The following is a 140,098-nucleotide window of genomic DNA, read 5'->3' on the forward strand; positions in this document are numbered from 1 at the left end:
TCTCCTGTCAGCCTCTATTCTGTGCAGTCTGTTGTATTAGCACCTATTTGATTTGTAGGTGTGAGGTACAAAAAGGAGTCAGCTTTTTTCCCCCCAGCTTCACATCTTTCACGAGAACTGCCAGTTCACTTGTAATCCACTGTGATTAACTATATTCAAGATGGGAATAAGGTTTAATAACATCCACCACTGGTGAAGTTAATATTTCCCTCCAGCACTGTTATTACATTCTCCTGTCCAAAGGAGACCTAAATATCCCATGTATCTCTCTTTTTCTCTCCTCTTTCCCTCTCTTCCCTCTTCTTTCTTTACAGATCCCAGAAGTAGAAAGAAAGGACCCCAATGAGTTAGTTGGTGAGTACATATATGCTTATGCATACATGCATATTTTCGAATGACTCTCAAAAGATAAGCTGGCAAGCCAACAATGAATTGATCCTACTAACAGGTATTGTGTCTGTATCCAAAGCCTGCCTGACTTACCTTACTCCTCTGTGCCATAGAGCTCCAAACTCTTGAAAACACATCAGTGAGCCACACTGTTGCACTGACCGACATGTTCCTTGAACACACACTGTAGTTTATTTCAAGTCAGTTCCACACCAAATGTGTAAAACAAGGTATCTGCAGGTTTTGGAAAGTCTTCCCTCAAAAAAAAAACAAAAACAAAAACAAAAAAACATGCAAGTTAACTTTTGTCAGAACCAAAACCTTCAGAAAACACTGCTCACACAGCACATAATGAGCAAGTTTCAATTAGCTAAATTCAGCTCAATTTAGCTTAAAAAAGAAAAATGTTCTGTTTAAAAGAATAAATCAGTTTTTCTGCTGCTTATCTGGGTCCAAATCATATTCATTTAGTTAATTATATCATTAGGAAGTCTTGTTATATACTGCTGGAAAAAATGTGATTTAATAATGATTAAGTCTGGGCCCTATTGTCCCTGCTGATTTTCCATCATACTTTAATATTTTGGGCAGTATGATCATGGCATTTCATTCTATGTGGTATTAAAAAGGTCTTTAAAAAAATCTTGGGCTTGGGGCCTGAGTGCCAGGATGTAGGAAAGTCAGACAGTATTGGTTTTAGTCTTTGATGACAGTAAGCTCATATAACACCCTCTTCTGGATGATTACACATGCATAGCAAAACAAGTATAGTGTAAGATACAGTGTAAGAATCAGACATTTACTTTTTATTGAGTAGCTTGGGTGTTGGTGCAGTAAATGTACTTTATGAATCACTAACTAGTGCCAGGGGCTTTATAAAAGCCTCTTTGTCCAATGAGTGACAGATGGTTTATGAAGGTCTAACCCAGGGAGCTGGCAGTGGTTAGTGAGTAATGACTGACCTGTACAGGTGTGTAAGTGAGCATCAGCTCAGACAGGATATGAGTGATAAGGGGAGCGGCGTTTTTCACACCAGTCTGTTAGACCTTTCACTTTTGGCACTCACAGTTCCCTCCCTGCTGTTAAAGCGGCCCATGGCTGGATGCAGATGATGGCACAGATTATGCAATGCAGCCCTCCATCATCACTGCAAAATAACACCTGAAAAACGTTACATGTAGTGATGTGTTGCAGTCGGGGCGTAGAACATAACCTGACCTCAAACATGACATGCTAAGATTTGTATGGTCAAAGGTCTCTGTAACCACACAAAACATAAGTCAAGAATTCATGTGCTAATTTGGAAATTTTCACACAAATGTCTCACAGGATAAAATGAACTGATGCCATTTTATATCCAAAAGATCAAAGGTCAGCTTCCCTGTGACGGCAAAAAAAACTTTTCTGGCCATTATTCAACACCATAACTCAGGAACAGAAGTGGAGATTGTGACCACATTTCACATTTGGTCAGACACTGAATTGCTGACTCTAATCTTGGGCGTCCACCTTGAAACAGTGCTGATTGTATAGATCTTCTGTGCTGCTGGGTTGAAGATGTGTGTGAAGCATTCACGTTCTACAGTTTATAGCTTATTCTTCTTTGCAGCAACAGCAGCATCCATATTTGAAGTATTGTAGTCCACCACAAGCTCATTGGCTCTGCTGATACTGAGCTTCAGCTGATTTTTGTTGCGCCATGTGATGAAGCTCTCTATCAGCCCTCTGGACTCTTCTGGAAAAGTAGTCTCTAAGTGAAGACGGGATGTTTCTCACTGGAAATTATTCAGTCTGGACACACATGGATGGAAAAGCAGCTTAGTTGATGGGTGGAGGTGAACCTCTGTGAGGCAGTAATTCTAGTTTTGAAAGGAATGTCTCAATGAATCCAAGGAGGAGACAAACTAAATGAAAATAAGATTATAACACTTTTTTGCATCCTTGCATGCTGTCATTAAGTGTTTTAAATTAGATGCCTTCGTTTGGACTCGCTACAACATGCTCCGTGGGAGAGACGGCAGCAACTGTGTGAACTTGATGGCTTCTGCCCACAGATTTGCTCCCTCCATCATCATCCTCATTTCTCTCTTTTGGTTTGCTGCAGCCAAAAAAGAGAAGCCACTAAGGAAAGGGAAATGCACGAGGGCAAATCACCATCTGTGCTCTGTAGTGGCTCGTAGTGTGTGACTCATAGCTTAGGCCCGGACACTTGACATTACTGCAGCGGAGCTCGGCTCCTCTTTCTTGTCTGTCAGTAAATGTCACAGTGCGTCTGGCGAAAGGCCTCTCGTCAGCAGGCTGAAGACAGCTCTTTGTCTGTTCGCTGAAGGGACAGGCATTGTTTCTCTGTCCAAAAAAAGACCCTCGGGGCACAGATTGTGACTTTCTGTCTGTTTTTCGGGAGGGCAGATGGTAATTTTGCTGCAGAGTATAATCTCTTCTCTGTCTGTTCATGTCCTTTCTGACAGCGCTGCTGTTACATGAGAATATTCCTCTCACACTGAGCTGAATTATAAGCAGGGATATTTATTACACAGGCTGTGATTTATTCATACTTTCTCTGCTACTCTGGAGGCTACAGTTTATTTTAGTGTTTAAATTAGAGTTTGTCCAACAAGGCTGCAAAATTATCACCTAAATCTCTTGTTGTCAAGAGAGGATTAGCAGGCTTCCACAGCACTAACACCCTGTTGCAGCTACAATGTGTAATTGTCTGTGACAGTGTGTGCGTGTGTGTGTGTGTGTGTGTGTGTGTGTGTGTGAGAGAATTAAATGAAATACCAAGCTGCCACCTAATGCCTGTGACTCATTGGACTTGCCTTGTCAGGTTTTTTTTTATAGTTGGAGGCTACAGTATTTTCTGTGTTTTTGAAATATGGGGTGTACAGACTAGTTACGTGTATGGAACCATGTAACTTTATGTAAATGTATACCTGTACACTTTTTGCTGTCAAGAAAGTGTGTGAGCCTGCATACATACATGCTTAGCATTACTTATGCATGTAGCCAATAAAGGCAACGCGCTGCCCCTCCTTTGCCTTGGTGGGTAGCAAACGGAGGACCTCCTGCTCCTGCACAGAACTTTCCAGACGTAAAGGAGATCAGGGTGGCTGGTCAGTGTCCATGTGTTTGGATCTGTGGTCCCACATGATCAGCAGACCAAGAAAAACAGCACAAATGGTGAAGGGAGGGACTGCTGGAAAGAGTGTATAGTGTATAGCGTCCCGTCTGCGCACTAACACAAAAGGTTCAGCTCTGGCACAGTCCCACAGAGGTTGCTTCACTGTAGACTGGCAATGATTGTGTGAACAGACAGACAGTATTATAGCCAGCATATAGAAAAGGGTATACAGTACAGCTACTTCACCTCACTGACGGTCTTCAATTGTTGGTGCTACACGTGTTTCAATTGGTAACAAAAGAATTGAGACTGAATTAGCTGGGCAATATATTGGATGATATTAGCTTTTTGCATATATATATATTTTATTTCAGCCAATAAGTACCAAGGAAATACTGTCCTGTTTGCTTGAGGTAGTTTAGAAACTGTGTCTCCATGGTATGATTTACTGACCACAAACACTGTCATGTTTTTGTTTTGTTTTTTTGCGCCTCGCTGGCAACGTGGTTCTGGTAATGCTGGTCTGTCTGGCATTCTACCAATTGTCTTATGTTTTATTCACAGTGAAATGTCAAGACAACTATTTCATGGATTGCCATGAAATTTGATCCAGACATTCATGTCTCCCTGAGGTGTAATTGTAATGATTTGGCGGACGTGAACTTTTTATCTCGTACCACCATCACTTTAAAATGTAGCTTAAATTTATCCACTACTTTGGTTTGTGATCAAATGCCTTCAGAACAAGTGTTATTGGTCAGGCTATAGTATTGAATTTTGATAACCAGAACGAGTCAGGGCTTTATGGAAAGACATTCCAAGAAATGTTGGCAATCGAAACCTGCAGTGAAAGTGGAAGATGTAGTTAAAGAGCAGAACTCTGAAAACACCAAATTCTCCTAGATACAGTTCATCACAGAAAGCTGATACTACATAGTGCAAGAGTTATGTGATTGTGGAATTTTCCGCAGAATGGCTGTAAAGACTATCTGTCTGACTGGGATAAGAGTGACACTGAAGGAATGCCTGGCCTGCAGTCAGAGAAAGCAGAGAGAGACAAGTCAAGCAGGGAGAGCAAAACAAGGGACGGGTCCAAAGGGAGGGAATGAGGGAGGGAGGGAAGAGGAGCCTCCCTTCTCCTTACAAGCCCTAACAACAGCCACTCCCTGCCTAGGACGTGCACTCCTCATACCACACTGTCCTATAAAACCGCTGGTACACATGCAGGACTATGATGAACAACAGGATGCTCAGGAATTCACCAGCAATGTTTTCTTATCACACTGTGAACCTTTGTCTCATTGAATGAGGTGGTTCTCCAGTGCATATCCATATCCCATCTTCCCTCTTATTTTGTCATCCAATCATTCAAACACTAAAACAGATTCGGCTCTCCCGCCTCGCTACGTTTGTGTAACAGTGGTTTTGTACTTAATCCTTATTCGGCATGTAAAGACATGCAAGACAGAGCAGAGAGGGGAAGCTGCTCAAGTGAAAACATATAAGCGCTCATGTTTATGTTTCTGTCTTCTTGCCAGCTTTGTTCTCAGAGAAGGTGAGGAACATGTCACCAGATGAGATCAGGATCCCCCCCGAGCCCCCCGGACGCTGCTCGAGCCAACTACAGGTAGACACACCTCCGCTGTTGAATGAGCATTTAACCACATCCCTTTCATTGCAAAGCTATTCTTGGAGCACACTATTTATTTAAACACATTAAACTGCCACTATCGTCTCGTGCGAGCAGTTTTTATATCCCCTCAGAGGCCACAGTTATGTCTGCTAATCAGACCAGGGGAGAGGGCATGGGGGTAAAGCTGGGGTTGTGGGTTTCTGAGAGCTTGATAGAATAGTCATGGTGCCCTGAGTTGTGTGGTTCAGCATGTATGTAGCCTTGTTTTATGCGCTGGATAAACACTTTCCAGGTAGTAAAGTTAAAAGATGAAGACTTGTCTTTGGCTCCTAAAGTGGGATGTTGGTTTCATAAGCAGACACACAGTCTGCACTCGTCCCTTTGGCATATGTACAAGGTTTAGAGTTTGGAGTTCAAGATGAAGAGTATGGAGGACTAAAAGCCACCTCATACGGAGTCTAACCATCTTGATGCAGTCAAAATAACCTGTTCTCCACGCCAAGTGAATCATTTAGAAGTTCCCTCGTTCCCTCTGCGGGTTAGAAATAAATTCTGGTGGCTACATAAATTCTCCCCTCTGTAATTAAACCATCATACAGTGTCATCTTCTATCAATTCTATCAATCAGCAGCTCTGCTCTCTTTCTGCCTTGCTGTTGTGCATTTGGTGCATCTAACTGCAGTAAGGGCTGTTCTGAGAGGAGCTGAGGCAGGTCAGGACACAAGCCTGACTTAGTAAGTGAACAGCTCAGCAATAATACCCGCTGGGCTGACACTCCTATCACCCATCAGATGAACAACTAATGATTCACCTTCACCAGAGCAGCCTTGGTTACCCTGCCTTAAGGTCATGGTGGAGAAGAGAAACATTTATGCTTCAAATAAGTTCCTTACAGTTAGTTGGCTTTTTTACTGTCATTTCACCGTTTGCTGGGATGAATCCACTTCATGAACAGTTTCCAAGATGTCTTTTGCAGTCATGCCCTCGAGATTAGAACATGAGATGTTCTGACTGCAAGAATCCATTAGCTCAGGACCTCTGGGAGCCTCATGTGTGTCTGCAGAAAAACAACAATCAGTTGTTGTTTCAAATGCCTAAAATGGCCCGTGTTTACATTTACCTGACGAGGACCTCAGGATGCTGTGTGTGTTATGTCTCTTGTCCGTCAGAAGCAAATGTGGAAGTAGCATGACATCACAATGGCACAGCAACACTTCATAGGAAGCAGGTACAGGCAGATGGTTGGGTCAGCAAACACTGTGACTTTCCCATGGCACCCCTTTGTTCACTTCCTCTTTCCTATGAACAGTCAATATTGGTTTTAGAGCTGAAACATCAAACTTAAAAAAAACACATAATCCTGCATTTCCCATAATACTGTTCTTTCGGTAAATGCTCTCTGTGGTTAAAACCCACACTTTCAAACTTTTGTGAGCCCAGTTTGTAAAACAGTCTTTCTGTTGTAAGTTTATAGTCTTCAAGCCCAAATTGACATGACATCATCAGGCTTATTTTTTTAGCCCTTTTCCAGAGCCACAAAGTACATTATAAACCCCTTTTAACAGGCGTCTCTCCATGATGATGAAATTTATGTGTGAAAGAGTGCCCCTTTAACTGACTAGTCAGCAGACACTGATGGGCAACAATTTTGATAGTCTGTTACACCATTTATCAACAGACATGTCATTCAGTCACTCAAATGTAGGGCCTTTTTTTACATTCATGTAAATTGAATGTCTGTTTTGTATGGTGGATTGGGCAAAACAAGCACTTTGAAGAGATTTAGATATTAAATGATGTTTTATGTACTGAACAATCGAAACAGAAAAAGTGACTAGATTATGATCATGCAAAATAATCTAACTGGAGGGGTTAGCTTTAGTTAATTTATTTTAGCCATGGTTTTTGCTAAACTAAAGGTACTTTGTGGAGTTTTTGACCACTTGTAGCACTGCAAGAGTACTAGCAACCAAACATAGATGTCGACAATACAGGTTAAAACATTCCAAATGAATCAGCATTGGCAGATGTTTTGATAGGAAATGAATGCAGCTTTGTTGAACTTCGAGGATGCACATTTTGATAAGAAACACAGAAAGTAAACATAACTTTTGTTTTCATGAAAACTCAGGGTAAAGGAGGTTGACTCGACGTAGCTTCATCCCCTTACAGTGAGAGCTGACACCCTGTCCTTGATTGACTTGTTTGTTTTCTAACAGGACAAGATCCACAAGCTGTACGAGAGGAAGCTCCATGGAGATTTTGACACAAACAGCCACATCCAGAAAAAGAAAGAATTTAGAAACCCAAGGTATGCAGCTAAGCTGACGAACGCACCCAAACCAATCAACACACACACACAGATGGAGTGATATTTACACATGATACCAGGTCCACTTTTTAGTGTAATCACTTGCAAATTCATTCATTTTCTCTGGCTATGAAACAAAATTAACAGCAAATGTTTTCAAGTGTCTCACTATGTTTTTTGGGGTTTCGTTTCAGCATTTATGAAAAGCTCATTCAGTTCTGCGGTATAGATGAACTGGGAACTAACTACCCAAAAGACATGTTTGATCCTCATGGCTGGTCGGAGGACTCTTACTATGAAGCTCTAGGTAAGCTACTTTCAGTCTTCCTCATAGCTCTATTAAGTTAGAACTCAGCACTCATCTATGTGTCTCATCCTTTCAGCCAAAGCCCAGAAAGTGGAGATGGACAAACTGGAGAAAGCCAAGAAGGAGCGGACCAAGGTGAGTCTAACACAATTTTAAAAAAGGGGGAGGGGGGGAGTATTCAGCCGTCAGTTCTTTTCCCTGTTTGCGTCAGGGGCAAGTCTCCACCAGCTGCAGTTCATTTCTACTCTGCCTTCTTTATCAGACACGCAGAAGTCGGCACTGCCAAGTTCAGCTCTCATAGCTGCAGCTCAGGCCCAGCCCAGTGCAGCTGTACAGCTCAGCAGTGCCCAGTAGTGTTTTCCACCAGGTTTCCCTGTGATTACACACATCTTCAGCAGCAGTTCAATTAAACACACCTGAATGTGCCAGCCATTCTCACTTTTTGTATTTACCTCTGAAATAATGATTCAGAGGTATGTAGCGTGTCAGTGCTGGGACTGAATGTGATAGACATCTCCTAGCAACCTGTTCACATGGACAGTAAACAGCATGATACATGCTGCTATCATCAGCAACAGACTGAACTTGAATGAACATGTAGGTTACAGCTGCTGTATTATTGTCTATTGTGAAATGTAGTCAGTGATATGCAGGCTGCAGCACAGTTAACATAAGTGGACAAAGATTCTTGACGTGAGAATGAAACTTGACAAAGGAAATAATCATTTTCTTAGTTGATTTAGTATAAATATACTGCTCATTTCATTGCATCAATATTCACAGATTGAATTCGTCACTGGGACTAAGAAGGGAACCAACCCCTCCAGCACAGCAGCCTCCACCACCAGCAACACCACCACCACCACAGCCACAGGTAAATATCCACCACTGCAACACCTCACAGCTTGATTCCTCTGACCCATTATAATCCTGTAACGTTTAAATATAGCCTTCATGGAATATTTAGAGGACAGAGACCCAAGTGTGAATTCCAAAAAGCCACAATTTCCACAGATGGATGAAGCTTTAGATTAAAGGAGCTCTGTGGAGTTTTCTTGAAACAAACAAAAGCTGTATTTAAATTATGCATTTCTCACTAGAGCACACAGTGCACATCATTGAAGTCTAACAAACATGTTGTTTCTTTCCTCATGAAACATTTGTGAAGTGGATTTTAAAATAAAGATTTTCAATTGTACATTGTTTAAATCCATGTTTGCTAGCTGTCCGCTGTTTTATTTGGATTGTGCACTTGCATGTGCACAATACAAACAGAGCTAAAAACATTTCACAGATCATCCTAGTGGTCAAAACACTTCTGGGTACCTTTATGTCAAGTGATGTCAGGCCTGTCCTCAGCATAGTGCCACGCAGCCCTGCCTGTGATTTCACTCCTGTGCTCACATCACTCACTCCTCTCCTATGTTAACTGTCGTAAGCAGAGGCCCAGAAGAGGAAAAGCAAGTGGGACTCTGCAATCCCCGTGACCCTGGCCCAGCCCACCATCATCACCACCACCGCGACCCTGCCTGCTGTCGTCTCCGTGACAACCACTGCCAGCGGCACCAAGACCACCGTCATCTCTGCAGTGGGCACCATCCAAAAGAAGGCAAAGCAGTGAGCACAAACAATGGGCAGAATCATTCAGTCGTTTGTGTATAAGAGTGAGCGATCGAAACAGTGACCAACATGAAGCTGGAAGACCCGTGTTGTCCTGTGGTTACTATATATGTACAAAGATGCAGAGAGAGGACAAATGAACCGATGGACAATTGGTGTACCTTTTTATAACCAACCTACAAATGCTCTCTGCTCCACATGGACAAATCTAAAGACTTTACTGCCTTCTATCTCTGGGATTGTATCTGCACTACTGCATCATAAAGCCAAATTCACAGTTTGGTGAAAATACTCATAGCGCTGTGAATCTGAAGGTGTGCCGCTCTCATGCTGATGAAACCCGTCTGTCATTCATTTTTTTTAATGTATGTTGGCAACAGTTGTTAGTCTAAAACAGTTGAAGAGAACAATAGCGTGACAATGGTTTAATAAGAAAAAGGGTCCCAAACAGACCTGTGAGAGATATCTGAAAATGGGGTTATTTTTCTATCCATAGTTCTGGTGCGGTGTTTTCATGCCTCCTGTACCAGTTATGTGTAATAGCTTGACATGTGCATTTGTTTTCCAGCCATTTTTTTTTTCATCATTGGCATATTGACGTCTCTAAGGTAAGATTTTTTTACACTTGTACATATGTATTGATGGTAAGGTGAATAAATGGATCAGATGTTGCCTTTTTGAGATGCATTGTTGTCTCTTTTTGTCATTTCCATAAAGCACGACACTGAGGTTGCTTCATACCAAAAGTGAAGGCTTCTTCTGAGAGAAACAGGTTGGCATTCACTAAACTATTCAGACCAGATGAGGACAAAATACCTTCTGTTGTTTCACTGTTGTAACGAAGTTCTACATCTTCGTGTTTTGCAACAGAAATGAAAGGACACCTCTTTTATTGGGAAAAAGCTCTATTGACTGCAGCCATTGGCCTGAATCTGGGCTGAAGAATCTCTTTGGCTCTGTTGCTGATACCCACAACACACACACACACACACACACACAGAGAGTCTTTGGCTTTTCTCTCAGGGAATGCATATGGGCTTCAGGTGGAGTTTTGACATCATGCTCTTCCTCACCTCAGTCTCCACATCTGACTTCTGTCTGGAGGTGTGTGAGTAGGCCAAAGTTCCCCACTGACTCGTGCCTATGTGAAACGAGCCATTGAAAATTAGAGCTCTTCCCACTTGTTTACTGTTACAGGCTGCAAATATTTCTCTCATAGCCTTTCACACTGGAAGAATATAAAATTGGGTGCAGTCTTTTAACTAAACACTGAAAATATGCAAAGATTGCTTTCTTATGCTCAAATTGTATTTATCTAAACCAGACCCTGTAATCCCAGTGATTTTAAACTCACAAAGATGCACGGTGCCTATCACTTCGGAGGATTAAGAGGGTCGCAAAAAAAATGGCCCAAATCTCCAGTGAGACCTGGGTGTGATACTGGTCCATACAGAGTGTTTAGAGAACAGATTGTGGCATAGCCCTGAATCATTACGACCATTGAATCATACACATGTTTGGCTGCTGAGCCATGACAGTAATCATACACTTGGTACAGTAGGTGAACAAACGTTCATGTTCTTCCTTGGAGCTGGACATGTTTCTGCAGATCCTGGAATTCAAATACAGCACTAAAAATACTCTCCCAGAATGATTTAGGATGGAGAAAATACAATGTGTGCAGCCCGTTGGATGTTTCAAATGTTTGTTTCTTAAAAAAAAAAAAGTTATGTTAAAAATATATTTATTCTCTCTGTAATTGATTGAACTCTGAACACTGCAAGGCAAAAGCTGCTCACAGACATTGGACTTAATTGGGCTTTTCAGTTATGCACAAATATAAATTGTTGTAAACCCAAACTACTTGATAAATGCTGCTAGGTGTGATAAAGCCGAAAATTCTCCTTCCCCACACGCTGTGTTCAACAGCACATGTGATACAGAAAGCACGATGAGGTGTGATAAGGTGTGTGAGCCGCGTCCAGCAGGCACACAGGATGCCCCTGGAGGAATGTTCGCAGGGTGATTCACGCCAACGGATCCGCATCACTGCAGGTGTGCGTGTGTGAACGCGAGCGAGGGAGCGAGCGCGCGCGCGCGCTTCGCAGGCGAGCCCACGAGACACACCCAGTGTACAACTTGTACCGAGCAGGTCGCAACTTTTCCCCCCAACAAACTCTCCGCCAGCCGGCTGTCGTCACGCAACACTTCGAAGAAATATGAGCAAAATAATGAGATATTCTGAATTATTCCTCCAGGCATTGAGTCTAATGTTAACCCTTACATTAACCTGGTAGGTCAACTGAACGAAAACATTATATTGTCTTCGTCATTCTTCATTTGCTGCATGTTTATCATATTTAGCCTACCTAATTAAAGCTATAGATAGTTAGCATAGCATTCTGTTGCTGTTATGCGGGTAATTGTAATCATACTCGACCCGCTCTTCACTAAATAAACACTGCTTTGTCCTTATCAGCATTCACGACATTTTTGTTTAAAATATCTAAATAAAGCTATAAACAGTTAGCATAGCATTTGTAAAATACAGTGTTGCTATGTGTTTTTGACATAAATCTCATACTGCAGTTCCACTTGAACGCTCAAAAATGTTCTCTCCACGGTGAAATGTCGCCGGTGTCCTCTATGCCGTAGTCGACACCACTCAAGCAGATTTATTGGTGGAAAAAAAGGAGACCCTCATTTATAAGCACTGAATGAACCCACTGATCCAAAAAGGGTCGTTTTTGTCATGTAAATTGGCGAGGGGCTGCGCACGGACTGGAGCAACAAGTGAGCAAAGGGGAGCTGAGAGTGGAGGCATTCCTGTCGGACTTTCCCCTCTGTGTCCGAAAAGTTGAGCTTTTCTTCTTATTTTGGATTATTTCTGTTTCCTGACAGGGTGCGTGGAGAGAGCAGGTCTGTGTTTTCTGCCAATGAGTCCAGCTCACCTCGACAGCGCTCCGCTCACAGTAAGTCACAGCTGGCATGCAAGGCACAGATAGTTCTGGTTGTTTCAGGCAGTAAATGAACAGTTCAATTTCACTTTCTACATGAAATAAGGCTTCTTTCGAGTGTAAGTTTTGTTGAGTAGATAAAGTGTCTGTAAATACATGTTTTAAATGGACCCCCATTGTTTGATACAGTGTGGTCCCATGTGGTCTCCTGCATGTTTTCTGGGATTTGATGTCCCACATAACAAAAGTTGTTTATTCACACACTGAGTTTTGGTCAGAAAGTTTGTCTGTATGGTTGAGATAGAATATTATGCTTTAAATCAGCAGCAGCCATTGAATCAACATCGTATCAACATATTCAATATCAATATTGTCTCAGTGTGCCTAAAACCAACTTTTCCACCAAAATATTGTCAATGAGAAGGGGGGACACCCATCATATGCGAGCGTGAGACACATTTATTTGAGAGGTTGTTTTTCCTTGAGGAGAGTCTCCCCAAGAGAAAAATATTCAGCCTCTACAACTGCCCCACGATCTCTCCACGTCTCACCAGCCTGTGGAGAAAGAGGTAAGTTCTAATCTTTTAACTTAGGAATACAGGAGATCAACTCATAGCTGCATGACTGTCTTGGCAAATTGGTTGATTGATAGAAATAGGTGTAATATTTGACGGTGATCTGCCAGGAAACAAGCAAACAGACTAGTTAAATCATTAAAATAAATGTGTTTGGTGACGAGAATTTTCACGTTCTCAGCAATTTCCTGCTAGGGTAGATTTTTTGTAGCCATTGTCTTCCCGTCTTTACTGGTTGTAAATGGCCTGATGAAAAACTGCCTGATGAAAAAACTGCATGGTGTACCACAATCACCTATGGAGCATATGGATTCCCCGTTTTAGCCCCATTAAGATAAATTACAGGAATATTATATTTGTCTTTTTAAATCTGGTCTCAGAATTGTTAGCGAGAAGGACATCATTCATACTGTTGATATATGTACTTCGATATGACAAATGTGTATACAAAATCATCTTAATTCACATATAATTAGGATGGAAAAGATTTCATATTTAACAGTCTCAGTCATTTTTTTTTAATCTCTTCTGCACTCATCCTAAAATCAGTATTTGATTATTTTGTGTCTTTTGCACTGCAGCACAAAAGGATATCACAGCTGACCTTCAGTGATTCAGACACTCATTCATTGCTTTCCGGAAGTGTTTATGAGTTAATTTTGTTATGACAGCAAAAAAAATATCTTGAACTTAACTTACATGTTAAGAACAATATCATGTACAAATGTTGTATAAATAAAATAAATATGAACAGATCTGGTTTTATGTAGTTGATTAGTGTAACATTGTTTCAATATATCAAAATCGACTAAAATTCAATCATAGGTGGGTTTCAGTGTCAGGCAGACTGCAGATTCAGTATTATTACCTGATAATATTTCACTGTTTATTCGATCATATTTTGTTATCTGCAGGAGGAACCTTATCGTGCATTTTCTAGGATTATAAAGTAGCAGATTTTATTCTCTCTTTCACGGTTACAATAGGCATAACTGTGCTGCTCTCACTCACTGCTGGGAGCCATTACCTGTGTTTACTGTAAGCTCAAATCAAGCATGAAAAGTGCTTTATTCCTCGCACTTAGGACACCCTTACACAAAAATGATACAGTGGGTGGGCCACTCCCTTCCAGCTCCTCCACCATGTGAGAGGGCTGTTTAGACTGGCATCACTGCCAAAGTGTCAGCCAAGAAAGCAGAGACGGGGGAAGAGTTCTTTCTGCAGAGGTTTTTGTTCCCTTCCAGAGAAGTCAGCCTTTGTATCAAACCAGACCTGGTGGTTGGGAGAATGACTGTATGCCTCAGTTGAGATTGCCCAGTGTGCTACGTAAAAGGCTGTTTTCTCCCAAGTCATGTTAACTCCTTGACTCCCAGGCTTGTGTCACAGGTTCGCCGTGGGTCTGAGTCTGTGTGAGTCCAGTGTCACAGAGTGCAGGATTGCAACAGTGAGACTGAACTTTGAGATCAACCTTTAACAACTGATGTGTGGTCTGCTGGAGCCAAGGGGAAAGGCCTTTCCTAAGAAGTAAACATAATACAGCTTGTGCTGACACTGGCCCTATCTGGAACTCCTACTACTTCCTCCTAATTACTCTTGTGCTGATTATAAATTATATAAAACAGCACATGTCAGACAAGAATGCAACTCAAACAGCATAAAAATAGATGGAGGTAATGATGAATGGGTTACGTTTAAAGGAAAATTGTGGATTAATAAAGGTGGTTATCTAGAGGAAACAATCTGATACAAATTAAAACTGGTCTGATCATTTCTAGGAATCCTAAACTAAATCAATGTCTGGAGATTCTTGGTCCGGAGGAGAATTAAAATGCAAGTTCTGAAGGGATGTAAGAGGACATAGTTTGTCACGTGATGAAAAACTATCAGACATCATTCTTATTTCAAAACAGCCTGTACCCTATTTCCCCATGTATCTGTGTCAACATGACTAATGGGTACAGTCATTTTTAAAACTGGTCCACTGTTGAACCAGAATGCTGTAACTAACAGCCTCGAAACGGGCTGCAATCTCAAACTTTAGGGCAATTGTGCACCATCAGTCTACGCCCACTAAAAGTGTTTGGTTTTGCCACTGACACGCTCAGATTGTTATAATAAGTGTCTGACAAGATTGTGGAAAGGATCCCTACAGATACAGATTTGTTCAAGAGTAATCTTTGTTTAAGAGCCACTATCGCTCACGCTAAAACCACCAGACTCCATTTACAGACATACCTTCTTGTAAAACACACTTCTTTCAAACATGACAGAAACAATGTACGAGTCACCAAAACCATTTCGTTTCATCTCTCTGACCCAACCATCACCAACTTTGTTATGGTTGAAATTAACCCTTAATTCACAGAGTTAGTTGAAAGTGCTACTACTCTGACTTCCCTCTCTCTCCTCGTCGATATTTTCACATTTATCTCAACCATGCTTTCACCCACAGCAGATGTGTGTGTTCAACAAAAAAATTCTAAAAACCCACCGATTGCTACCTTCCTGGCACCAAATGACAGACGAAGCTAGCAAATAGTTGATGAGCATAGCAGGGCATTTAGGAACGTGCCAGATATTAGTGGAGAACAGAGCAAAGAGGAGAATGAATGTGGCAGTTACATTTGCCAGGTGGACAGACACATGACTGCGAGTCAATGCTAATGTTGGTCTGTGTCTCTAAATAAGCCACTGTTCGTTAACTCCATTACCATAGAAACTTTATAAGGTGAAGTTATGTCAGTGTTGTGTTTACAGCTTGTTGTGCTGCCCCCAAGGCGCCAAAGAAATCATTGAGCTCACGTTTAAGGAGAAAGTCTAGGTGAATGGTAGGATGCAAAGTGTCCAACTTTGATGGTGGAGATGGCGGTTCACATCCCATCTCCTTTCAGCAGAAAGTATTGCTTGTTTTAACCATGACTGCAATATTCCCCGTACCGTTACCATGTAGTTTTAATCTTTGACGGAACTGACAAAAGACGAGGCCAAATCAGAAAACGCTGGTTTGGAAGGCGGTGACAAATAACCTGTTTTGTTGGAGGATAGATGGGTGACTTGTTGGACCCAAAATGGTGAGCTGATACTTAAACCTGAGCTCCTTTAGTTGTGGGTCTCCTTTGTAAGAGGCTGTAGAAAAACAATTAAACATGGTGAGCACAAGGATTGAGTGTCAGGGTCACTGTGCGATGCTGGTCCCTCTGCTGAGGAATGCAGATTTCCATACCGGAACCTTTCATCCTCTGCAGAGCGAAGGGAGCGGCTTTACGGCCAGAAAAATATGTGGCAATCATAATGTTCATATCAAGTAGAAAATGTGCCCGTTAGTGTGAGCACACGATTGTGTAAACACAAGAGTCACAAAGCTGTTTCCCATAGCCTGCAGGCAATGTTCTGCTCTGTGTGCCACTCCCAAGAGCCTGGGAGGAGGCCATGGAAGGAGGGGCCTGCTCCTCAGTCTCAAGCCCACACAGGTGAACTCCTGTTGGGGTGGAATGCAGCAGGGAGGAGGCCCTGACACACAGAGGTGTGGAGCTTTTAATTTCTAACAGGGTGGGGAAGAGATGGAGATACAGGAAGGGAGTTAACCCTCTCCGTCACAGCTACCCACCTGGATAGGGAAGGGAGAGTGTGTGTGAGAGTGTGTGTGCGTGGGTGTGTATGTGTGTGCACAGAAGCTAAAGGAGGGATCAAGTCACAGCACACAGTCATATTCACTCAGTTGCTCTGAGTCTTACTGTCTCTCATATCTCTCTCTCCGGCTCACACGTAAAAGCTCTTGCACACAGGCTGAGACACACACACACACTTGACTAAGCTGAGTTTGAGGGCAAATAAGTCAATATTTGACCAGGCCAGACTGTACAGGAAGGAAGAAACAAAAGAGAGAAAGGAGGAATTGGAAGTCTCGTCTTTTTGGAACTTTGAACTTGGACACGAGGACTTGAAGAATTTCTTTCTTTCAATAGGTGGATACAAGCTTTGTCCAAACTCTTGGGTCACGCAAGGCATAAGGGATTTAGTTTTTTTCTTATTTATCGTTGGACTTTTGGACTTGGACTGGGCGAGAGCGCAGCAAGAGGTTTGTTTGATCAGTAATCTTTTTGTATCCAGTCATAAATTTCCAAATGGCTCCATTGTTTTCAAGCCCTTCAGCTTGAACGTGTTCTTTTCAGCCTTGCAAAATGCACTGATTATTCTGCTGGTTTGCATTTGTATGACTTTTGAGCAAGGTGAGTTGCTTTTAAGTGTGCGTTATGTAACTTTATATCCCACCATGAGGTTTTAGAATTACATGCAGACTGAAGACTGAGCTCTGGACAGATTTGGTTTTAGCTTAGTGCTTATTTTCTCTTGAATCTCTTTTTGTAAATTATTTTCTGCATGATTGCCCACATCAAAGCAGAGACTACAGTACACCACAGGTGAAAGAAACTGGATCAGAACGAACAGTAGAGAGAGAATTCCCAGTGTTTGTAAAAGCAAGTTTGATGTTGGCTACTGCTTTAGAGATAATATTAAACCCATAGACCTGCTGTATTACTTTGCTTTGTGTTCTTTGGGTTTTTAAGGTGGAATGCAGTAATAGCTTCAAAGGCTGGGATATTACAGGTGTCTGCAGCTGTGATTTAACTTGCTGTCAAAGGCAACTCCCCAAGCATGACCCCCAAATCTGTTACTAAAGACCTCCACCCCTTACTGATGATGTCATGACAGGGGTCAGACGCACACCCAGCGGTGGTATGTTCACCTGGCAGACGTGCTGTTGTCTGTTGAGACAACAACTGCAGCTTTGAACTCAGAAAAGTGTGCTGTCCTTTTCTGTGCCACGGCGGCATTCAAAAGCCAAAGAAAAGGCAGCATGAATGACTCAGTTCTATTTTCTGTCTCTTGGAAGCTGTAATTTGTGTCTCCCACTTTATTGTCAGTGTCATAAACGCTTGTGTGCCTTTGATTTTGTCTGAGATGGAGGAAAAACACAAAGTGCTTTTTCTCCGCTCGGCTCATATTCCATGACTGATGGTGAAGTTTGGAGGATAAGAGCTGGTCTGTTCTGTTTTTTTCCCTGACCCATCGCGGTCTCAGTGGTTTTTTTGACACCCTGTGGCATGAACTTGCACACACACACACATGCACACACACCTGTAGTCAGCTTAAGTTCACAGAGAGTCGCTAAGGTGCTTTTCCCATGTGTTGTTTTCAGACTGTGTTTTTGACTGGGACAGGTCATTCTCTCGCCTCAAGGTGAAATTCCTCCTTGGAGTTGTAAATCTTGAGAGCACAAATCATCATCTTTTTGTGCACTGTGGTGGCATGTCCAGTATTCAGTTATCTGCCCACTGAGACAATTACTGAGACATTTCATGCCACATAGTGTCCTTTGTTCATTCTCCACCTTCTGTCTTTAGTGGAGATTGTTTTTGTGGCTTCCTGTATATCAGATTGTTTTTGATCCAAGATTCCAGCATAAAAGTATTAAGTGGTTTTATTGTGAAGTTTACTCAGCATGCTGCGGGGTATATTCTCAGGTCCCACCCTGTATTGGTCCCGTCCTGTTGTGATGCTTCTCACACGTTTATCGTGCCTCAACTGGCTCCTTATAGTACATCTCTGTCTGAAATTAGCGATATGAGAATAGCAGTTCACCAAATCAAAACTGTATGAAAGGCATTACTTAGCCACTTATATCCATGTGTAAAAAGCATGTACATATTATAATTTAAGAATAGGACAAAAAAAACAATATTTTTAAGGGCTTGTTTCACCCAGTTACATACAAAAAAGAAAAAAAAGGGCTCTAGCTGTTTTATTTTACCAGGTTTTAAGATATCAAAACTTTTTGAGATCTCTGCTCCCACCCTGATGCAATGAAGGTTGGACAGTCACATTCAAAAATCTATTTCCACAATCAGCGACCCCAGCAAACAGGGTGTAGGCAGAAATGTCAGGGATGTAGATCTCAAAATGTGAGCACCCAAACTATGTGCATGGCTAGATACTGCTTGAGGGAATTTGAACAGAACCTTTGGAATTGTACTTAAACATACCTGAATATTTATGCCTATATTCAAGTATGTTCACAAACCGAGGTGAAGGTATGGGCATTGTCTGGGCCTGTTCACTTTCTCTGAGGCTTGACTGGGGGAAAGTACAGGTGGTTCAAGTTACGCCTTGGTCTGCACAGATTTCACTGGGGGATTAAAGTCTCTCTCTGCCTTTTTTCTCTCTCTGTGTAACAGTGGATCTCAGCTTGCATATGTGCATATATGAATGTTTGTGTTTGTGTGTGTGTGTTTGTGTTACAGGAAGGAGATGGGGAGATGGACATTACATCTCTCAGTGGGGCTTGGGCTTCTAGCCATCCTGTTGACCTGCTGCTATGCTGAAGGTGAGGAAGCCCAGAGTCATAACTAATAATCCTATTCCACTACAAATATTTTTTTGTTGACAAGTAGTAGCCTAAACAGTCGGCTGGAAGAGTCGGATAGTCGGCTCGGTAAATAAAGAGTGGGTCATTGTAACTGTGAAACAGAGGTTGACTTAACAAATACTCAATTGGTTGATTGACACCAAATAAATCATCAAGTATTTGTTTCTGTCATTTATTAAGCAAAAAGCCTGTGAAATGAATAGATTTCCTGATTTTCACTGTTTTATTTCAATATTTGGTGTTTTTTTGCTGCTGATCAAAAATAACAAGCAGTTTGAAGATGTCACCTTGGAGCTTAGGGAGACTGCGAATCATTTTTTTTTACTAATGTCTGTCATAATATCAGCAAAATGATTAAATTATTAATCAAACACATAACTGACATATTCCTTAATAATTGAATTAATAGATTCTGCCCTAAAGTTAACAAGGCTCAGTTAATCCACTGTTTTTAATGGATGTGTATGACACACAGTAAAATATTACTCATGGCTACAGCATATACGGTATTTGTATTTGTGTAGATTTATATTTCTATATATTCATCTTTATATTTTTATTTGACCTTTTTGTATCACTGTTAGGAAGCTGTTGCTTCCAGCATTAGTTTCATTTGGAACTCTGTCAGGAGAAAATAAGATGTTGTACCAAAGCCTGTTTAGTGTTACCACAGGTATTCTAGCTATGTTTCATGGGTTTGATTCTCACTTTGTTGCCTCTCTGTGACTCTGACTCTTCCTGACACTTACCCCTCCCGATCTTCCTCCGCCCGCCCCCCCTACAGTGAACTACTGCTTCGCTTCCAGGGCCAAGACCTGCTCAGAATGCCTGCAGTCTGGGAAAGGCTGCGCCTACTGCCCTGATGAGGTGAGAGCACAAAACAGCAAGACTATAAAAGAAGTGGATTCAAATCTGTCAGCGAAGTTACTGAGCATAGTTGATAAGTATTTGGAGAACCTTGTCTTTGTGCAGTGGGATAGCGTTCAGTTTAGTTTGTAAAATGTTTTAACATCTAAAATTTTAAAAATCATAATAAAGTAGTTAGCTAGACGAATTCCAATTTGTAACTTGACAAAAAAGATCTTAGCTCAGGTAAATTTACTTGGTTTCCTAGGAACTTTCAGCTGCATATCATGGTCTTCATTTGAGGATGGAATTTAGTCAGTTGTCAGGGATGGTTCAATTATCATAACATAACCTAAGTATGATACTTCAGTCATATAACAATAGTAATATGACAAAAAAAAAAGCAAGCTTAATTAATTTCAACCACATCTCCGGGTCTCCATCAGCTGATAGTTTGCTACTATTTCCAGGGTGCAGAATTCGATTCAACCTTCAATTTATATTTTGCATGAAACAAAAATGATCGTTATAAGTGTCTGCAAGTTAATGCTAAGAAAGCAAAGCTAACTTATCAAACATCCTGTTGGCTCAGACCTTTAATGGCCCTCGCTGTGACCTGTACGAGAATATACTTGCCCATGGCTGCACCGCTGCAGCTGTCATCACAGCTCAGAGCAGTATGAAGATAGAGAAAGTAAGTCTTCATCACCCTCATTTCTCTTCCAATCATTCCGCTTTTCTTTAGTCTTAAATTTATGTTGTTGTTTCAAGTCAAAAAGTATGAAATCCTTACTTTACCTCTGTTTGTTCCTGCTCTGAAGCAACAAATCAACATGCAGCTTCAGCAGTCTCAAGTGTCTCCGAAGCAGATGAGCATGACCTTTCTGCCAGGAGAGGAGAAGCTGGTGGATATGGAGGTTTTTGCTCCAACCAAAGGCCCTCTGGACCTTTATATTCTTATGGACTTCTCCAACTCCATGGCTGACGATTTGGACAACTTGAAGAGGATGGGCCAAGAGCTGGGTGAGCATCCTTGTACTGACAGCGTGTTATGATGACTGTCGAGTAAGTTGTGGTGGTAATACTGATGGTTTCCTGTAGCTACATTGGTGGAGAGGCTGTCAGATGACTACACCATTGGGTTTGGAAAGTTTGTGGACAAAGTGATCGAGCCCCAGACTGACATGAGACCCTCCAAGTAAGAGAGAAATTATGGCACGAGCATGTTGAAGAAAATTAAGCACATACATAAAGTAGTGTAACCTAAATGTACATGCCATTTCCTCGTTCTGTCTCATCTTTTCTCCACCCTCCTTCCACTTTCTCAGACTCGCTCAACCGTGGCCCAACAGTGACTCTCCATTCTCTTTCGAAAATGTCATCAAGCTGACCAAAAACTTAGACTTCTTCACCAGTGAGCTCCAGAAGGAGAGGATATCTGGGAACCTGGATGCTCCTGAAGGAGGTTTTGATGCCATATTGCAGGCTGCAGTTTGTGGGGTTAGTAAGCATACTAAATACAAAACAGATGTTGCTCTGCCTAAAATTGGGTGGCAACAATACGCATGTGGCCAGATGGTTACCTTTTAATTCTCTGTTAAAATTGCACCATATAACTTTTGGAAGAAAGGATAAACCATTTTTCCTGTTACAAATGAAATGTTGATTTTGTGAGCAATGAAACAAACATTTGTTCAACTCAGTACACTCAGTGGTTTTATCTGCGACAGCCTTACTTGGTCTGGTAAAGCTTATGGTGGCTGATGTTAGCTAATGTTAATGTTGCATTAACATTACATCTATGTTAATTGTAATATAATGTAATGTATACCACTGTATGAGTCAGTTCATCAATTTAATGCCTCTTCTTTACTGGTGATACTGTTTCACTATGTTTTAGCAGATAAACATTTCAGTGCTTTTGGTCAGAAGAAGCAGCTCTATGGAGCCTTTTGGCTTCTTCCAGCTAATTGTTTTGGCTTGTGGCCTGTGACTGTTTTGTTTCACTCTCATTACTCACACAGCAATATTTTCAGCTGCGGGAGGCAGCTGTTTTCATTTAAAAAATCTTTTAAAACAGTATATACTGCTTGCCCAGTATCAAATGAGTAAGTAAGCAACTGGCAGTTGAACATTGTGGAGCGTTAGCAGCTAAAAGGCCAGTGTCACACTAAGGAGTTAGGCGAAAACTGCTGAGAGGGGAACAAATTTTGAATTTTCATTTGGACACAAACACAACTCCATATGAATATAGTTGCTCTGTATTGCCGCTACATCCAAGTGCCCAAATAATTAGTTATTGCAGTTTTAAGAATCTTAGAAATGAAGGAAAATGTAGTGTACTGACAATAACAATAGTCACATTTGGCCACAATTGCTGGTGCTCAACAGATTTTGCAACCTTTAATTTCTTTTACTTACTTATCATTATTCTCTACTGACCACTGTTTCTTCTGCTCTCATTTGATTTGTATTCTTATTCTAGGATAAGATTGGCTGGCGTGATCACAGCACACATCTCTTGGTTTTCTCCACTGAGTCAGCCTTCCACTACGAGGCTGATGGCGCTAATGTGCTGTCAGGCATCCTGAAACGCAACGACGAGCGCTGCCACCTGGATGCAGAAGGCAAATACACAGAGGATGTACACCAGGATTACCCTTCAATACCCACACTGGTCCGTCTACTGGGCAAACACAACATCATTCCCATCTTTGCTGTCACCAACCACTCCTACACGCACTACAAGGTTGGTGGGCTTTAGTTATTCAGCTTTCATTGAAGTTATACCCCATGGAGTTAAGTTTTAGGTCAGACTTTAGGTCATGGATTTATTTTTTGTGTTGTGTATTGTAATGTATTTCTCTGTTTAGAAACTCCAAGCGTATTTCCCCATTGCTGAGGTTGGTCTGCTGCAAGAGGACTCGTCCAATATCCTGCAAGTCATGGAGACTGCCTTTGAGGTAAAACATCACCCGTCCCGTCCTTTTTTGAGACTTTGTGCAGCTACCGGCACTCTGTGCAAACTTCTGTTTGCTGATATTTGTCATTTGTCCTTTCAGAACATCCGTTCTAAGATGAGCATCCGTGCAGAGGACAGGCCGAAGGCCTTTGAGGCAAAGTTCTTGTCCACCAGTGGAAAAGTTGCACAATACGGGGATTTCGATTTTAGACCTGGAGCAGTAGTAAGTGGAAAAACAAGATGCAAGACACTGATTAAACACACAAACATTTGTGGATTTAGGAGACCGAATGCTGGCTTTTATAGATGATGATAGTCCTCACTTAGAGTAATGTTTTGTTACCACTAATATATTAATTCTTGTAATTTTCTTAAATGTGTTTTTCATTGGAAACAATAGGATGTTTAGAATTAAAATTTCAAGTAGTCTACACACTTCACTCCCTGATAATGATACTGTGATACTATGCATTTAAAGGGGAAAAGAAAAAACAATAGACATATATGTAAATAAGTTAAAACAGGAGCTGACACAGACACAAAGTTTTACTAAACTGCTGTCTTGTCAGATGAAATCCATTGTAAGGAATTCCTTTTTAAGTACTACAACAGTTATTAATCAATTACATGGAAAAAAAAAACCCAAACCAAATAAAATCTGCTAGCTCAAGTACCGCCTGCAATTACAAGAAAATACATAGATATTTGTTAAACTTCTTCTTTAAATGTAAACATGGTACAGGTTTATAAAATGGGGCAGAATTTGGGGGAATCTGTAGAAATCTTGCTGTTGTAAATTATATGTTCCCTAGTCAAAAAAAGAGGGATTCAGTCTATCACCAAACTAATTCTTGTCTGGCTGACTTTACATTACTGCTATCAAATGAATAATTTGTTTACATAATAAGTTGTTGGTCAACTAAACTGATGAGTTTTGATGGTTTTAGACGTTGTGTCCAATTTTGCTGGTCTAACCTTGTGTGTGTGTGCGCGCGCGTGTGTGTGTGTGTGTGTGTGTGTGTGCGTGCGTGTGTGTGTCTTCCAGGGAAAGTTCAAGATGTGGCTCAAAGCCCAGCGAATGATCGATGAGAAGCCTGTGTGTCAGATGGATCCAAATGAAAAAGATGGGACAATGAGAGTCAAACCTACAACCTTTAACGCTGCTGTAAACGTTAAGGCTTCAGTTTTGTGTCCAACCTGTGACTGTGAGAAGGTAGACACACAGAACACTGACACTGAAGCATGCAAGAAGTGGAGATGAAGTCCCTTACTCACACTTCTTTATGGTACACTCATCCCAGTGTCTCTTTTATCTGTCCTCCAGACGGCCATCCCTAAAGCACCCAGATGCCATGGCAACGGAGACCTGGTGTGCGGGAAGTGTCAGTGCTATGATGGCTGGTGAGACAATGTCAATTATTTATTCTTATAAAAATATATATTTTTAAAAATATTTTTATTGCACCTCTGCCAAGTGACTGTGGCCTCCGGGTGCAATAAAGTCTTTGTGTTTGTCCATGTGTCTCCTTCAGGCTGAGTACATTCTGTAACTGCTCAGCAACTTCTTCAGCCCTGGTCACCGCACAGTGTATAGGTCCGGGTATGACGGAGCCTTGTTCAGGCCGTGGAGACTGCCTGGAGTGTGGAACCTGTGTGTGCTACAACCCAGATCAGTTCGAAGGACCTTACTGTCAGTACGACAAGACCCAGTGTCAGAGATACTCAGGCTTCCTCTGCAACGGTACGACAGTTTGTGATTGTTGAACTGACGAGGTTTAAGGTTCTATGCAAGTGTATGATGTCAGTGTCTCCACCTAGCATCCTAGTTACATTTTGTACTTTCACATACAGCCTCTTTCCATAACTTCAACAGCATTGGTGTGTGTATGTGACAGAAAGTATTTGAATTTATATACATAAAATGTCATATATAATGCTCTTTGTATACTGTTTATATACATACATAATCTTGAATTATGTATAAATCGGGCAAATAACACATTATGATGAAAGTGGCCACTTGCTCTCCAGTATAATAGTAGTCCAACAATTACAAGTGCTATAAAAACTGCTGTATTATTAATGCAATACTGCTACTTAAAGGCATACTGCACAGGACCCTGCTCTCTGCCTGTATTCTCTTGTTATTTTGCTGTGGTTGGGGCGTTTCTGGGCTGCAGCCTTTTGGTAGTTGGTGTGTCACCCCCAGCCAATAACAGCACACAGGTAACATTGGGACTTTCTAAAAAGTAGCGACCAGGTGAAAGACCACAAGCAGCACACATCCAAGGAGAATGTATGGAAATACAGACACAGCGCAGAAAACTGTTTACAAACAGTGACTGAGAATGCGTAGTATGCCTTTAAAATTACAGAAACCTTCACTGAAAGGAAGCTAATACTTAATAATAGTTGTAAAAATAATAAAATGGCACAGTTCAGTGAATAACTAAAGCTAAAAGAAAAGCTGTAATAAACCCATGGTACACTACATGCCCAGCACCTGACAGACAAAGTGAGCTGCTAGCTGATGAAAGTGATGAGATGAGCTGATGAGAGTGGAGCATTTCTTTAACAAGTTGGCAAACTGTTTAACTTTAAAGGAGACAATATGACAATGTTGTGCTTATAGTTTGGTTCTGCTATAAATTTTCGCAGCTTTTATCTTTCTGCTACCAAAAAGTTGCTTTTTTACGTTTTAAGATGCTGGTCAGCTAAATTTACAGTAAAGTGACAGCTCATTCTCTTTTTCCCCTAAATTTTTTAAACTAATCACCTAATGACACATTATACTAATTTGATAAGCAGTATCAATGTAATCATCAGTGTCAAGTTAAAGGACCATTAAAATAAAGTGTAATCAAGCTTCTTTTGTCTGTACTTTATTTGTGATTTCTGCTTTGCCACCACCATACTCACCACAGTGATAAAACAGTCTGATCTCGTTCTTTCTTCTCCTATCAGACCGTGGCTCTTGCGTTATGGGTCAGTGTGCGTGTACTGAGGGCTGGGAGGGCAACGCCTGCGAGTGTCCCAAGAGCAACCAGACCTGTCTGGACAGCAAGGGCGTGAGTAGAGCCGACCATATTTCTTTGTTGATGATGTTATAATGTCACCTTCATGCCACTTGATGTCAGACTGTGTTTTTATCCGTACCAGGGTGTCTGCAATGGGCGAGGTACATGTGTATGTGGCCGCTGTCAGTGTCCAAACTCTGGTATCGAGATGACTTCAACCTGCGAGCCAAATTTCCAGGTGTGTGGATGTAAAATGTAAATGTGTGCATTTCTGCCTGAGAGGGTGTATATCAGTATCAATTCTCAGCTCCAACACAATTTCTAGTCCTGTTTTTGCTACTACTGCTGTCCTGTCTGACCCTTGTGTGTGTGCGTGTGTGCTGTCTAGGCCCAGTTGGGTGTGTGTGAAGCTACGAGGAGTTGTGTCCAGTGTCAGGCCTGGAAGACAGGAGAGAGGAAAGAGAAGGAGGAGTGTGATAAGTGCCCCTTCAAAATTATCATGGTGGATGAACTCAAAGAATGTAAGGACGTATATGAGAAGCAAAATGATTTCTTTTCGCTGAATAACACTGAAACTGTAGTAGTAATGCCTAAAAACATTTAATAATAGCTCACATGTGTGTGTATTTTCAGCTGAGAAGGTGCTTGATTCGTGTAGTTTCCGTGACGAGGATGACGACTGTACGTATCACTACACTGTTGAAAACCCTAAAGATCCGACGGTTAAAGACTTGGAGGTTCAGGTGCTCAAAAAGAAAGGTGAGCTGCAGGTTGGATATGTATCCATGTTGGATATGTATCCATGTACACATGCTCTGTGCTGTCATTTCAGCAACTGATGTATCATTTATTAAAAGATGTCATTCTTAAGTGTGAGCACCACAAACAAAATTTCATTCATCTCCATTGCACTGGGGTGGCGGCAGACAATTAAAACCAAAAATATTTGCATGTGTAGACACCACTGAAATTAAACATCTAATCACTGTCTGAAAACACTGAAACCTTATGAAAGCACCAAACAGGAAGTCATCACAGTGATTTTTGAACAGGAGTGATTTGAGCTAAATCTGTGGCAGTTCTAACTTTATCTACTTTTGTGATGAACCTTCAGATTGTCCCCCTGCTAGCCTCCTATGGCTGCTCCCACTCCTCTTGTTCCTCTTATTACTGCTGGCACTTCTGCTGCTCTGCTGCTGGAAATACTGTGCCTGCTGCAAAAGCTGCTTCCAGGTATGAACACTCACATTTACACCTGTAAATGGTAAATATTTCTCAGTGTCAGTGGGAGTAAAGCTCTCTGTCTTTTCTTGATACAGAGCTGTCTTGCCCTGCTGCCTTGCTGCAGGAAAGGTAAGATGTTTGTTATATCACATGTGATGGAATTGCTTTGCATCCTTTATCCTCCCACCTGGGACCATGTTGAATAGGAGTGACCTTATGTTGTATTCTCTCCAGGTCGCATGGTTGGTTTCAAAGAAGATGAGTATTTGCTCCGCCAGTCCCTGCTCACCTCAGACCATCTGGACACACCGATGGTTAGGACTGGCCCACCCAAAGGAACCGATGTGGTTCGCTGGAAGGTCACCGATAATGTACACCGAGGACCCAATCACCCACAGGCTCTGATAAAGCCCAACCCTAAAGAGACAAGTGAGTGATCAAATGTTTGAGCAACAATAAACTGACCAACTGCATGTTGAGCTAAAGATGTTAGGCGCAAGGCAGATGTTGGGTTTAAAGATTAGATAATGACCATTAAAAATCGAATCTCTGTTTACTTTCTTTTCGTGGTTCCTCTTTCCCCTCATAGTCCAGTTCCCAATCTCCCTCCGGCTAAACAGGATGTTCTCGGAGAACCTGTCTCGCCCTGAATCCAGAGATGCCGAACAGCTCCGCAAGGAAGTGGCTGATAATGTGAGACTGTTTTTATTTGTTGGTCGCCACATGTATGAATGTACATGTGAGTGTATGAATGATCACTGACTATGTGTTCTGTCATTCAGCTAAATGAGGTGTACAAGCAGATTCCCGGGGCCCAAAAGGTTCAAAAGACATCATTCAGGTAAGATGTGTTAAACTACTTGTCTAGTTACTGTGCATACAGTATGTTCCTTAACAGACCTGTTCTTCCTAATCAAAACAAAAATGGAAATGGAATGTCTGCTATCTCACTCATTAAAATCTGTTTTGGTTCTTGCAGAATGCAGAGAAATGCTGGAAAAAGGTAACATTCTGATTGGTACAGTGAAAGACAACACCAGAGTCTACTGTTTTCTGATGCATGTCTAATGTCTCTTCTTCTCCTGCACTCCACAGGCAGGACTATACCATCATGGACACTGTCTTGTCTGCTCCTCGTGGCAGCTACCCCGATATTGTCAAACTCACTGAGAAAAATGTCCAGTCTGGAAACTTGCATGACCTCAAAGTGGTGCCCGGCTACTACACTGTGGCCACAGACAGAGGTGTGTGTTGACGCTTGGTGTGTGTGGATGATAAATTCAAATGTACAGTTAAGGTAATCACTTTCTGATCTCTACTGAGCATCTTATGTTTTTATCAGTCTTTCCATAAATATTGTGGTTTTATTTGCACTTCCTCTGCAGAGGCTGCGGGAGCCATTGAGTTCCAAGAAGGTGTGGAGTCAGTAGATGTTCATGTGCCGCTCTTCGTCAAGGATGAAGACGATGACAAGAAACAGCTGCAGGTGGAGGCCATGGATGTGCCACTCGGCATTGCTGAGATTGGAAAACGCTTGGTCAACATCACCATAATCAAAGAGCATGGTGAGAAATCTCAGATTTCATTTGGCTTAAAAAAAATCAGACTTTAGCTTTGTTTGTAAACTGTGTAAAATGAATGAAAATGAGCTGATTAACTCATCAGAGCTGTGAGTGTAAGATCTTCACTGTGGATTGCTCTAATGGATTCTGCCCTTTCTTCTCCCCAGCCACCAGTGTCTTCTCATTCCTTCAGCCAGCCTACACCTACAGCAGGCAGGATGGGGTGGCCAACATCCCAATCAGCAGAGAGATCATAGAAGATGGACGCACACAGGTCACCTACCGCACACGGGATCTCACAGCCAAGGATAAGAAGGTGAGCTGATGGCTGTGTACTCATGCACTGCCCTGCATTTAGCTTGGTATCCTTTTTGCATACCGACAAAAACGTACAGGTTTGTTACCTACATTGATTTGAATTATATTTTTATTGTATAATAAAAAGAAGCTTTAATACATCTTGGCATGGTTATTTCTGACCTAACTGAAATGGATTTAATGGACTGAAATTGATTGAAATGGCATTCAGAGGTCAGTTTTCAATGAAAAGTTTGGTGGGATACAGGTCTGCAGCATTGCTAACTTTTTCCTATGTATTTTAGGACTATGTGACAGTGGAAGGAGACCTGACCTATGGTCCTGGTGAGACCCAGAAAACAGTGCCTGTTCGCCTGCTGGAGCTGGGCGAGAAAGATGGCCTCTTGGAAGACAAACAGGTCAAGCAGTTTGTCATGGATCTCAGTAACCCACGGCAGGGCGCCAAGCTTGGACGCTACCCGAGAACTACTGTTACAATCGCAGACCAACCAGGTGAGGAGTCTAGACATCACTGTGTCTTGAAGGTGCTTTCAGAAAATGAACCACCATTATCAACAGAACGTAAAGAAGTAATAGTTCTGTGGTATGTCAAAGACATCTATGTATTGTGTTGCAGAGATATCTGCTGAAGTTAGCTTGAAAGGTAGATATGAAAATATTCTGGCTGGATCTGCTGCTTTTCCACACTGGTGATGACCCAACCTTCCTCTCCCAGTTGATGGCTCCCCTGTCTCAGCCTGCCGTGTCTTCATTGTCTGCAGAGTTAGAGTAATGGTCAGAGGTGCTGTAAATCACCTGTGCAACAGTTGTCAAACTGGCTTCTTTCAGCCTCAAAGGCTGCCCACGGTGTGAACCAACAATCCCACAGTGCTCCGAGCGCTCGGTTGGGGCAGACTCCATTCAACTACTAGCTACTAGATTCTCGGTGAACTGCAACTAGTAGCTACAGTCAAAGATAGCTACAGCACAGAGTATAGTGAGCAGCAGTTAGCGTTTACTCTGGTGATATGTTGCCCGCTATTTTTTTGGAACGACCTTCAACAGGTGTCTAATTCTTACACATTATACTGTTAATCTGGTTCCTAGTCAAGTCACTCTTTGGTTTCTTCTCTTCCCTCCTATTTTCTCATTTTGTCCAGAGCCCAGTGTGATGATGTTTAAAAAGGGCACCCAAAACTTCACCACATCTGACCCAACCTACACCATCCCTGTGGTCCGCACTCGCAACCAGGATAGCCCCGCCACAGTGAAGTGGCGCACCAAGAAGGCCCAGCGCTTTGAGCTATCTGGCCCACTAAAGTTTGGCCCCGGAGAGACGGAGAAGAACATTGTGATCGACCCGAGGTCCCACCCTGGCCCAATCCAGCCAGAGACCTTCCAGCTGGAGCTGTTTGATCCAAGTAGCAACGCTTCTATTGGGGAGAGGAAGACCACCCTTGTCAATGTCACTGATGGAGGTGAGACACAAGGGGAGACTATCATTTGCGCAGAAAACATGGAACTAAAGATAACATGGAGAGGCATTTGAGTTGTGACATTTAAGATTTTATATGATGGAAGAAGGGATCATTTTAAACACGTGTGTGTGTGTGTGTGTGTAAATGTTTGTTTCATCCTCTAACTTCTTCCACTTCCTGCAGTTTCCAAATCTCCAGAGGTAGCCCAGATGCAGCAGAAGGGCTACATGAACCAGAAAGCCAGCTCCCCTAGTGGTTACCTTCCCTCCCCAGGAAACCCTAAGGCCAAAGCAACTGGACCCAGAAACATCCGCCTCAACTGGGACCCACCACCTGGTAACCCCTTGGGGTACAAGGTACATCAACTCTACATGTTGAGGAGCTTCAAACCAATGAATAACCATTATTTGCAATAGCCACTGTATTTCTCAAACACTGTATCTTCCTTTCCTGCGTTTTAGGTCAAGTATTGGATCTACGGTGACCCAGAGAAAGATGCCCAGGTCATAGATGTGAAGACTCCTCAAGCTGAGCTGACCAACCTCTACCCTTATTGCGACTATGAGATGCGAGTGTGCGGCTACAACGCAATGGGGGATGGCTACGATACAGATGTTGTTACCTGTCAAACACTGGAGGATGGTAATTATTTAGAATCCAGTTAGCTGCTGTTCATGAGTGGCTCTGTAGGAGACCAGGTCACATCATTAAAATGTATTAGCTGCAGCGTGAAACACATTCAAATTTATTCACAAGGAAACATTTGTAGCGCTGATTCTGCAGAAATTAAGTCACTGCAGCATCACAGTAGCAACTTCCAAAAATGACAGTTTTAGGGAGGCAAACATATTAAAGTATGCTGCCAATCCTTTGTAAGTGCATTTACATGCTCCTCGGATGTTCCCATTTCTTCCCCAAAGTTGGCAAGTTGTTCTTCCAACTTTGGTCTATTCATGAGCTTTTAAGGCGCGAAGTGGAAACAACACGAATGCTACAAATATGTACCACATGTGATTTTATCCCAGACTTGTTGCTGAACCAGTACATTGCATTGCTTTACCTGACTTATTATCAGGGCTAATGCTAATAAATAACTTTTCTAACTAATCTTAGTCACTCTGTGTCGACACCAACAACCTAATAATATATTGCAAATCACATGTGAGTGAAAAAATTTATATGCAACATGTGAATTAATAAAAGAGTTTCTTACTATCAACCAAAAATGTACTTTTCATTTTAGTTTCCATCCGTTCACTCAGTTACCTATGCAACAGTTGCGCCTCGCTCTTACTGTGTCAATATTTAGTAACATCTTATCTCTACATAAGAACTAGTTTGTTTGGGTTAACCAGTGTAAATTTAGGGATGTGTAAATATCCACTTCATAATCACTTTCATTATGTCAAGTCTGAACTTACAAATGGTTGCTGTTGTTTTTCTCTAGTGCCTGGGGAACCTGGACGTCTGGCCTTTAATGTCATCAGTCCAACTGTCACTCAGCTTAGCTGGGCAGAGCCTGCAGAGACCAATGGCAACATTACGGCGTATGAGGTCATCTACACACCCATTGATGATGAACTGAGTAAGAGTCCAACCTAAAAAAGGAAATGCTCTACATGTATTTGCACGACATAATTTTCGTATTTCCCAATGTTCTTCTCACAGAGCCAGTGGGTGCCGCTAAGAAAGTAAAGATTGACAACCCCAAGAAGCGAATGCTGTTGATCGAGAACCTCCAGAATGCCCAGACCTACCAGTACAAGGTCCGTGCCAAGAACAGCGTGGGCTGGGGCCCTTTCAGAGATGCCACCATCAACCTGGCATCACAGCCTGCCAGACCTCTGTCCAGTAAGTCAGGGGCAAACACAACTCTAGGACACTTCCAGGCATTCTGTATTCCCCTGAAAAGAGATTTATGTCCCTGTCTTTCTGTCCCTAGTTCCCATCATTCCAGATATCCCTATTGTGGATGCAGAGGCAGGAGACGAGTATGACAGCTACCTGATGTACAGCAATGAGGTGCTGAAATCCCCCGCAGGCTCCAAGACACCCAGCGTCTCTGGTGATGGTGGGTACCCAGAGCCAAAACCACAAGCTACTTATAACAGCTGACAGCGTAAACTCATTGTGCTAGTGCTCTGTTCTGATGCATTTTTGGCTCTTGAAAGATGTGTGTGACTGCCAGACTTCCAGAGTGTGAGCTATCACTGAAATGTGGATCCAGTTATCTCAGTCCACATTGTCAGTGCACACAGGCATTTTGCTTTGTTCTTGTAGTCAAAGTGTTTAACGCAAGTGTTTATGCAATGTGTGTTGTGGTGTCATTGCCTGGTCAAAAGGAGAGGAAATGGGTAACTCTGTGAAATTTTGGTCACATCTGTGCAGTAGGAAGTCACCCAATTTCAACCAGTCCTCCTGAAAACCTCAGGATGAGAACGCCTCTCCTCCATTTTTCAGCCCTTTCCTCATTTTTCAGTTTTTCTGTGAGTCATGAATATTTTTCCTCAGTTTAGAAGAGTGACAGTAATCAAGGACTGTAAGAGTTGTGAAGCTCAGGGATGGCATCATTCACGTGGCTGGGTTTTTTTTATCACTTCCATCTGGTGGGCAAATTCTCCTCCAGGCAACGCCCCAGTCAGGCAGCAACAAAATCTGCTTCCAATGCTCCCCCAGATATCTGCAATAAAAGTGCTTTACAGTCAGAAACCGCAAGCCTACCCTCATTAAATTGCATCATTAAATCTGATCTGTCACTCTCCTGCTTTCTGCAACTGTTTGTACCCTCAGTCAATTTGCGAATGTGGCTCCTGTGCGTGTGTGTATATATATAGATATAGATATAGATGTAGCTATGGATTGACACATAGCTTTTAGGTAATAATGTATAGTAAAACAAACCGTTAATACTTCGCTCCAAATCTATCCTTGGCCTGCTTGCTTCTCCCTTATAACCCCGAATACAAGGATGGAAATATGTCAAGTTGCTGGGGTCCAACCTGGATCTCCGTAAGGTGTCGTGGAAAAAGCGAGTGGACATCATCCCCAGTCGGCTCAGCACAGACACAGAGACGAGCTCAGATGAGGGCTCCCACCCCAGCTACGCCCAAACAGCCCTGCCAGGTGAAGACCACTTCATCAGACCCACAGACAGACAGACAGGCAGCTAGCATGCCAGCTATTATGCACGGCCTGTCAGGTGCCCGGCAAGGCACCCAACCAACAGCCTAATCATTGAATTTCGGGCTTCAGTCCTTGTCCCCTTCCCGTATTTGGCACTTATCCCATCTCTCCTCCTGCCACCTTCCCAGAGAGGAGCACTGGCATCAACTGCCCCAACTCCAGTTGATGATCGGGGGCAGGCTTTTCCAGGTGCCTGTCTCTGTCTGTCCTCTCTCCGTCCCACTGGGGAGGTAGTGATCTGGAGGAGGCTTGTCGGGTGTGTGTAAAGGCTTAGTTACTGTGCGGCTGAATGGAAATAATGGCTTCTTAATTAAATGCAGGCTCACCTCTGCAGGGCAGTTTCAATGATGACACCTTTCCTTGCAGTCGTTAATTGTTTCTTCTCGCATCTGTGCCTGTATTTGTCTTCAGATGTGTTGTTTTTTTTTTGGTCCAAAATGCCTTATAGAACTGGTTTGTAAAAACTATTTTTTTTTAAAGGGAGCTGTTCAGCCAGTATCGGACCAGTTTTCCACATGCTAAAATATAGCAGCAACAGCTTTGTTCTGCAGATAAAGACATGTCAGTGTCGCCACCTACAGGCAAAGAAAGTTAAAAACAGTCTATCACCTGCACCACCTGCAGGACATGAGGGTAACACTGCATTCTTAGCCACGCTGGTTTAAGGGATGGCAATGTCAGCCTGTCAGTTGGTAAACCTGTTTTGTGCTAACTGAAAAATCTCAACAACTATTGTAAGAATTACAATGAAAGTTTGGACAGAAAGTCATGGTCTCCCAGTGTTGAATCCTCATGACTTTGATGATCCCCTAAGTTTTGAAATATCTTAACAACTATTCGATGGATTGCCATTAAAGTAGGAACAGTGTAGAGATCCATGGCACCCAAAGGACAAATTGTAATTGCTTTGGTGATCCCTTTACTTTTCATCTAGCGCCACCAACAGGTCTAATTTGTCCAGTAAAATATCAACATCTACTGGATTGATTTTGTATCAATCCAAATGACTTTGGTAAAGTGTCTCAACAAATATTGGAGACTTTTTAAATGTGGTACGGTGACATTCCCACCAGCCTGAGCTGCACATTGTGTTCAGTGCTACTTAGGAAATTTTATCTTACTGACAGGCTAATATAATAATAATAATAATAATATGATATGATGTGAGACATTATACGGGCTCTCTATTGGTGTGTTATTATCGTCACTGAGAGTTAACTGATGTTAGTATTAAGTTAAAGCTGCTAGTGTTGCTGTATGATTCTGACTCTTAGTCATGTTTTCTGTTTTTGTAATAGCTGTTTGTGTTTTTTATCTAAAATAAAACCAATAGCAAAATAATATTACAACTAAAATTAGATTTTATCTTGTTGCAGTCCAACACTTCAACCTTTGAAAATCTGACATAGTCATGATTCTACTAAAACAACAAACGTAGAAGAAAAACACTGAAGTTTTAAGCGAGTCAGTGCTTCAATTCCAGAAGCTATTACTGTCCTTGCCTGTAGATGGTGCACGTCTGCCGATCAGTTGTTGCTTTTTGTATAACCTGGCTCAGGACTGGAGCTACAGGTCTGACGCTGCTGGTGCCTCCTCTCCATTGGCTGAGCCTGGTTTCGGGTGCTTGACGTCAGTGGCACTGTGTTGTTCCAGTTAAAGTCCGGATGCTTAAACGCTAACTGCTAGGGTTCTGATGTTTGTTGTCTGTTGACAATCCTGGCTTCTTATGTGGTGTTTCACAGATTACACGATGAATGGGAAGTGGGACCAGAACTTCCTTTTCCCAGGGGGATCAGGGACACGCAACTTGTCAGCTTCGTCCTCTCCTATGTCCACTTTGAGCTCAAACTACAGAGGGACAGACGGCTCCTTTACCACAGAAACAACCACAACAACCTACATGTCTGGACCAGGTAAGATGGATGCAAGGAAATGCTTTGAGAGAAATTCATGCAAAATACCAAGATATTATTAGTCGTATTCTTTATCTTTCTGTCTTCTCGTAGGAAGCTCTCGTAGACAGGACATGATCGGAGGTGGAGTACACACATCAGAGGTCATCATGAGGAAACGCTCTGAGAGAGGTTATACAGATGAAAACATCCGGGACTCTATCGTCATGGGCGATGTGTCAAGCAAGTTCACAGATCTAGGTAAGCTTTAGTACTCAGCAGTGCTTTGAATCTCTTCCAGAGTAAATATAAAAGGAACTAGCTTGGAGTGCAGTATTTGGGATGCCTTGGCAGGTAAACTGCAGGCGCATGAGGCCAATGGCTTGGTCATCTGTTAGCGGGGTAGGGGCTGTTGGCTGCACAGCATGCTTATCCACACTGACTTTGCAGGAGCTATGCTGACTATCGCTGTTTCTCCCTCCCTCCCTGTATCCCAACTTTGCTTCTTTTTTTTTATTATACCTCTTTTTTTTACTTCACTCTCTACCTATCCACCTCCCCCTCTTACTGTGCTACTTCCATGGTTCTCTGTACCCCTCCTCCTCCTCCTCCTTACCATCCCTTTATCCTCCTCCTCCTCTGCCCCCCTGCTCAATGCGCCATCAGGTGGGTACGGCTACACTGGGATGCAGAGCAGCTCTCACAACCAGTTCAGCTACAGCCTGTCTCAGGGTTCCAGGGCCAGGACCCAGTCTTCAGATGTCAATGAAGCCCTATATAATCTGGACAGGGTGCTCCAGGGTAAGTTTGTGGCATACAAGCATGAAGGCACTGGATGTATTTGCTAGGTGTGACGGGTAATGCGCCCCTATTCAGCCATCTTTATTCCTTATGTGTGCTTATGTGTTGGCTCATACCTCGTCTCCCTCTCTGATCTACTGTACTTTAAAGATCTCACCTGCTGTTTTATGTGTTTTAGCCACCACAAATCGCTCATATTTTACAATATTTGCAACCATTTTTCAGACTATACCATGTTTTTTTAGTTGAATTTCTTTTTTGATCAAAATTATGTTAACATCATTTAATAATTCAGTGCTAGTAGGGACCGTTTAGAAAGCCTCTTGTTGTAGTCCTCATGTATGCTGCGACATCACACATGTAACAGTAAGCTAATGAAAAGCAGTGCAGTTAAATGCTACATTGTCGGCAAATCGAAACCAGAACAGTATGAGAACGTGGTCATTGTCCAAAGGGGTTACATTAATTTGGCGATTTCTTAAAGCTAGGCTAATGGATTAAACGACCATCTATAATGTGAAAGAGGTCACTTGTAATGACAAACTGTGCAGTTAAGCTCTCCGGAGCATTTTAACATCTTTCAGCTCATTGTTTTGGTTTCCTGGCTCACAGCTTTTTTTTTTTTTTTACAAAAAGCAATAAAATCAATGATATTGTGTTTGTAAAAAGGATTAGCAAATGATCGCTTTCTGTTTAATTTGTTTTACACAGCATCCCAATGTTTTGGAATTGGGGCTGTAGCAGCTAAAGATCCAGATATTTTGAGTTGGTAGAGACAAAGAACAGTTAAAAGAGGGTGAATATTGGACTTACATTCAGCAGATGGCCAGAAACACGACTGTAAATGAATGTTCATGTTGCTATAAGGTCTGCTGGACGTGTAAGTAGACAGCTGTTTGCTAACCTGTTTGTCATGACAACTTTAGAAGGTGATAATATGTCAAAGGTGTGTTTACAGCTTGGTGTGGTGCCTATAAGTGGACACAAAATCAGTTAATGCAGCTTCAGAGTGCTTCAAGCACCCTTGAGCACACTGACAAGAAGAGGTCAGAAAATCAGTCTCTACTAACCTTATAAACCAATGACAATGTACCTAATAGAAGTGAAACATGTTTGATGTCTCTGGATAAAAGAGAAACAATCAAAAACTTTATTTAAAAAATAAGTATAACTTTGTATGCTTTGAAAAATGGGCAGAAGTATTGTAAAGTATTGTGTTTGAAGTTTGCGATAATAATAGTTAATTAATATCTACTTTTCTGTCTTTTTCCCCCTTTATACTCTGAGTCTAATGAGACGTGAACCACATATTTTCTCCACATCCAACAGTACACTTACTCCTTTCTCCTTGTGCCACCCATCAGATGCACGGCTTTCTCCTGGTATTCCAGACACCCCCAGCAGACTGGTGTTTTCTGCTCTGGGTCCCACTGCCCTCAAAGTCAGCTGGCAGGAGCCCCACTGTGAGAAAGACATCCTGGGCTACTGTGTTCTCTACCAGCTGCTCAATGGAGGTAAATGATCCCTGCCAGAGAGTGAGAGAGAGAGAGATTGATAACATAAACAAATCTGATTTGTTTTGTGATTTGGAGCATTTTTCCCTCTTACATGACAGTAAAGACCATCGTATTTTTGATGCTGTAGCTTCCATTGGGGAATAGCAGTCCAAATCCCATTCAAGCAATTTGCATGCTACACTTGATTTTGCTGTAATAACCTAATTCAATCTGTTTTACATACATCTAATTTTGATATAGTTATTGCTGATGCTAAATGACCTGCATCCTCTCCTGCAGGTGAGGTGAAGCGTGTTAACGTGACAAACCCAGCAGAGAACTCTGTGGTCATCCAGGACCTGCTGCCCAACCATTCCTACCTATTTAAGGTGAAGGCTCAGAGCCAGGAGGGCTGGGGGCCAGAGAGAGAGGGAGTCATCACCATCGAGTCCGCCGTGGACCCCAAGAGTCCTCTCAGCCCCATGCCAGGTACTGATTCTGTTGATTTTTGGTCACAACTTCTTGGATTAACCCACAGACACAATGACTATGTTTCTATGCAGCTACCAGAAGTACAGTGTCTCCCTTCTTATATTGTTTCCTGTCTCATCTTCCACTGAAGGCTCGCCATTTACTCTGAGCACTCCCAGTGCCCCGGGCCCGCTGGTCTTCACCGCACTGAGTCCTGATTCCCTGCAGCTCAGCTGGGAGAAACCTCGTAAGCCCAACGGAGACATCCTGGGCTATGTCGTCACCTGCGAACAGCTGCATGGTGGAGGTAAGGCTTTCAGGAAAGAGTGGAACAAAAAATCACTTAAAAACACTCCAAATGAAACAACATTTTAAACATATATTTGTATAGCTGGTTCTGTGCATTTCCTCTAAACCTGGTAGTCTTTGTCGTGAAAGTATGTTATATTCTGCCCTCTGTTTCTTGTTCCCTCCAGGAGACGTGCGTTCCTTCCAGGTGAACGGCGACAGCTCTGAGACCAGTCTTACCGTCCCGAACCTGACTGAGAACGTTCCCTACAAGTTTAAAGTCCAGGCTCGAACCACACAGGGCTTCGGTCCTGAGAGGGAGGGCATCATCACCATAGAGTCTCAGGATGGAGGTAAAATGATTCCTGCTGACCCTTTCATATGAATGAAAGTCATAACGGTCATTATGCCTTACAACATGACAGTGGGGATGAATAAAAACCAGGCATGATCATTTTCAAACTGAGGCCTAAGGATTGCACTATAGAAAAGATCATAGTCCTAAGGCAATCAGCCTGACAGTACAGTAAATTCCAATCTGCCTATCAAACTACGAACATCCTCTGTGCAGCGCTGACAATTTGGCCTGAAGGGACGCTCCGCTTAGGGGAGTGAATGTGCTCAGAAAATTTCAAGGCAAGTGGAAATTTTGGCCTGATGTTGGCACTAGAGAAAACATATTGGGTAAATTTCTGGGGTCCATGAATATTTGCAGCAAGGTTTGTAGAAATCAATCACAATGAAACTGTCAGGAGGTTACTAAAATCAGTAGAGATGATCTTCTATGTACTGTGACTATTCATACAAAAGTCCATGGCAATCTGGCGAGTCTTGCTCCGGACCAAAGTGACCGACATCACCATCCCGACGCCTAAAATACAGCCATCTTTGAACTGTGTGCTCAAGAAATCACTTGTTATTCATCATCCATTTTTAGCCTTCCTGTCACTTTCTCATAATTGTGGCGTTCGAGTACATACCAGTATACTAACATCTGTGTTTCTTTCCTTCCTCGCCCTCTGTAGGTGCTTTGTCTCAGTACAACAGCCAATCAATGACAAGGAGGGAAGTTTTCCACATGCCAACAGAGGTCAGCACACGAACCAACGTCTCCCACACAATGCTCAACGACCCCTACTTCTCAGGTACACATTTAGCTTCAGTTTCACTTCTGTTCCCCTAAAAAACACAGATGGCGTATGCTGATACATTCATACCCACTGCTCTCTTCTTACAGATGGGATGATGATGACCTCGCAGCTCACGGAGACCAGCGGCATGGTGACCCATCAGATCACCAAGGAAGTGGTTCAGAGGAGCGTCATGGGAGGAGCCACAGTTACAAAGAAGATGTTTTATGAATCTTAAGAGCTTATTTAAACAGCAGCACCCAAAGGTCCAACATGATGAGGAATCATATCTGAGATTCTCTTTTAAAAAGAGTCGGCTTCAGAGCGCTCGCACGCGCTCAGTCTATGTTTTTGTATGTGTGGGTGTGAGAGTCTGCGACCAAAAAATAGGATGGAGGAGGCCTCTCTGTCGTGTCTGTTACAAACTGTCCTACTTTCCTCCAGAGATGAGGTTCGTTTTAACATTTGCATTCATTTTCACAGTTGCTTCTGATGTATTTCCTTCCAGTTTCTTCCCACTATGCAAATCGTTTAGTGTTAGACTCCACTCCCTCTGTCGGTCAAGATCCCGTAAGACACACCTGGGCTTTAAATCAGGCCAGCACAGGCCAGTAATCTGACTGCAGTTCAGTAATCCAAAGTGACCTTCTCCTCTTGTCTCCCGTCCTCCACCTGTCTGTAAGAGATGGTGTGTCTGTGTGTGTGAGGTGTGTGGACAATTTCAGATTAAACCCATCAAATTTCACCTCTGTCTGTCTTTTTGAGGAGCAACAGAGATTGGCTTGAAATTGCTGTTCATTTTCACCCAAGTGGTCGAGTATTCATAGATTTGTATTATATCAAAGTGTGATAAAGTTCTATTCCAAGCATATTTAATACTTTTTAAGATTTTTACTTAAGCAGACTGACATTAAATTTAATGCCAAATATAGAGTATTTCCACAAACATAGGTTGGTGCTTGTGTTCATTTATATGCGCATTTCCTACTGATACGCAAGGGGGCATGATTTTACAATAAAGAAAAAAGTACTCTGTTTCGAGCTGATACTTTTCATATGTTTCCTTACTCTGCAAGGCCACTGTGCTTTGCATTTTGAGTAGATTAACGTGCAAACAATGAGATCTTAATATTTTATAGAAATGGTGTGTAAAGACAGAAAGATTGTATTTGCTTCAAAGCAAGTCCTACTGTATTTTGGCTCACTTTGTTGATTTTGTAAAACATATTTTGAGAGGATATTTTTGTCAGAATAACATGATGTGGATAAGTGGATGAATTTTTCACCAAAAACACATCCAGTCAAGAATTCATGTACGTTTGATCGTATTGTTTGATGTACCACTTCCTTCTTTGTATCATTTTTTTGGTATGTTAGTTTTATTGCACTTAATAAAGATTTGAAATAAACTTGTATGACATTTTAATTCTTCTCTAGATCTGTATGTGACCACTTAAGACAAGACGGAGCATTTAGTTTTTTATTATTATTATGAGAATTTATTGATGTTTGGGGGAGAAAAAGCATTGATATCTCAATATTGTACACAGAAACAAAACAGCTGCAAAAAAAAGCCCATGCCTGAAAATGTTTGCAGGAGGCTTGAGACAAAGAAGCAAGCAGAGTGAGAATTAACTCTTCACATGCGTCAACCCAGTCTGTAATTACCTTCCTGTGTGTGTCAGCAAGCTCTCACCAGCTGCACCGTTTCACTGCACTGAGGCTCGAAGCAGCTAGCTGCACATCCTTTCACAGTGCCTTCATGTTTTTCTAACATTTGGGAAGTTTTTTCATCTCTAAAAAAACTAATAAAAAAAACACATTTCCATATCACTGCAACTCTAGTCTGGGTGTTATTTATGTTTGAACTTTAAACGCAAAACTATATGGACTTCGAAAACCCTTTCAAACCTTATCAGACACTGTGAATTAAACATTTTCATTCAGAAAACAAGGCTGATTTGAGGTTTTGACCCGACAGCCTTAAAATATTCTTCTTTACAATACAAATAGTCAAACACGGTTTGTCTCGATGAAGGCAGAGTAACAGACAGAGTAATGATGGCGGTTCTTGTTCATCCCACAAGGCAACCCGCAGAAAGAGTCACGCTTTTATTCCAGAAACAGCACACCTGATTCAAATCCACTAAATAATGGAGCAGAATAAAAGCGCAGACTCTGGGGGTTGCTGAGGATCAGGACTGAGGAGTGATTGATGTGTGTTAAGCGGTTCAGTTCCAGAGGCAGGGCCCGGGGCAGAGGCACGGCTGTCTGACACCTGCAGGCCTTATCACCAGGTCTTTGACCACCTCCACAGTCCCAAACACGGGGTACAGTTCCTCTGTGAACTTCTCGTTGTACGTGTACAGGTGGGAGCGCTTCTCCACATCATAGAAAGACAGCTGGCCCTGCTCATAGTCCAGGTACACCCCAACTTTCCTGGGCACCACGCTCTGTGACAGCGGGGTGGCGGGTACCGTCAGAGCCTTCAGATCTGCGCCCCTCTCCAGACGCAGGGTCAGGTAGCCTGTATCTGTGTTGAGTGAGCGGAAGCCCTGCCTCACCGCGGATGCCTTGACCACACCGAGCCGCCAGTCCCGCTCACCCACCTCCACCTCCCAGTAGTGGCGTCCGCAGTCGTAGCCCTCCTGGGCTGCGGCGCACCACCAGCCGTCAAAGCGTCGCTGGCACCGCAGGACTTCCCGACGCTCCAGGCCGCACCGCATGCGCTTTTCATCGCTGGAGATGAGCAGGTCTGGGTTGGCTGAGCCTGAGTCCAGAGTCACATCCTCTGTGGAGTTACAGACCAGGAAGGAAAATTACAAATTGTAAAATCTGACAGCAGATTATAAAGAGGAACAGAGATGATTTGATTGCATATGGTGTTCATACCTGCAGCATCACAAATCCAGTTCCACACTGGGAAGAAAAAGAACAGAAACTCTTTAAGGATGCTACATTAAATATATTTTATAATAGGTCAAATGAGTCTGTATAAAGTGAAAGGAGTCACTTATGGTGATGAGCCCACACAGAATTATCACCTGATAAACCTTGTGTGATAAACCCACTGTTCACCACCTCCCAGCACCAAGCAGCAGACAGACTCAGTCTGCAACCATCAGGTGAGCATAGAGGAGCATTTAGCCACTCAAGAGCCAGATATTTCCCAAAGAACAAAATCAGAACAGCAATGAGAGTGAATACCGAACTTACGTTCACCAGTTGAACTCAAACACGACTCCAAATGAGTGCTAATTGCTGCTCTGTGCCTGCTGAATGTGTAAATAACTGATTGCTAGCAAGTTCTCTATATCAGCTTTATAAAGCCTCAAGGTTGCATTTACAGCTTGTTTCTGTGGCCAAAAACATCCATTAGCTAAGGTTTAAACATCAAAATTTGAATTAATAGAGTCATTATTGAGCAATTATACCAAAGTGAGTTAGATAATTGTGTTATATCTGATAAGTAATTGATCAACAATAAATAAATAATTGATAGTAGGGCTGGACAGTAAACTAAATGCATCAAATTACTGATGTTATAGATCTCCCTCCAACTTAAATTTACAACTACTGAAAATTTCCACATATTTTCAAAATCCCATATGACTAAACTGTAGATAGCTACCACAGCCAGTGACAGATAATTAACTAGTCATACAGTAATTAATCACAACAAACATCAGAAGTGAGCCAACACAAGTTAAAATATATGATGCATTGGAGTATTTAAAAAGGTTATTATTGGGTTTATCATTATCAAGGTAAAGGTGACAGTTTATTATGATATAGATCAGATTTTAGATCACGTCAGCCCTGTCAGTGACACAGTGGTTTAGTTTCAGGGTACTTCGTTTCAACAATAGTCAGGGTTTCTACTCACCGCTGTGGGGGATGTAGCGGACAGCGTCTGTAAGAAGAAAGTGATCAGAGTGATTAGAAGGAGACAATCAAGAGTTTCTTTCATGACCCAAATTCCTCCACATGCTCCTTTCCCCACCTGCTTTCATGCACTATCCTTTAATCACATATCGATCCTGATTAGATCTAATGACTCATCAAGTTTCACTCCTGCTGAAGAGGTTGATTGAGTCGACGGTGCTGCTGTATGCACACATGCATGCATTTTTAAAGGTGGGGTTTTGACAATTGCTCTTTATCTTTAACACTTTCCAAAGTTTAACAAGAGATATGCACTCACCGATCTTCTGGCTCCTCTGCTTTCTCACCAGCCACTGCTTTGTCACGTCCTCCTAAGCACACACACATAAAAGGCAGACAATAAAGACAAATCAGGCCAAGGTGAGTTAAGAAATGAGGTGAAGGGATTAACCTGACTGGGTGTCATGCAGGTACACATAATGCTTCACACTGTTTACACTATTGACCTGATAGCATCATGCAAATGTATCATGTTTCAATCCTTTTAGCTTTTTTTTATTAAATTAAATGAGCATACTGTTTATCCTGTCACCGGTAACAGATTCAAGTGGAGAAAATAAACGTTGGTGCTGGATCATGACGAATATTCGACACAATCTAATCAGGGAAATGTTGTGACAGACGTCCAGACCTTGATGGGGCTGTCAGCGTTCAGCACGGCCAGCATGACGAGCTCCATGGCTGGGAGCAGGTTGGGCAGACGACCCCTCTTCCACTGGAACTCCAGGTCGTCTAGCATCATGAGCACAGGCTCGCCCGGCCAGACGGTGGGCTGGAGTGACAGAGTCAGAAACAATGAGCACGGTCAGTGTTAACTCGCTGAAGTGTTTAACTTGTGATCACAGCTCCAGCACAGCTCTGAGTATGATGAGATGATTGTCAAGGGCAGGGTTTAGCTTAATCATCTTTATCAGATGCAAGGAGGGAACTGGGTCAGACTCTAATCACGAACCAGCCACCCAGTCATCAACAGAAAGCGCAGGCACACAGTATCCTCAACGTCCAGTGTCCTATAGTCACCTGAGGTCTGCTTTTAATCTCCCGTGTCCAGTCCATGATGACTCTTTTGTGGGGCCCCATGTCGCACTCGCCCCCCGCCTCCAGCATGCACAGGAGGTGTCCCTTCCAGTCTTTCTTCTCTGGTTTCTCATGCTGGTAGTCAGAGAGGATGATCCTCGGCTGAACAACAAACACACACATTAAAGCGGAGCTGCAACGACTAGTCGATCGACAGAAAACTTAACAGCAACTGTTTTTTGAATTGCCTCATTTTTGTGCAGAAGCAGCGAAAAAGTGCAGTTTTATATCATAATAAATTCGGTTGGACAAAATTAGAAATTAATCAGCAGATGAATCTATAATGAAAATAAGTGGCGGTTGCAGCGCTACTCTTAAACAGAAGCAGAACATCCAGAAGGCTTGCAGCTGATCAAGTTATTGATCCAACAGTAGACCGCACGTACCTGTACAGTCCTCTCCAACACAGCAGCCCATTCCACAATGAAATCCCGGCACACACTGGCCGGCCAGATGTCCTCACTGGTCCAGATGTGGCCGAGGATGTTTGACCTCTGCGGTTATAATATACATATCAAACTGCGGATGACACATACTGTAGAAGCATGTTCGTCTGTGACAGAAAGACAGGACAGAGAAGACGAGCTTACCTGGCAAATTTTGTTGAGTTCTCGGGCCAGTTCCATAATAAATAACTGACTCTCCACCAGCGGCTCCTTCTTCTCAAGTTTCACTCGCTTACGAGACTCCTGGAGCAAAGCAACAGAAGATAAAAAGAGAGAATAATATGACTTGATGTACATTTTGGAGCAACGTGTACACTCACAGCAAATATGGTGCAATCACACACAACAGAGAACAGAGTCGTACACCCGTACCTTAAGTCGGATCTTGAGCTTTTTGGCCGGCTCGATAAGAAACTGCAGGCAGTCCTTCATCATGCTGGCAGCCGGAGAATGAGGGAGATGCCCTGTGGTACAATAATAAAGAGCTTTAGTACGCTGGCACTCACTCTGTCAAGAGCTAAAGCTGAAGTGCAGCTGACTGGGCTCCCGTTGCCCACGCAAATCGATGAGAGAGCAGAAATGTGTAATTTATCAGAGGTAGCAAAAGGTATGTATGTGTGCAGAGAGGGAGAAAGAGGCACTGCAGGACTTTCATCACAGCTCTGCACTGGAAGTCCACAGAGAGCTCATTACTTGGCACTCTGAGCTATCATTAGGTGAGGAGGAGGAGGAGGAGGAGAGAAAAGAGGACCCACACATTGGTAGAAGAGTGAAAAGAGACAGCCCACCCACTCAACACACCCACAGAAAGCCACGAAGTGAGCGGCAAAGAGAGAAACAATGCAGAAACAGGCAAAAAAAAAAATATTGCACAGTAACAGGATTTCCTGACGTGTGTGGGTCGATGCATCTTGATCACGGCCTTGAAATTGGAAATTTGTTCCCAAGGAGATCTGAGGCAGCAGCGCAGAGCCCTTCTGAAACACTGCGGAGGGTGCGGGGGATTGTTGGACCAGATTGCTGTCGATTCAGCAGTCCGCCCCTGCGCGCCGGTTTGATGCGCTGAGGGGATTTGCTGCTCTTTCAGCGATGTAGGGGTGGCAGCAGAGCCAAAGGATGCTGGCACTGACTTTCCAAGGACTGAAGAGCATATATGCTTTTGGGAGTTTGAGTACTTTGGCAGAGAAAATACATTCAGCTGAAGGGGTGACAGTCTGGACTGAAAGTTTACCTTTAAGTGAGCAGCATCAGACTCATCACTTACTAAAACACAGCAGATTTCTCCCCTTATTTAATAGGTGGTGGAGGTTCAAGCCGTCCATGTTAACTTTAGCCCAGTGAGGCCCTGACACGTGCTGCGAAGAAGAGGATATGCAGAGTTGTGTCACTGAGCCTCTTCGCTAATTAAGTCGATGCATTGTTGCTCAACTTGAAACAGATTTCAGAGCAAACAAGCGGGGAGAGACTTGATTTGTCCATCAAAGCGTGGGGAGAAGTGTAAACACATTGACTCCTGGTTGGGGTTTATTTTGGGCAGTGAAGGGTGTAGGTGGCAGAGGAGCTGTGTGTGGTGGAGAAGAGCTGGAAGATTAGAATAAATCCGGGATTATCACCGGTGCCATTGCTGTACAAACACAGGTAGTGACTTTCTATACTGGGACTGACAGACCATCCTAACCCTGCCTGTCAGCATCAAACACAGACAAAGAGCTTCACGCACGGGGAGCTGCATGATTTTAGACCAACACAAAGAGCGTTAATAAATAGCTGTACAGTTTTTTTGGTTGTTTTTACTGTCTGCTGGCGACAAAATATATAATTTAGCATACAGGTTAAGTGGCATGACATGTTAATGCTACAAATGAACAAATGAACTGTCCTCGTGCGCACGAGGATGTGCTTTCCAAAGAAAAAAAGGACAATAGTAGCTGACAGGCAAGCAAATTATTGTATTATCGGCAGCGGCACAGCCCAAGCGTTTCTCTCCATCAAAACTGACGTTCTGTGAGAAAAAAAATGAACTCTGACCTTGTTATGGGTGAATTTTTCCTTTCCGTGGATAACTTTACACGTTTCCTCCGTGATGTTTCCACCTAACTCGGACTGAGTCAGTGCTCCGCCATCCTTCACAGACCCGCCGCTTCCTTCACTCTCCCAACTGCGGCACGAGAGCCGGAGCGCGCGCTCTAATCTGCCGCCGCCTCCGCTCAGCTGCAGGATGGCGGGAGAGCCGCTGGAGGTCGCCATTGCTCCACTGAAGCTGGGGAGACTTTCTCTCCCAGGTCGTCTCACATCCTGCCTTTCTTTTGGTTTGTTTGCGTGAACTAAAACGCTGTTACAAGACCACTGAAAACGCATTAACGGGTCATTGGAATTTGGATGCAAAGCTACAGACAACATGGCCTGCAATGAGTCTTTGAAGGCAGCACGGGCGTTTCTCTGTTCGGAAACAGAACAGGAGATATCACACTATATACACACTTAGTATCACAATGCATCTTATTTCAGGGAGCATCTATAAGCTCCTATAGCCTGCAGCTGTTTGATCAAAGACAAAGTAAACCAAACACTGCTGTCTCGCCTCTCTGTCCGTCTGTTGCAGGAATGGGAAAGTGTCTCGTAAGCTACACGGAAGTGTGATCACCGTGTGATCGTCGAGCCTGAATGACAGGAGGCTTGGTGCGTGTGTTGCCTCCGATCACAGCTGAGCCCCTCAACATGGCACCAAAGGACCCTCTACTCGGCACTCTCAAAGGTAAGCATCCATAATAAACGCGTCGTGCAAACGTGGTTTTATTGGATCAATATTTCAGCTTCAGAGGCAGCCGACTGATCGTCCGGTTATGCGCATTTTATGGCTAAAACAAACGACTGTCTGACTCTGGATCATATGAGCTCTATTTCTGTTGCGGACAAAAGCGTTGTTTTTTCACATAAACAACACCTGCGTGTATCTTCTGCAGCGCCTCTTCTGTGACAGTGTTGATGTGCGAAATGGCGATGATCACGCAGGTTGCATGAAAATCGTGTATATTTGTGGCCACTGTTAATTGTGTTTTTGCTTTTTCCTCCCCTGCCTCCCAGTGTGTGTCTTGAACCTGCAGTCAGATGGAGAGATGGTGACAGACACCAACCCTCACCTCGCCTCCTGCTGTGAGCTGCTGGAGCTGGTCCTCAGGAAGGGGCTCCAACGTCAGTGCCACCATTACATGTGGTCACATTTGGACACATTTGTTAAAATGCATTGTTCTTTAGCAATAAATTGCTGAGAACATGTCGCTATATTGCAAACTTGTCATCAACAACTACATATTTTAAGATATTAGTTTATGCTTCATGTGGTTTAATGGGTGAAAACACAATAGTGTGAGGCTGAATTTTATGTTTGTTTGTTTGTTTGTTTTTTTTAATATCCTAATGAGAGCAGCTGGAGCACTACATGGAAAATATGTTTTTGCAGTATGGACTCAGTGTGTGTGTTTGATCTCTCCCAGAGCCAGTTATCAGTCTGGTACACAGAGACTACTGGCAGTGTTTTGAACAGCTTACCCACCAAGATGCCTGTGGCAGGTAACAACATCCCGCACATATTATCTGACAGGAAGTGTGAGATAAACACTTTTAACCTTGTTATATCTGTGCTCTATAATAAACATTAATAGAAGTAGCGCTGTTTCAGGTCTTGTTAATTCCTGTTGCCTCTGCTGATGTGTGTGTGTGTGTGTGTGTAGGCTGTCCGCTCTGTCCTTGGTGGTGGAGCAGACCAGAGCTTGCGGGAAGCTGCTCTCAGCTCAGGGCCGAGGCCGCTACCTGCTCAGACTGGCCCTCAGCCGCAAGGCTTTGCCGCAGTTCATCACACACCTGCTGCACACACCCAGAGTCCTGGAGGTCAGATACATGGACCGGATACTGTTTCTATAATGCAATATGTTTAGAGCTCGGTGTCTTTTCCTGGCACTGTTGCGTGCTCTGGGCAAAGTGCCCATCAATCATGCCCATTGCTAGTGTCGGTTGAAATGTAAGTAAGTCTGTTTCTCTCCCCTCCAGTGGTACAGCCCGGCAATGTCAATCCTCAGGAATGAGGAATTTGTGGGTGAGGCTTTTTACTTGATCTGATTGTTAAATGCTGAGCAAATCTGAGGAAGTTCTTGTCACCACTGCCATTCAGCATCCAACACCGACAACAGTGTTCCCCCTCTTCCAGAGCCTTTCATGTCGCTGTTGCTGGTCCTCTCTCACATGGAGTTTAAACTGGACATGAAGGTCTGAGCAATTCCTTTATTCTAAATATTAAAAACTGCAAATGTGCTTTTCTGGCCATTTCCAATATGCACAAGGAATCCAGCATCTTCCTCCAGAATAAAACCTTGACAAATTTAATGCCAACTATCATTTGGCGAAAGCAGCCATTCTTACAAAACCGCTACACTAATAACCACCTCTGGTCTCTTTACACAGAATTGCAGTTTTCTAGATGAGAGCTGGCTCCTTCCGGTAAAAAACAATGATTATTGTTTAGTCACTGACAACATCACAACAATATTATTATGGTTTTAGTGGCCAGTGGGACTTAATGATCCCTGGAAATGCATGGAAAAGTCTCTGTAGACGACACATTACTGCAAGACAATGGAATTTTAGAGACGTTATGTTCATTGTTTGTGTATGTTTCCAGGTGTGCGAGACATATGAAGTGGTGCCCTGTCGGGAGGTAGGGATGGTGTTGAGGTTTGTATCTTCCTCTACAAACAGTTTTCTTTCTATCAAGTAGCCCCTATCTGCTCATTAACACATGTATCCAACCTGCTGCGTTGTCTCCCTCTGTCTCTCCATCTGTCTCTCAGGTATCTCAGAGGACGCGTCTTCGTGCTCGACCTGATGCCTGGTGGTCAGGCTCACGTCGACAAGTTTATCTGTCCTGGGGACATTATTGATGAGATCAATGGGACCTCACTGAGGAATTCCAAGTGTGGACAGGTATCCTCAAACATGCAGCGTTATATATTAAACCACTGTCTCTGTGTCACCACAGTGTAGCTGCTATATATAGCCCTTACATTTGATGAGGTCCGTCTTATAAGAAAAACGCCAAATTCTGGGCACGCCACATCACGTTACATCCAGCCTGACTTTGTTATGTAAAAGCTCACCTTCCATGCTATGTTAGAGGACATTACAGAGGACCTTTTTCACAGCAGACATACATTTGGCATAGCAGGAAAAGCACAGGTGTTACTGATAACACTACCAATATTCAGGTGCCACCATTACAGTGAGCCAACATGAACAATACCAGGACCCTGACAATAAAGCATCTAAGTGGAACTCAGACATCTTCATTTTTTTATTATTTACTCCTGTGCCTTTCCTATTGTAACATGTCAAAATGATTCATGTGAAAAGGCGTATGTCCGAGGCCCAAAACACTCAGACGGTGTTTTCACTTATGCTGCCTGATTATTAAGTCTGCTGTGTGCAGCCTGCTTGATAGACACCTTCCTGATTTTCCTGTTTTGTGACACCAGCTAGGTGGAACAACTTACACCATCATCATTTTTATTAGTACATGTAGTTTGTTGGCATTACGCAACTCCCTGGCTAGCTGCACCCGACCTGAGCAGAGCTCTTATCAGCGAGAAATACAGGAAACGAGTGTGGGTGTGGTTTGAAGTAGTGACTAGGTCGAAACTGAATCCTAAACAGGTGCTAAACACTGAAAGAAGTAAATGGCCTGTTTTGATATTTTGACATATCTTTTTCGAGAGATATTGCATTTTACAAGTTTAAGAGCAACACCAAACCCACAACTCTGCGGGGCATCTTTAAGGTTCCACTGCAGCCCTGTTTACAGCAACCCGTGAGACAGTGGCCAGGCACACCCTTGACAAACCCAATTAGCATTTGCATTGTTCAATAATCTGCTACTCTCAAAATTGTGTCTATGTTTGCTACTGCGCAAGCCTTAAAAAGTAAAAAAAAAAAAAAATTGTAACTGTACACAGAGCTACAATACATTTTCTCTTTTCCAAGGCAGGGGTGGTTCTGTCTCGGCTGAAAGGCTGCCCCCTGTCCATCGGCGTTCTGCGATGGAGAGCTCAGGATGGAACAGTGTACCGACCCCTTATCAAACTCCTGCGGGCCCTGAGGGTGGAGAACCCCACCCTGCAGCTTGGTCCTGCTCCCTCCCAGCAGTCAACCTCCAAGGACCAGAGAAGCTCTCCATCACAGTGTCTCAAAGAGGGAAGGCAAGTTGGTCACCGAATCCTTCAGGATGATTTAAGGAACATGTTGCCAGGTGCACCCTTGACATTAAGACACTGACTCATGTCTCCTTAACAGGATTGTGTACATAGTGCAGTTCTTGGGAAAAACAAACATTGGAATGGTAATCAGTTTGCTTTATAATTTAATGTGTTTGCGTATACGTGTGCTAGTCTGTAAAGTATCTGATCTATCTGGTCTTATCCTTTCTTAGTTTGGAGGCAAGGAGGTGCTGCAGCAGGCCATCCCACAAGTGTTGCAGAAAAACCTGCCTAGCAAGGTAATTAACACTTCCTTTCCTCAGGTCATGCTGGCTTGCAGATTCTGTCATTATTTTCTGCAAAACACGTGTCAATACCATCATGCGCTCAATCAGTGTCATTTGACCCCCTTAGGAGGTGCTCTTAGATATGAAGGAAACACATTTGACATGCACTGACAGAAGAAGTAAACTGGTAAATAATATAGGTCTGTCAGAAGCAATAATTGGTGTTCAAGTATTTGCTATTTTTTGACAAGGACCAATAATTGTTTCCCCAGGAGCTGTTCGAGCATCACTATCCAGAGATTTCATGTGTGGGGAGATTTGGTCAACCAGACTACACAATATTCGCATTCTGCGTAGCGTAAGTATCAAATTTAGACACAAAGTCATTGTGCATCAGATACCAAGAATATGGCCATTTCTGTCACATTTGTTATACATACATCCCTGCTGTAGTTTAGGTAACCCCCCTCCATTACCATCTGACGTAATACCCTAGTTTCTCGTCATTGGCTGGACCCTGATGTCATCTAAGCATTTGATTGGCTCTGTTCTCAGAGACTCCCCAGAAACCCCTCAGTCAACAGGCTTTTGCTGTGTCGCACTCAGAGCCAGCAACATCAAGGAGTGTGAAGAGATTGTCTGTCGTATTGGTGAGGCAAAACATGTGCTCTTATATAACTGATTTTTAACTTATATAAATTTTCATTTTATATTCACAGACATTAAATCCTTTTTTTTTTTTTTTTTTTTACAGCTACTGGTTTCAAGCATACTGAATGGTTTGTATGACAGTTCATAAACTGGTCTCACTCCTTGTGTTTGTAAATAAATGTAAGCCACTGTCAAATCACACTGCATTAATGTCTGAATACAACAACGGTTTCTACTCATAAAGACCTTTAATAGAAAGACATCCATGTGACAACATTTTCATAAATAGTATTAAATGTAGCTGCCAAGATTTTATGTTGAAAAACATGTAAAAAGCAGTCCAGAAAAATACAGGGGGGGGGGTCTGCCATGCTCCTTGCCACTGAGCACAGACTATCCTCTGTAGTAGCGAATACTCTGCACTGCAGTGAAACCTGCATGACATGCTGGCATTTTGTGGTAAATGGAAGATGGGTGACAAAACCCTGGACGCCACAGAAGATAATTCATCCTCACTCCAAAGACATCTCCATCCTCAGAAGAAGGAGCCTGATACCCACAAAGAACTTGAAGGGGTGGTATGATGGCTGTAACATGTAGTCATGACTTATGGAATAGGCAGATACTCCTACTACACAACATTTCCAACTATCCTACATGTACTCTGGTTTGTGGAATGACTGAATTGTCCCAGTCTAAAAAATACAAAATTCAAAAAAAAGAAAACTTATAAAAAATACCCAAGAAATAAAATGTCCACAAAAATGGTTAAGTATGATAAATAGGATTATTTGTCTTGACAATGTTGCCACTAGTTGTTTAGGCCCTCTCCCCCCTTATCCTACGAGCCAGCTGGATGTCTTTGGGCATAATTGTGACACGCTTGGCGTGGATGGCGCACAGGTTGGTGTCCTCAAACAGACCCACCAGGTAGGCCTCACTGGCTTCCTGTTGAAAGAAAACGAGCATGAAGAGGTCCCAGAAACCACAATTTATCATGCTCCATCTTGTACAGTGACTACATGACTTTTAATTCCATGCCATATTTACCTGGAGAGCTCCAATAGCAGCACTCTGGAAGCGCAGATCAGTCTTGAAATCCTGGGCAATTTCTCTCACCAAGCGCTGGAAGGGCAGCTTGCGGATGAGCAGCTCTGTGGACTTCTGGTAACGACGGATCTCCCTCAGAGCCACAGTTCCAGGTCTAGACAACAAATCGTTTTAGTGCTAAATATTAAAAAGGGTTAAAATTGTTTAATGTTAATAGTTTATGAAACAACGCTACTACACACCTGTAACGATGGGGCTTCTTCACTCCCCCCGTCGACGGGGCGCTCTTCCTAGCCGCCTTGGTAGCTAGCTGCTTCCTTGGCGCCTTTCCTCCAGTAGATTTACGGGCAGTCTGCTTGGTACGGGCCATGTCGTACTTGCTAAATACAGTGAAGGAACCTAGATTATAATCGTGACAGCTGATGTCCAAATCTAATCGTAGCAAAACGTAGCCAAGTAACCGCACGGATCCGTTGTTATTTGTCAAGCTAAGATGCTAACCTAGCCCACAATACAGCTCCCCTCCCCCCAGGTTGTAACCACTGGGAGGCGTCGGGTTTGCTCCAAAATGCGTATCAGTGCTCAGTCAACCAAATATAAATAATCTATGAAATAAGTCATCGTAATAGCGACTCGACGTTGATCATGTTTGCTCTGCTTAGAAATGGAGTCTCGACCACTAACAACCGATTTAACAGATTGAGAGGCCCGCTCCGACCAGAGACAGCAGCGTCAAAACACTCGGCACCTACACCAGACAGCCAGCCTTTGCTTTTCGACTTCGCCATTTTCACAGCTTCTCATTTCACCCCCAGACGACATTGCCTCGATTTGGCTTAAGCAACATTAGCTTACGTGTACGAAGCTCATCTAATGGAAAGCTCTGTATAGAATACGGATAATTCTCGCTAACCTTTGGTTTGTTTACCAGGTCGTGTTTCACTTTAGCGACTAAACAGTGACGTTTAACTAGAAACGTCAACCGTAAGAGATTCCATTGTTCTATTTATAGCTAATGCTAACGTTAGCAGGTCGACCGGTTAGCATGTTTGCTAAACAATGCCTTTAATTAGAAACGCCGTTCTCAGACACATATTCAGTTATTAGAACGAATTCACGAACATTATCCACACAGCAAGACAATATTATTTACCTTTAGGACGTCGGTTGATTAAAAAAAGTAATCGGCGTAGCTGACAGGTCGCAGTTGATGACCGTTGAGAAGAAAAACGAGTCGTGTCGGGAGGGTGTTGAGGCCAGTATTAATACTTTGTTGTGACGTAATGCACGTATACCACTGCACGTTCATTGGTTGACCTCCCAAAGCGGTCTCACGGTACAGCCAATACGATGTAGCAAACAAAAAACAAAAACATAAACTCATCGCTCATTTCCCCATGTTTCAGGCTTTAAAACAAGTTATATGTTGCTCTGTAATGTATTTTCACAGTAAACGATTTAATCTCGTGTGGGTGTCATGATCTGCACAATCATTTGTTAAATTATGATTAAACTTCATGTCCCACAGTTCCCTGTTGTCCCTGCTTGTCCCTTCGCTACTACTTCCTCCTGCCTTGCGCAAGCTCACATCGTTGTAGAATGCGGATTTCGAAGCTAATAAGAATAGCTAGCCAGTAAGCTAAAAACAAGGTTCTTGTTGTTAGGCTTCAAACGGGTAAAATGTCTAAAACACACTCACAGCCCCCGTCATCTTCGGCAGCGACGACTACCGGGGGACCCTCCTCGTCCTCTTCGTCTTCGCCCGCAGGGGGCTCGACATCTCCCGCAACCGTGTTGAACGTGCAGCCCGAGAAACCTCAACATTACACGTACGTAGCTAGTTAGCTGGATTAGCTAGCTAAGTGTACACAACCTCACGTGTAGTTGCATATACCAAACCACAGCTAAATTTTATTGGAAAAATTGAGTGAATGATAAGCCTCATAGTCTTTAGAATGACTGAACCAAGACTTTTTAGCGATAATGTGCGTATTAACCGAAGCAGGTCTCGAGAAAGAGGCCTAACGTTACTCTCTTAACAGTAGCCATTTCTTACAAGCTCTGTGGCACAACACAGTTCAAGTTCTGTATTTCTGAATGTGTCGCAATGCTGCTTAAACCCGCTAGTTTAGTTACAATACTGTACATATTACTGTATAAATTTGGTTTTCGAGGGAAGACGTTTACCACTGTGACAGACAATTATGTATTTGTTATAAGTCTATGACAAATAGGGAGTCCCTAAAATCATAATCACTACAAGCAAGAAAAGTGGATGTATAGTCAATTGACATGATTATACTTTAAGACACAGTAAAAGGCAGTAACATTGTCCGGAAATGTATTCTCACTCTCCTGTTGTTTCCCCCTCTCTCTCCCAGATATCTGAAGGAATTCAGAACTGAGCAGTGCCCCCTGTTTGTACAGCACAAATGCACCCAACACAGGCCTTTTTCCTGTTTCCACTGGCACTTCCTGAACCAGCGGCGGCGCAGGCCCATCCGCAGACGGGACGGGACCTTCAACTACAGCCCAGATGTTTACTGTACCAAATATGATGAGGGAACAGGCACCTGTCCTGATGGAGATGAGTGAGTGCAAATGAGGTTTTAGTGCTGTGCTATACTGCTTTCACATATGTTTGCATAGTTATGCATACATTTAACATTAAAACTCACATCTGCGAATTGCACAACTAGCCACACTGTATTTGGGAAGCTGATATGGTGGCTGATTGTGACACATTTGTGTAAAATACAGCCTGTTTCACTTTTTCTAGTTAGTTGTGTAGAAGTAACTTGCAGTGAAAACAAAGACTTGGCCTTTTGTCAGAAAGGTCAAACTCAAAATGGTTAAACCTTGCTGGTATCCGAAGCATTGTCCCTGTGTCATCTCTAATATTTGTAGGCCTTTTACATTGAATTTGAATTGCTCGATTGAAACACCAGAATGTGTAGAGCATTGAATGGCAAAGGACCTTTTTCAACTCAATGAAAGACAATGAAGTAGTGTTTGAGGATACTCCCTATCCTCAATTGTAAGTAAAGCTGAACAGCTTCAAGAATAGTGTCTGATGCGTCGTTTTTTCCAGTGAGCGTTAGCATCTGAACACAGCCACTCTGTGGGTCACTTTTACACTGAATGCGAGCCATTACGGTCGTTCTTGCATTCAATTGGTGACGTTGACAAAGGGAATGTAAATGCAAGAATCAAAGTTGATTGAGGGTTAATCTGGGATGTCTTCAATACATGCTAACAAACCATTCTGTAGTGTGCTAAGTGAACACTTCGAACGATTCCTCTTCCAGCTCTCATCCCAAAATGCGTAGTTGCAGAGACAAAAACTCAACGTTACACAGAGGTGGGAAGAGTTCTGAAACTTTAGAAATGAAAAGTTTAGCTGCTAATTGCTTTAGTATGTCTTTTTATGTGGTTTTGGTATGGCAAGAACCGTAACATTCTGGAATTATTATATAGTTGTAGTGTTTTACAATAAAACTAGCACATGGCTTGTCTGCTGCAGACGTTGCTAACAACTTTTAGAGTGCCAGTGTTTTGTGCAGGGCTCCTTTGTATCTCATATCAGCAGGGATTGTAGCTGTGCAGCTCGGTATAATACAAAGTTGTTGTGCTGTGAACTCCAGACATTTATGTCTTATTGAAGTCATAGTTGCATCTGCCTTTTATATCTAAAAACCAACAACTGCGTTTCACTGTATTTCTGCATGTAAAATAATGTTGCATATAGTACATCTGAAACGATTAGTAGAATATTTGATAAGCCAGAACATTCTTTTTCAAAAACGATTCATTGTTTGAGTCACCTTTCAAGCAAAAATTGAGCTTCTTAAAAGTGAGGATTTGCCAGTTTTCTTTGTTGTATCATTATAAAAGGAAAGTTTGAGGGTTTTGGGATTGTTAGGTAGATTGTTAGGAGTTGGTCGTTTTTATAGGTGAAACTATTATTGATCAATCAAGAAAGTAATCTACATATTCATTTCTAATTAGAAAAATCATGAATTGCAGCCCTTGTGTGTAATATAATGTATTGTCTTAATGTTTGTATCCATGTTTTGAATGTAATTTTTTTGTTTGTGTTCCAGATGCCCATTTCTACATCGGACAGCAGGTGACACAGAGCGCAGATATCATCTCCGCTACTACAAGACGGGATCATGTATCCACGAAACAGATGCAAAAGGCCACTGCAGCAAAAACGGCTCCCACTGTGCCTTTGCACACGGATCACATGACCTGCGCAGCCCTGTTTATGACATCAGGTGCCAAAAGAACGTCATTGTCACGCAACCAACCGACAGATCAGTTTCTGTATGTATATCTGTGCTGAAGTTGCTTGCGCAGTTTCTTTACACCGTTTTTTTTTTTTTTTTTTACAGGGAAGTGCAGGTAATGGAGTCTCAGGGAGGCTCGGGGGCCACAGAGGGAGGTGGAGGAGATGGACAGTCAGGACAGGCAGCAAGTACAGCCCTCATAGAGAAGATCCTGAGTGAGGAACCACGCTGGCAAGGTAAATCTGTGTTACAGCACTTAAGCAGGAGTCGAGACCAAAATCAGCCCAGTATCAAATTAACGCAAGGTGCTGCATTGGTGGGGTTTGTTTAGAGGTGAGGCATGAAATATGATCCAGAAAAGTCTAGTTTGATAACCGATGTAGTTCAGCCTTGTGTTTGTTTGTCTGTTTGTTTGCTGGAGGTTCCCACAGTGCATTCCAGTCTGGCCAGACTAGGGCTACATTTTTTCAGATAGGGCTTAAGTTGGCATAAATGTGGCCTTAATTAAAGACCAATTTCATCCGACACATTTCTAGCTGTTGGGGTATGTGATACTGAAACACTGTTGATGATTGGGTGTAAAGAGGCAGATGTTTAGTGCAGCTGTATGTCTTTTGTGTGTGTGTGTGTTTTTCCTTTTGTGTATCTGTTGTATAAAAAGCACAATACCATTGACCTATTTTATTGTGGTTATGGGAACTGTCTACTTCATATCTTCATATCTAACACTGCTGAACCCTGAAGTGCAGTGAAAAACAGCCTCCTGCTTTTTTCTCTGTTTGGAGGATCTCCAGTCATTTTCCTCTCAGATATCTTGATCTGATGACTCTTGACCAGCTCACCATCTGCTTGCCTCACTGGCTCATTCTGTTTATATCAACTCTTTAGAAAACAACTACGTGCTGTCCCACTACAAGACAGAACTCTGTAAGAAGCCACCTCGTCTGTGCCGTCAAGGTTACGCCTGTCCATACTACCATAACAGCAAAGACAGGAGGCGCAGCCCACACAAGCACAAATACAGGTGCTCCATTACATCATGTAAAAGGAAAATATTTGAAGGCCATGTGCTGTTTTTGCCCGATCGTGGATGTGTTCATCAAAGTTGCTGTCATGTTCTTGCCGTCGCAGAGCGTTGCCATGTCCAGCTGTGAAGCAGAGTGAAGAATGGGGGGATCCCAGTAAATGTGAGGGAGCAGAGGGGTGTCAGTATTGCCACACAAGAACGGAACAACAGTTCCACCCAGAGGTTTGTCTGTTTCAGCTGATAGAATCCTTAAAGAATCCAAACCAGAAATAACAGGAGATTGATATGAGTGTGTGTTGATTTGTTACTCTGTCACAGATCTATAAATCCACTAAGTGTAATGACATGCAGCAGTGTGGCAGCTGTCCCAGAGGGCCCTTCTGTGCCTTTGCTCATGTTGAAAGTAAGTCGCCACAAGACATTTCCTCTCAACAGCCATCTCATGATTCATTTTGCAATTTAACGTTCTATTTTTTAATTTTGCTTTTTAAAACCTCCTCCAGAGCCCTTTGTTCCAGAGGAGCCTTCATTCCCCACACCAAGCTCCCCTCCACCCCCCAGACCTCCAGACCCTCTTCCTGCCCAGGAAGCTTCAAGTCCCAGCAAACACAACATGGGGCCTGGGCCTGGTGCTGGTTCTGTTTCAGACCCCTTCTCCCCATGTGCAGGATCATGTGTTGCAGAGCAGGGACTGCTGGGAAGTGTTCTGTCCCTGTGTGAGGATGGGAGTGGAGGAGCCGAGCCCCTGTCTCCTTGGGCAGGAGAGGGAGGGTACTGCAGAGCGCCCGGGTTTGAGAGAGAGGATCAGGTGAGAAGGCAGAGAAGAAAAGGAGCGACATGAGCTTTATGAGATGCTATGAAATGAAACAAGGAAAGTCATCCCTTCACAAAGAGGCTTGTCCTGCAGGTTTTCCTGTCATCACTCTTATATTGTTTGTGTTTGCAGGCTAAGCAAAGGAGTTTTGCTCTTGAGCAGCGCAACAGAGAACTGTCATCAACACAAAGCAAACAGGTACAAATACAACCTCAAACTCGAGGTGTTGCTGTTGTTTTAGCTAACACCTGTTCTCTAAATACCGTGTTGCACACTCTTTCTCCTTCAGGACTTGTTAGTGTTTCTGCCTGTAGGCAGCCCCTTGAGTCTGTCCTCCAGCATCCCCTCCAGTCTGGCCGCCACCCCGCCCAGCCCCGCTCCTCTCGGACCACCGGGATCCAGCATCTCCTCAGGCATGAACGCTAACGCCCTGCCCTTTTACCCCACCAGTGAGACTGTAGAGTCAGTTGTTGGTAAGTGAAGATGTATAAAATTCTGTTGTTCAACTTTTGAGGCAGTTAAGGTCTATAACTGTAAATATGACAAATTGTTCCGGTGTTTCATGTGTTGTAGAGTCAGCCCTGGATGATCTCGACTTGAATGATTTTGGTGTGTCGGCGTTGGAGAGGAGCTTGGAGAGCAGCTCTGCTCTGCCCAGCGTGGGAGTTATGCTGGGTATTTCAAAGACACAAGAATAAACACACAGAACTACATTCAGTTTGAATATGAACACATGTCCATCATTTTACAGTATGCACATGCACAATAAACATCACTCATGATTGTTTGTCTCTCTGCCTTTACAGGAGGTAGCCAGTTTCAGAGTTCTGCCCCAGTCAATATCCCAGGATCCTTTAGCAGCTCTGCTCCTTTTAGCTCCCCTTCACCATCTCCCCCAATCAGGCCACACGCTTCACCGTTCTTTTCTACTCACCTGTCACAACCTGGCCAATCAGAAAGCACCTTCTTGGGACCATCTCATAGCTCTTTAGGTTTGTGGAGTTTGATTCAGGACATCAAGTGCTGAATTAAGGGTCAATATGATTTTGTTGAAATTTTGTCTTTTCATTGTAGGTCTGAATGGTATGAGCAGTAACATCTGGGAGCATTTCCCATCAGGCCAGGGATCCCCTGGCACACCCCCCACCCTTCTGCCCTCTGGCCCCTGTGCAGAGACTTCCAGGCTCAAACAGGAGCTGGAGGAAGCCCATAGGGCACTGAAGCAGTGGGGTCACAGCTGGAGACACACAGCTCAGGTAGGTAGGTAGTGGGGCATTTGTGCATGCAACACTGTGATATAGCTGTCTGAGTCTGTGCAGTGACCTGTATGTTGATGCACATTGCAGTGGCTGCGGAATATTATTACAGTTTTAAATTAATACTATGTATTCTGCCTCCTGTAGTCATGGGCTGCGCTAAAAGCAGATGCAGAGGAGTCCCGTGCCCATGCAGCACGTTTAGCAGTGGAGGCAGAGAGGGCCAGGCAGGCTGAGGAGGAGGCACAGAGGCAGGCTTCTCTCCTGCAGGAGGCGCTGGAGAGCTTAAGGAGTGGAGACAATCCCCATCTAGCACTGCACCAACTCCAGCTACTACACCGACTGCCCCTGGAGTCAGTCCTCAGTTTGCAGGCTCAACTCTGTAGCTGCTTACATGCTGTGGAACAGGTAATACCACAGACTCATAACTCACTTGCACTTTAGTGAACCTAAAGAAAAAAAACTAAACTTTTATGGCATTTAAACTAAACTTATATGAAGAAACTATGCTCTGACTTTCAGCTCAGCCTTGCTGGTAGAACTGGTCTATTTTTTTCACCCACACTAGCTATGTTTTTGTTGGTCTTTGTTGACCTTAATTGTTCCTCTTACAAAACAGTGGTGAACACCTTGTGTGGTCCCTGAAATCGTCCCAGTTTCCCAGCTTAAGGTGTAAGTTTGAGGTCTAAATGTTTTCCTCTGTTTTTCAAAGGTGGTGTACAGGAAACAGAGACAGTGCTGTGTGACGTGTGGAGAGCAGGGCTCAGTGTCCCTGCCCTGCGGCCATGGACTACAGTGTGAGAGCTGCTCCACCTCGACAGAGTGCCCGCTCTGCCCTGAACAGACCCTGGAGCAGCAGCTCTCTTGACCTCACAACATACTTGGACCACCACAGACCACCACAGATTCCAGACCAGTCAGTCCTGATTCCACTGATACCAGCCTTTGATTTCAGCCGCCATTCAAACTTATGTCGAGGTCATTTTTATAATGTGGTAACCACACGAGCACTGATCTGGTTTTGTATTTTTTAGATAATGTTTACTGAGGAAAGACCAGTTTATTTAGCACAGGTCATGAAGCGAAAGCCCTAAATATTTAATTTGGGATGAATCATTTTTCAAGTGTTACCCATGGAACACCAGTACATTTTACTAGTTATTGCTCTTGACCAGCAACACTGTTCTTTACCACTGTTCTTGATTTGTGAAAATAACTTCAAGACCTGCTGTTATTTCTTCTCTAACGCTACTATAAAACATTAACATACATAGTACTTAATCACATTTGATACATTTTAAAGCATAAGCTCACCCTCATGACATACTTCCAGAGTGTTATCTATCCATCTGGATAATGGGATTTCAGTGATGGGCCACGGTCCTCATAAACCACAATCCTTATAATCAACAGTATGAGGAAACATTTTAATGAGAAGTATTTTCTACTGAAGTAAACCTACTAATTGTATATGCCATATAGAATGAAGTATAACTGTGTTCATGGATGAGATGCATATGCTTTTAACATCACAGAAGTGAATGTAAAACTACAGTTGTCTTCTTGGCTGTGATGCTTGTCGGCCTCGTAGTGTCACTCTGCTGTGTGTCTACATCCAGTTCAGGGCAGCATGAGTAACTGCATTACAGTTTCCGGAAAGAGTCAAATATATTTGTGTTCTCTGACTGCAAAGATCTCAAAACTTTCTAGATGGATGGATGGCAGGGCAGCTTAGTTGTTTTTTGCTTTTCTATTTGAAGGCGATGAGCTGTCTTAACTCAATCAACAGGTCTGACTGAAAACACTTACAAAGGTCATAGTATTTAGTTTCATCCAGCATTGATCCTATACTGCTATAGCCAAAAGGGGGGGCCGTCATACCAGTCTGCTGGTAGCGCTGGGCTAGCTATTGTTTTAATTTTCATTGTTTCCATAGTTTTTTTTTTAGCTAAAGAAATTTAAAATTGTCAATTACTGTTGAATAATAACAAAATATTTAAAAATGTAGTAATATTTGTTTAAAATGACAACAGATGGCCTCTGTTAAAGCACTCAGGTTTTCTCTAATGTTCTTCTACATAAACTGGAAGAGGAAAGCATGTAAACGCAATCAAGGCAAATGTACTCAGTCAACTTGTGTAGTCTTTAATTTTTATTTTAACGCTTTTCATGTAAACTCAAACATACACATTTTTGTTAAAACCGGCTCATTTGTGTAAAATCAACGTGTGACAGGTTTCTCTGCCAAAATTTTTACATTTGTAGTAACCTTTGACATTTCAGTTTGTCAAATGTAGTCTAATGTGTGTGTGTGTGTGTGTGTGTGTGTCTATATATATTTATATGTATATATATATAGATATCTGTCTATCATCTATCTATATATATATGTATGTACGTATATGTATGTATACACACAAAGTTAAGCAATGTCATACTTATCTCTTGCACTGATTAGAAAAACATCAGGAAGCAGACAGATATGTAAAGGCTTTGAGGTTTAAATGCGGGTGTGAAAGTGTCCATGATCACTGTGATGGTCTCCATGCTCTGCATACTGTGCACACACAACTCATCCAACACCAGTGTTTCCCTCTGAGTGGATTTTTCCCTTTGTTTTTGGTACAGATCATTAAAACAAATTGTATATTTTTGGAGGAAGAAATTGTCTGTGTGTTTGTTACGGTTGAATCCCCTCCTGCGACTGTTTCTCTCTCTGTCTTCGCTTCTTCACAAAGGCCTGAGCCTCTCGCTCTCCTTTCCTGGACTCCAGTAACCTCAGAATGCTGTCCTCTGGAAAATATACACAGAGACTTGGACTCAGGACTTGCAGGATAGGCACACCACCACTTTCCAAAATCTTTTGCCAAGACAAAACTGCTGAAATTCTAATGGTTTTACGTGGATAGTAAGGACTCAACACCAATAATATCCAACTGACATGTTTATACCAATATCTTAAACTGCTAAATGCTCCACTAAACTGGAAATGGCATTGATGAGGGCGGTGCTATTGCACCAAAACAGTAAAGGTAGATGGCTTCACACCAAAACAATGAGATAAAGAGATAAAGATGATGAAGATGATGAACACGACTGTCCCACGGTTAGTTTTAGAACACGGATTAATGCAGCTTCAAGGCAGGCCCTCTTTTATTACGCACGTCTTAAAGTTTTGTCACTTTTGTGCTTATATTTAGCATATTTTTAATCAGTGTATAATAAGATTAAGCAAATGTTATTTTAGCACACATCTGGGGGCAGATAGTATTTAAGCACAGGAATACTGTATTCATTACACAGAGAGTGGGAGAAAAAGGGTCATTTTTTCCCCAGAGCCCCTCAGCAGGTTAATCCACTGGTGTAAACCCAGTGATGGATCATACCATTAGGTTTAGGATGCATCAGAGGCAGTCGGATCTGAGCAGGGATGGCGTCTGGCAGTGTGCTGAGTCCATCTTCTTCCTTTTCTCCAGCAACTCCTGGAATGGCCTTGAGGGCCAGGAAGGCCTCGCCTTCAAAATCATCTGTCCTCAAGGTGTCATGATCCAGAACTGTCACAACCAGGCAAGTGCCCTGAGTCTGGCACTGGTCCAGGGACACCATGCTGTGATATGAAGGAGACAGAGCAGAGGATGGAGGTAAAGGAGGTTAGAAACATCCGAAAAACACACGGCTACACGGGTTCACAGGCGAGAAGACCTTACAACAACAACAACAACTTACAATTCAAAGGCCTCATCAAAAAGAGGGTTGAGATCACAGCTTTTGATCTGAGTGCAGCGAGGCTCTACCTCAGGAAAAATGTGGTTTGGCTCCAGGCACAGCTGCACAAATGGATCGCTAAAACCTGGCAAAAGCATCAAAGCACTGGGTCATCAGGAGAGGTCACGCAGCAATTAGCAATGCACATTTTCTGATTGCTCAGCATGGTTTTACCATTAGAGTCCATTGGTAAGAGGTTGACTGCATTCAACACCTCAACTCTGAGTCTTTGGTCTGATCTCCTGTAGGATGTGAGGAGGGTGACCGCGCCATATTTCTCTCCACTGTACACGTTCTGTTGCGCAGAGGAGAAACAGACAGAAAAAGGTTGAACAACTAGCATGAGTTTGCCAAAGCCTGAGCAGTTTTTTTTTGCAGGCCTCACCTGCTCCCATATTTTCCTTTCAAGGAACTTCTCCACGAGCTGCCGGCTGCTCAGAGAGTTGTGAGTCAGGTGAGCTTTGAGGACCTGGACACAGGAGAGAAATATGGGACACGTTCTCTTTTTCATTTGTTCTGAGGAAAAAAGAGAAGACTGAATGACATGAATCCGCTCTGTCTTCAGTTACTCACCTTGTACTCATCAGAGTGGAGTGCGTTCAGAGGAAGCCCGTTTCCCTCAGCATGGAAGCACTGCTCCAAGCACTGAAATTCACACAACAGGTTTTCACATATCAGTTTTCGTGCAGATTAAAGAAATAAGATAAATAGATACTATAATGCTAATTACCTGTCTCCCACTGCTTACAATCTTTATGCTAAGCTAAGATACAGGGTCTGACTATAGCTTCTTCTCAGCAAGAAAGCAAATGAGCACATTTCCCAAAATGTCAAGCAGTTACCGTAAGTAAATTCTATCTGAGCTGAAGTGTATAAAAGCTCTCTTCTGCCCTGGTAGTCAAGACAACCGCATGGCTGAGGACCAACCTGCAGTGTGTACAGCAGTCTCTGGCAGAACACCATGAGCCTGTCTTGCTGAGGATGCTGAGTAGCCACCTGGTAGAGGATCTTCACTGAGTTATTCCACAAAGGAGTCAGGAGACTGGACATGAGAGGAAAAAAACAGTGACACTGCTTCACGCAGGCTGAAAAACTGGAATCAACACAAGTAACACACTGAACCATCAGAGCTCACAATGAAAGAACCGCGAGGTTATAGTCAGGCCTCGTACCTGTTGAAGTTCTCTTGAACCAGGTTTTCATTCATGTACTGCAGCTCTTGCTCCAGGTAGGCCATCAGAGGTGCTGCGGCCTAAAACAGAGAAGAGGCTGGAAATCAAGCATATGTGTGATACAGAAGGCATCTGTATTCGAGTTAAAGTGACAGTGGTGGTCACCTACATCCTCTGTGGACTTGGAGGGAATCCTGCGCCTGGTAGACATGCTTCTGACTTGAGTCTCAATGTCTGTGTTTAACTAATTGGACACAGAGGGCAGAGGGAGGGGTCATGTTGAAGGCTTTGCTATACTATATATCATCATTTCATTTTCAAGGATGAACTGATGATCAGACGTTACGTGTTGAATGTCACACCTTTTTACCAAGCGTGTCCAAAGCGGAGCGAATCTCTCGGCCGAGGACGCTCTGGGCTTGCTGCAGCTGTGAGGGCAGTGTGTTGTTGAACTGGCTCTCCCCGATGACATTTTGGGTCCGGTCTCGAAGCCCTGTCCAGTTCAGCTGTGTAGGGAGTCGGGTGAGCACTGACCTCAAGTGCTCCAAGTCATTCACCACCACGCACAACTGCAGACAGAGTGGAAGATTGGAGATGTGTATGACGTAGCATTAGAAATGCCTCCTGGGAGGTTTCTCCTTGACTGTGCTTACCATGTTGATGGCGCTGCCGTGGTCGGAGTTCTCAGACAGCACCCTGACCCTCTCCTTCAGGATGTGACAGTAGTTCACCACAATCTTACACACATCCTGAAAACACACAGAAAGCAGTGGTAGACCACAGCCAACTACTTGTGACCAGCATAACATCTGATTAGGACCGTGTTAATGGCAGAACACTGCACCTCAGTGAGTTTGACCATGAGCATGAAGGCCTCCTCGGGGTCAGGCCAGGACAGCTGCTCCCACAGCTGACAGATAGGCTGGATGCATGCCACCAGGTCCACTGCTGAGGAACTGTGTTTTATGGGCACGGCTCCAGACTGCAGGGGCTGGAGCTGAGAGCGCAAATCAAAACACACCTTTATAATACTACCTGAAATAAAGTGCGCTTATTGTAATAGCAAAGCTCAAGCGTTACCTGGTCTACCTGCACCGCCCTCTCCACCCTGTCCTGAGTTGTGGCGAATGCCTGGTTCAGCCAGTAAGGCAGAGCCTCTCTAAAGCCCTCTTGAAAGTTTGTCAGCTCAAGTAACCCCCTGAAACAACAGGAAAAGTAGTTGTAGTTGTATCTTGTAGAGTAATGATTCCCAGCTGGGCAAATTTGTACCTCAGAAGGTGCTTTGCAGTCTGCAGGAGAAACAGCAAACTACCAGCTATGACAGGCCGACTGCACAGTAAATACATGCAGTACAAGCATGTAATGAATGGATGAATAGGCAAAATAGAAAAAGTGGATGAGCAGCTGAAATGTGTGACCTTAATGCAGGCAGTTTATTATTATTATTATAACATAAAATTATTATAACAATATCCACTTATCTGTAATGTTACTGAACATCTACTTTAAAATGAGTCCAACTGAGCTAATTTGGAATATGACAGGTGAGGTTGATGCAAGTGGTACTTGAGCTTACCTGATAGGTAGGTGACAGTAACAGCTGTATGACAAACAAGAGTGGTTATAACTGCTGAAGAGTACGGTGTGATTACTGACCTTTTCTGCAGGAAAGCCTTGTCTTTGTGGATAGTCTGCAGGCTCAAGTAAACGGGGAACAGGCTGTTGGCTAGAGCCTGCTCCATCTGACCCTCGATCAGTGACAAGGTGTCCCTCACCTCTTTTGCAAGCTATGGAGATACAAGGAGAGAAAACGAGGTGAGATGAGGTGACTGATTAAAGGAAGTTCGTCAGGGAAACTGGAGGTTCAGGGGACTCAAATGGTTCCACTCACCAGGGAGTCAAACCTCTTATAGACGACAGTGAACACATCCACCTGCACAGCACTGCAACGATGAGAAAAAACATATTCATTATTACAAAAGCAAAAAACATTCCTTGTGTAATTTGGTTCCCCAATGAAAGACAAAGAGGCTAGTAAGTGTTTTTGGAAGCAGCTTTCTTTTTCCATGACGATCATAAAACTAAACAGGACCAAACAGGACTTAACTTCACTAACAGGGCCAGCCCAAAGGCCTCTCATGCATTAAATTCACTGTTGACAGTTTCACACGTCAAAAAAGCATATATACACATATATTAGTAAAATCATGAATGGTGGCTCCATTCCTTTAAGTGGGCCAGTCAGCCATGGCAGCTAGCCAGCCTATACAAAAACCAACACACCTGAACAGAATGCAGCCATGGCAAGTATTTATCAGTTCTACCTGGATACACCAAACATGCCTGTTGGTGGAAATAAGTCAGTGCTAATACATGTGATTGTCCTGTTGCCCCACCTTACCTGACAAACACCCGATTCCAGACATCCTTATTGTGTTTTATGTCTTCCTGCACCTCCCCAATCAACCTGGAGAGGGCGCCCACAATCTCTGACAGGTCCTGCATGGCAGCATGGTGGAAAAAATAACACGACTTTAGTACTGTGGTAAAAATTGAGAAGGCATATCAGCCTCAATTCAAACACCGCGTGAAGAAGTCGGATGGAGTGCTTGTCCTTACCTTAGTCATTGGCTGATGTAAACCCTTTTTGATGGTAAACCACTCCTGTGTACCTGACTGATAGAAAAGTCCCATCATAAGTTTAATGGAGACTGCAATATACAAACTGTTGGTCACAGCATCAATAGTATTATTACTGACCTGTATGGCATCTTTGACCTCATCATGTAACTCAAACTGAGCTGGGTTCAGTTTCTGAAACGCCCGAGTCTTACAGATCTGGACCAAGATTCTGAAAAATAAACACACGTGTTGCTTAATCTATGTATTTAATTACTATGTCAGCAGTTATATAAACACACATAGCAATGTGTACCTGAGCAGTGTGTGTAGTTTCGGGGTAGCGCTGGGAGTTGGGGGGAAGATGTCTCTGTATTTGGCCACCAGACACAGCCCATACTGCAGGAAGCCATGAAGAGAGTCCCCAAGTTCCTGTTTCTGTCAACACAGTGCAACACCTTTCTCAACACTCATGTATGCCTAGATAGGAACTCCTGGTTTCGTTTTCATATTTCAGTAAGGGAGCCAGGAGAATCTGGCACGAAAGAGCTGCCAACAGTCCACAAAATAAAATAGTATAAGATTGATAAATTCATGATATGGTTGCAACAATCAGTGAGCAGCAGTGGAGGAAGTTTTCAGATCCTTTGCTTAAGTAATCAATTCATTTCACAGTGCAAAACAATGCAAGAGGTACAGTTAAAGTTCTGCATTCAAAATTCAGCTTTTTAAGAATATAGACCTTTTCTACTTTTAATAGCCACCACATACATTTAGCATTATTATTACCGAAACAGTAAAATGTAAGTATCGTGTTGATGTTCTAGCTTCTCGTGTAACTAATTTAAGTGTATGTAAAATCTTTGTCTGCAGAGTAACTAGTAACTACAGATGTCAGACAAATGTAGTACAGTACACTATTTGCCTATGAAATGTAGCAGAATACAAGTATAAAGTAGGGTAAATGTACTTCCCCTCAGTGCCAATGAAGTGAGCATGGATACCTGTTGGTATGGCAGCTCCTGCTGGTGCCAGTGGTACTCTATGCTGGTCAGCTGCTGGAACAGCACGGACGAGTCCACCTCTAAACTCTGGTACAGCTTGCTGTAAGCCACCCACTTCCTGTCAGGGATGCACACATCCACAAACGTGCTCAGCGGAGCAACAGAAAGACAAACGTGCAACACACATCGTAGTGGTGACACAGAGCTGGACGATATGTTTGAAGCCCCTATCATGATATTAATACAAAATGTTATTGGAATTTGATATACACCGGCAAGTGCATGTGAAATTCTTTCAAATCTCTAATGCAATTAATAATAACATCAATTACGTTTCATCTTTCAATCATTCCTCTGGACAGTGGAATTTTATAAAAACTGCACTATGAATCATATTTATAATGCATCTCTTAATACTAATCTGTCTAAACACTGGTATACTCTCATATAATCTGCTATCAGTCTGATGGATATTAACATGATGCTTACGCCAGGTCCTGAAGGAAAGGTGAGAGGTCATTCTGTGTAGCGTAGAGCTCCAGCAGAGTCTGAGCCTCGCCACACAGTGCCCCTTTCCACGGAGCAGAACTCTGAGAGAGGCCGAACAAGATGCAGGAGTTGACAAGAGAGAAAGAAAATAAGAGACATAAACAGGCTTCTAAGAAGAACCAAGAGTGTGCTTGTCCTTTACCTGCTGCTTGGAGATGTAAGCCTGGACAAACTGCTGCAGAATCCCACAGTAGTTGATGTAAGCACTGCGACCGGCACTCAGCGTCCCGTCTCTCTGTCAGTCAAAAACAATCTTCAAGTTGTCACATTATTGTCATATTATATGTGTTATACCACACGCTTGTTTCTCACACTTGTGTTTTTAACTTCACGAGAGGCCAGAAATTCCAGTTCCTGTTTCTGTACAAATTTCGCCATCAAAGAGCAGGTACATGATATTTCATCTGTGCACGTTTATTCTAACAGATGCTTCCATGCACAAATGCAACACGTGTACATAGAATCAAACAGTGTTACGGGACGGGAATGCACTTTTCACCGATTTGTGGATGAACTTGAGGTTCAGGTGGCACTGGCCTCGGTCAGGATAGGTCTCTGTTCTGGGCTCCAGATTGTACCAGTTGTCCTCAGTACAGTGGAGATCCTGGAGTGGAGATGATGCACATGGTTATTAGACCAGGAAGACAGTGAAGAGTAAAGCAGCAGAAATGAAAATCAAAACATTTACTACCTGAAGTTTGAGGACAACCTTTCCCAAAAAGTCATCCGTGCCTTTCTCCTTTTTGGCCTCCTTGATCATCCTAAACGAGTACAAGTACAAAGGTTGACCTGCTTTGTGTGGTTAGCTGTATGTGTGTGAGTCACATGGAGAGCGCCATACCTCCTTAAACTGTTTAAGTTGGTTTTGATCTCCTCTAGTTTCTGAGTGAGTGAAACCTCTTCATCCTTGTCCCTGAAACAGAAATGGTGCTGTTAAAGTGAAATGTGATGAAGGGGAAGACCTCAAAACACAAACAGTGGAGCTCTGGGTGTTTTCCTCACCACATCTCAAGGTGGAAGCTGGCGTTGGCGATGTCTCCAAACTCTCTGAACCAAACAGAAAGAGTTTTAGGAAAAATGACATGTCAGCCTGGTTCACCTGACATAAATACACACATCAGATCGGACACCTGTGTGTGACTCACAGGATGAACGTTTGGTTCCAGATGGGATTCAGAGTCTGCTTCTTTACGTCCGTCCGGTAGATTTTGTCATCTGACACGGCGTCTTTTACGACAGATTTACAGGGTTTGGCTCTGGCCTGCCGTGTTCGACTCTCCTCCTCGTCCTCCAGTATGGTCAGGAGGCAGTACGGGTCACTGAAACCTGTTCAAAACCCACAAGAGCTCCCTGCTAGACTCAAGCCACAGTGCAGTAACAGCATTCTTTTCACAATTCACAGATTCAGACAACAGAAGACCGCACATACAGTTGACAAGAAGTGAAAGTGAAGGATGAAATGTCCACAGGAGAACAGAATGTCGCCTACAACACACCAGAGTCGAGGCAGGGAAACACCTCAAGCAACTACATTTCAGCCACAGAGTCGCTTTCACAATGTCACCTGAAGAGGGAATTTACTTTACAGTGCTAAATGCTAATTTCAGCATGCTAACATGCTGATGTTTACCATTGTAGTTTAACATGTTAGCATGCTAACATTTGCTAATCAGCATTAAAACAAAAAAATACAGCGGACAGGAATATCAATAACACTTTTTTTTTATTAAGGTACACATATTCACCATTAATTACCCTTATTAGCATGCATATAGTAGCATAGTAGCCCTTAATTAGCCATTATAAAGTACATATCAATGTATTATTCTGAGATTTAGGGGGGTTAGGGTTATTAAGGGTTGGAGTTATTAAGACCATAAATCATATACAATAACTTCCTTACCTACTATCAATAAGCAGTGAGTAAAAACTCTTATAATATGGTCATGTTGAATATCTTCAAATAAAATGTTAGCAGAATGTCATTAGTTTATTTGGTTGAAAACAAAAGGAGTGGACAATTTGGAATTTTTTCGGTAAATTCTGAGGGGAACATGTGTGCCTGTACTGAAAGTCAATGGCAATCCATTCAGTAGCTGTTGAGACATCTCACTCTCGAAAGTCCTTGGAATACCTCATCAGGGAACCATGGATGTGTCAGACAAACCAAAAAAACAACCAACCGATAGATTGAAATTGGTTTCCCTAGAGACCAGCTGCTAGTGGGGTTAAAAGGAGTACATCAAATTGAGCCCCAGTTATCTCATTATTTAAAAACTGTATGGTCTGCTGAGGTGAAGCAAGAACTCACCACTGACATCTTTTCCCAGAATTCCTTTGGCTTCCTTCACAGTGGCCATCAGGCAGTATACCGGGGGCTGTAAGGGTCAGACAGTTATTTAGTTACTTTCGTACTCAGAAATCCAGCTATTGCTGCCTCAAACATGCACATGACATCATTTTTGCCACTGGTAGCTTAAATAGAAGGTAGTGGAAAGTTAAGATGCTTGGTATGAGTGCTATAAATAGATATTAGGGGTCTCTAAAGGAACATTCATTGGAACAAACATGCTGACTTCCTTTTCTCACCTCTGTGCTCTGTACTTTCTCCATCAGACTGTTGTGCTCTGACTCTGTCATAGTGAAAGCCTGGTAGATAGGACAGATCAGAACGAGAGGAAACAATTATCTGTAATCGTTGGTGCACCAGTCGTGGAGTTATGGGTGGTGTAATGTGTGAAGCTGATGAGTTTATACCTCCTTGATGAACTGGTGAAGCTGGCTATCTGTGAAGACCTCGGTTGATGAAGGGCTGCCCATCTTATGAGCGATGGTGTACAACAGCTCCTTATACAGAGGCTTCAGCTTTAATCAGAAAGAAATGGTGAGAGCTCAGCTGGGGGAAAAAAAAAACATTTTATGTGAAGTGCAGCAGATGAGTGATGATACCTCCACCTCCTTGTGTCTCCGTGCTTTCTCTTTTGGGTTTTCATCTTCCTTAAAATCCTAAAGGAGAAGAGCAGTACATTTTCTCCACGATTCTGTCAGCCGCATGAGTTAAATTAAGATATTTTAAGGTTAAATTTGAGGTATTTCGCCATGGGTTGTCACATACCCTCCTTTCTCGCAGTTTCCTAGTCAACCCCAGTTTCCGTACATGGCCCGGCGACAACTGACAAGAGAAACACAAAAGTCAGCCATGAGTAAAAACAGATACTTAAAGGGCCGTGCTAGTGACTTCACATGTTGTAGCTCATGTAGTCACGAATACTTCAAATTACTGTTGACTATTTTCCAAACCTTACTGCAGTGTAAATGTACTTAGGGTACAATCAATCAGAGTGAAAGTTAAAGGTCTACTCCGACTAGCATCACAGCAGAACAGGCTAAAACAGAATGATCATGAATGCACCAGAGGCAGAGCTATCCTGACTTCTAATGCTGAAAAACAACAAAATCAACACAGAACTGATGTTTGCTATAATGGATTACACAACTGAACTGAAATGAAATCTTGTACAGACATATCAGGGTCCTCATAGGATGAATCTTTGAACCTTTCCTCTCGTGCCACCCGCAGGCCGAAGTTTTAACTTATCCAGTAAAATAACTCAACATCTACTGGATGTATGGTGCAACATCTTGTACAGACATCTATGTTGCTCAGAGGGAGTATCCTGATTATGTTGGTGATCCCCTCTAACGCCACCAGTTGCTCGTCATTTGTCTTTTGAGATAAATATCTTGACAGCTATCAGATGGAATGCTGTTAAATTTGGTACAGACATTCATGTCCCCCTGAGGATAACTTCTAATAACTCTGACTTTTCCTCTGGCGCCATCATTAAAACATTCGGTTTATGACCAAATACCAGCTAAACTAATGGCATTCCCATCAGCCTCAATTGTACTTCATGTTTACTGCTAATTAGCAAATGTTAAACTAAGATGGGGAACATGCTAAACGTCAATTAAGTCGTAAAAGTAGGGAGCTACAACTTGCAGAAAGACTGGTTTGGTCCATTGACACAAATCTTCTACAAGAAATACTGAAGAAATGACACATTGAAATGTAAGGCTATGCGGGCAGCTGATGTGTTTTACCTGTCTGAGTCTTGTTAAGCCGTGTTCCTGGAAAACAGAAGATAATGTTGCTTATGGCATGAATGAATACAGGGAATCTAGTAATGATTTCAAAGTACATAGTTCAATCACATCAAACTAAAACAATGAGGTATTTAAAGCTGACCTCATTTCACCGTCAGCTCTTTCAAAGAATGTGCAAAGAGACCTTCAGATCATTTTATTTTCGTTTCAACAACAACCATGTTTTTGATTATTGATAAGGCCGGCCTCTGTAAGGGACTTCCTCTATTGCTGATAATGAAGCAGGCCACTCAATACTTAAACCAAGAAAATTCACCTGAAAGGGAATGACAAGTAACCCATCCTAAAAATAAATATGCAAATGTGTCTGCACTCAGCCACATCACATGCACAACTGTTCTCATTAGATTTGTGTATAATAGCAACACTGGAAAACACTGTCTTCACTGTGTGCTCAAAACGTGACTCAATTAACCTTACATAGAGAAACAGAGTCTCCAAATGTGTTGACCGCCAACAATTGCAACATACGCAGAAGCATGCTGTATGGCTGTGTTCAAGCCAAATATGCTTCATTCTGCATCATATGATCCAAGCAGTACTACAGTACATCTAAAACACTCATGATTCACAGTCACTGCTTCTTGAAATAGAAACTTGGACAACACGAGTACAACACGAGTAACTCATATGACAATTTTAGGCTTAAGGATTTCTCAAAAAAGACAATTAGCAGTTAAAAATTTACACAAACCCCCCCTCAGGACGAAAGGAAATAATATCTTAATGTATTAAGATGCATCATCTGTGTGGCCATACGTCGACTAGGTGGTTAGTAACTGGCAGATATGAAACAAATATTCAGTATATTTCAGACATGTCAATACAGTATATACAAGCACTCAGTAGTCCATACCTGTTCAGGTGTTTGCAGGAGATTGTCTCCTGTGCTGCTGGCCTCACTTTGACTTGACATAATGATGCTAATATTTGACAGCCAGACTCCTGCCTGCTAAACCGATGTGCTGCGTGTGTGTGTGTGTGTGTGTGATAAAGGGAAGCTGTGTGTGAGTTGTGCTTCGATGAACTATCACACAGCAGCCGGAAGTCATCACTTCCTGTAGAAGGTGGTAACGTCAGTAACTGTGACTTATGACTTTTTTTCATCTAGCGCCCTACATTTTGTCTGAATGCAAAATAACAGACCTCTCTCGGCTGTGTTTGTTTCAAACACGCGCAAACCTGAACACACACACACACACATGCACACACTTCAAGCCAATGCACAAAATCCAAACTGTTTGTCCCCTTACTGGCTCCTTGGTTGTCATCATGGCAGGCATTATTAGCATGGATCCCATGATAAATCTAAATCCATGGTGCGACTCTCACATAACACATGATTAACTGCAGCTGACCGAGGTAATGAAACTCCATGTAACATGAGACAGTCCACAGCAGTCCACCTGTGTTTAGCCCTACCTGTGTTCCTATTCAAAAGAGTATTTACTCCATTATACTATTATGTTCACTGCCAGTATGGTTGCGTGCCAGCGCTTTAATATGGATTCACAGACACACGTATCTACACCTACATCTTTATCTGTATATGCCATATAACAAGCTCAAGGATGCTGGATTAGCTGGTGAAAGTCTTCAAACCAAATTTCTATATGAAAAGTGGTTTAAACACAAATGTTTGTATATGTTGTACTGTATGATATCATATGTTTTGTACTATTGTTTCTATAATATACATTTGTGTTAAGGAGTTCAGCTAGCTAGTCCCTATGCTAACCCCACAAAAAACAGTGTAGTGTAAGTGTAGTATTGATGTAAAAGAATAGAAACAGTACATATATACAGTAAATGTGAAGTCAAAACTCTTAGCTGTATAAAATAATAATAATAATAATAATGGTTTAAAAAAGACATTTTAATTCACAGTTTATTTAGAGTAAGTGTATTTATTTTCTTGATGACTGATTGTTTGGTCTATAAAAAATCTAACAAAAATCTCAAATTCAAGTTGACACATCCAAAGGTGAAGTTTTGGCATTTTGATAAAAAAAAAATAAAGAAGACTTGAAGCAATATAACTTGGTTATAAGAGTAATTGGTGATGAGCCAAACATGAGTGTAGTCACACAATGCATGTATGTATAAATGTGAAGACGTGAGCTGTATTGTGTTACTTAGCTTATCTTCAGTGCAATGCTGCTGCACATTAGAATTTGGATTAGCTGATAAATGAATTGTGCTGTACATCTGAGCCCCAGGTATGATGTTAATGCTTGTTGCCGTCGTCTACGTGTGACCTGTACACTCAAGCAATAAAGACAGTTACATCACATCCTGTGTACTTTACATAGAAGCGAGTAGCTTTGGGTAGTAGATCTTTTTTATATCATTTGCACAAAAAAGTCAGTTCCATTCTTTCACCACTTTGTGGTTGGGACTGTGTGTGTGTGTGTGCACGTGTGTGTGTGTGTCAGAGAGAGAGACAAAGAGAGGACCAGACAAAGACCTCCACTATTGTTTGCCAACCCACACCATGAATTTGCATCTGGTTGCATCTTTCACAAGCATGCGGGCACTTTTGCAACCTGACCACTCTCCTTTCCTTGACTCATTCTGAGAAACGCTGTTCCTTGCTGTCTGGGGCATTATACTGGGTATGCACAAGAAATCACACATCAAAAAAACAAAACAAAACAACTGTTATGGCCCTTTGCTATTTTTATGGCAAAGCATTTGCTCAGCATAAAGTAATTCTTCCTACCTCTGTTTGGTATAGTTTTTCCATGTTGCCCCGAGACTCATCTGGAGCAGTAATTGTATAAAAATGTCACTATGCATAAGAATCTGCTTTATTAACAGGTACAGAGTAAAAACAGGTGGATTTACACACACACACACACACACACAGCATAGAAATATTTGGCATACACAATTGTCCATACACATCTGCATTACATATTCTGAAAGGGTTTACATGTCATGTAAGTTAATATAATTACACTTTGTCTCTCTTTGTTCTTCTTTATTAAGAGGATGTGGAGTGCATGTAGTATCTGTACTTTCAACATACTGTGAGTACAAATGAAATACAAACACAAACATTGTTTAACCTTTGAGCCTTTGTTTAAGAACATATCCAATTATGGTGCCATAGTCAATCAGTTCTTGGCAAAAATGCCAGTCCATGTCTTCTGATAAATATATCTAATAATAATTATATTGTTATTGTTACATCTAGATAGATTCAAGTGACCCCAAACTGTGCTGAGGGAAACTTTATTCTGACTTGATATTTCTAAGACACCTAATGGCCACTTTTTTTGTCCTTCACTTGTTTCCAGTAAACACCTCGCGTTTTAAAGGGGTCGTGATGTCACGTGGTGGGCGTGTCACACGTAAGGCGGAAGAGCAGGTGCAACAGCGTTATCACAACAGCCGCTATCGTCTCTGGTGGAGAGGCTCCTGAGGCTGCAGCAAGGCCCGCAGATACGTTTTCTGATAGAGGAACGAAGCATTTAGTCCTTTTTGTTGTCGGACAGTCTGGAGGACCGTCGACATGACGCTGAACCAGAACAACTCCGAGTCCGGCGGAGTCATCATCAACAACAGTGAAAGGTAACGGCGGCGGCTGCAGCGGGCTAGCGGTTAGCTAGCAGGTACCGTTAACCAGTGTGACAAGTTTCACACTCCCTCCGTGGAGAGCGTCGCACCCAACTCATTTAGAGAGAAAGACCCAAAAGGGTGACCCAGCTAATCGGCGATGATGCTTTACATGCCACGAGTTCGCTCAAACTCGACCTTTGTAACTAACACTAAAAGCACAACAGCTTACTGACGCCAACTTCATTGAAATGACAACTTTTAGCATCTGTTAGCTTCACGTATTTTGGATACAACCTAAATTGCGTTGTGTTGGCGGTAGCGAGCACAGTGAAGCAACCATTATAACGTTATTTTGGCGACCTGCCATTTGGTCTATCCCATATCAGACAGATTGCTCCCAATCAGTGCAACCCGACACCAGATATACACATGAGTGTTACCTGGCAATCAACGCTACAACGATTTTTATAACGAATGACATATTCGCGTTGCATCTGCGGAACCGGGTCTCGGACTCGCAGCCCAAACATGGCCTTCAACCTGTTATATCATCACTGCAGTCAACCGTAGCAGGATTCACTTGTGATTACATAAATGTTTTCTTGTTTTAAACGTTATCTTTGGACGAACTTGTCGAGAGTAAAAAACGTAATTTTATCCTGTTGTAACCATAGCATCCATAGCAGTGTCGTGCTGCTGCATCGCTCACTGTCGTCACCGTCTGCACCCTGGCCTGCTCTGTCCTGAAAGGTTTCTTTTGTCAAACCCAGGCTAAGTCACCACAGTTCACATCGTTAGAGTTAACATCGGTGGCGGCTTCTTCTAGAACATACTGGACCGAATCGATAAACCCATTAGAGTTCACCCAAAACCAGTATTAGGTCCTGTCACTGGATGGCTTGTGAGCCTAATCCTTTTAGTTCAGTACTGTACTGAAAGCAACTGATGAGCCCCGTTTAGTAACTGGACAGTTGCACAATAACCCAGTGAGCTCATCTCATTTGATCTCATCTTGTTAAGCTGTTAGGTCAAAGACTATGAAAGCGGGGTTTGATTCATATTGTTAATCAAATGGAGTCCCGTATAAACAATGCAGAATTTTATTTTTTCTACACTGACAATGTGATGTAATGGAAATGTCATAGAAAGATGTTCTTTTTTTTAAATCATCTAATTGGTACATCTGTGGTCTCTTTCTGTCACCAGTGTGTTGATGAACCATGATAACGTGGAGCTGGTTTTCTGTGACGCCGACAGTCTGCCTGAAGCCTTCAGAAAGAGCAAGAAGGGCAGCATCTACCTAACTCCATACAGGGTGAGAGACAAGACCCAGACGTCTTGGTTGTTATTATTAACCACAGCTGATTCACTGCTGTCACTATTGGCAGTGAGTATGCAACAACCTGCAGAACTCTGATCTTGTAATGTTAAAGGGAAAAGATCTCATGTGAGTGATCAGGTGGTGTTATTTTCTCCCAGGTGATCTTTCTGGCTAAAGGACGGGATGCACTGCGGTCCTTCATGATGCCCTTCTACCTGATGAAAGGCTGTGAGGTCAAACAACCTGTTCTGGGAGCCAATTACATCAAGGGAAGCGTCAACGCCGAGCCTGGAGGTAGGTATTTATGTGTGTGTCACTGCGTGTCAGTCAAGGTGTACGTGAATATGCAGTATTCAGTGTCTGTAAGTTTGTTCAGCACTCAGTAACTACACGGATGTGTTATCTCTGTAACAGGCGGCTGGGAAGGCAGTGCTACGTTCAAGTTTGTCTTTGCTGCTGGAGGAGCTATAGAGTTTGGCCAGTACATGTTGCAGGTGGCAGCTCAGGGTATGGCTACTAATCAGTGTTAAAAGTGTCAGAAAATTATTGTTTTGGCCTCCATTTGTCCTCATCTTTCACCTTCTCCTCCCATCTTGTAGCGTCAAGAGGTCAGCCAGTGACGTCTGGGTTTGGTGGATGCCCCTACATGGCCAACGGGGCCTACGCTTTCCCTCCTCCCCCTGCTAATGGGATGTACCCTGCCGGACCTCCACCTGGCTACTCCTACCCCAACCCTCCTCCACCAGGTAAGGGCTGTAGTGATTGCTGTCGTTACCATTATCACCTTGAAGCCTTGAAACAAATCTCCTTCGAGTCTTGTGTTCACAAGAGTTCACTTGAGCTTGTCTGACCTGCACCCCTGTGCTTCTGCTATCCAGGTGGATTCTACCCCAACCCCCCAGCGTTTGATGCCTCTGCGGCTTACATTCCTCCGCCTCCTTATTCTGCTCCTTTGGGCCAGCAGCCCCCTCATGACCCAGACCTCCCCTCCTCAGCAGCAGGTGAGCCTCTCCAGCAGTTACTCTCAGAAAGCCTGAGAGATTAATGGTAGAACCACGTTTGATGAACGTCTGTCCGTCTCTTTCCCAGCGGAGGCCAAAGCAGCTGAGGCAGCAGCGAGTGCTAGCTGTGCCACACTGCCTCCTACACATGTGTATCTGCCACAGGTAAGCTGCCCTCCATCACTCTGCAACTCATCTGATTTACCCACCAGTTTGCTAGATATTGGGACTGATGCAGTGTTTCTTTTTATTACAAGTCATGTGTGAGTCAGCGAGTGTCACTCACTTTTAGTGCAGTGGCTGTTGCATTGCCATTTGTGCCTGTTATGGAAGCTTCTGTACTTGTAATGTAGCTCTACTCAGTTATGAAGCTTTCATTTCATTCGTCCAACTTCATTTTGTTTCCAGTGCTTCTGTCAGTTTGAAAGATATCAAAGAGAAGCAACCAGTTGGCACTCCATTTTTAGAGGAGATGCCGATATCGATATTAGGAGGAAAAAAAATTCAAATCCCTCAAATTTTGTTATTAAACACTTGTGACAAGGATCTGTAATGGGTTAGGCAGGATATTTTACAGTTTAACAATTAACTTTATTATCCAAAAGGATATCAGTGCACTAAAACAGTAAATTTCACTGGGAATTAAATACTTATAAATTACCCCAATTCTGCATTATATTTTGAGGGGAAATAAGTGTTCACATTGGACAACATATACGCTTACACTGCTAATTCTCTGATACGTCTGTGATAAAATAATCTACTTTGTGCCATGCATTTTTCATCAAACTCCATAAGAGTTCTTCCTTTAATAGTGTGATTAATTTGTGGGCATTCATTTGCATGTCATTTAGAAATATTTTACTGAAACAATTTGTCGAATAATTGATTTTGATAATCGATCACTTCAGCACTTACTCTATTTTTCTAGCAAAAATACTAAATACCTTCTCAGATGCTGCCGCTTTGGCACAGCCTCGGCATCTGAGGATTTTTATTTCTCTAATATGTCCACTGACACATCCACTTGCCATGTTTGCGACATGTTGTGTGTAAAAATGCCGTTACTGTGCTCAGAATGGATTATTGTACAGTACTGTTGTCTCAAACCATAACTCTGCTCTCGCCATAGGACAAGCCTCCTCCCTACTCCCCTCCAGAAGACAAGAAGAACCAGTAGACGTGTGTGATGTCCTCATTCCTCTCTGTCTCCTGTATTCTCCATCCTACTGGATCACCTCTGTCTCATTCCATTAACTGGACATCAGGACGGCCAAAGTTTTCCTTTTTAACATTACTCCCTCTTTCTCATCTTCCCAGTCCCCTTCCAACTCGGCCCTTTTGCTTTCACTCTTTACTCATTCCATCACTTTCCTGTCTTAGCATTCCTTTAACTTTCCTTTTAATGTTTCGTATATTGTAATCATTCTCTTCAGAAGCACCTTTACTTGATGAAACTGTAAGTATTGGTAGCAGTCTTTGAGAGAAACAAGAAGATTGTTCTGACCAAAGTTGTCAGGATTTGGGGCTTTTTTCAATTTAGCTGACAAAAACTTTGTAACCTGAATAGCTATTTTAGCATTCATTGCCTTGCTGGTGTCCCAAAAATCATACCGCCACCCTAAACTTTAGATTCAGCTACGCAGTGAAGTTCACTTATAATTTTCTATGACTGTCTGTTAAACAAGACTGAATCGGATGATGTTAATTACTTTGCTAATCTATTCAGAGGCAAGCTGAATGCAGTGTTTTATTTTTCTATTATTTGTGTGTACAGGCTTTTAATATGTAGACTTTTAAAGAAATGCAATATTTTCTCATGAACACTAACCTAGAGAAAAACTAGCTTTTGTAAAGAGAGCAGATTGCAGGGTGGCCCGGTCTGCTTCGATATGTTTTAGTGGAGGAGAGGACCACAAAGATTAGAGCAGCGTCGAGCCCCGGCAGTGAATCCCTGATCCTGGATTAGAGCAGAGAGGGACCTACTGCCAGGAGGGATTATCTTTATAATGTACAAGAGCAGAGCAGTCACCCAGTGATGTCACTTCCTGTTTTGTCATGTCTCGGATCATTCGAGAACACTCTCGGTCAGACTCACGGCCAGCCTGCTTCACCTTTCATTCTTCTAACGTACATTTTAAACATTACAGCAACCAAACAAGACCATGAGAGGATTGTCACTGTTTTTACTTTCTGTGGTCGTGATCTTAACTCTCCAGTTTAAGATCAGTGTTTAAATGTGATCTGAGCATCTCAGCATCTGAGCCTCACTCTTCCTTCCTCTATGGTCACTAATCTGTATACTGTATCTGTGGCACATCCGTGGCTGATTCTTTGCACTTTCAGAATGCTATGCATCAGGCTCCTCTTTGCTCTGTCATGGCTGTGTGTATAATAATAAGCTCTGTATTTATTTCAAACTAATTTATTGAATAATTAATGTAAAATGGCTCAAATAAGAAAATCAAAGCATGATCTCAACTAATGCATGTATGCAGTGGATTGGATTTTATTAAATGGATCTTGATTCATGTGAAACAGAAATGTCTTTGTCTATTGCTATATCACACATTGATGGGTATTCCACTTTGAACACAGCATATTGCATTAGGATAATTAACAAACATATTCCAGAGTCAGCAGGAGGGTTATGTTCTATGCATTTAGGCCAAAACAGCCTGGAAATGTGCTTTTTCCCTTCTCAGAGTCAGTAGTCCTCGTCTGCACTTCTGGGCAACTTGTGCAAATCCACAGCTGTTTCCCAAAGACTGATGGATGATGTCCTGAGCCTCGAGTACCTCAACGTTCCTGAAGGTCACAGCTATTGTATGCCCTCTAAGTGCTCATGGGTTAAAAAAAAAGCAAAAAGCCAAAGCCCATTAAAACCATTTGAACAGTACAGCAGATTCCATCACAACAGTCAGCATCATGAGACTGTACAGGCAGGGCGATTTGTTCGTGCCTTCATAAGATCCCAAGTTGATAAAAAAAATGGCACTCCATTTTCAGTCCTGTATTCGCAGTAGTAATTTACAGCCCACAAAGATGATTTGGTTTCTCCTACATTGCTTATGGTACAACAGGGGGCAGGGGGAACTGTATGTTTAACAGGATAATGTCTCATAAAATGAATTTATGTTCAATCTATCCTGCGGCGGCGTATAGCCCTGAAGGTACCACATTATGAACTGACTCCCATATTTCTCTGGACTGAATTCCAAGCAAGAGATGGATGAATGAATATGCTTTTTTCTCTTCTGAGGCCTCTACTTGAACTTGAAAATTTTAATTTTCAGAATTCAAGTATAACCAGGAGAATTGCCAGATTCTCAGACGGCTTGGGCGACATTGTAAAGTTATGCTATAGTGATTCCTCAACATATGGCTTCTGTTTCTTCAAAGCACCCTCGGGTCAGGCACAGTAGGATCTGACTTATGTGCAAGACTAGTTGGCAGCATGCACAGTCATCCTTTAAAGGTTGTATATTTGTAAGACCAGCCAAACTGCATGTGCCACACTCGAAAATCCATGTTACAACACTTTGGGGTTAATGAAAATGATGGAGGAATAGTTGTAGTCCAGCACAACAACACAACACTGTACTCATCTGGTCCCCAGGAACTCTCTGGTGTCTAACTAATCATGCAGCATACTACAGCACAGACCCAGCATGGACGTGGATTTTACGAATTTTTGTACTTCATAATGAGTCACTTGCTGTAACGCACCTGTAATAAGTGTATTGCCTTGCAGTAGAACAAGGACAATTTGTGTAGTCCTATAATCTGTCAGACAGAGTTTCCTACCTGAAAGCAGAAATCTATTTAAAATGTACGTTTATTTCAGACATTGAAGAAAATAACAAACCGGAATGAAGTAGTGCTGCCCTTAAATCAGAACCCTAAGGGCCTTTAGAGTTTGTGACCACTTCCTTAGCTACATTATTGTCACGTGGTAAGTGATAATGTGAATAAGCCAAAGCCAGGTGTACAGATTGGGGCGAGAAAGCCCATCAGTCAGTTGTTTTGATTGACACAATGTAGGAAGGCAGTCACTGTAAAGAAAAAAAGATAAAAAAAACCTCTTAAATGGTTAAGGGGGATCCTCTCTGAGTCAGCTAGTGCCCATGTTTGATAGTGCTTCTTAATACTGAGCTCCCTTCTCGCTTCTCTTTATGAATCAGTTCATGTGGAGCAGAGGGTGATGCTGACCCCCTCTCCGATCCAGCAGGCAGGGAACAGCTCCTGGCTGAAGGCACAGTGGAAGGCATGCAGCCTGGTCTGGCCGTCTCCGTAGTAGGTGAGCGTCCCCGCCTCGTAGTCCAGCAGCATGCCGATGCGGCTGTGCTGGGAGTGGCCGGCCAGAGTCTCCCGACGGCCGTTGTGCCAGGCGCTGAGCTGGTGCTCGTCCAGCTGCAGGCTCCAGGACAGTTCGTTCATACCCACCATGCACCTCTTGCCCTTCTCCTTCCTGGGGATTGTCTCGTAGGTCACCTGTCAAGACGATGGGGAGGCGATGTGGGTGGACTGTGTGCAGCGCAAAGGTCAACATTTTCATTTTTCCAACACTTTGAAACCAAAGTGAAAAGATTTGAAAATAAAACTCATGTCATTCCCGTCAGCCTCAGATGTATTTTGAGATTGGCGCTGACATGGTAAACTAAGACAGCTAACATGGTAAACATTATACCCGCTTAACATCAGCATGTTAGCACGGCTCAACTCAAAGCACCCCTGTGCCTCAGGACGCTCTCACAGAGCTGCTAGCATGGCTGTATTCTCTTAGATTGAATTAAGATGGCCTCTCTAAATTACGCGCTACTTTGATATGCGGCAAATCCAACAATAATTAAAAAAAGGTAAATGGTTGGATTGCCCAAAATTACTACCCAAATGAGGCCATGTGGGAGAAAAATTAGCTAAATACTTTTTGCTACTTCGGTTATAAACTTTTCTTTTTTATCTCTGCAGGTTGGCTGACTGACCATCAGCTAGTTAAAACAATTTCCGTTTAACAGTTACTGTTGCAGCTACTTTCAAATACTGTGTGAAGTCATAAAAAAGCATGTTGGGTGGTTCCTCTTCAAAATATCTTGCCTAACCTTCCTGAATATCAGAACTTTAACGAGCCACTCTCACAGCTAACAGTGTACAAACAGAACATGCATGACTGTTTACCCCGAGGTAGGCCCAGGGCTTGGACACCTCCAGCTCCCAGTAGTGCTGTCCACGGGTGAAGCCCTGAAAGCAGAGCACCTGCCAGGTGTGATCGAAGCGGGCTTCGTGGGCTGGGACAGTGCGTGGCCCGGAGGTCAGGTGCTCCGCCCTCCGGTTCTCCAGGGACAGACAGAGGTGCTCATTGGCAGTGCGAGGGTCAAAGGTCAGCGAGCATCGGTCTGTAATGAAGGGAAAAGGAGTCAGGCAGATTGAAGCAGGAACTGATGTCTACACTGTTAGCTAGCATAGGTCTTCATTCTTTTCTGTGAAATAACGCACTGCGTGACCTTTGCTGTCCTCGTTTTTGACCGCTCATAATTTATACCATTCAAGCACTGAAGCTTATTACCCCGCTGCATGTTTTCAAATTATTGATAATGATCCAGAAAACCAGCTAAATACTTGGAGCACAGATGCAGTCTGAAAAGTTAGATAGGACTTACAAGCGCTGAGGCCCTCCTTCCCACCAGGGTGGCACGGAGCAGCTGGACTGGGAACCACAGCTAGGATCGGCCTCTTATCCTGAGGAGAACCTGGAGACCATCGACAAGCTTGAGAACACAAGAGCAAAGATCGGAGAATAGACTGCTGCTGAATCAAGCTACACTGCTACAGGGGGAACGCCATTCCTGGAGTCAGCTTACCGTCTTTGTCCTGACCCACGGCGGTGCTCACAGCTTTCTCTAAGTCCTCAGCCACCAATTTGGAGACTCGGGACAGGACGTCTGTGACGCCGTTCAATCGATCCTGAAGGTTTGGTGTTACATCTGTGGGAACATCCTTGAGACGTGGAACTTCTATGACCATCGATTCCTGTGAAGACACATGCATTTCAAGACAGTTGTGCAAGACAGTTAAAAATCTCCACGCTCGATGCTGCTTTGAACCACGCCTTTGTTATGAGGCAGCTACAGCACACGGCAGAGCTAAAAGCATCCTTTTCCAGATATCTGACTGAGTCTTCATTGTTCTTTTTCTGAGTTTTGTGAATCTGCCAGAACAGCTTGTGAGCTTCACACTCTGTGTTTGTGCTCGTTGCTCTTCTGCATTACAGTAAAATAAGGATGCAGCATATGTGAACTACAGAAGGCTGTTCTTTATTCTGAGTGCGAACCAACTGACCTTCAGCTGGAATTGCAGATTTTGCTGGTTTTTAGCTCGCCAGGTAAACAAGGGTGAGCACAGTCTTTCTTCAGCACATAAAAACAGCTTGTGAATGGAAAACTGTTCTGCCACCATAAGTCTAAGTCCCTGATGTCAAACCTTCCACCTTACAAGTGAACGCACTCGGCTGGCTCTGACTTTAGGAGTGTGTAAACTCCAAGTCATGGTTGTCATGTAGTGAGACAAAACATTACTTATGTTCCCTAAATGTTGAGATCACAGGGTGCATCCTGAACAAAATGTTGAGATTCGACAGATACATCCTGACCTTCTCACAGCAGGAGGGCGATAAGGAGACAGAGCATAAAACATACAAGATTCAGCCAGTGATGGAACTTGGAGAGGACTTCACTGTGCTCAAACACATGGCAAGAGTAGCAGTCACTTTTCTTCCACTTTCTAACTTGCAGTACAATATAATGTTAGGAGCTAGGTTTCCACTCAAATGCAACGCAAATTTTAATCAAACTTCAAGAAGATCAGCAAAAAAACATGCAAATGAAGGCTTGTTTCATCCTCTATTGTTATACGATTATTAGGAGTTGCTTCATTGAGATAAGCAGTGGAGCCAATTCTCCTGCTGGAAAACCATTATAGAATTACAGAAAAAGAGGGTGCAACAAGATGATGTAATTAAAAAAAGTGAACCTTAAACAGTGGGGAAAAAAATGTAGGAAGTGCGATGCAATAAAGGTTTTTTTTGTTTGTTTCATGTATTAATGTGAAGACGGTTACATGAGATCTGTGTAAAGTGATGAGGAGACGTTTTGTTCTGGGTTAACAGCTTCTTCTTCTTTTCTCTCGCACAGGAAACAAGGCAAAAACCACCTGAAGCAAGCGTACTTTTTTTTTTTGCGTAATTTAGGTTTTTAAAATTTTGTAATTTCAATCAACCTTTCCCAGTGCAATAAAAAAATGCGCATAAACAATGCAGTCTTTCCACTGAACCCAGAGGAATGATGAGTGCAGGGGTACAGACCTTGATGAGCTCTGTATCAGAGAGGTTATGTACAGCTGCTATCTCTCCCTGTCTCTCTCGGAGTATCTTGGAGCGCTCCTCAAGCTCAGCTAGCCGTGCCTCCGCCTCACTGATGGCACCTTCTTGCTGCTCCTCAATAAAGAGCTCTGTAGCCTCCTGCTTCTCAGCCAGTATTTTCATCAGCGTGGAGAACTTGACACTGACCCAGGTGGAGGTCTGCTGAAGAGTCACCTGTTGATAGAAAATGCAGACTCTGAAGAATGTTGAAACATGGGGTCCAGTCCAGCCTCTTTGTTTCAGCTGCAGCTTTGTCAGTTAAAGCCTGAACATTTCTTACAAATGCATTAAAAGTCTTGTGGGTGCGCAACGAGAATAATCAATTGCCTGATTTCTGTTAAAACTGGCTGTGAGGCAGCTGCAGGAAGTGCTGAGTTTGTTCTCTGTTGGATTAGTCTGAAACATCGTAAGGGATGACTAAACTTCATTTGAACTCTATCAAACACGGCGAGGACGAGTGAAGCAGAAAACAGTACGGCTTCTGTTAGATTATTGGTACAAATCGTTTAGCAGGACTCTGAACTACAGCAGCTCTTAAACTAAACATTTTCTTCCTCAACAAGCCTACCCCTCTCTTTGACAGACAGCTCCTTCCCATAACTTCTGAGTAAAATCACCTTTCTGACATGCTGAAAAAGCAAATTAGTTTGGAGAATAGTGAAACTTTCAGGCTACTTGTCACATGAGAAAAGGCTTCACCTTAGCTTGATTGATATTCTCAGCAAGGTCCTTAATACTTCTTTCTGTCTCTTCTATGAGTTTCCCCACCTCCTTACTCTTCCTTTCCAGCAGCAGCTGTAAAGAAAAAATAACCACATTGAGACAGCAGGCTTTACATAGTCACAATCACCTTTGATGCTGGAGTAAAGTGGACAGTGTTACAACTGGATTGACGAGCTGGATAACTGGATTACACTCTTGTGGTGGCATTGTCTTACTATACCTCTTGATTTTCTCTTTCTGCCTCCAACAAGACCGTGTCATGGTTCTTGCATTCAGAGATGTCGCACTCACAGCACACAGACGTTCTGTCCTGCCTGCAGTAATAAACCAGTGGTTTTTTGTGGCGATCACACAGCAGCATGACTCTCCCTCCATCGCTTCCACGCATGAGCTGCTCTCTACCGGAGTGGCCGCTGTTTGCGGCCTCAGTCAGGACTGACAGGGACACATTACGCTTGAGGATGGGCCTGGTGTCAAACTTCTCATTGCAGATGGGGCACTGGGGTCCAATATTAGACTTGCTCTTGGTGTCCCAGTGCTTGGTGATGCAGGTTTGACAGAAGGTGTGACCACAGGGGATGGTTACAGGGATTTGAAAACGGTCCAGGCATATGATGCAGGTCAGGTTTGAATTCTGAGACTCCATCTCTGAAGAAAGAGCAGACACCTCTGTGAAAAACAGAAGAAAAGGGAGAGGTTCATCATGATCTGACAGAACTGGAACGTATCAATATATCAGTACCACATAATGCAAGTAATATAACTATACTGCCTGACCTCTCTGTATTAAGAGATTAATATCACATTTTAAATCCCGTTTCTAAAAACTATTTCAGACAAGGGCAGAAAAAAACTCATTAAATAGCCAATTATTGATCGTGCCAGTTATCAGACTGTGCCACAGCAAAGCCACGGTCAAGCAGCGATACAAGGCTCAGTCCAAATGGTAACGTTGGCTACCACACATGATTAACTTATCGAAGTGGAAGGAAAAGCTAACGCTAGCTAACGTTAGCCTGGAGTCAAGTCATTTCACGTTAGCTAGGACTCTTAGGGACAAATAGTAGTCAAAATATTGAAACAGTCTGATGATTTAACTGTAAATTAGCGCACATATTTACACTCACCGACTACATATAACCCAAAAATGACACTACATTGATTCTTACCACTTCAACGGATAACGTTACATTCGTTCACAGCATCAATGTGAACACTGAATCTCGTCAGATGTAGCTTCCCTGATGACGGCATACGTAAAAATGACGCCTTTACGTCCTGTCGGAAAATGGGTTAACGAATACCGTAATAAACGAACCGATACGACTACCCCGTTACTACCGTGTAATCCATACAGTACACGTAACGCTAATGTTGTTACAGTGGTACATTAACATGCAACAATGATATTAATGATATATATATTTATATTACAACTGAAACTGTTTGGTTTAACAGTTATAAGAATTATTCACAACAGCCCAAAAATGTAACGTTACATATTAAATTCTGTACAGTAGAGGCAGTGTAAAAATACCTTAAAATTAAAATTCTATGATTATTCTTGACAACGCATACGATAACATGTGCCACCACCATCTCTACCACTATACTACGTTAGTCGGTCCTATTAAACACACATATATTTTAAGCGTACACGGACCTGTTTTGCTCTTCTCGGCCACCGTATTTTTACAACGGGGGTGGGAGGGCTCACTTCAAGATGGCGTTGCGCACGGTATGTGCTGCTACCTTGCGAAGTGGGACAGACTTAGGGGTCAATAATGTGAGGACACTTGTCACATCAGGTATTGTAACGATTTTACTCAATTACACTGGATTTACATTAAAGAACTTTGTCACCGGGCGTCACTATTGCTTGTACACGTCAGGTTACATCGGTTTGAAGCAGACCCTCGTTACATGCTGTGGATAGAAACATGTCGCCAAACTCCACGGAAGAATGTTACAAATGTAATGAACTTAGTAATACAGTGGTCACCAACGAGAAGCGAAAGAAGATACCAGACCTAGCTCTAGAGTAGTAACTTGCGTTAATAGTGTCAGCGCTGATGCGGGTCTCATTTCGCACATCAGCAGAGACAATAACATGGTTTGAGGAAGCACAGGAACAAACCAACACGAAAGGTCAAGCGCTTCCCTGTGTAGAAGGAAAATGTTTAAATGTGCCTTGTATCAGGCATCTTCTTAAAGTTGAAACTATCAAATATTTGAAGGGAGTTTTGAATGCTTAGAGGATGACAGCTGCAGGGGTCAGTGACCACAAAACCGCTTTTTAAAATTAGGATTTTCACAGAATTATAAACATATAGATAATGGCAGGAATAAGCAGAAACGAGTTTTTTTTTTATTGCTATGTCACTGACTAACTGTTTGCACATTACAGCGTTCCTGTGTGGACGGAGACCTGCCTTGGGGCCAATGCCAAATGAGGAGATAAACGTGAGGAAGCTGGAGTCCCTGGAGAAGTATCGCAGCTACGGCCGTTACTTAAAACATGCTGAGGAGGCAAAGAATAAACCTGTCTGGTGGAAGACCTACAGGAGCTACGTGGAAAAAGCCGATCCTGAGCATGGTGAGGAATGAAGGAAGGGGCTTCTGTTTGGCAGCGACTCTGGTGGCGGGAGATCTTTTAAAGTTCAGGGTTTAAACGAGACTCGTTCTGTTGCAGGTGCAGAGCGAGTGGACATTGGACTGCCATACTCTGGATCCTCCAGGACCAAACAGCTGATGGAGAGGAGACAGGTGATGAAGGATAAGAAGAAGAACGTGGAGCTGGAGAGGGCCTCTCGTCTGCGCACTCGTAAGCCCACACACACTCACCATGAAGCCAATAGTTAAGCTTTTAATTGGTAAGCAAAGAAATTGGTTCAGTGTTTTTTTTTTTTTTCTTGTTATCCCATCAGTTAAAATCCCTCTGGATCAAGTGCAGGAAACCTGGGCGAAGACCAGTGGTCCGTTTCATATAAGGAGACTGGCGGACCACTATGGGGTCTTCAGAGATCTCTTCCCGATGGCGTATTTTCTACCTCAAGTCTCACTCCACATCTGCTATGGCCAGGGCAACGCTGGTCAAGTGCATTATGGGAATCGACTGACACCAACTGACGTACGTTTAAGAAACCTAAGTTAAATTTATATGAACTCTGGTACTAGTATCACCTCAGCAGGCGATGGTCATTCTCCTGCATTCTCACTTGTGACTGTACCCTTAGTGTCCTAATGTAGCTCTGTAATTGATATTCTGGGGGTCAAGGCCACCTAAAGTTCAGACAACTTCCTCTGTTTGCTATATCTTTTTTTTTTTTTTTTTGCTCTGTACCCACCTTTTAGATGTCTTCTCTGACTGTACTCTTTGCCGTGCTTTCTTCTCTAGGCAGCGTCTGCCCCCCAGATCAGCTTTGATGCAGAGGAGGGCTCCCTGTGGACTCTTCTGCTCACCTGTCCAGGTCAGCATCAGCTGTCACAGGAGGCACCGGATCACTGGATCGGGATGATCAGATCTCAATTCTGCTTTTCAGGAACGAATCAACAGATAGTTGATGCATCCTCATCATTTACAGGCTGTCTAAAATATACATATATATTTTTTATCTTTTTCAGATGAGCATCTTCTGGACAATGAGGCGGAATACATCCACTGGCTAGTGTGAGTACTTGAAGTCAAGCCTGTGCTCTTGTTTGTGGAGCACATTTAGAAAAACTTTTTTTAAGTTGCTTTTACATGGAGGTTTAAAAACACAATGAAATCATTTAAACTTGCTTATTCTCACATCATTTGAATGTTTGAGCTTCACTGTACAGAATGATGTATGTGCACAGTTTGACACTAGCAAGCTGTTTTCACATTCATCTTCTTCTTTGAGCTCACCAAAAACCTCAGTTTAACACGTGGACGTAGCAGCAGGATTGTGGGACATCACAACTAAACTTGAGCCCTCCAGTGCACATACACTGAGAGTGGACCTTTCAGGGACGCAGGAGACCTCTTGTGTTAAACTTTTAATCAGCAACATTTTCACATCCAAACATTTGGCTTTTTTGATGAGGTAGAAAGGAGTAAATGCAATTTTAAGATTGTCTAACCTCTACAAGCCTCGGATGATCTGTGTTTCCACAGAGGGAACATACCAGGCGGAGCAGTGCAGGCTGGGGAAGAGCTGTGTCACTACCTGCCCCCCTTCCCCGCCAGAGGAACAGGCTTCCACCGCTACGTTTATGTCCTCTTCAAGCAGGAGGGACCAATCGGCTTCCAGGAGGATGCCAGGCCATCACCATGGTGATTAATGTTTTTGGAAATATTTGATTTGCTTTCTTGCTGAGAGTTCGATGAGAAGATTGGTACGTCGCTCACGTCTGTTCATTAAATACGACGCTACAGCCACTATCTGGTTAGCTTAGCTTAGCATTAATGCTGAAAGCAGGGGGAAACACATTACTGAGCTTTAGGGGTGCTGGTAGGCCAATTTTATTACCTTTGGACAGAAACATGCTAGCAGTTTACCCCTGCTTCCAGTCTTAATGCTATACTAAGCTGACCCCCTCCATGCTCGAACTATATATCTAACAGACAGATATGAGAGGGGTATCTGTTGACTCTAACAAAGAAGTTTATTTCCTAAACTATCAAACTATTCCTTTAAACATGAAATATCTAAATATCACTGAGGAGCATTCAGTACAGAGAAAACTCACTCATTTTAATTAGTGTTTTTTCAATTACCTCTCTAAAGATGCTCATTTATCTACTGCCCATCGCTATATAATGAGAACCCTTTCACGTAATTTAACCAGGTGACGCAGTAATTTAGTCATAAGAGTTCATTGTCAGCTGTCGTGAAATCTGACGGTGACCTGTATTCACATGTGTTTATGTTTGATACAGCAATAAAAGATGCTCAGCTTGTGTTGCCTCTCCATTCCAGCCATTCTCTGGTGGATCGTACATTTAAGACGGTGGATTTCTACAGAAAGCACCAGGACCATATGACACCTGCAGGCCTGGCCTTCTTCCAGTGCCAGTGGGATGATTCTGTCACCAGCACCTTTCACAACACACTCAGTGAGTTTTTTTGGCTTTCTGGCTTTTCACAAAAGATTTTGAAAAGGTCTGAATTGGGGTTTGTGAGGCCATTGCCTGGCCACTCATAATAAAGCCTGTCTGTTGTATCTTCCCCTGCAGACATGAGGGAGCCGGTGTTTGACTTTATCTGGCCTCCAGTGTACCACCCTCCACAGGTCAAATTCCCCCAGGGACAGCCCCTGCGTTACCTGGACAGATACAGAGATGGAAAGGAGCACACCTATGGAATATATTGATTGTGAGACACATGTTCACAGAGAGGAGAAAACACACTTCCTTGCAAATGTGTAGTGATGTATGGCATATTTATGTTAAATAATAAAGCTTTTTTCAACTGTGCTGAGACTGCATTAGGTTTTCTGCCATGGAGGTTATGTTTTTGGTCCTATTTGCAGGTGGAAAGTTTGGGTGAAAGAACAAGTGATTAAATACAAGTGGAGATCTGGGCCTTTGTTTGTCAAACTGCCAAAAATGAAATTTTGAACTCAAAGCTGAGCTCAATTGATTTTACATATCAAGTCTGTTTACAGGTGTTGGGAAGCTCTAATGCATAAAACATTTTGTGGCTCTGGAGAGAGCTGTGTGAAATCTGATTAATGTCCTCAAGTGATGACACTGGAGTCAGCGTGGGTTGGGTCTGAATAGTTCAGTTAGAAAATGAAAAAAAAAAATCTGGGGTTGTGGAGAAGTGAGTTCATCAGACCTCTGTAGTCCGCTCCTCATCTCTGCTGCAGACTGATGGCTCATGGCTACATTAGCCACGACTAGCATAACACACCCAAACCTCAGACTGAACTGAAGCCACTGAGTTGCATTGTGGGTAATGTAGGTGCTCAGTTTTTGACAAAGACAATGTTTGGTTCTGCTGCACATTTTGATCCTTTTTGTCAAGCTCTTCATCATGAGACCAACAGAATTATAGGAGTGCAATGTGAATTTGTGGAGCCTCTTAAGTGAAAGAGTAAAACTCCTGCACTGTTACTTCCACTCGTAGACTTAAGAATCTCCCAAGTTGGTTAAAAACTCTTCTGAGACATGTTTGGAGTGTTCAAAATATCAAAGTAATATGAAGCAATATCTATCATTTAGAACAGAGCAGTTATACTCTGCTATTTGCATTTGAGTTGAATTAACATTTAGCTACTTTTAATTTGTCCCAGTTAATACATTGACACTTTGTAAATATATTAGATTGTGGCTAATTTCACATGGGGACAGCAACTGGAGATATCAAGGATGACACACAAATAAAATTAATGTTTTACAAAAATCATGTTTTTGCAGAAGAACGTCACTGAGGTAACAGACTTTTTTAAAAGGATGAACAATGTGGCAGACGCAGGTTAAAACCTTGTCTCTAATTCCTCTAACATTAGGCTGTATTTACAGAGTACGTCGCTTAGTGTGTCCCCACTTTTTTCACACATTCATCAATGTAATCCTGAGACTTTTGATATAAAGCCAGGGATACCCTTAAAACAGATTGAATGAAGCTGTTGTGCTTTTGGTGTCAAGCAGATTCATGTTCGTTTCTCATCATGCAGACCTTTAAAGTACAGTAAGATATGCTATCATAATGTGGTATGGTAAGTCATCAGGACAGCTACATCTTAAATTGATTGCATTGACACTTGTGGAAGTCAAAGGTTTTCCACCTTTCAGGGATTCAGGACGTAGTCTGACAGGCATGGAGAACATTGTCAGATACAGCTCAAGCTTCTTACTCTAAAGTCCAGCTCATACCTTTTAGTATAGGATTCAGGGTTCCTCAGTACTCCTTATTTAAAATGACCCCTTTCAGAGAGTGAAACACAACACAATAGTGGAGTATTGTCCATGATGTGGTAAAAGATAGGCAGCATTTTAATATAGCTGATTGAGGTGGAGCTAATATGAACTACTTTATAAACAACTGAGTAGTTTAAAGACCCTGATTCAACTCATGAAATGTCATAATTATCAAGCCTGAAGAAAAAACACATGTCCACAGTGGACCCTGGGCCAGCAGCACATCATATCAACATATTTACTAGGTAGGGACTTTTACTGTTTTGCACAAATGCTGAATAAGACTGAAACTGAAATCAGATAGGTGTACCTTGGCCCCAGTCGTGAACGGCTGCCATACCTTTTGCACACCACCAGATGTCACTGTGCTTCCTTATTCAACCTGAGCAGATCAGGGCTGTTCACTTTTTGTTCTCATCATCCTCCTAATTACAGCCCTAGTTGCTTTCACAGCTGTCTGAATCAGGGAGGGATCTTTGAAAACGTATAACTTTCCTTTTTAAGTAGCTTTAAACCTAATGTGAGGTTGCATTTAGTATTAGAATTGCTCTCTATCGTACATCCAAAAGTTGGCATCTACAAACCGATTCCATAAAGGGCCGTGTGGCTGCAGGTTTTTGCTCTAGCCATGTAGGAGTACACCTGGCCAACCAATCAACATCAAGGGATCACATTAGTTATCAGCTGAAGACTGAGATCAGCTGATTAATTGATTCCAGCCTGGTGTGCTCCTCCTTGGTTGGAACAAAAACCTGCAGCCACACGGCCCTTTCTGGAATTGGTTTGAGACCTTAACAGGAAGGGCCGAACCTCAACAAGGTCAGACTCCCCTGGAGGGGATTAGAGCTGATCAGTCACAGCTGTGTCACCTGCTTGATGGGCTTTTTTAAACGCGGCATGTGGCACAGAGAGCATTTTCTCTTTGTAGCAGAGGCAATGGGAGCTGTCTGGGCCTTGCTTGTTTGTGTGCTGACTGTTTGGCTTGCAGAAGGTTTTTATATTCCTACTGTTTCAAATTTGTGGTTGGAGTATAGTGAATGTAAAATAAGTTGCATGATTTCAGACCTTCAGATCTTTTGGCATACAAAAACTTTGGTATTGCTTCTGAAAATTCCTTAACTCGTTTAACAACCTGTGATATGTGGTGCTATTAAACATTGCAGCCATTTGATTAATGGCAAGTGTACTGTCCATGTGTTCTTGTTTGCCAGCTGGTGGGACAAACAAAAGGGATGATCATGGGTTGCAGGGTAGAATGGAAGGTAAGAAAATTTGAGTCTTTTTGAGCTACTATTCTTTTAAGTTAACACTAACTTGATTTCCTTTGTACCACAGATCAGTCTCCCAATGACATCTCCATAAAGAAGGCCCTTGCACTTCTCCAGTCAATGGAGTCCATGTTGGAGCGAGAAACAAAGGAAGGTGAGTGGGTTTTGTGAAGAATGCAAGTTTGTGTAGAGCCTTGGTCTTAACCTCAGTGTGGTTTACTAAGCTTTCAGATTGGTATTTTTGTATATCATTTTTATCACCTGACAGCTAAGAAGCTGGCTTGAGTTTCAGTTCTGAGAGGTACTTAATGTCCACCATTAAGGTCAAATTACACACTTGCTATCACTGAGTTTCCATGTCAGGGTTTCCTCAATCTCTATTGCAGACAAGCTGACACTTTAAAAACATGTTCATTGCTGAGAAACTGCTTTTTGAATGCTGGGCTGCAATTCATGAATTGCCTGGTGCACCAGATATAGCACAGAGGTTCCCCACCCCAGCAGTAAGAGCTCAGTATTCTGTCATGTTGCAATAAAGTTAACTGCATGGTGCTGATGACCAGAAGTAAGTCTGGTTTTCTTTAAAATCAAGTCTTTTAGCAGAGTGAATTAGTGAAACTTAGCAGTGTCAAGATCACTCAATTGCTTTTATTTGAGAGATGTTCATTACTAAACGTCTCTCTTACAGTACAACTGGAAACCAATGAAGTGGAAGCTGAGGCATCAGTTGGCCGCCTGAAATATGTACAACATCCCCTTAAGAAACCAAAAGGGCTCAACACTCACCTGGCCAGCGACAACCTGACGGCCAGCGACAACCTGACGGCCAGCGACAACCTGACGGCCAGCGACAACCTGACGGCCAGCGACAACCTGACGGCCAGCGACAACCTGACGGCCAGCGACAACCTGACGGCCAGCGACAACCTGACGGCCAGCGACAACCTGACGGCCAGCGACAACCTGACGGCCAGCGACAACCTGACGGCCAGCGACAACCTGACGGCCAGCGACAACCTGACGGCCAGCGACAACCTGACGGCCAGCGACAACCTGACGGCCAGCGACAACCTGACGGCCAGCGACAACCTGACGGCCAGCGACAACCTGACGGCCAGCGACAACCTGACGGCCAGCGACAACCTGACGGCCAGCGACAACCTGACGGCCAGCGACAACCTGACGGCCAGCGACAACCTGACGGCCAGCGACAACCTGACGGCCAGCGACAACCTGACGGCCAGCGACAACCTGACGGCCAGCGACAACCTGACGGCCAGCGACAACCTGACGGCCAGCGACAACCTGACGGCCAGCGACAACCTGACGGCCAGCGACAACCTGACGGCCAGCGACAACCTGACGGCCAGCGACAACCTGACGGCCAGCGACAACCTGACGGCCAGCGACAACCTGACGGCCAGCGACAACCTGACGGCCAGCGACAACCTGACGGCCAGCGACAACCTGACGGCCAGCGACAACCTGACGGCCAGCGACAACCTGACGGCCAGCGACAACCTGACGGCCAGCGACAACCTGACGGCCAGCGACAACCTGACGGCCAGCGACAACCTGACGGCCAGCGACAACCTGACGGCCAGCGACAACCTGACGGCCAGCGACAACCTGACGGCCAGCGACAACCTGACGGCCAGCGACAACCTGACGGCCAGCGACAACCTGACGGCCAGCGACAACCTGACGGCCAGCGACAACCTGACGGCCAGCGACAACCTGACGGCCAGCGACAACCTGACGGCCAGCGACAACCTGACGGCCAGCGACAACCTGACGGCCAGCGACAACCTGACGGCCAGCGACAACCTGACGGCCAGCGACAACCTGACGGCCAGCGACAACCTGACGGCCAGCGACAACCTGGTTAAGAGAGCTGTTCGTGAAAGCACAGTAGGGACACCTAAAGGCAGTGCTGCAGATAAACCCCACAGAGTTGCTTTGGAACGAAGAACCCCAGAATACTCCACTGGCTCCACATCAGGGTCTCACATGGTCAAGATGAGAGTTCCTTCACGGAGAGGTGTCAGGAGTAATGCAAGAGTTCATTGAATATGTTTCTGCATGTACTGGGTTTTATCTCTGCTTTAAATAAAACTCTCAACTGATTTGATTCCTTAATTTCCAGAGATTAGCTTTGCTAAATGACTTTTTGTGGAGGTCCAGGGTTAATGTAACTTGTAACCTATTAATGCTTTCCCAATATTAACATTCAAGGCTTTTAAATGTGCTGTCATTTAAAGCAGGAGTGTTTTGAGTAAGTCAAATATGCTGTTGCATCCATTCCATTAACTGTTGCTACTGCCAGGATATAACTATAGACTACCTGGCACAGGAGTCTTGCTAGAATGTATTCTTGTTCCATCTCAAACTATGGTATCGTTTCTTTTGCTCAGAAACATCAGACTTGATGATCTCCATGAACACAAGTCCTCACATTATAAACTAAGAGGGCTTTGTGTACAAATATTCAAAGATCATTGCAGAGGGAGGTGTCTATTTTGACACAGTTTAAGAACCTCTGGGAGCTTGTGTGTGTGCTGTGCAGGATTTATGTCCTTTTAGCACAATCATCAGCCACTTGGCACCAATGATACATAAACTTGACTTGTCACTGTAAGTATCCTACACTTTATTTTATTGTCGCATATTAATTCCTGCCGAAGGTTGTTCTGTCAAAATCTTTGCATATAACCAGTGGTGTCATTCTGACAGGTGTTAGCAAATTTTAATATCTCCACCAAGTACAACCTTGGCCAAAACCCACCATGTTGGACATCTAAGGTTACAAATGAATGAAACATACAATCCATGATTTCCAAAAACTGGGATGGTGTGAAATGTAAATTAAGGAATGTAATCATTTGCAAACGCTTATGATCTATGTTCAGTGCAGTAAAGATATTTAATGTTCCATTAGACATCAACTGATTAAACTTTGTAAATACTCATTCTGAATTTGATGCTTGCATCACGTTTCAAGAATAAGTACCGTATTTTCCGCACTATAAGGCGCACCTAAAAGCCTTTAATTTTCCCAAAAACCGACAGTGCGCCTTATAATCCGATGCGCCTTTTATATGGATCAATATTGGTTAATTATGGCTATCGTAGTCAGGGGGTGTGGCCGCAGTAACAGCGGTAAAAGTGTAAAGGGCATTCCACTCTGCGTGCCGTCATCCTTTTACTGGCGCGTGCAGTCAGCTGTCAACCTGAATAATAAAATGACTATTTCACTGAACAATGACAAAAATATGAATATATGTTAAATAATAGGCAAATAAAATGTAAATCAAACGTGGTTAATGTGATTTCTGCTCCTGAACCACAGCGCACAGCGTGTGCACATCCGCACTGCGCCGTCACCTACATCTTTACGCAGGATAAGCTGTCATCTGTGAGCTCGCACGGTGTTTGTTTCAAAACGAACAAACTAAAATAAAATACATTTTAAATAAATGCTCATTAATTATTTTCAGGAGCCGCATCAGAGGGATGAAAGAGCCGCATGCGCCTCCGGAGCCGCGGGTTACCGACCCCTGATCTAGTGGATGCATAACGCAACCCCAGACACCACAGTACGGTAGTTTCTGTCTATGCGGTGCGCCCTATATATGAAAAAAGTTTTAAAATAGGCCATTGTTTATATTTAATATAAACAATTTTCAATTGAGTATATGACAAAAAGGATTAGTATATTACATTTTGTTTTTACAGTGTGCCAGCATTTTTGGAATCAGGGTTGTAATATATTTTATACAATCATGCTAGTTTTTAATGTAGCACTGCCTGAAGAATCCAAGGTCATGGGCATTGAATTTGGTTTTCAGCCTTGCCCCAGTTAATGCAGACAATTGTCTGGATTCTCTGAATCTTTTGATGACATTATGGATTGTAGCTGGTGAAATCCCTAGTGTGAGAGACTGTTGGCTATGTGCCCACTAAGTCTTGGATGCCCCTTTTGTATCCAGTCCTGATATTATCTCCTGTTACCAATGAACCTGTTTACTTGTGGAATCTTTCAAACAGGAGCACATTTGTCACATTTTATTTTGTATGAAATATAATTATTCAAAATAGACAGGATAATGTGAAACATTAAATTATATGAAGTGTAAGTATAAAAAAAATCTGTGAGCATATAGTTTGTGCTCTTGAACATACATGTACAAACATATTAAACAGTGCAATACAATAGGTTAACAAATAATAGCCTCCATTAGGAAGTCATGTTTTAAGGCTAGTGACAAATAATCTACAACATGCATTAGGTCTATATTGAGTGCTTCATAATGCCATTTTTTAATGTGTCCATTATGATCAGTCATTGACGGCCCCATCAATGTGATAATGACTCCTTCTATACTGCAACACTTGCTCCGTGCCCAGTGTTCACCTGTAAACATCTTCTTGTCTTCAGTCACTTTCGGGCCAACTGCAGCATCTCCTCCACAGTCAGTAGTTTTTCTCTGGGTTTTCCAGTGGCGTCACCCCGACTTGTCTCCACACTGTCAATCTTCTCCCAGTCTGAGAAAGTGACTGGTCTCACTCCTGCAGACAGTAACGTAAAAACCACATTTGGCTGTAGTTCAGTGGCATGTTTTTAAGGCCAGCAAGACACCTTGCGGCAAAGTCAGTAACCTGCTTGCAACTAAATGTATCATGGGTAGAAGAAAGGAAGTTATTACATAAGAGAAACATTAACTCTTTTTACATGATAATAAAGTTTAGTCCATACTCCTGTTAGGCCTGGAATCTGACATTCTGACGTACTGCATCTGTTTGCATTTCTTTCCTTTTTATTATGACTCACAACATTTAGGAGTTTGAATGGATTATAAGGCAACAGGCCCACTGGCTGTGTCATCCTTCTTTTGTGTCATTTCGTGTCTATTTCTGTTCGTTTTGGCTCTTTTTGTGACTCTTCAACAGTCTCTTTGTAGTCATTCTTTTCATTCTTTAAACAGACAAATGACGGTGTCACACTACATGATATCAGCTCAATAATGGCTCGACTGGACAAGTGAGTGGCAGGAATGAAAATGAGTGTCAGTTGTTTGATATATCCGAGTAGTGTGCTCACAGGTCAGATAACAGGGCTCAGCCAAAGGAACAGTACAGTACCTCTCTTCTCAAGCAGGCCACTGATGCTTTGTGAACCAGGCCTGGCAGCAGATACATCCAGTGTTCCCGAGTCCATGTCCTCCAATAAGGATCGTGCAGTGTCAAAACTATTGTTCATAGTGGTGGCTATCACCCCAGTGGGGCCTGTTTTCAGCCAGCCACTACAATATAGACCTGGAAAGAAAGATGGATTTTTTTTTTCCATTTAAAGGCTCTAGCTAGCTAAGCGTTCTTGTTGTTTATGGTATTTACGGTACCTGCAGCTTGTTGAACACGGCCCATGCTGTTTGGGACGATGGCTTTGTAGGAGTCAAACGGTACTGATGGATCGATGGGGAGGCTCTTGTAGCCGATACTGCTAATGACGAGGCCGCAGGCCACATCCTCCACTTCTCCAGTGAGCACTGCCCGGGCTCCCTCACCTGAACCCTGGCCACACAGAGGTACCGAACATTAACCAGGCCAATGAGCTGAGCAGCTTCACATGAAGGACTTCTTGAGTTTTAAAATCCAAAGCCTGTTTACCTCCAGCCTGTTGACAGCCAGTCGGATGCCAGCTGTTCTGTTGTTATCAGGGTTTGCCAGGATTTCAACGGGGCTCCGGAAGAACCGAAAGGCCCAGACGCGGGAGGCCCGGTTTCGCCTCTCCTGCTCCTTCTCTCCTGGAACCTCCAGGGCTGTCTTCAACATCAGCTCCGTCAGACGCTTCCTGGGTCTCGGCAAATCTGACACAGCACAGATGCATAGTCTTAAAATGAGAATCTGTCGGCTTTGAGACCATTTCTGATCCCAAATTCCTGTGTGAGCCTGTATTAGACTAAAATGTTCCTCAGTCTACTTGACTAAACCAGACTAAAGACTACACATCATTTATTAAGGACTAAAATAGACCAGAATGGTGATGCTCTTCTTAATTAAGACATTAAGATGTTAAGAATAACATGTTCTGTTTTACTAATCTCAGGACTGGCAAAATGAACAGTAGTACATGTACACGTGCATGTGTGTATTTGTGTGTTTTCATCTGAGCATGTGTGCCTTTGTTGTAAATACATGCATGATCATGTGGCTTCTGCCATTTTAGCAAATATGGAAACAGTGTGTAGGCGTGCCTGTGAAAATGTGTGCGTATGTGCACATGTACACATTTCAAACGCCAAGTCTCAACACTGTGCAGTGAAACAAGCAAACATTTTTTTCTAAGTGTTTAAAGCCACTGGCCTTCGTAAATTTCCTGTAAGTGCATTTTTTTTTGTCACATGCAGCTGTAACCACGAACCAGTCACCACTGCAGCCTTGCTAATATTATCACTGAGGGTGCAAGTTTTGAGGCACTGGCGACAAGACATACGCAAACCACCAGTTTCTAATATCACTCTTCATTTTCTTCTTCTGCTTATCACGCTTCACAGAGATGAGATCAAGGTTCTCATAATTAGCCATGAACAGAGAGGCCGGAACATGCTCAGCACTATCAGCCTGCCCAATGACATTTCTGCAGCAAGGATGATGAACAACCAAAAGGTCATCAGGACGAGGACGGCTCATGGCCTTAACCTGCAGTTTGTTACACCAGCAGAAAACCTTTGGAGCCACTCATCATGTAACACCAGCTGTATTTACTTCTTAAGTTTCCATTCACCTCACTGTGTATGGGCTATAGGTCTCAGTAGGGTACGTTCCGGATGTTAACCACAGCATACATTTCTTCCTTCCTTGTGACATTTTCAACAGTTTCCGCATCACTCAAAGTTGCATTTCTGTTAAGCTTTCAACACATACACTTGTTTACAGGTTCTGCACTTCTAGTTTGGTCAAAGAAAAAAAAACATGTGGCATATTAAGAAATATGTTAGTGTATGTAGACCATTGTATTGCCTTAAATCAAATTGTGAACTGTCCTCATTCTAGGACCCTTTAGTGATAAATGAGGAATAAAGTGAAAATCTCCACACCTACCTGGTTCATGAATAGGGCTGGATGGTAGGAAAAAAGAAGTGTCCTCAAAAGGAGGCAAAATAGTTAGATAAAATGTAATTTCTCACCTTTAACAGCCTCTGTGACACCCTCAAAATCAGCTGCAACCATCTCAGGTCTGGTGTCCGGCAGGTTCACCATTTCTCTAAGCTCCTGTAGACATGAGCATAGCAGGGCTGGCTGGGCTGGACTAGAAAACCAATTAAAGCTGGAAGGTTCTCTCTCAGTAAATGGCTATGATGAGTTTAAGGATAATTCCGGTTTATTACAGATCATATTTTCATAGTTTTAGACAGATCTCCATCAGGCTGGGGGGGGGGGAACAATAAATGGATGAGCAATAATTTCTGAGGTTTGAAGTCTTGGTGTTCTCCTAGATTCAGATCCAAGATTCAAGTTCCACATCAACAAGGTGACAAACACTTTTCCACCTCAGAAACAGCTAAAGTACTTTAGGTATTATTTACTGGTCTCCCAAAAGAAAAAAAAATCCACTGAGAGACTTCAGCTCATTCAAAACTCTGCAGAACCGGGAGGAGAGAGCACATTAGTCCAGTTTGAGCTGTAACATTCAGAACTGATTTTTAAGTCCTCCTCCTTGGATACGAAGCCCTGAAAGGACTAGGACCGCTAACTCATTATTTGCCCCTCAAGATCACTGCGATCATCTGCTGCTGGTCTACTGGAGGTTTTCAGCAACAGCAGAAAGAAAATTGGGGATGCAGCCTTTGTCCATTAGGCCCCAAAGCTCTGGAACAAATTGCCTACTCTTCACTTTAGTCTTTAACTAACTAGCTGTTGGTTCGTGCTACAGGTCTGAAACTCCTGTGCTTTGCCTCACACTCCCGCCCTGCTGCACTTCTTTTAAAATGTTGTATTCTATTTGATTTTATACATTCTGTGTCATCTGTTTTTAACTACATTTTGTTTTTATTTTACATCCCATGTTATGTATTGTCTTTATTTTTTATCCTTTATCTATGTGAAGCATTCACTTGGTGAATGTGATTTCTTTGTTCTAAAGCACTTTGAGCTGTAATTCCTGTATGACAGGTTCTATACAAATAAAGTTATTATTATTATGTTTTAAATAAAACTTGGCTCAGAGCACTAGAGCCTCCTTCACCAGGTCCCTTTGTGACGATAAATGGAAGGTGTTTGAGAAGTGGTGTCACAAGTAGGAGCACATCTCTTTTTAGTGTCCAGTTAGTTCAGTTTTGTCATTTTTGCAGGAGCTGACTGACCATTAAAAAGCCTTCTCTAACATTAAGGCGTACTTGGCTGCTTTTGCAGCATGCCATGTGGGGTTTGAGGGCAAAGAGCAGGCCAACAGGCCTTTGGTCTGACATTTTATAAAAGGGGCACAGAGGCCACTAACTGTCTTCAGGCACTGGCGCCCCAACGGGAGCAGTGGTTTTGGAGAGACTCTCTTGTCCATCATTTGAACTACTGGAGCTTGAAACATCTGTCTCTGAAGACAGTGTTGTTGTCTAAGCCTGCCTTTGTGCTCAAGGTGGTTAGCTCATGCTTGCCCATTGACCTCTTTACTGCCTTTTTCATCCTGTGAGGAACAGCAGTCGGGTCCAGTACATGCCTTGTGCATCTATGTGGTTAGGACTAAGAGGTCTGGGAGGAGCTTGGCTACATCCTGGGCTCTGAGTGAGAATGAGTGAGATATCTCACCAGACAGCCCTTCTTGGTGGAGCGAAGCGAGAAGAGGTGATTACCTTGAACGGTCCTGCGTTATAGCACAAGCTATTTGAGGGTAAGTGGCTCTACGTGAGGTGGACGATGCGATCACCAGCCAATCAGGATTGGCGTTATGAGGTAAATGCTACTCACGCTACTCTGAGGGTGGAAGGTTTTGCAAGTAACCTAAAGTTTTTTGACCTGGTAGAATTCGTTCCCAGATCTTAATAAGAATTTGTAATAAACTGCAGTTATCCTTTTACTGACTTTAACTAGGAGTTTGATGGCTGAATTGTGGAGTGATGACACAGACAAACAGCTCTCTCATGTGAAACCTTGACTACATTTTGATTTTGCATCCTGTCGGGTGCAGTGGCTTGTGTGTGCTCTGGCTATTTGGCGTGGTTTACCGAAAGTCAAATAACAACACATCTGGGTTAGAGTGAGGTTGGAGTAGTCTTAATAAATCAAGAAAATGGTTCCAGCTCAAAGATTTTTCTGTCTTTCGAAAGGTCAACATCAGTCATGACACTGCTGAGTCTTCTCTCTAAGGAGCTTAGACTCCTCTGACACACACCTTGATTGTACAAGCGACCTGTATGGGTCCTCTCCTGCCAACAATCAGCACCCTGCGGACCTGGCTGTCTACCAGGGCCTCCAAGGCTGGCTGGGTGATATCAGTCTTCTGCGGGAAAACAGGAGAAATTTTCTATTACAGTCTCCTGAAAACGGGTTGTAAAGTTGATAAACATTTAGTGATATTCCAAAAGAATTTTTCATTCTATTTGGTGTTATTTCTGATGCTGTATGTCCACAATTATGTAAAGAGTTGGACTTTGTCATTGGTAGTGAGACATCATCTTCCTTCAGTTTCAGGGTCAGGAAGGCTCTGAAGGCGGACACTCTCTTGGAGAAAGAGATGGCTTAGTTGTTTTCACTTAACCCAAGTATGGAGCTGCTGTCACGTGGTGAGAGGTGGTCTCACTCTATGCTGAGGGGTGGGGAGGTTGGGTTGGTAATCTTTTTACTTAGATGGGGTTACAATTTGCACCGTACCAAACTCACCCTTTGTTGCAACAACAGCTTTCAAGACTATCTTAGCAAGGAAATGAGTGAATTGGTGCCTTCTTATCTCGAAGATCTCATCATGCTATGAACAGCAACGGCTGTTAATGGTGGAGCATTTAAGCTACGCTCTGTTAAAAGTGTCTTCTGTCTTTATCAAACCACTCATTGGCTTTATACATTTAAGATCATGCTGTGTGGTTGCTTTGTTTTTTTGCTCCATGTATAGTACTTATTATCTTAAATGACCAAGGCTGTGTGTTTCTTACCTTTAAAATGTCGATAGGAGACAGCAGGATTCTTGCAACATCCAAGGCCACGTTACCTTGTCCTAGAATGACCGCGGTTTCACAACTCAGGTCTGGACTCAGCTGAATGAAAGAGATAACAGGAAGAAACTGTGAGGATAAAGATGGAAATCAGTAGTAAAAATACCAGGAAAGATGACTGAACTGATAATCTTTTCACACGGTCCAAGACATACCTCTCGACAGCTGGGCAAGCCGTTGTACCAGCCTACAAAGTCTTTGGCAGAATACACACCAGCCAAGTCTTCTCCTGGCACTCCCATTCTCCTGTTTCCCTCTGCCCCATAACTCTACCATAAATACACACACACACACACACACACTTTTATTTAAAGGTGATTTCACACACACAGGCACTGCAGTGTATTTTCACGTTCTTACCAGTACAACTGCATGGTAGGCTCGCTGCAGCTCCTCAACGCTCACATCCCTCCCCACATTCACGTTGCCATAGAAGCTGCAGCGTGAATGTTTGGCTGTCTGCGTGAATGTGTTGATGACGTTCTGACGGGAAGAACAGATCAGAATTACTCAAAAAAAGTCTAAAAAAAAGTTTTGCGGTTCCTTTTTAGATGAATGGTGGCAACTTCAATGTCAGTTTCAATTCTGTCTGACTAATTAATTCATGCCATTGACAAGAACGTATCACTAAGTACAAAAATCTTTCTGTTCATTTCACTGCTCTGCTGTTATAGTGATACTTTTGCTGTTTGAAGACTTTGTCCTGCACATGAAACACAGTAACACATACACACAGCTTTTTCCACAGTTACTTGTATGAATTTAAACATGACTACTGGAGTATAAGTGATAATATCTTTCAAACTAAGGCAAAATATAGAATAATTGTATGGGGGGAGCAAGGGTTTCTTCTAATTGAGAAAACAAACCACCAAGACAACAATAAACACTTTATTTTGGAAGTTCTCACAGTTGGAATTGGCTGTTTGATTGCCAACAGTCTGTGCACTCCTTACATCATCTCCTTTTAGGAAAAAACAGTACAAAGTACTTTAATTTCCTGTATACTAAATGCCAAATGTGTACTTAACGTACTTTTGATACTTAAGTCCGATTATATGTTTCACAGCGAACAACTTTAAAGCAACAGTTTGATATTTAGAGTTTTAGAGTTAGACGAGAAGATTGATTTAGCTTAGCTTAGCGTAAAGAATTATCTTAGCATAAAGAACGGAAACGAGGGGATGGAAACTATTTTCCAATAGTCGTGCCAGGGAGTTTTGAGGTTGGCTAGCCAACTGTCAGAGGGAAACTGTGTCATCACGCACTCTTACAAGGACTTAGCAAACAGGTTTGTCTGAGGTTATGCCTGAGTTTCTTTTTGACCCAGTGCACTAACTATTGTAATCGCCTAGATTGCCTAGAACGGGAATCATTCAAGTCTGCATTTCCTAAAAACGATCATGATCAGAGAGGGGGAACTAATCCTGTCAATATTTAAGAAAACTGTTTTTATGAAACAGACTCCCAGTGCAGCCTGCAGCCTGCTGGCTAGGTGGCTACTTCAAGGCCTGCTCTCATACTGTAAATACCCAAATAATGTAGGCTATCTGTTTTCTAACACATCTTATTAGGATTAGAGACCTTGACTTCAGGATGATCAGGGGCCACCCCGAACCTGACCAGACCGAAGGGTACAGGCAACCGCTCATAAATGTCCACCTCGACATCTTGACGGGCCTGAGAGGATGAGAAGGAAAGAGAGACACAACATGTCAAAAGGAATCCTTTTGATTACAGTTGTACTGGAAAGACCATGTTACAGAATAACACTGGTGCTACTAGCATTTTAGCTTTAGCCATGTTAGCAGTGTGGCTTTAGGGGTGGCAATGTTGGTCTGGTGGCACTGATGAATCCTACTGTGATCCCCTAACTTTTCTTCTAGCGCCACCATGGGGTTCATGTTTGTGGCATTCAGTAAAATGTTTCAACAACTGTAGGAAAGATTGGAATGAAATTAAGTCAACACATTCTTGTTCCCCTTAGGATGAACTCTGGCAATTCCTGAACTTTTCCTCTATCTATTTGTCCAACACTTGGTTTATTTACATGGACAGCTTTCAGCATTCCCATCAGCCTCAGCAGTGCTTTGTGTGCACGGCTACTAAGCAGACGCTAGCATTATAACAAAGTGAACTAAAATTGTGAACATACATCATGCTGGTAACATGCTGACATTTAGTGGATATGTTTGCAACATCCCGATTTCTAAAAAAGTTGGGACGCTGTGTGAACACACATAGAACAGAATAGCACAAAGACAACATATCAAATGCTAAAACTGAGAAATTTCATTGATTGTTGAAAATGATATCCTTATTTAGAATTTGACAACCACATGGTTGGGTAAAAATATAAAAGGAGCCTCCAAGAGAGGCTGAGTCTTTCTAAAAGTAAAGATGGGGAGGGGTTCGCCACTCTGTGACAGACTGTGCTGACAAATAGTGCAACAATTTAAGAATAATGTTTCTCAATGTCATCAAAAGATTCAAAGAATCTGAAGAAATCTCTGCACACAAGGGACAAGGCTGAAAACCAACACTGGCGGGCCGTGATCTTCGGGGCCCTCAGACGACACTGAACTGAAAACAGACAGGATTCTGCTTATTCTGCTTATTTCAGCAAGACGATGCCAAACCACATTTTGCAGGTATTCCAACAGCAGGGCTCCGTAGGAAAGAGTCTGGCTGCTGAACTGGTCTGCCTACAGTCCCGACTTGTTACCCACGGAAATTGTTTGGCACATTATGAAATGGAAAATATGCGAAGGAGAGCCCGAACTGTGTAGCAGCTGAAAGCACACACTTTCAAAACGACAGCAGTTGGTTTCCTCAGTTCCCAAACGCTGACAGAGTGTTGTTCAAAGAAGAGGTGATGCAACAGATGGCTAAACGAGCCTGAGCTAACGTTTCTGAAACTTTGTCTTGTGTTACATTACATTCATATGTTAAGAAAAAAAAAAAAACAATCTCTGAATTACCAACAACAAATTGTCACCAAAGAGCCGCCACACTGCTACATTTACAATGAATATGACTAGAAAGATAAAACAAGCTAGCTAATTCTCTTAAATGAGAACATTACAGAAAAGAAACAGGCAATATTTAGAACAACTTGTAACCGTTTTGCATTGACATCTATGCAAGGAGCTCAAGGAGCTTGGTCTACACAAAGCGTCTGCAAGTTATTTCCTGTCCCACTTATAGCAGGCCTGTGAGGTTGAAAGTGTGAGCATCTACCTGATGGGCATCAACTGAAAGCTAAAGTTAACAAGGTTCAGTCACAGGCAGGTGTAGCCAGGTACTGAACAATGAGGCATCCATTTGTCAAAACAATATACCTTCAAAAGTGAACATTTTGGGCCTGGAATATCATAAAAAATAAAGCATTGGATTTTGCATTTTCTTTTTGGCCAAGCTGAAAAGCCTTGAACTTAAACGTCTTTAAAATGAGAATTAATTAATCCTGAAGATCATTTGAAACATACCATAAAGAATTAAATGTTCACTGTTTTGCCACTGTTTCACACTGGGAGTATTTTCTTTGTCCATAAACAAAACAATGATAATTTATGATAAACTATAATAAAAAAAGATCAAATAAGTAACAACAGACAGTTTTATAATGGTGAAGCAGATATGATAAAGTCAAAAAGGATCACAGTGCAATGCAGTAGTTAAAAATGCAGGTGCAAGACTATGATGCCTGTTAGGACTGGGCAATATGACAAAGTCTTGACATAATAATTACTTTGTCAACACTGCTAGAGATTTTTCCACATTGTTGTTGTTGTTGTTTTTTAGAAAGTATTCAAGTATCTTGATTTATCATGTGTTTAGTTCATCTGGTTAGTTTATCCATTAAGTGTTTCTAATTATATAAACATATAGTGACAGAAGACTGTTCTCCATATCAGCCAATCCTTATGCCTACACTCTACAACACTGCTTAAACAGGAAATACCTTGATCAAATGCTGGGCCGTGTAGAAACCTGCTGGACCACTGCCAACAATACACACCTTCGGGCTAAAAGAGGAGAAGCATGCTTGTACACGTCCATTTATACCTGCAGAATCAGCAGAGAACGTCAATTATAATCGCACTGAACAGGATGGTTTGAACTTGAAGTAAAACATCTAAATATAACTTGAGCAGTTCACAATCAGCCGGGGGAAAGGTTACCACTATTCATAATAGCGTTGTTACGACTGCGCAGAAAGGATTGTGTCAGTTAAAGACAGGGGGAGTCGAGCATAAAGTTGTATAGTATTATATTCCACTGATGTAAGTGCTGGATGGCATATTTGATATAAGCCGAATTACTGAGTGAAGTCACCTTGTTAAAGGTTTCGCATATCTTGAAGCAAGTGTGTTGCTTTGTCGAAAGGCAACTTTGACAAATAATAATCGACAAAATTTTGTACTGGGTTTGGCTCGCGTTGCCTTCATGCAGGAAAACTAGCAGTGAAAAAACTAGGGCGACATATTAAGCATTAAATACAGCGGGGTTACCATACATCTCTCACCATCATGAAGTCGACTTATCCATCTACTTCTCCCTGAAGTCCATAATTTCAACCCGTCAAACAGCAGTTTATGGCCGCTCATGCTGTCGGTCTTGAGACGGAGAAATAGTTAAATCCACAGTGTTTTCCTGGTGTGTGGAAACCAGCTCTGCATCGCTAACAGGTACCTCTGCTTTGAGCTTTGGACACTCAGCAGGGGAGCAGAAGCCAAGGTGAAAGGCGTCTGTCGTTCCAGGCTGTGTGTTCTCAACTAGCTAACTGGTGCTAACAGTTAGCCACACGTGCGCGTTTTGAACGGCGTTAAATTTATCACACAAATATTAACTTTATCACATACTTATAGTATTAACATCATGACAGACTGGTTTTAGGGCTGCACATTGTGTTACACTCGTAACAATCCGTGGAACACTGACGGCTCAGTGCATAGGTTCCACATGACAACGTGCATATTCAGACTTTTAGATTAAAGCTCTCTTACTCTACTGAAGTACCAGTGGCTTACGGCTCACATTACCGAGTACGGATCTTCCTATGTTTCTATGGGAATTAATTTCTCATGGACTAATCCAGCATATTTGACAACAACTGGCATTGTACTGTTGAAAGTATTTTGTAATGTTACAGGAAAGTTGTCTCCACAAGCTGCAAATCAGAGCATTAAGCATGGATGGTGCAATACTGAGAAATATAATGTGAATGCTATTTTGATGTGGATTTTCTCTTTTTTCCTTTTGAATAAGGATGTGGTGGTGCGTTTTTAGTAGTGATATTTTACTTAAAGACTTGAAAGAAACAATACATTTGGAAGAAGCTCAGATTTAATGCTAATATTAAATCAGACATTAAACTGTGATTAACATATGTTGGAAAATCAAAATCTTTGTAGGGGACACAGAGGAAACATGTAGAATAATCATATTGAGAAACAGCACAATCAAGCCCACATGCGGTGTAGCACATACAGTAGAATAGCAAAAATGCCTGCTCTGCAGTTTTTCTTCACCAACACTGTACACATGCATCACACCTGTACACTCCACATCAGCCAGGATGTGGTAGCTCAATCACTTTTGCACAAACAGGACACAATTTTGTATACAAAAGGAAATGAAGAGGAGAGCAAAAAGTGAGACACGTAAGGCCAGCTGCTGGCTCAGTCTCAGTCGTCTGTTACTAACCACCTGTGCGGTAAATTTACTGTACAGTCAACAAGAACTTTTCCAGAGAATCTTCACATCTTATCATCACCACCACGTCGTCTCTTAGCATTACAGAATGCCCCTGAAGTCCAAAGTACTTGCAGATGTGATCAAGTAGGGTCTTTCCTGGGGACTGACATGTTGAGGCCTATTAGGTCTGCGTGGATTTACAGGTCTGGCAGGTCTGAAGCGCTTTTTAAACTGCAGACACACAAGAAAAAGTATTGATGGGAGCACAATGGCATTGTCTTTGCATGATTATGAGAGATGGTCCAGTAGTACTTACTCGTCTGCGTCTCACAATCAATGCCCCTATGAAGAGGAACAATACGATAGTGAATGCTGTCACACTCAAGGCAATGAAGATGAGATCCCCGATGTGGGTCTTGCATTGTTCCTGGTAGTCTAAAAAAATAGCAGAGAAAGAAAGTGAAGGGCAGGAGAGGTTTGTTAAAGGTTGTTTGGATATGAATGGAGAGTGCATGTTTGAACTCAAATGACAGGTTTGGTTCTTTCTACCTCTGACAATGATAGCAGTGCCAATGCTGGACAGTTTTTCTAGGTCCGCCGTCTCTGGTTTGAAGTATATCCAGCTGCAGTAATACCAGTCCGTGTCCTCCGACCTGAGCAGAGACAGCTGCAGGATGAATCCATAATTGAATCCATCGCCCTTCCCGGTCTGCCAGTTTGAAGCTATGCGAACTCGGCCTACAAATTCTGCAGCTGTAGAAATCTTGTTGACTTGCCCGTTTTCCAAGTCCAGGAACACAACGTCCCTGTTTTCATGGAAACCCCTGTGCAGGTAGAAGCCCATCGGGTCAGGAAATGATGTGGAGCATGTGATCTCAGTAGATGAGTTGACTCTCACTAGAGAGATGGCCGAGGGATCTTGAGAAACTGTCAGGGAGGGATTTTGGCTTGTCATATTTTGCATTAATGTAGTGTCTCCTTGACATTTTTCGGTTGTTAGCAGTTTCACCAAAACCTTCTTATACGGTTTCATAAACATAAACAGTTGTTTTGGGCCCAATAAGTAAGAGTGATACCATTCTTGGTTTTGGGGGTTGGCCTCACTCAGGGGATAAATACTTGAACCTAACACCATTGCATTGGACTAGAGCTGTCCTATCTAGTCTGGTTGCGTACGAACTGATGAAGCTTGCTCGGATGAGAGGCGAAACGTCTTCTAAGACAAACTGACGAGGTCCAGTTGCGAACGATTGAATGCCCTAAAGCAAGCTTGTGAAGCAGAACTTTGTTTTTTCTTTGTTTCTGCCACATTAATTTTTTCATGACCCACCACATTTCTCTTGCGACCCACTGGAGGGGGCCCAACCTCCAGGTGGGAACCACTGAACTAAACTACCCACAGTATCAGTATAACACAGCTAAAACTAGCGTCACCTCCACCAGGTGCAATATTAAAATGCTTTGCATCCATCACAGAGGCTGCTTTTCTACAGATCGAGTACTGTACTTGTACATTTTGCTGATAAAATGACAGTTAATTGAGTGGGACTTTGAATGAAGGACTTTTACATGTAATTCATTGTAGTATTGGTACTTCTACTGAAGTGAAGAATCAGTAAAGAGTAACTTTTACACCACTGCTTAGAGACACTGCTCAGAGGACAAAGACAGGATGAGGCTGCAAACAAACAGGAAAGATGACTCAGACTCACCTTTAAAGACATCTTCATTTTTTTGTGCCCTAAACCCAAAACGTGTCCACTTTTACACTTATTTCCCTCTCTCTCACACACACACATACTCACCTGTCGAGGTGTTGAGTATCACCTCAGCAGGCATGCAGAGTAATCCCAGCACACAGCTCCACCAGTGGGCTCTCATCACGACAGCTGGGCTGCAGGCAGGCAGACTCAGCCTCAGCCTGACTGACTGACTGACAGGTTGACTGTCACATTGATACTTAAGAGGCGAAGTGTGGTGTACAAAGGAAATATGTCACTGACTCTTCTTGTTACTTGGTGTTAATCAGCTGTGTGTGGGTGGGTGTTGTGCTTCAGATCAAAGCTGTGGAAATGCTTGTTTCTGACAAAACATCACCCACTGTTTCACGTACAGTGACTGACTTAGCAATTGTTATAATCTACACATTCAGGACATGCAGCTCACGACACCAATCACTCCATTCACAGTAAACAACATCGCATTTAGTTTTGATCCATACTTTGCTCGCTTTGTATTGCACTTCCATGACGTTCTAGACTCGTGTGTGACATATATAAAAAAACAAAACAAAAAAAGAAATAAGAATCAATGCATCAGAGAGCAAGTCCTTCTGATTTTTAATCTCTAGAATGGGTCAAGGTGCAAACGTGCTGCAGCCTACATTTCACATAATACAACTCGACAGCACCTTTCCATAGACTTCCACTGCCTCATAAAAGCGTCTGTTTTCTTAATGTTTTTCAAAGCAGGCTTTCCATTGAGATTATATCACCAGGGTTTTTTTTCTAAACAGGGGAAATCCTCAGATTTTACACTTCAGAGTCTATTTACAGGTCTTGCAGAGTACTACTGCGCAAATATTTCTTTTGTGGCTCCAGAGGAAGCTACTGATAATGGGATGCTGTATATGTACTATGATGGGATGCTCTTTAAAGAACGCTCCCTTCAGAGCCACAGAAGTACTTTCACCACTGCTTCCACACACTGAGTAGTACTCCTCAGTCAGATGAAATCATATCATCAGTGTTGATACCACTGCAGTCTCCTTCCCTCTTTGCTTTCTTAACATGTTGATTATTTCTCTCCTTTTGAAAGCTCCAAACAGGAAAAGGAGAAAAAAAACAATGAGGATGGCGAAAACAGCCAGTATGGTAGGTAGCACATGGGTGATCTGGTCACGTGTTGATTCGAGGGTATCTGCGCGATAAAACATACTTATCTTAACATAGAACTTGTTCCAAACAAGACTTTGCGTTTAAAGAAATGGATAATGAAAATGCACTCATTCACACACATATGTTGGAAGACTTTCAGACAGTGGAAGCCACTCACCAGAGGACTGCCGTGTAACTGTTACGATGATAGCAGGTGATGTAGCCATACCACAGTTTGTGTCTATGTGAACGGTGTAATTGTCCCCTTCCGTGACACTTGAGATGGTCAACGACACATAAGTGAATTTATCCCATTCACTGCTGTAATTCAGCGAGTCGTTGTTACTTGATATCTCGCCATGTGTGTTGCACCACAAATACTTTATACCCTTACAGTTCTGCATAGTGTCTGAGTAAGATATAGTGCATTTTAGCGTCACCATGGCTCCAGACGGAACTTCCACTGTTTGGTTGCACTTCAGTGACACTCCTGGATTAGACACACCTGGATGAGAATAAAGGGCAAAGAATTACATGAGTTCCTCTTCTTTTTTTTTAACCTCATAATGTATTTACAGTGCACAGTATGTTATGTTTCCTGTCCAATATCCAATCCAGTATAATGACGTACTTTTATTAGACGATGATCTGCTTTGTAATGAAGATGCAGCAGAGAGCAGACTCAGATAAATCCACAGGCAGGACATCCTGGAGGTCCTCTTTTCAGAAACTGGAAGAAAGAAATAGAAAGAATGACATGCATAATCACCCGTGTTAAAGACTGGGGAAACTGTCAAGTAAATAACTTTCAGGGGAACCATTTCAGTCTGTGGTTTGGTTTTAGTGTAATATTTGTTTTAATAACCTCAAATCATCCTTAATGTTCTAACTCAAACTACTTAAAAATCCTCTTCATCCTGCTTTCCTTGTGCCCGAAAATGATGAAAGGGAAAGTTTTGTTTTGGGATTTGTGCTCACTTTTGCCTTCTTGCGGAGAGCCGAGAATGACATTCTTGTCATGTCTGTAAGTAAAACATGCAGATAGATATCTCAGCCTAGAGATAGGAAACAGGGGAACAACTCTGATATGATATACTGATATACTGATGTTTCAGTCACCCTGGGCGGCAGAAACAAGCTGTAAATACAACGCTGGCCTGTTAGTTGACTAGCTGATGTGACTAGCATGTTAACAAACAGCTGCCTGTTTACACGTACAGCAGACTTGAAGCAACATTAGCAATAATTTGGAGTCAAGTTTCTGCCGTCTTAGTCAATCTATATGTAATATTCACTCTTCTTTACATGTTTTGGTCTGGAATAACTCCTGGCTGCTTCAATATATTCAAGTGACTAATTTTAGTTCGCTGTTTTTCAGTTCATAAAGATAAAGTTGAGCTAATCTGTGAGGGTACATTGGACAAAAAGGGTTCGGAACCACCTAATTAATATATATATATAGATGTAATTATTCAATATAAAGTAGGTACAGCTGGCTCCACCTCAACCATCTATATACAACATTAAATATGATGATTACATGTTAAGACATCAGTAATAATTATCCAATCTTTTATGACCTAATGCTAATATTTTTCCTATGTATTTTAATGCAAAGAAGATTTTGAATGCACTTTTTTACTTTTACAAAACATTCTTCTATTGATGCTTTTACTTACAGTAAGTAAAACATGAATGAATGAATACTTCTTCCGCCACTTGAGACTAATTGTAGCCCCTCAGCAGTCTGTGGATATAACCTACTGGGAGCGAATGCCTCTGTTACTCTGACAAACCATGAGCGAGCCTCTGAGTAACTCATTAACTGCCTGAAGTGCAAAAAAAAAACACTCTCACACAAACTTTTCCACAAACACAGATGCAGAAAGAGAGAAACTTACCTTCTTTCTGATGCGAGCATCAGCGAGTGATTCCGAAACAGCTAGAAGAAGTGAAAGTATTGGATTCAGCTTCCAACCCACAAACCACAGCTGGGGGAACTTCCTAAAGGGGGAGTGGACCTGAACACACGCCTGCAGAGACTGAAGACTGTGAGAGAGTGAAACCAGTACATAGATACCCCTCATATAACATTATCTTCACGAATGTATTTCATCAGTTGTTTCAGGTCAAGGTTACAAACAATGAAAATGGTACGTGATTGCTTTTGATACTTTGGAACTGAACTTGATGTTCAGGACTTTTTGTTGGCACGGTGTCAGACACTGTGCCAAGTGTCTGTTAATAATAATGACGACAGTTCAACCAACAAAAACATCTGCTCTGACCTGCTCCAGAAAACCAGCAGCCAAAACTAAATGTGCTGACTTTGGTGGGAGGGATTTTCTTGCCACCAAGCTCAGTTTGCCAATTGATTAAAACCAGAACAGCAGCTTACACTATTCCTGAGTGTAAAATTAGATCATGTACTGAGTTGGTCTGTTTAGACTGATCAGATTGTTTCTGTGATGGGGTTTGAAGGAAATGTTAAGCACAGTGAATATAGTTTTTTTTGTAGTTCATCATCTTTTATAGTATCTTTGTCTTGGTGCGAATCCAACTGTCCTTCAGGCACAAAGGAAGCTGAAAGTGAAGCGAAACAATCATGTCTAAAATAAAAACTAGTTTTCTGTTATTCATGCCAAGTATCCTTAAGGAGGAACAAACATTTGTGAAAAATGCGTATACACCGGTTTTTGTAATGTATATGCTACATGCTCTTAATAAAATAGAAATGCACGAAATAATGACAGTTTTCTCTGCTGGTTGTCTGCCAACGTCAAAGTGATGACGAGACTCCAGGGGCCTGTTGCACAAAAGTAGGATTCAGACATCCAGGATAAGTTATTGAGCCTGGCTCAACCAATCCAAAACAACAGAGTCCAGGCTTAATTGGTTGCACAAACGCCAAGCCAGGATAAGTAGACACAAGATTTATCAGCAGGTGAAACCAATCCTGGATAAGTTGCAGCACACAGCTCCTCAAATAGGGCCCGCAATCAATCACAGATTCACCATGACATCTCGTGCATCTTACTTCTCTCCGTTGGAGCAGGAGATAATTACGGAGGCATATGAGGAGTGAAAGACCAAATTAAAAAAAAAAAGGAAACACCGCCACTGCCACAAAACAATGAGAGAAAGCGTGGTAAAGAATTGCAGATTGCCTGAATGCTTAAGTATTGCACAAACACACACTCACGACTCCACTGAAACCATCACAATTACAATCCAAATAGCTAATTAACCCATAAGAACCCGGACCCATTTCTGCTTTTAGGAAAATTATGGGGGACATTAGACAGACTAAATAGACCACATATACACATTTCTGACTTTTTTTCAAAACACCACCCCCCACTGTCCAAGATCTCAAATGATGTGTCACATTGGGCGTTTTGAACTCGGATGTTTGTGGAAAATTTGGACGTGTGACACCTGTGTCACCGTGGGTTCTTATGGTTGAACATCCCCAAAAACTTAGTTGTATTCTGATTATGAAACAGCTGGAACTACCAGTGAAATTGACTGCAGATGTGAGTAAAATCATGTAAATGCAGCTCCGTATTTGCTCCTCATGCTCCTCTGTTGTTTCATTCATCATGTGTGTGTGTCCTATGTTCATTTTTTTATTTATTATTTTCAGATGAAACATGACTGGGCCCAAACGAACTTGGCAACAAGTCAAGATAAAGTACAAGAACATCCTGCAGAACGGTAAGTGCCCTGACAAATATTATGCATGTACATACTCTGTACCCAGAGGGTGCCTGCTCGCATATTGTCTGTACTTATAGCAATTAAAAAAAACAAAAACCCACAAGCAAGGCACGGGTGGTGGGCCACCACTAGCTGACCTAACCCCTCAGGTGCCCATGAGGGAAATTTTGTGAACAGGAAATCCTTTCACAGCATTAATGTTCAGGTGAACATGACTTTATGACATTAATGAACACTGTACATTGCTTGTGATGTGCATTGATTGGTTTAATAGTCTACATCTTATCATTTCAGATGGTCTGCAATGCTGACTACCTGATCAGCAAAGCCAGGCCACTTTGCCTGATGGCGCACGCTGCTGGGGGACAGAGGGTATGCCTGTGAGCCTTTTTGCCTCACATCTTACGCAGACCCTCGGGGAGCACAGCAGGCATATAACAATGCCCGTGCCAGGACAAGGGCTCTGATCGAGATGACCTTTGGCCTCCTGAAGGCACGCTTCCAATGTTTGCACCATCTGAGGGTCAGTCCAGACAGAGTGTGCAATATTACTGTGGCTTGTGCTGTCCTCCATAATGTGGCCTGTCTGAGGAAGGAGAGGGCCCCCAGAGTGCCCTCAGATGACGACAGTGGTCGGCTGATCAGAGACCAATATGTTTTAAATGATTTCAGTTAAAGTGAATTCTGTACATTTAAGTTGAAGATGGCCTGCAATAGCAGACAGCTATTCATTTGGCCTATTGTGCTGTGTACTGTGTGTACAGGCCTGACATTTGTCTGTTCATTTGTTAAGTATGGATTTGTCCTGCATTTATTCCAGTGTGCAGACATGCAGGGTGTTTTATATACAGACCTTTGAGAATGTGTATTTATTCTTGCGATGAATAATATGCTTTGATTCTGTGCTTTCTATCTTGTAGAGCACTGTGTGACTTCACTTTTGAAAGGAACTGATGGATTACTTGCTTTGATTTATCCTATTCAATAAAGGAACGTCATGTCATCGTGTTACTGTATGATGTGTATTTTTATATTGATTCCTTTTTTACGAACATGTGATAAAAAAACAAAGCAAACAGACAAAAAGTGATAATAATAAAAATAAAGAAGAAAAAAAGGTGTCACCCTCTTCAATTCATGTTGATCTCAGATTACATGAGCGAAAGGGAGTAGGAAGAAGTGTAAACTTATTAAACCCTACCCCTTAAGTACTATTACATTTTTATCAAAAAACTCATGACTGAAACATCCGGATTCATCCTCAACCTATACATGATCCATATATTCAGCAATTACCGATAAATAACGTGCACAGTATGCAGGCATTGACAGTTACATTATGTATAGAAAAAGTGTTGTGATTCACAAAACACAGCCAAATACCTATTAGTCATTACTATATCACGCAAGAATCAATTCTTTATAGCTTTTTTTAAACTGACTTATGTTAGATATTTGTTTTATCTCTACACACAATTTGTTCCATAGTTTTACTCCACAGATCGTAACACAAAACTTTTTAATGTAGTGCTCACTTTAAGAATATTAAATTTAACTCACCCCTTAATTTATAACATCCCTCTCTATCACAAAACAGTTTCTGAACATTACCTGGCAGTAAGTTATTCTTTGCTGTATACATTATTTGCATAGTATGCATAGCATAGTATTTGCATATATATATAATATATGATTGCAATTAATGATCACAAATGTTTAAATAATGACAGTGGGTCTCGTTGAATGTGTAGTGGGAGGTGGAATAAATATTGGTTTCCATTTGTGGTAACTGCTGACTGAGATAAGGGATGAGATTAAATAGATCCTGGAACTTAGCCTGGTCTGGAGCAGGCTAGCTCCACAGAATATATCTCCATGGTAACTTATGTCAAAACATATCCCACTTCCTCTTATCCCACTTTTGTGCAACCACATCAAGGATAAGTTGATCAAGGATAACCAACATATCCTGGATTAATCCCTTATCCTAGTTTTGTGCAACAGGCCCCTGATCTGAGTCCCGGCCTGACAGCTGTTCATTCAGAGTAATGTCACAAATGCATCCTCCACAATCTGTGGTGTTCCTGCTGCTGAACAGCATTTTATTCCATGTTGCACAGAGTGACACACATGAAAAATGGAATCAGATGTTCACAAAGGTTCACACTAGACTTTCTTTCCTTCACACTTTTCAGTGCAAAGGAGATTTTTGCCCTCAAAGAAATGAGTTTAACCCCCAAAGACTGAATGATTATTCTTATGAAGCATTGTATTAATAGTATGATGCCAATGTGTTTTTTGTATTTATGACCATATCTGAATCAGGTTTTCAAATTATACCTCGTACATGATGTACATAACACTGTATTTATATGTTGATTTCCATCATTTCTGACTTAAAGTAAAAAAGTGTGATGATCATTGGTGCTAGTCAGTCATGTGTCTACATCAGTGGAGGAATGTAACACAGGACACTTACTCTGGTACTTCTACAGTCCAGAGTTGAGTTAGTTCTACTTAATCGAAGGATTTCCTAATAGAACTGTGTACCTTTAACTTTACTGCATCTCAGAGGCAAATGCAGTTTGCCTGCTTCTACTCCACTACATCTGACAGCTTTAGTTACTGGTTACTTTTCACACTAGTTTTTCATACCCTCCCTGTCCAGCTGTTGTTCCTTTATGGCTTGAGAAACTTCTTGTTTTTCTCCAGCCAAATAAACTGTTCCAAAACCTTCTTGGATTTGCTGGAAACAACATTGTCACAAAGCTGGAAACAGGACTGTTTTTCAGAGCTCATGAAAAGAAGACTTTTTAGAGTCAACACTCATGTTGATCTTATAGAATATGATGCATTGCTGTAGATTAAACTACCAAACAGTGTATAAAGGAGTTGAAATTAGCACAACTTTGAACATCTACAGCCACAAAATGCGACTAAACCAGTAATAATCTTCCAGGAACATGATAAACCACTGACAGGGACCATTTTTCCTGCAATCAACCAGCAGGTGGCGCTTGAGTCCACTACATCTTATTATTGGGCCTCGTGCACCTTGTACTCGCCATAAAGGTTTGGCTTCTTCAATTGTTGCACTATTTGTCAGCGCAGTCTGTCACAGAGTGGTGAACCCCTCCCCATCTTTACTTCACAAAGACTCAATAAAATTTCTCAGTTTCAACATTTCAAATCTTAACGTCACAAACTGCTCTGAAAAGTGAATCACTGTTAAATGTTTAATCATTGGCTTGTATTGAGCAGTTTGGCTGTTTGTTAATGCAGGAGGATTGGACCAATGTTTGGGGAGTGCGTTTGCAGAAGACTTCCTGCATCCCCGAAGAACTTGACTTGATGTTTTCTCGTGTTGCATTTGAGTGTGTGAACAGTGGAGACATACCTCTCCAGACAGAGAACATGGTGGACTGCACATCATTTTTGGTCATGTGTATTGTTTGCAAGGCCCACATTCATCAAGCACTTCACTCTCTGTGGGTGAAAGTGGGGGGGTTGGTCACATTTTTATATTTTTCCAGTGACGTTGTGATGATAAACTTTTGTTTGTCTGTTTGTTTTACAGGCACTCGTCATCGGTGATTGAGGATACCAGCCAACTGCTGCAGTCAAGTACTCTCACTGTTCACTCTGTCTTTCTCCTTCTCTTCCCTTTCTCCACTTTCACTATTATTGTTCACATCTACATGTGCAAAAGGTTTCTTCCCAAGCTAGACTGTTCTGTTACACTGCTCTTCATGCTATTTTAATTCAATGTTACACTGTTCTTGTTGCTATTTTAATGCAGTGTCTAAAGTCATGTTCATTAGTAAAGCCTGTCATTAAGGATTTTGTTATTATGTACAGTTTCTTCCAAATAGGTAATGGAACACCTTTTCTTTTTGTACAACAAATGTTCTAAATGTTATTAGTATTACAAAGTCTGCTGGGGGTTTGTATTAAAGTACAGCAATGTTGTGGAATATATATTCTCTTGTGTTTTATACCTGGGGCTCTAAAACTTGCTACTTAAAAGTCTGATCTGATTTTTGTTCAAGGTCAGAGTTCATGATTGACTAATACATTTAATCATTTTATCACCGCGGACCGGTCAACGCTTGACAATTTTTCCGCGGCCAGGGAGGGGAGGGGGTGTACGTAGATTGTTTCTATTGTAAATATAATAATGAACGTAAATCTGCTGTGTACTCGTATGCAACTTTATTAGCAGCTTCCTCGTAACATTGCGCCAACAACATTGTCTTTTAATCCAGGCTGCTTGGTCTCCAGGTGAAGCAGTTTTGAGGCTTCATCGCCTCATTAGAGAGCCGGTCGCTCCATATGATGCAGAGCGGGCTCGGTGTGTGGGAATCACCTGTCGACAAATCCAGATTTCAAGCAGGACTCCTGATATTGTCTGTTAAAAGCTTACTTTTTCTTGGAAGTCGTCGCTCTTCTTCTGTCTCTTCACTGGGCCTTTTCCCCTTCGCAAAGAAACTTTCCAAACACGTGTGTTTAGCTTGTGGGTTAAATTTGAGCGCTCAAGTGACCGAGATGTAACCGAGAGAATCCGGTTTGATTTGATTTGATTTGATTGATTAGGATCCCCATTAGCTGTGGCAATGCCAACACTATTCTTCCTGGGGTCCATACAACATCTTTACAATGTATCAATGCAATTTGCATCATATACATCTTTTTCTTTTTATTTAATTTGGTTACAAAAATTCCCAATTTACAGTACACTTGCCAGTCTGATTTAAAATCAGATCTATTAGCTATTAATTTAGCTTGATTTCGTTCTGTCATACATTAAGCCATATTCTTTTAATTCATTGTCTGACCATGGTGTACTGATACTTCTGACTGTAAACTTCTTTATTGGCGCATGTTTCTCTACCACTTTCATTAAAATATTATTGAACTTCATCAGTGCTAAGTCTGGATTGGTTTCCATTTAATCTTCCGACCAACAGAGCCCACTTACCTCCTCTCTGAATTTAATCTGATCAAAGTTCTTGTATGATCTATTCATAATTACCTTCGGACCTGGCTTTGGCATTTTTGTTCTTCGAGCAAGTGCCACTAAATTATGATCACTACAGCCAGCGGGTACTGGTATAACCTTTGAACACAGTTCAGCTGCATTGGTAAAAATGTGATCAATGCAGGTTGATGTTTGCGTGCCATCACTTCTTATCTTTATTCTAGTTGGTTTATCTACTACCTGTATGAGTCCACATGCACTTGCCATACACTGAAGCTTATTTGTCATTGGGCACGTTCCCTGCCAATCTATGTTCAAGTCCCCCATTAAGTGAGTTTCAAAGCCTAAATTACATGCATTTTCTAGCATTTCTCGCACCATATCAAGATATGAATTGTTTGCACTCGGTGGTCGACAGCAGCATCCTATTAACAAAGGTTTAAAATGAGATAAATGTATTTGCAGCCATAACGCTTCTACTTCCAACGACATTAAATCATTCCTAATTCTCATTGGCAGGTGATCCTGAATAAAAAGAGCGACTCCTCCTCCATAAGCATTTCTATCTTTTCTAACTATATTATATCCTTGTATGTTCAGTACTGAATCTTCAAAAGTTGAGTTTAATGTGTTTCTGATATTGCTAAAATATGTAACTGATCGGTCATTAATATTTCTGTGATCTCTGTTATTTTATTTCTAATGCTGAATATATTTAAATGAGCTATTTTCAGACCTCTTTTGGCAATTAAGTGTGTCCCAACATGAAGTAATTGGTAAATAACTTTCTTGACCATCTGACCTAACTGTTCTGGAGCTCTCTCTTCAACACTTACATACATACATAACATAAACTGTTAAACACACAATAAAATAAATCTGAACATGAAGCCTTGCATTGACACGTAACTTGTCAATGTTCGGAAGCTTAAATAAGCTGAGATCCACATAAATGGCTTTACTTTTGATCTTTATTTCTTCACACTTAAACTTATTACTTTACTCAGGTTATTAATACAGAAAGGTTACCATTTCATTTATCTTATATTATTTTATTATGAAAGATAAATGAAATCCGATCATTTTTCTAATAAAAGATCGGTGAACTCAGATAATAAATAAAACGGAAATTAATTATTTGATCCACGGACCGGTACGGGCCAGAATACAGTAGTATACTGTTAAAATAAATAACAGTAGATGTGCTGTAAAATGACCACACTACCCACTGTTTTCCTATGGTAATATACTGTAAGTCAAAATACAGTCCTATACTGTTAAAATAAATGTCAGTAGGTGCATTGTAAAATCACAGTGAAATACTGGCGCCCCTGCTACCTCCACTATGTAAATGGAGGTGGACAACATGAAAAACTGTGAACCTGCATATATTTCAGTGAGCACAGATTCAGAAACGCACATCTGTTGGACGTGTTCCAGATGTTTGGAGGTTGATTTACCTTCACTCTGAGGGCAGCATGGTGGCTCAGGGGTTCACACTGGTGTTCTCTCCATGTCTGCGTGGGTTTACTCCGGGTGCTCCGGTTCCCTCCCACAGCCCACACCTGCCAGGTAAACCGCTGTGTTTGGTTTGAATCGCCATATTGAATTTGAGTTTGTCTTACATAACAATAAAGATGTTGAATTTGAGCTCATCTGCTCGGTGTTTTATTCAATAATAACAGCACTTATCATCATCAAAAGCACATACTGGCCATGTGATGAATCCAACAACTGCATGTATAAAATAAGTGTTACTACCTGATGAAGCTCTACCTGAACTTGAACTTTAAAATCATTTGAAACCTTTTAAAAGTCCATTGTGTGTGTGTGTGTGTGTGTGTGTGTGTGTGTGTGTGTGTGTGTGTGTGTGTGTTTCAGTTTGAAGACTGTGATCATGAACCTGACTTATGTTGATTAGGTCAGTCAGGCTGTCACTCAACAGCTACTGGAAAATAAATCAGTCACATGTGGAACCTTTTGCTTCCTGTCTATTATTAGAAGACACACACTTTGCACATTTTGGTTTTTCTGCTACAAGTGCAATAACTGTATGTCAGGCTTTCACCACCACCTGATTTCATTCCCTCGCTCACACATTTCTTGTAATTCCACCTTCTTAAATTGTAATTGGAGTGTTTTTCATCCTTCAGCGTCATATAGATGTTTATAAAGTATATAGTAGCTCAGTTTTTTAGTTTTTTGGTGTGACATGATCCCTGCATGGGATCAATAAAGTTCATCAATTCATGAAATTGTAATTTTATTTATTTATTGATAAAAGGAGAAATTAAATGTTGGGGGTAAGGTTAGGGGGTGAATTTGTGGGGTAGGGAAAAGGTTTTTGTCTATTTAGACAAATCAAAAGTAAAAGTAAATGTCTGAGACAAGTTCAGGACGTTGGATGTGGGGGTTGAGACTTCAGGTCCCCCCATTTCTAGTTTAATTGTGACATCCACAACCTGAATACTGTCTGAGCCGTCACAGGAGTCCAGTGCACCGGGTCCTGACGTTGTACATGGAAATGCACATCTTCTATTTTGCTTAATGTGTTACAATGAGTTAGCAGGAAAGCATTTGTCTGTGTCACCAGTGTACGTGTTACCTGTGGTAATGTGTTTGACACTTGTATGAGAGGCACAAAAATCTGTGCATTTGGAAAAGCCCAACGTGCTGTGGCTAACAGCTGTTGGAACTGTTTCTTTATTGTGTCAATATGATTGTTTCTTAAGCAGTTGTTTAATCCCACAGATAATATGACTTTCTGTACAGACGGATGAATTCCCACTTTCATTATTATTGTTTCTAAATGATGAATTAGAGCCCCTGGGAAGCAATCCACCTGAACATGAGGATATTTATAAGGTGGAATTCGGGAAAGATTGGAATCACCCGCCACCACTATGAGATCTGTCACTTTCATTGACCAGATTTTGTTCTTTTGGGAAGTCACCGCATGTCGAGTGGGTCTTCTTCCCAGTGTGTTTATCATAGGTGGTGTGCTGGGAGAATCCGCCATGTCGGGGATGCTCCGTGTTGACCCGGCTCCACTCCTCTCCAAATCGAGTTCTGGGTTTGGCTCCGACCCACGGTCACATGACTTCCTGAAGCTCTCCTCTCTGTCTGAAATCTTCTTCCTGCAGCTCTCTTCTGTCTCTGAAATCTTCTTCCTGCAGCTCTCTTCTGTCTTTGAGATCTTCTTCCTGCAGCTCTCTTCTGTCTTTGAGATCTTCTTCCTGCAGCTCTCTTCTGTCTCTGAGATCTTCTTCCTGCAGCTCTCTTCGACCTCTGAGAGCTTCTTCCTGAAGCTCTCCTCCCTCTCTGAGAGCTCTCTCTGGTGGCTTTGTTCTCTCTTTTCCAGCTCCTCTTGCAGCTTTCCCTCGACAGCCACACAGGTGGCTTGGCTCTGTTTTAGAGCTGACACTGTTTGGTTCAGCAGGGCCAAGGTGTCGATGTGAGCGTCTGTGCGAGCTCGTCTTTTTTTAATTTCCCTGCTGACCTGCTTGTCTTTCTCCTCCAGGAGCTTTTTCAGCTGGCTGACCTCTGCCTGCCACCTCTCTTCCTTGCCGCTCGATCCTCTGGAGGCTTTGAGTTCATCCAAAGAGGCTTTCAGCCTCTCCGATTCCTCTTTCTGAACGCGGAGGCTCTGTTCCAGAGAGGCGATGTGCAGCTCTCTCTTTTTTAAGTCCTCCTCTGCTGTTTTGCGCTCGTGCGTCCAGGAATTGATGGCTGCATCAAATCTGTCCAGCAGAGCCACCAGACTGTCTTGTAGAGAGCCGATCTCTTTGTTGGCTTCCTGGAGGTCGGCCTTCAACTTCCTGTTCTCGCCTTCGGTGATGGAGAGCTTCTCCACCAAGATCTGTCTCTCTTTATTAGGCGCCCACTGCTGCGGGACCTTCGCCATTGATGGGGTCCTCATGTTCTCCTCCATTACTCGTGGTTCCTCCTCCACCTGTCTCCTTGAGTCCTCCATGGCTCTGTTGAAGCCCTGTGCAGAATGAGCAAAGAAATGAATTAGTGGTGCGTTCAGGACACAGTGGAAATACAGCAGGTCACATTTACATACAAGGAAAAGAATATTTTGTACAACCTGGTTGAAATTCATAAACATTTTCTTTAACATTTGAAGATCCAATCATCACTCAAGCGCATCTCATGCAAGAGAACCAGTTCAAACTAATGGAATAGTCAGAGTCGTCATATTGACATTTAATGTGTGCTGATTGATTCATCATCTATCTATCTATCTATCTATCTATCTATCTATCTATCTATCTATCTATCTATCTATCTATCTATCTATCTATCTATCTATCTATCCATCCATCCATCCATCCATCCATTAGTGAGCCGCATGTTTGGCTGGCTGCGCCGTAATATCCTCAGCACGATCAAACTATTCATGAAGTCAGTCTAACATCTGATCGTGAGCTCTGTTCTACTTGACTATTTTCTGTAAATCTGCCACCATAGAAATCAGCGGTTTCATCACCTTGAAAATGAGCCACAACGTAGCGCGTCGTAGGTGCCGCAGTGCTGATGGAACAGCTGTACACCTGCGTACAGGTGTGAACAGAAAGCTACTTTAACCCTGAAACAAGTGTGCATGACTTCAAATACTGTTTATCTAATACATGAGTTGTTGGCTGTAAACAACAGTAATCTTGTGTGTGAGTGCAGCAGTGAATAAAATGTGTCAGGTGTCTCTGGTTTGAAGTGCGTACCTTCCTGCCTCTGATCGTTCTTCTTGCCATCGTGGTCGATGTTGTATAACAGGATCGACGGTAAAATCACTAAACACAAGTGTTGAAACAAATCTGCAAACTAATATTCTCAAAACAAAACGCAACTCAACTATTCTCAAAACAAAACGCAACTCAACTATCTCTCACTCCAACTTCTGAATCCGCGACCAGTGTAGTCATGCCGGCTTCTATGACGTCGAAGATCAAAGCACAGAACTGGCTGGATGTGTGCCCATATATAGAATTGGACTCTGCTTTTTAAAAAATGCACTTTTGAAAAAACAAAAAAACAAAAGACTGAACAATTCAAGATTCAAGATTCTTTATTGTCATTGAGCATGGCATGTCAATGAAATTTGCATTGCAACCCCCATGTTAGAAACAAGATAATAAGAAAGATAAGAAAGATTAGAAAGAATAAAATTAAGATAACTACAATAAAATAAACAAACATGCAATGAAAATATTCGTAAATGCAATTAAAAATATACCAGAATGAAAATATACTAAGGCAATAAAAATATACTAAACAATAAACAATAAAATATACCAGTGAAATGTACCAACACAATAAAATATACCAGTGAAATGTACCAACAGAATAAAATATACAAACAGAATAAAATATACACAGTGAAATGTACCAACACAATAAAATATACCAGTGAAATGTACCAACAGAATAAAATATACCAGTGAAATGTGCCGACAGCAGCTGAAATATACTAAAATGTATATAAACAGTAAACAATAAAATATATAATGAAATGAAATGTGCCAATATACTAAAATGTTTATAATTTTGTTAAGTTTGTGTGTCTGCTTAAATGTTAAGTACACAGAAGGTGCAGGTGGAGGTGGAGGTGCAGGTGTAAAAGTTCACAGTTCTCACAGTCTCTCACTCCAGTGAGGGGCTGCTGGGGGTGATAGCTCTGACAGCTCTGGGGAAGAAGCTGTCCCTCACTCTGTTAGTGGTGGTGCAGATGTTCCTGTACCGCTTTCCCAATGGAAGCGGTACAAACAGTCTGTGGCCCGGATGGCTGGGGTCCGTGGCGATGGATCTTGCCCTCTTCCTGACCCGGCCTTCATATATAGAGTCTAGGTCAGGAAGGGGGCGGCCCACGATGCCCTGTGCAGTTTTAACCACCCGTGCAAGTTGTTTCCTCTCCTGTGCCGAGCAGCTGCCATACCACACTGTCACACTAAGGCAGAGGATGCTTTCAATTGTGGCCGTGTAGAAGTTGACGAGCAACCGAGAGGAGAGTCCTGAGGACTCAGTTTCCTGAGGAAGAAGAGCCTTTGTTGTGCCTTCTTCACCAGGCGGGAGGTGTTCATGGACCAGGAAAGATCAGATGTGATGTGGAGGCCCAGGAACATGATGTTGTCCACACGCTCCACCACTTCTCCTTCCATGAGGAGGGGGCCGTGATCCGTCTTCCTGGACCTCCTGAAATCCAGGAATCCAAAGTTTTTGTACTGTAAGTTTAATAGCACAAAAACATAAAAATGAGCAATATATACAAAGAATGGTGAGGAAATAAACAATATACACAATGAAATGTACTGTTGGCAGTGACAGCGAGTGATACATGTACATGTTCAACTGCTCATTCATGGATGGAAATGGCCAGTCACTGGATGTTTTGCTGTCAGAGGGTTAGTGACACTGTGTGACTGCTAACTGTTCATCAGGGTGACGGCTGGTGGGGAGAAAGCGGTTGTTTTGGCGTTCAGTGATCTGTAGCACCAATCACAGGGGAGAGGCTGGAGCAGGGTGTGTCCAGGATGTGAGGGTCTGCAGTGACACTGTACTACAAACTGGACACACTGGATTACAAATACTTTCATGAACCCAAATACACATTCATCTAACATGCAGGTCAACATTTGACCCTAATTATTAAGGACTTGTACCTGAAAAGGAGGGTATTTGAATGAATCCTTTTTTACTTTTTAAACTTTATTGTGAACATAAACACAGAACAAAGACAGGTACAAGAGATTGGAAGATGCCAGGGGGTGCATCAAATTAAAGTATTACATTACAGACAAATATTAAATGAAAACAGGAGTGAAATTATGAGGCCTTTGCAGACCATGTAGTATCTGGAGGATTCGGTTTCACTTTTTGATGCTGAGCTTACCCAATAAATGTTTCTTTTCTCAAAATGATCTCAAACTAATTGATACACATCAAATCTGGGTCTGTGTAGTCTTCATCACAAGACAGTGGGGCAAAGAGGGGTCAGTAGAAGGCAACAGGAAGGCCTCATTCTTGTCTTATAATGTCTTTGGTGGCTTAATCAGCCATGTTCACTTTTCCCTCAGCTGCTTTGCACAGTGATGAACTCTCCTGGAACATCACAGCTTCAGACACGATGATACTGTTTCTTGGTACTGTCATTGCACTTGGAAATGCTTTTAATGTGCCTCTGAGTGACCCTGTTGGGCTGCTGTTGTCACATCGCGGTGAGGTCTGTCTCGTCATGGGTTTTCTTGTCTTGTCATTTCCTGTTTTATTTTGAAGGTCTAACTCTCCTCTCGTTTCAGAGCACTTGCCCTTCCTCATGTGTCCCGTGTGTCCGCCCTGATCACCTGTTGTCTCCACCTGTTCCTGATTACCCTCCTCGTGTTAAATAGTCTGCGTCTCCCTTGTCTTGTGCCAGTGTGTCTTTGTCCGTCGGCGATTCACCCGAGCCTGTCTTCCTCGTTTGTCCTTGCCACAGCCACAGTCTTTGTTCCGTAAGCTCTTGTATCCTCCTCGTGAGTGTTTTTGTTTGTAATTTTCTAATTATAGTTTCTGATTTGTTTTCTTAGCTTAGTCCTTAGCCGAATTGATTTCCTCATTGTAGAGTGATTTTCTGTTTCTGTTTTAGTATTTAGCTTCTAGTTCCTGCGCATTTTAGGAGAGTATTTTGAGTTTATAGTTTTCCTTATCTAGCTTCGATAGGTCCTGTATTCATAGCCCATAGAGTTTTCCTCCTTCAGGAGTGTTTTTTGTTATTTTTATGGTCATAGTGTTTTCTAGTTTTTCCTCATAGTGAGCGTATTCTGTTTCTTTGTTTTCTCTTTCTTGATATTCATAGTTATAGCCTTGTGCCTAGTATAATTCTATAGCCCATTTGTTTGTCACTCATCGAAGTGGCTCTTGGGTTGAGTTCAATAAAGATCTGTGTATTCAAATCTCTGCGTCTGAGTCCAGGGGCCTGTTGCAAAAACGTAGGATTCAGACATCCAGGATAAGTTATTGAGCCTGGCTCAACCAATCCAAAACAACAGAGTTCAGGCTTAATTGGTTGCACAAACGCCAAGCCAGGATAAGTAGACACAAGATTTATCAAGCCAGGTGAAACCAATCTTGGATAAGTTGCAGCACACAGCTCCTCAAATAGGGCCCGCAATCAGTCACAGATTCACTGATTCACCATGACATCTCGTGCATCTTACTTCTCCCCGTTGGAGCAGGAGATAATTATGGAGGCATATGAGGAGTGAAAGACCAAACACCGCCACTGCCACAAAACAATGAGAGAAAGCGTTGTAAAGAATTGCAGATTGCCTGAATGCTTAAGTATTGCACAAACACACACTCACGACTCCACTGAAACCATCACAATTACAATCCAAATAGTTAATTAACCCATAAGAACCCGGACCCATTTCTGCTTTTAGGAAAATTATGGGGGATATTAGACAGACTAAATAGACCACATATACACATTTCTGACTTTTTTTTTCAAAACACCACCCCCCACTGTCCAAGATCTCAAATGATGTGTCACATTGGGCGTTTTGAACTCGGATGTTTTAGGAAAATTTGGACGTGTGACACCTGTGTCACCGTGGGTTCTTATGGTTTAACATCCCCAAAAACATAGTTGTATTCTGATTATGAAACAGCTGGAACTACCAGTGAAATTGACTGCAGATGTGAGTAAAATCATGTAAATGCAGCTCCGTATTTGCTCCTCATGCTCCTCTGTTGTTTCATTCATCATGTGTGTGTGTCCTATGTTCATTTTTTTATTTATTATTTTCAGATGAAACATGACTGGGCCCAAACGAACTTGGCAACAAGTCAAGATAAAGTACAAGAACATCCTGCAGAACGGTAAGTGCCCTGACAAATATTATGCATGTACATACTCTGTACCCAGAGGGTGCCTGCTCACATATTGTCTGTACTTATAGCAATTAAAAAAAAACAAAAACCCACAAGCAAGGCACGGGTGGTGGGCCACCACTAGCTGACCTAACCCCTCAGGTGCCCATGAGGGAAATTTTGTGAACAGGAAATCCTTTCACAGCATTAATGTTCAGGTGAACATGACTTTATGACATTAATGAACACTGTACATTGCTTGTGATGTGCATTGATTGGTTTAATAGTCGACATCTTATCATTTCAGATGGTCTGCAATGCTGACTACCTGATCAGCAAAGCCAGGCCACTTTGCCTGATGGCGCACGCTGCTGGGGGACAGAGGGTATGCCTGTGAGCCTTTTTGCCTCACATCTTACGCAGACCCTCGGGGAGCACAGCAGGCATATAACAATGCCCGTGCCAGGACAAGGGCTCTGATCGAGATGACCTTTGGCCTCCTGAAGGCACGCTTCCAATGTCTGCACCATCTGAGGGTCAGTCCAGACAGAGTGTGCAATATTACTGTGGCTTAAGCTGTCCTCCATAATGTGGCCTGTCTGAGGAAGGAGAGGGCCCCCAGAGTGTCCTCAGATGACGACAGTGGTCGGCTGATCAGAGACCAATATGTTTTAAATGATTTCAGTTAAAGTGAATTCTGTACATTTAAGTTGAAGATGGCCTGCAATAGCAGACAGCTATTCATTTGGCCTATTGTGCTGTGTACTGTGTGTACAGGCCTGACATTTGTCTGTTCATTTGTTAAGTATGGATTTGTCCTGCATTTATTCCAGTGTGCAGACATGCAGGGTGTTTTATATACAGACCTTTGAGAATGTGTATTTATTCTTGTGATGAATAATATGCTTTGACTCTGTGCTTTCTGTCTTGTAGAGCACTGTGTGACTTCACTTTTGAAAGGAACTGATGGATTACTTGCTTTGATTTATCCTATTCAATAAAGGAACGTCATGTCATCATGTTACTGTATGATGTGGATTTTTATATTGATTCCTTTTTTTCGAACATGTGATAAAAAAACAAAGCAAACAGACAAAAAGTGATAATAATAAAAATAAAGAAGAATAAAAGGTGTCACCCTCTTCAATTCATGTTGATCTCAGATTACATGAGCGAAAGGGAGTAGGAAGAAGTGTAAACTTATTAAACCCTACCCCTTATGTACTATTATATTTTTATCAAAAAACTCATGACTGAAACATCCGGATTCATCCTCAACCTATACATGATCCATATATTCAGCAATTACCGATCAATAACGTGCACAGTATGCAGGCATTGACAGTTACATTATGTATAGAAAAAAGTGTTGTGATTCACAGAACACACCCAAATACCTATTAGTCATTACTATATCACGCAAGAATCAATTCTTTATAGCTTTTTTTAAACTGACTTATGTTAGATATTTGTTTTATCTCTACACACAATTTGTTCCATAGTTTTACTCCACAGATCGTAACACAAAACTTTTTAATGTAGTGCTCACTTTAAGAATATTAAATTTAACTCACCCCTTAATTTATAACATCCCTCTCTATCACAAAACAGTTTCTGAACATTACCTGGCAGTAAGTTTTTCTTTGCTTTATACATTATTTGCATAGTATGCATAGCATAGTATTTGCATATATATATAATATATGATTGCAATTAATGATCACAAATGTTTAAATAATGACAGTGGGTCTCGTTGAATGTGTAGTGGGAGGTGGAATAAATATTGGTTTCCATTTGTGGTAACTGCTGACTGAGATAAGGGATGAGATTAAATAGATCCTGGAACTTAGCCTGGTCTGGAGCAGGCTAGCTCCACAGAATATATCTCCATGGTAACTGATGTCAAAACATATCCCACTTCCCCTTATCCCACTTTTGTGCAACCAGATCAAGGATAAGTTGATCCAGGATAACCAACATATCCTGGATTAATCCCTTATCCTAGTTTTGTGCAACAGGCCCCTGATCTGAGTCCCGGCCTGACAGCTGTTCATTCAGAGTAATGTCACAAATGCATCCTTCACAATCTGTGGTGTTCCTGCTGCTGAACAGCATTTTATTCCATGTTGCACAGAGTGACACACATGAAAAATGGAATCAGATGTTCACAAAGGTTCACACTAGACTTTCTTTCCTTCAAACTTTTCAGTGCAAAGGAGATTTTTGCCCTCAAAGAAATGAGTTTAACCCCCAAAGACTGAATGATTATTCTTATGAAGCATTGTATTAATAGTATGATGCCAATGTGCTATTTGTATTTATGACCATATCTGAATCAGGTTTTCAAATTATACCTCGTACATGATGTACATAACACTGTATTTATATGTTGATTTCCATCATTTCTTACTTAAAGAAAAAAAAGTGTGATGATCATTGGTGCTAGTCAGTCATGTGTCTACAGCAGTGGAGGAATGTAACACAGGACACTTACTCTGGTACTTTTACAGTCCAGAGTTTAGTTAGTTCTACTTAATTGAAGGATTTCCGAATAGAACTGTGTACCTTTAACTTAACTGCATCTCAGAGGCAAATACAGTTTGCCTGCTTCTACTCCACTACATCTGACAGCTTTAGTTACTGGTTACTTTTCACACTAGTTTTTCATACCCTCCCTGTCCAGCTGTTGTTCCTTTATGGCTTGAGAAACTTCTTGTTTTTCTCCAGCCAAATAAATTGTTCAAAAACCTTCTTGGATTTGCTGGAAACGACATTGTCACAAAGCTGGAAACAGGACTGTTTTTCAGAGCTCATGAAAAGAAGACTTTTTAGAGTCAACACTCATGTTGATCTTATAGAATATGATGCATTGCTGTAGATTAAACTACCAAACAGTGTATAAAGGAGTTGAAATTAGCACAACTTTAAACATATACAGCCACAAAATGCGACTAAACCAGTAATAATCTTCCAGGAACATGATAAACCACTGACAGGGACCATTTTTCCTGCAATCAACCAGCAGGTGGCGCTTGAGTCCACTACATTTTATTATTGGGCCTCATGCACCTTGTACTCGCCATCAAGGTTTGGTTTCTTAAATTGTTGCACTATTTGTCAGCGCAGTCTGTCACAGAGTGGTGAACCCCTCCCCATCTTTACTTCAGAAAGACTCAATAAAAATTCTCAGTTTCAACATTTCAAATCTTAACTTCACAAACTGCTCTGAAAAGTGAATCACTGTTAAATGTTTAATCATTGGCTTGTATTGAGCAGTTTGGCTGTTTGTTAATACAGGAGGATTGGACCAATGTTTGGGGAGTGCGTTTGCAGAAGACTTCCTGCATCCCCGAAGAACTTGACTTGATGTTTTCTCGTGTTGCATTTGAGTGTGTGAACAGTGGAGACATACCTCTCCAGACAGAGAACATGGTGGACTGCACATCATTTTTGGTCATGTGTATTGTTTGCAAGGCCCACATTCATCAAGCACTTCACTCTCTGCAGGTGAAAGTGGGGGGGTTGGTCACATTTTTATATTTTTCCAGTGACGTTGTGATGATAAACTTTTGTTTGTCTGTTTGTTTTACAGGCATTCGTCATCGGTGATTGAGGATACCAGCCAACTGCTGCAGTCAAGTACTCTCACTGTTCACTCTGTCTTTCTCCTTCTCTTCCCTTTCTCCACTTTCACTATTATTGTTCACATCTACATGTGCAAAAGGTTTCTTCCCAAGCTAGACTGTTCTGTTACACTGCTCTTCATGCTATTTTAATTCAATGTTACACTGTTCTTGTTGCTATTTTAATGCAGTGTCTAAAGTCATGTTCATTAGTAAAGCCTGTCATCAAGGATTTTGTTATTATGTACAGTTTCTTCCAAATAGGTAATGGAACACCTTTTCTTTTTGTAAAACAAATGTTCTAAATGTTATTAGTATTACAAAGTCTGCTGGGGGTTTGTATTAAAGTACTGCAATGTTGTGGAATACATATTCTCTTGTGTTTTATACCTGGGGCTCTAAAACTTGCTACTTAAAAGTCTGATCTGATTTTTGTTCAAGGTCAGAGTTCATGATTGACTAATACATTTAATCATTTTATCACCGCGGACCGGTCAAGGCTTGACATTTTTCCAGGGAGGGGAGGGGGTGTACGTAGATTATTTATATTGTAAATATAATAATGAATGTAAATCTGCTGTGTACTCGTATGCAACTTTATTAGCAGCTTCCTCGTAACATTGCGCCAACAACATTGTCTTTTAATCCAGGCTGCTTGGTCTCCAGGTGAAGCAGTTTTGAGGCTTCATCGCCTCATTAGAGAGCCGGTCGCTCCATATGATGCAGAGCGGGCTCGGTGTGTGGGAATCACCTGTCGACAAATCCAGATTTCAAGCAGGACTCCTGATATTGTCTGTTAAAAGCTTACTTTTTCTTGGAAGTCGTAGCTCTTCTTCTGTCTCTTCACTGGGCCTTTTCCCCTTCGCAAAGAAACTTTCCAAACACGTGTGTTTAGCTTGTGGGTTAAATTTGAGCGCTCAAGTGACCAAGATGTAACCGAGAGAATCCGGTTTGATTTGATTTGATTGATTAGGATCCCCATTAGCTGTGGCAATGCCAAAACTATTCTTCCTGGGGTCCATACAACATCTTTACAATGTATCAATGCAATTTGCATCAAATACATCTTTTTCTTTTTATTTAATTTGGTTACAACAATTCCCAATTTACATTACACTTGCCATTCTGATTTAAAATTAGATCTATTAGCTATTAATTTAGCTTGATTTCGTTCTGTCATACATTAAGCCATATTCTTTTAATTCATTGTCTAACCATGGTGTACTGATACTTCTGACTGTAAACTTCTTTATTGGCGCATGTTTCTCTACCACTTTCATTAAAATATTATTGAACTTCATCAGTGCTAAGTCTGGATTGGTTTCCATGAAAACTTCTGACCAACAGAGCCCACTTACCTCCTCTCTGAATTTAATCTGATCAAAGTTCTTGTATGATCTATTCATAATCACCTTCGGACCTGGCTTTGGCATTTTAGTTCTTCTAGCAAGTGCCACTAAATTATGATCACTACAGCCAGCGGGTACTGATATAACCTTTGAACACAGTTCAGCTGCATTGGTAAAAATGTGATCAATGCAGGTTGATGTTTGCGTGCCATCACTTCTTATCTTTATTCTAGTTGGTTTATCTACTACCTGTATGAGTCCACATGCACTTGCCATACACTGAAGCTTATTTGTCATTGGGCACGTTCCCTGCCAATCTATGTTCAAGTCCCCCATAAAGTAAGTTTCAAAGCCTAAATTACATGCATTTTCTAGCATTTCACGCACCATATCAAGATATGAATTGTTTGCACTCGGTGGTCGATAGCAGCATCCTATTAACAAAGGTTTAAAATGAGATAAATGTATTTGCAGCCATAACGCTTCTACTTCCAACAGCATTAAATCATTCCTAATTCTCATTGGCAGGTGATCCTGAATAAAAAGAGCGACTCCTCCTCCATAAGCATTTCTATCTTTTCTAACTATATTATATCCTTGTATGTTCAGTACTGAATCTTCAAAAGTTGAGTTTAATGTGTTTCTGATATTGCTAAAATATGTAACTGATCGGTCATTAATATTTCTGTGATCTCTGTTATTTTATTTCTAAATGAGCTATTTTCAGTCCCTTTGTTGGCAATTTAGTGTGTCCCAACATGAAGTAATTGGTAAATAACTTTCTTGACCATCTGACCTAACTGTTCTGGAGCTCTCTCTTCAACACTTACATACATACATAACATAAACTGTTAAACACACAATAAAATAAATCTGAACATGAAGCCTTGCATTGACACGTAACTTGTCCATGTTGGGAAGCTTAAATAAGCTGAGATCCACATAACTTGATAACATAAATTGCTTTACTTTTGATCTTTATTTCTGTACACTTAAACTTATTACTTTACTCAGGTTATTAATACAGAAAGGTTACCATTTCATTTATCTTATAAAATATTGGTGAACTCAGATAATAAATAAAACGGAAATTAATTATTTGATCCATGGACCGGTACGGGCCAGAATACAGTAGTATACTGTTAAAATAAATAACATTAGATGTGCTGTAAAATGACCACACTACCCACTGTTTTCCTATGGTAATATACTGTAATTCAAAATACAGTCCTATACTGTTAAAATAAATGTCAGTAGCTGCATTGTAAAATCACAGTGAAATACTGGCGCCCCTGCTACCTCCACTATGTAAATGGAGGTGGACAAAATGAAAAACTGTGAACCTGCATATATTTCAGTGTGCACAGATTCAGAAACGCACATCTGTTGGACGTGTTCCAGATGTTTGGAGGTTGATTTACCTTCACTCTGAGGGCAGCATGGTGGCTCAGGGGTTCACACTGGTGTTCTCTCCATGTCTGCGTGGGTTTACTCCGGGTGCTCCGGTTCCCTCCCACAGCCCACACCTGCCAGGTAAACCGCTGTGTTTGGTTTGAATCGCCATATTGAATATGAGTTTGTCTTACATAACAATAAAGATGTTGAATTTGAGCTCTTCTGCTCGGTGTTTTATTCAATAATAACAGCACTTATCATCATCAAAAGCACATACTGGCCATGTGATGAATCCAACAACTGCATGTATAAAATAAGTGTTACTACCTGATGAAGCTCTACCTGAACTTGAACTTTAAAATCATTTGAAACCTTTTAAAAGTCCATTGTTTGTGTGTGTGTGTGTGTGTGTGTGTGTGTGTGTGTGTGTGTGTGTTTCAGTTTGAAGACTGTGATCATTAACCTGACTTATGTTGATTAGGTCAGTCAGGCTGTCACTCAACAGCTACTGGAAAATAAATCAGTCACATGTGGAACCTTTTGCTTCCTGTCTATTATTAGAAGACACACACTTTGCACATTTTGTTTTTTCTGCTACAAGTGCAATAACTGTATGTCAGGCTTTCACCACCACCTGATTTCATTCCCTCACACACGCTTTTTGGGTATAATGTGATGTTTCATTTCTTGTAATTCCACCTTCTTCAATTGTAATTGGAGTGTTTTTCATCCTTCAGCTTCATATAGATGTTTATAAAGTATATAGTAGCTTAGTTTTTTAGTTTTTTGCTGTGACATGATCCCTGCATGGGATCAATAAAGTTCATCAATTCATGAAATTGTAATTTTATTTATTTATTTATATATATTT

The 140,098-nt window shown here is 42.2% G+C and overlaps 12 protein-coding genes across 16 annotated transcripts in view; 6 read left to right on the top strand and 6 right to left on the bottom strand.

Moving 5' to 3' along the window:
• Positions 1-10,063, top strand: part of LOC121624678 (SAP30 binding protein) — a 15,527-nt gene extending 5,464 nt beyond the window's left edge. Inside the window, exons 4-10 of one of the 2 annotated variants that reach the window (XM_041962498.1) lie at positions 315-354; positions 5,050-5,138; positions 7,364-7,455; positions 7,650-7,762; positions 7,839-7,897; positions 8,546-8,636; positions 9,202-10,063. In XM_041962498.1, the coding sequence (XP_041818432.1) occupies positions 315-354; positions 5,050-5,138; positions 7,364-7,455; positions 7,650-7,762; positions 7,839-7,897; positions 8,546-8,636; positions 9,202-9,383 (666 nt within the window). In that variant the 3' untranslated portion in view covers positions 9,384-10,063. The remainder of the gene's footprint in view (positions 1-314; positions 355-5,049; positions 5,139-7,363; positions 7,456-7,649; positions 7,763-7,838; positions 7,898-8,545; positions 8,637-9,201) is intronic. The other variant, XM_041962499.1, reaches the window with a different exon arrangement.
• Positions 10,064-16,547: 6,484 nt separating this feature from the next.
• Positions 16,548-41,769, top strand: itgb4 (integrin, beta 4). 2 transcript variants are annotated; one of them, XM_041962337.1, is made up of 42 exons: positions 16,548-16,992; positions 19,217-19,299; positions 20,126-20,208; positions 20,780-20,881; positions 21,009-21,210; positions 21,289-21,385; positions 21,516-21,687; positions 22,673-22,936; positions 23,061-23,150; positions 23,250-23,372; positions 24,195-24,362; positions 24,474-24,550; positions 24,682-24,890; positions 26,114-26,217; positions 26,309-26,404; positions 26,555-26,687; positions 26,800-26,925; positions 27,281-27,399; positions 27,486-27,519; positions 27,625-27,819; positions 27,980-28,083; positions 28,173-28,231; positions 28,370-28,393; positions 28,486-28,634; positions 28,776-28,955; positions 29,120-29,268; positions 29,555-29,762; positions 30,410-30,727; positions 30,911-31,083; positions 31,189-31,369; positions 32,175-32,312; positions 32,396-32,578; positions 32,670-32,798; positions 35,653-35,823; positions 35,917-36,063; positions 36,469-36,603; positions 37,968-38,117; positions 38,400-38,588; positions 38,722-38,877; positions 39,047-39,211; positions 39,884-40,003; positions 40,096-41,769. In XM_041962337.1, exons 2-42 carry the CDS (start codon positions 19,224-19,226, stop codon positions 40,224-40,226), a joined length of 5,829 nt encoding a protein of 1,942 aa, XP_041818271.1. In that variant the 5' UTR covers positions 16,548-16,992; positions 19,217-19,223; the 3' UTR covers positions 40,227-41,769. The 2 variants fall into 2 exon arrangements, with proteins under 2 accessions (XP_041818271.1, XP_041818272.1); XM_041962338.1 differs by lacking the exon at positions 36,469-36,603 and having other exon boundaries at positions 16,549-16,992; positions 40,096-41,768.
• zgc:194990 (uncharacterized protein LOC568410 homolog) lies at positions 41,508-47,914 on the bottom strand. Its single transcript, XM_041962340.1, has 10 exons — positions 47,485-47,914; positions 45,829-45,920; positions 45,601-45,699; positions 45,397-45,504; positions 44,954-45,112; positions 44,565-44,705; positions 44,193-44,244; positions 43,875-43,901; positions 42,881-42,907; positions 41,508-42,779 (listed from the first exon to the last, which is right to left on the bottom strand). The coding sequence occupies exons 2-10, from the start codon at positions 45,889-45,891 to the stop codon at positions 42,220-42,222; spliced, it is 1,236 nt and encodes a 411-aa protein (XP_041818274.1). The 5' UTR covers positions 45,892-45,920; positions 47,485-47,914; the 3' UTR covers positions 41,508-42,219.
• On the top strand, positions 47,781-54,199 carry si:ch211-250n8.1. Its single transcript, XM_041962339.1, has 16 exons — positions 47,781-48,211; positions 48,541-48,648; positions 48,951-49,026; positions 49,188-49,344; positions 49,504-49,549; positions 49,661-49,719; positions 49,915-49,950; positions 50,132-50,184; positions 50,301-50,433; positions 51,487-51,701; positions 51,796-51,841; positions 51,932-51,997; positions 52,113-52,172; positions 52,258-52,343; positions 52,541-52,635; positions 52,740-54,199. Exons 1-16 carry the CDS (start codon positions 48,121-48,123, stop codon positions 52,772-52,774), a joined length of 1,362 nt encoding a protein of 453 aa, XP_041818273.1. The 5' UTR covers positions 47,781-48,120; the 3' UTR covers positions 52,775-54,199.
• On the bottom strand, positions 52,847-54,959 carry LOC121624573 (histone H3.3A). The gene is made up of 4 exons (XM_041962341.1): positions 54,840-54,959; positions 53,929-54,066; positions 53,687-53,840; positions 52,847-53,584 (listed from the first exon to the last, which is right to left on the bottom strand). Exons 2-4 carry the CDS (start codon positions 54,054-54,056, stop codon positions 53,456-53,458), a joined length of 411 nt encoding a protein of 136 aa, XP_041818275.1. The 5' UTR covers positions 54,057-54,066; positions 54,840-54,959; the 3' UTR covers positions 52,847-53,455.
• Positions 54,960-55,293: 334 nt separating this feature from the next.
• On the top strand, positions 55,294-63,760 carry unk (unk zinc finger). Its single transcript, XM_041962547.1, has 15 exons — positions 55,294-55,515; positions 56,068-56,277; positions 57,790-57,966; positions 58,084-58,214; positions 58,867-59,002; positions 59,110-59,227; positions 59,324-59,408; positions 59,509-59,813; positions 59,952-60,017; positions 60,109-60,292; positions 60,393-60,494; positions 60,626-60,811; positions 60,894-61,075; positions 61,223-61,483; positions 61,788-63,760. Exons 1-15 carry the CDS (start codon positions 55,367-55,369, stop codon positions 61,941-61,943), a joined length of 2,448 nt encoding a protein of 815 aa, XP_041818481.1. The 5' UTR covers positions 55,294-55,366; the 3' UTR covers positions 61,944-63,760.
• On the bottom strand, positions 63,201-75,339 carry unc13d (unc-13 homolog D (C. elegans)). The gene is made up of 34 exons (XM_041962546.1): positions 75,208-75,339; positions 74,289-74,315; positions 73,300-73,356; positions 73,134-73,190; positions 72,942-73,049; positions 72,774-72,833; positions 72,496-72,562; positions 71,330-71,510; positions 71,187-71,231; positions 71,026-71,097; positions 70,876-70,945; positions 70,684-70,788; positions 70,327-70,419; positions 70,125-70,225; positions 69,636-69,753; positions 68,948-69,069; positions 68,773-68,863; positions 68,632-68,688; positions 68,414-68,511; positions 67,904-67,955; positions 67,669-67,799; positions 67,093-67,210; positions 66,857-67,009; positions 66,666-66,761; positions 66,375-66,581; positions 66,182-66,256; positions 66,013-66,092; positions 65,768-65,882; positions 65,414-65,485; positions 65,226-65,309; positions 65,015-65,135; positions 64,802-64,925; positions 64,462-64,682; positions 63,201-63,868 (listed from the first exon to the last, which is right to left on the bottom strand). Exons 1-34 carry the CDS (start codon positions 75,265-75,267, stop codon positions 63,756-63,758), a joined length of 3,351 nt encoding a protein of 1,116 aa, XP_041818480.1. The 5' UTR covers positions 75,268-75,339; the 3' UTR covers positions 63,201-63,755.
• Positions 75,340-77,720: 2,381 nt separating this feature from the next.
• wbp2 (WW domain binding protein 2) lies at positions 77,721-82,770 on the top strand. The gene is made up of 8 exons (XM_041963301.1): positions 77,721-77,927; positions 79,122-79,230; positions 79,395-79,530; positions 79,651-79,743; positions 79,836-79,982; positions 80,115-80,237; positions 80,326-80,402; positions 81,370-82,770. Exons 1-8 carry the CDS (start codon positions 77,869-77,871, stop codon positions 81,415-81,417), a joined length of 792 nt encoding a protein of 263 aa, XP_041819235.1. The 5' UTR covers positions 77,721-77,868; the 3' UTR covers positions 81,418-82,770.
• trim65 (tripartite motif containing 65) lies at positions 82,653-89,680 on the bottom strand. Of its 3 annotated transcripts, none has more exons than XM_041963298.1 (8): positions 89,547-89,680; positions 88,598-89,046; positions 88,354-88,449; positions 87,598-87,828; positions 86,099-86,267; positions 85,898-85,987; positions 85,416-85,633; positions 82,653-84,731 (listed from the first exon to the last, which is right to left on the bottom strand). In XM_041963298.1, the coding sequence occupies exons 2-8, from the start codon at positions 89,021-89,023 to the stop codon at positions 84,423-84,425; spliced, it is 1,539 nt and encodes a 512-aa protein (XP_041819232.1). In that variant the 5' UTR covers positions 89,024-89,046; positions 89,547-89,680; the 3' UTR covers positions 82,653-84,422. The 3 variants fall into 3 exon arrangements, with proteins under 3 accessions (XP_041819232.1, XP_041819234.1, XP_041819233.1); XM_041963300.1 differs by having other exon boundaries at positions 88,598-89,025; positions 89,547-89,572; XM_041963299.1 differs by having other exon boundaries at positions 89,505-89,572.
• Positions 89,681-90,090: 410 nt separating this feature from the next.
• mrpl38 (mitochondrial ribosomal protein L38) lies at positions 90,091-93,819 on the top strand. Its single transcript, XM_041963043.1, has 9 exons — positions 90,091-90,185; positions 90,785-90,973; positions 91,070-91,201; positions 91,305-91,507; positions 91,775-91,847; positions 92,002-92,047; positions 92,519-92,677; positions 93,324-93,460; positions 93,581-93,819. The coding sequence occupies exons 1-9, from the start codon at positions 90,101-90,103 to the stop codon at positions 93,715-93,717; spliced, it is 1,161 nt and encodes a 386-aa protein (XP_041818977.1). The 5' UTR covers positions 90,091-90,100; the 3' UTR covers positions 93,718-93,819.
• Positions 93,820-100,324: 6,505 nt separating this feature from the next.
• Positions 100,325-111,825, bottom strand: fdxr (ferredoxin reductase). Its single transcript, XM_041962628.1, has 13 exons — positions 111,435-111,825; positions 111,268-111,358; positions 110,704-110,807; positions 108,324-108,419; positions 107,100-107,222; positions 106,895-107,008; positions 106,680-106,781; positions 105,923-106,030; positions 103,725-103,809; positions 102,205-102,404; positions 101,937-102,108; positions 101,680-101,853; positions 100,325-101,106 (listed from the first exon to the last, which is right to left on the bottom strand). Exons 2-13 carry the CDS (start codon positions 111,347-111,349, stop codon positions 100,976-100,978), a joined length of 1,491 nt encoding a protein of 496 aa, XP_041818562.1. The 5' UTR covers positions 111,350-111,358; positions 111,435-111,825; the 3' UTR covers positions 100,325-100,975.
• A 227-nt stretch (positions 111,826-112,052) lies between these two features.
• Positions 112,053-117,375, bottom strand: LOC121624761. Its single transcript, XM_041962629.1, has 7 exons — positions 117,217-117,375; positions 115,947-116,045; positions 115,494-115,820; positions 114,245-115,358; positions 112,989-113,366; positions 112,756-112,874; positions 112,053-112,670 (listed from the first exon to the last, which is right to left on the bottom strand). Exons 4-7 carry the CDS (start codon positions 114,318-114,320, stop codon positions 112,539-112,541), a joined length of 705 nt encoding a protein of 234 aa, XP_041818563.1. The 5' UTR covers positions 114,321-115,358; positions 115,494-115,820; positions 115,947-116,045; positions 117,217-117,375; the 3' UTR covers positions 112,053-112,538.
• Positions 117,376-140,098: the final 22,723 nt, after the last annotated feature.

The sequence above is a fragment of the Chelmon rostratus genome, chromosome 21 (genome assembly GCF_017976325.1).
Source record: "Chelmon rostratus isolate fCheRos1 chromosome 21, fCheRos1.pri, whole genome shotgun sequence".
In the NCBI taxonomy this organism is placed as follows: domain Eukaryota; kingdom Metazoa; phylum Chordata; class Actinopteri; order Chaetodontiformes; family Chaetodontidae; genus Chelmon; species Chelmon rostratus.

Coding starts and splice junctions, on each gene's coding strand:
- itgb4 (XM_041962337.1), top strand. CDS start 19,224: ATGGGGAGATGGACATTACATCTCTCAGTGGGGCTTGGGCTTCTAGCC. Junction 21,211..21,288: donor GAGGATGGGCCAAGAGCTGG/GTGAGCATCCTT, acceptor GGTTTCCTGTAG/CTACATTGGTGGAGAGGCTG. Junction 28,956..29,119: donor CACCATAATCAAAGAGCATG/GTGAGAAATCTC, acceptor TCTTCTCCCCAG/CCACCAGTGTCTTCTCATTC.
- zgc:194990 (XM_041962340.1), bottom strand. CDS start 45,891: ATGATGAAGGACTGCCTGCAGTTTCTTATCGAGCCGGCCAAAAAGCTC. Junction 45,505..45,600: donor AACTCAACAAAATTTGCCAG/GTAAGCTCGTCT, acceptor TTATAACCGCAG/AGGTCAAACATCCTCGGCCA. Junction 42,908..43,874: donor CCGCTACATCCCCCACAGCG/GTGAGTAGAAAC, acceptor TTTTCTTCCCAG/TGTGGAACTGGATTTGTGAT.
- si:ch211-250n8.1 (XM_041962339.1), top strand. CDS start 48,121: ATGACAGGAGGCTTGGTGCGTGTGTTGCCTCCGATCACAGCTGAGCCC. Junction 48,649..48,950: donor CCTCAGGAAGGGGCTCCAAC/GTCAGTGCCACC, acceptor GATCTCTCCCAG/AGCCAGTTATCAGTCTGGTA. Junction 52,173..52,257: donor CTGACAGAAGAAGTAAACTG/GTAAATAATATA, acceptor TTGTTTCCCCAG/GAGCTGTTCGAGCATCACTA.
- LOC121624573 (XM_041962341.1), bottom strand. CDS start 54,056: ATGGCCCGTACCAAGCAGACTGCCCGTAAATCTACTGGAGGAAAGGCG. Junction 53,841..53,928: donor AAGAAGCCCCATCGTTACAG/GTGTGTAGTAGC, acceptor TTTGTTGTCTAG/ACCTGGAACTGTGGCTCTGA. Junction 53,585..53,686: donor CTGCTATTGGAGCTCTCCAG/GTAAATATGGCA, acceptor TTCTTTCAACAG/GAAGCCAGTGAGGCCTACCT.
- unk (XM_041962547.1), top strand. CDS start 55,367: ATGTCTAAAACACACTCACAGCCCCCGTCATCTTCGGCAGCGACGACT. Junction 59,409..59,508: donor TGCCTTTGCTCATGTTGAAA/GTAAGTCGCCAC, acceptor AACCTCCTCCAG/AGCCCTTTGTTCCAGAGGAG. Junction 61,484..61,787: donor GCTTACATGCTGTGGAACAG/GTAATACCACAG, acceptor TGTTTTTCAAAG/GTGGTGTACAGGAAACAGAG.
- unc13d (XM_041962546.1), bottom strand. CDS start 75,267: ATGTCAAGTCAAAGTGAGGCCAGCAGCACAGGAGACAATCTCCTGCAA. Junction 73,357..74,288: donor GCTTAACAAGACTCAGACAG/GTAAAACACATC, acceptor TTCTCTTGTCAG/TTGTCGCCGGGCCATGTACG. Junction 66,762..66,856: donor TCATGGTCAAACTCACTGAG/GTGCAGTGTTCT, acceptor GTGTGTTTTCAG/GATGTGTGTAAGATTGTGGT.
- wbp2 (XM_041963301.1), top strand. CDS start 77,869: ATGACGCTGAACCAGAACAACTCCGAGTCCGGCGGAGTCATCATCAAC. Junction 77,928..79,121: donor ATCATCAACAACAGTGAAAG/GTAACGGCGGCG, acceptor TTCTGTCACCAG/TGTGTTGATGAACCATGATA. Junction 79,231..79,394: donor TCTACCTAACTCCATACAGG/GTGAGAGACAAG, acceptor ATTTTCTCCCAG/GTGATCTTTCTGGCTAAAGG.
- trim65 (XM_041963298.1), bottom strand. CDS start 89,023: ATGGAGTCTCAGAATTCAAACCTGACCTGCATCATATGCCTGGACCGT. Junction 88,450..88,597: donor CAGAAAGAGAAAATCAAGAG/GTATAGTAAGAC, acceptor TTTTCTTTACAG/CTGCTGCTGGAAAGGAAGAG. Junction 85,634..85,897: donor GAAGGAGGGCCTCAGCGCTT/GTAAGTCCTATC, acceptor CCTTCATTACAG/ACCGATGCTCGCTGACCTTT.
- mrpl38 (XM_041963043.1), top strand. CDS start 90,101: ATGGCGTTGCGCACGGTATGTGCTGCTACCTTGCGAAGTGGGACAGAC. Junction 90,974..91,069: donor AAAAGCCGATCCTGAGCATG/GTGAGGAATGAA, acceptor GTTCTGTTGCAG/GTGCAGAGCGAGTGGACATT. Junction 91,848..92,001: donor TCTTCTGCTCACCTGTCCAG/GTCAGCATCAGC, acceptor TATCTTTTTCAG/ATGAGCATCTTCTGGACAAT.
- fdxr (XM_041962628.1), bottom strand. CDS start 111,349: ATGAGCGGCCATAAACTGCTGTTTGACGGGTTGAAATTATGGACTTCA. Junction 110,808..111,267: donor GATAAGTCGACTTCATGATG/GTGAGAGATGTA, acceptor CTGATTCTGCAG/GTATAAATGGACGTGTACAA. Junction 101,107..101,679: donor TGGCCTGCTTGAGAAGAGAG/GTACTGTACTGT, acceptor TACTGTCTGCAG/GAGTGAGACCAGTCACTTTC.
- LOC121624761 (XM_041962629.1), bottom strand. CDS start 114,320: ATGAGAGCCCACTGGTGGAGCTGTGTGCTGGGATTACTCTGCATGCCT. Junction 113,367..114,244: donor GATACTCAACACCTCGACAG/GTGAGTATGTGT, acceptor CCTCCCTGACAG/TTTCTCAAGATCCCTCGGCC. Junction 112,875..112,988: donor CACTGCTATCATTGTCAGAG/GTAGAAAGAACC, acceptor CTATTTTTTTAG/ACTACCAGGAACAATGCAAG.